Source organism: Nicotiana sylvestris, chromosome 3, assembly GCF_000393655.2.
Source record: "Nicotiana sylvestris chromosome 3, ASM39365v2, whole genome shotgun sequence".
Taxonomy (NCBI): Eukaryota; Viridiplantae; Streptophyta; class Magnoliopsida; order Solanales; family Solanaceae; genus Nicotiana; species Nicotiana sylvestris.
Genome location: NC_091059.1, coordinates 211671202 through 211815380, shown reverse-complemented (window position 1 = coordinate 211815380; position 144179 = coordinate 211671202). Strand labels below are relative to the sequence as shown.

Genomic DNA, 144179 nt, shown 5'->3' with positions numbered 1-144179 from the left:
TATTCTGTAAAATGCGCATAACTTTTTTCACAGATATCATTTTTGGCTCCACAATATCTCGTTGGAAAGCTATTTCAAAGGCCTACAACTTTCATGTTTTGAGTTTTCCTAAATACCTTACACATTTTTCACTAAACCTCCTGCAAGCTGACCTTTTGTAAACTTTGTAGATTTTATCGAATCTTATGCACCTCATTCTCCATCTTGATTCTAAAACAACTATTTTAACCCTTACTCATCCATCTAGGACTTCATATGTCTATAATATCATATTAATATCCATTTAAAATATCCACACCTAGTCCGAATGTACGGGGTGTTACAGAATAACACTTCTAAGCATAATTTCAAATAATGTTCGGTAATCTCCTTTTTTTTTTCTCGTCCTCTTATTCCTAAAAAGCAGGATTTCAAATTTTGCTTAATCTGGATTTGTGATAGTTCTGGATTTCGTTTTTGAATTCTCTTGTCAAAATTCTTGAATTCACCATTAATTTCAAATTTTTTATGTAGTGAAACATATAAAGGCTGTGTAGCTAGTAGTTACTGATTTCTAATATTTATGTTGATTCCTTCCAAAGTGTTGTATTTATATCGTAACCTTTTCACATCTCCTTTATTCTTGTTTTCTCAATTCATTCACCTATCCGTTTTGGTTTTATTGAGGCAAAAACTTTGTTGCTTCGTGAAAGCCAATAGAATTTCCCTAACGCAGCGTTGCGATTTTGGAATTTATTTCACATATTTATCCCTCTATATGTTGCTAGCATGCTGCTACCAATTTTTACCACTTTTCTCAGTAGATGTTCAAGTCTAAAATTGAACTCAAATATTTATTTAAGAACGGTTACTTAAATGTATACTGACTTGTCATTAAACTTAATTAAGAGGGGGAAAAAGGATTAGTGAACTCATGGAAGACTCCAAACTCCAAACCTTTTTTTTTTTGGCATGTTGAATTCTTAAATTTGTTCAGAATTGTACTAGAACATGCATTTCTTTTGGGAAATTTTACATTCTTATGCCATATAAGAAACTATATTACCCTCAATATTTAAGGTTTGATATAATTACATTTAGTATACCTAATTATCAATTCTATACCATAAGGTTTTTTAACTGTACACTAATTGTACCTTATATCACTCCTACATTTATGGTACCGTATATTCCTCCAAACCCCCTCCCCCCACCCCACCCACCACCACCACCACCCCCAGAAACCAGAAAAACAGTTGAAACCTTCTACCATTAGCGTTCAAAATCAAGGTTTTTTCTTCTACAACCAGTCAAAATTGAAGTCAAATCTTCAAAGTTTCATACACAACAATAACTTTTGATTGTTATGATTTCGGGTTCCTTCAGTAATATAGGAGGAAAGGAAAAGAGAACAGCAATTCCACCATTGACAGCCATTAAAAAGCTTTGAAGCTTTGAATTCAAATTTGGGTTTTCAAAAATCATTATTTGTTTGGATTGGGTGTTGTTGTAAATAATTGGGAATATGGTTTGGAGTTTATATCTCAATTTTGAGGGGTTTTGATGAAGATTAGACTTGGTTTTGACTGAATTTCAGATTGAAATTCGAAGAAGAAGAAGAAGACGTATATTGCAGAAATTGTAGAAAAAATGTAGATAAATTGAAGAAAAATTGTAGATTGTTGTTTATTTATTTTTCTTGAAGAAAAATTGCAGAAATATTTTTTTGGATTCCATATTTAGCATAGCAGTTTCGTAAGGAGTAACAAGAGCATATAGGAGAATCACATAATTGTCGTATAATCAGGATTTTCGACATAATTGCGTTTTTTTGCAGAAGATTTGTAGAAGTTTTAATCGTTTTTGATTTATAACAGAAAACTAAGCATCTACAATTATAACACAAATAATCTACAATTTATCTACAAAATATCTACAAACTGGGTACATTGAATTTTAATATCACAATTCCCATTCAATTGTAGCATAATTGGGATTTTTGACATAATTGCGTTTTTTCAGAAGATTTGTAGAAGTTTTAGTCATTTTTTTATTTGTGAAAACAGAAAATAAAGCATCTATAATCATAATACAAATAATCTACAATTTATCTACAAATATCTACAAATTGGGTACATATTTGGACTCGAAATGCTTCCCCTAAAATGTATGTTTCATATTTTTGATACATATTTTTGTCTAAAACAGTATTAAATAATCCACTTAAATATAATTTTTATACAATGTTGTTCAACTTTCATACAATAGGTAAATGAATAAAAGAAAAATTAATAAATAACTATCTACAAATTTTCTACAATTTCTGCAATATACGTCTTCTTCTTCTTCTTCTTCTTCTTCTTCTTCTTCTTCTTCTTCTTCTTCTTCTTCTTCTTCTTCTTCTTCTTCTTCTTCTTCTTCTTCTTCTTCTTCGAGTTTCAATCTGAAATTCAGTCAAAACCAAGTCTAATCTTCACCAAAACCCCTCAAAATTGAGATATAAACTCCAAACAATATTCCCAATTATTTTCAACAACACCCAATCCAAACAAATAATGATTTTTGAAAACTCAAATTTGAATTCAAAGCTTCAAAACTTTTTAATGATTGTCAATGGTGGAATTGCTGCTCTCTTTTCCTTTGCTTTGTATTTTCGCCATAATTGCTTTTGTTGCAGAAGAATTGTAGAAGATTTTGTTGATTTTGATTTGTGAAATCAGAGAAAATGTTGAAACAAAGTTTAGTGCAAAAAATAGAGTACGGAAATTTTGAGTGATTACTGTGCGTGATCTGCGTTAGAAGATCTGGAAAACATTTAATTCCCCTTTTTTAGCGCGCCTAAATAAGGAATCCTACATCTATAATGATTCATTATTTAATGCATTGTATATATTATGTAGAAATACTATTAGCATGAAGGGTAATATGCAAACTATGAACATATTTGGTAATATAGTTTCCTATATGGTATAGGAACGAAAATTTCCCTTTCTTTTGTCAAGATTTGCGGATCAAAAACTTTTGGGCCCGTCTCGGGGGCCCATATGAACTAGGCTCCTAGAGGGTGAAATTTAAAAATAGCCAAATTTATGAGTGGTAATTGACTTTTCACGTAACATTAAATTTGAACGAAAACATTGTTCAAAATCCGTAAAATATTCCAACATAATATATTGAACTTCCAGCATAATATACTGGAGTTCCAGTATAATACATTGGTCCAGCATAATATGCTGAAAGTTTATACACGGATGCACCAATCTCCAGTATATTATGCTGGAACTTTTCATGTTGCAGCAAAATAGTGACTATTTTTCAATGACTTTGCAAACGCTAGCCATTTTTTAATTACCAATTCAAAAACAGGCTAGCCCGTGCTATTTTTACCTCTTAGCCTATATCCAGTTCAAGCCCAAACACAATCTAACGAGCCTAATTCAATCGTTTTTGGCCCGCAAGTGAAATGACGCAAGAGTCGTTTCATGATCCGACGGTCAGCTGCGAGGCCACTCCTCCCCATCCTTTCCGGCGAAATTCAGTTGTAAGTTCCCCCCCCCCCCCCCGCCCCCTCTCTCTATGTTCTTCCACTTTTCCAGTGTGCAACTGCTACTCCGCTTCCACTGGATAATGATAGCATCAATTTTGACTTTTTATTATAGTTCTTCGGACATAAAATTAATTCTTCTATGTTATAATAAATTTAATTTATTTACTTTTTCTGATTATCACGGACACTGGTTTCAACCTCTAAAAAGTTCAAACCCAAGCATTTTAGATTTTTGTTTAAAAGACCTCGTATATTCAGATTATGTGCCATTTGTGTTTTAGTTAGTAAATTGGGAAGCTTGATAATTAATCTCTCTAACAGCTAATAATTATAGTGCACCAATTTATTTATTTTGGGAATTTGGATTTGTACCCTATCAATGAGCCCTTTAAGTTAGTAGATTATTAGAAAATTTGATAGTTAATATTTATAACAATATATAAATATAGAGCTCACTGAAGGTTCTTCTTAGTGTTTATACGTCGTTAAAATGTTGAAGATTTTCCAAAGGTTCTTTGTAGTGTGTGGCCCGAAGCAGTTGTTCATTGGTTTTCCACTGCATGAAGGTTCAAGCTAAAAGAACATGATTGTGAGAGGATGTTGACCTACATTTGGTGGGGTTGACAAAGTAGTACAAACTCACAGAGTCTTTGACAGTTGCTAAATTGATTATTTTCAATATTTCGCGGTTGGAAGCACTGCAATCTGCTCGTCGAATGAGAGTTTAGTTGAGATTTCTTTTGTTGTATAATGTTTTCCGGAGGATGGCCAAGTAGTATCATACGGAAAAACTTATTATGCATTGTTTAATGTGGCTTGACGTTCTGCAGTCACTTTGCTCTTCTATTAGTTCATCCTATGTTAAGTGATAATGGTTTGCTTTTATTATGAGACGACGCCCTTTGCCATCTTAAATTTAAGCCTAAGGTACAAAATCAAGTCCCATGTAGTGTTACTTGACAAAAAGGTTGAGATTGCTTGTGATATAACCAAGTTGTTTATTATTACAAGCAGATAATCTGATCGGCCTTTGCATGATTTTGTTCTAATGAGTAGATGTTTAATTTTCTAATATATTTCATCTATTTGATACATCCCAATTTCAGATGGAAGAAGCTTCTCTTGATAGTGAGCTAGATCTTACTGGGCAAGGCAGTGGGAGATTGCAAGAAATAGAGTCAGATGGGTTAGATGACCAGAACAGTGAGCAAATTGAGTCGGATGAATTATTTTCTCAAAATGGTGGGCAAATAGAGTCAGATGGGTTAGATGATCAAAATGGTTTTACTGATGGGCAGAAGCAATTTGTTGCCCCAGCGGTAGGAATGGAGTTTGAATCGTATGATGATGCTTACAACTATTATAATTGTTATGCCAGGGAGGTTGGATTTCGTGTTAGAGTAAAAAATTCTTGGTTCAAAAGAAATAGCAGGGAGAAGTATGGTGCAGTACTATGCTGCAGCAGCCAGGGCTTTAAGAGGATTAAAGATGTAAACCGGCTGCGCAAGGAAACTAGAACTGGTTGTCCTGCAATGATGAGGATGAGAATGGTGGACTCCAAAAGATGGAGAGTACTTGAAGTTACTCTTGAACACAATCATTTGTTAGGTGCAAAAGCATACCAGTCTATCAAGAAGACAGGTGCTGGAAACAAGAAAAAGTTGGATTCAAACTGTGATGCTGAAGTCCGAACAATCAAGTTATATCGGGCACTTGTGATTGATGCAGGTGCGAATAGGAATGCCAATTTTAGTGCAAGGAGGTGCAAAACTTCATCTGATTGTCACGAGAAGCTGAATTTAAGAAAAGGAGACACGCAAGCCATGTATAATTATTTCTGTCGAATGCAATTGACAAACCCAAACTTCTTTTACTTGATGGATCTGAATGATGAAGGGCAGTTGAGTAATGTGTTCTGGGTTGACGCCAGGTCAAGGGCGGCATATGCTTACTTTATTGATGTGATCTATTTTGATAATTCATATTTGTCCAACAAATATGAGATTCCTCTTGTGGCATTTGTGGGCACAAATCACCATGGTCAATCAGTGTTGCTGGGCTGTGGCCTGCTTGCGGGCGAGACACAAGCCTCTTATGTTTGGGTGTTCAAAGCTTGGCTCACCTGCTCACTTGGACGTTTCCCTCAAACAATTATTACAGAAAGATGCAAGATTTTGGAGAGTGCAATCAGTGAGGTGTTTCCGAGGTCTTCTCATCGTGTTGCTTTATCACACATCATGAGGAAAGTTCCAGAAAAGTTGGGAGGGTTGCGTAACTATGATGCTATTAGAAAGGCATTAATTAAAACAATATATGAGGCTCTGAAGCCATTTGATTTCGAAGCATCATGGAGATTTATGATCCAAAGATTTGGAGTTGGTGATCATCAGTGGCTTCTTTCACTCTATGATGACCGAGCTAAATGGGCTCCAGTTTATTTGAAAGACACTTTTTTTGCTGGAATGGCCACTGCCAGGTCTAATGAGACATTGACTGCTTTTTTCGATAAATATTTGCACAAGCAAACTCCTCTAAAAGAGTTTCTTGACAAATACGAATTAGCTTTGCAGAAAAAGTACAAGGAAGAAGCGGTTGCAGATACAGAGTCGAGAAACTCGAACACTGAACTCAAAACAAGATGTTCCTTTGAGTTGCAGCTTTCAAAAGTGTACACTAGAGAGATCTTCAAAAGATTTCAGTTAGAGGTAGAGGAGATGTATTCCTGTTTCAGCACAACACAGTTACATGTTGACGGGCAGATGGTAATATTTTTGGTGAAGGAGCGTGTTTTGGGAGAGGGAAATAGGAGAGAGATACGGGATTATGAAGTTCTGTACAACAGAGGAGCAGCCGAAGTTCGTTGTATTTGCAGCTGCTTCAACTTCTATGGATATCTGTGCAGGCACGCTTTGTGTGTACTGAACTTCAATGGTGTGGAAGAGATCCCTTCAAAGTACATTTTATCACGATGGAAAAGGGATTACAAGCGATTACGTGCATCAGATCTTGAATCCAGTTCTACTGAGTCTACTGAACACGTTCAATGGTTTAGCCAGTTGTATAGAAGTGCATTACAAGTTGTGGAAGAAGGGGTGATATCCCTAGATCATTATAAAGTAGCTCTAAATGCATTTGAAGAGTCTCTGACCAGAGTTCACCACATTGAAGAAAAACTAAATAAAAATTCTTTGTAATTAACGTATCTACTTTCTGTCCTTGTAATGATGTAATCGAGGGGTGTCTGAATATCTTCTTGTGTATAATGATTATAGAACTGGGTTGATATTAATACATATAGTTTTTGCTTCATTTACATCTCTCCCGCTTTCTTTAATTTACTATTAATAGCCCTGCTTTTCTAAGCTTTCCAGGTGAAAAATGAAAATCTGAGTAACAAAATTCACTCTCTTTGGAACTCAGAAATTGAGAGAACTTAATTATTTTTGTAACTTACTTGAGCAAACGTAAAACGGCATTTATAGCATGATATTTGTTCTTCTATAGGCATCAGCTCATGTATTGTATTTTCTTATCCGACCAGTTCTATTTTCTCCCAGAGTTTGAAAAGAAAAGGAATAATCTTCTTTTTGTGTTTGTCTAGTTTCCTTTTTGCTATGTTTAGGCTATTGACTACCTATAATGCACTTTGAAAATGAAAAATACTAATAAAAGCTCCTCAAGCATTGTATACGGGTATATTACACATTATACTAGTGCCACTTATTTCAAACAAAAAGTGTCATAGGGTGTGGTTGGTACGAAAGGAAAACATTTTTGGGAAAATATTTTTCCATGTTTGCTTGCGTAGATCCTGTATTTATATTAAGAAATCCTCTAAATATTTGTGAGTACCTAATTGTGAACCCAGTTATTATTTCATATTAATTTGAGATTACAGTAGGAACCCATAACCTTCAAATCCTGGATCCGCCTCTGTTTGGTTGGCCTAAATGTTTTGGAAAATATTTTCCTCATGAATTCATTTTCATCCAATCGGAGAAAAATATTTTCCCTATCAAGAGAAGGGAAAATATTTTTCAAAACTCATTCTCAACCTTCCTCACCGTATTCTCCATCCCCGCCAACCCACCCCCACCCACCCAATCCCAAAACCTGTCTCCTTCCCTACCCACCCACCCTCACCCTAAATAAAAATATTATTAATAGTACTTTCTTTTCATGTTATGGATAGATTTTTTTTTTCATTTCAACAAATGAGTTTTTTTTCATGATATAAGAAAATATTTTTTTGTTTAAAAAAAATACTTTCTTTTCATGTGTAAGCACGTGATTTTTGCCCTATATGAGAATTACTCCCAAAAAATTCAAAAATAAAATGATTTTTCTTTGGTGTGCAATTTTGTGATATTTTGAATAATTATTTGTATTTGTCTGTGCGTGTTTATTTGCTAAATTAATAAAAAATACAAAAATATGTCGCATTTTGCATGTAGGATTTAATTCTACAATTGATAGTAATTAAATTTGTTTTACAAAAATTAAAAATTACAAAAATAGGCATCGTTTGCATTTTTAGCATTTAATGTCCAAATATACAATTTTATGCTTAATTAATACTTAATTGTGCGTTAATTGTTATTGGGAGTTAATTTGCGCTTTTATAACTTAATTTAGTTCTTAATAATAGTTTAAGTATTTTTATAATTTAGTTTTAGAAAAATAAAAGAAGAAAAGAGAGCGAAAATATAAAGAAAGTCGGAATTGGGCCTCTTCTTCGATTTCAAGCCATAGGCCCAAAAAATGGCCCAATCTTCCCTACAACCCAGTCCATTTCGAACTGGGTTGACCCAGTCCATAACCCAACACCCCTATTATTTTATAAACAAAAAAAAACAAAAACAAAAAAAAAAAAGAAGAAAAAACCCTAAAACTACTAAGTCATCCGCCACCCCCCCCCCCTCATTTTCCTTCTTCTTCCTCAAAACTCCAAAACACCCCATCCATGGCTGCCTCCCCCCACAAACCCCAGCCTGCAACGTCGACCACCCTCCCCCACGAACACCCCCTCACGTCGTCACACTCACACACACATAAACAACCAAACGACACAACCACCACGATAGTCCATCGCCCCAGCGTTGTTTCTCCATTGACGAGCTCAAGCTCGACCATGGACTGCCCGCTGCTTCATCGTCCAAACCACACCGTCGCCGCTGCTCCTACTCGCGTCCGAGCTGCTGCTGCGTCCATTTCAAGCTCCGATGACAAGCAGTAGCGATGCTACTGCTTCAATCCAGTCGAGTTCGCGATGGCTTCTTCATTAAGCTGCTGCTGCGTCCATTTCTCTTCATCGTCAACTGTTTCTGCTTCATCTTCGTCATTCAGTTCAAGCGCCGATGTCCAGCAGTAGCGGATGCTACTGCTTCAGTCCAGTCGAGTTCGCGTGGATGAGTTTTGGTCGATGTCGTCGATCACTGTCCGAGTTCGTCGTTGGTTGGTCGTTGTTCGTCGTTTCATTTCCGGTTAGTTGGTTTTTGAATCTCATTTATCGTCCATATTTTTGTTTGGTATTTTTCGGATCCAAAATCGATAAATGATTCAATTCTTGTTTGGTTTGTTCTTCGTTGAAATAATTTTCTAGTTTGTTCATTATTTGGTGAATTTTTCATGTTTATTTCATGTTTGTTTTATTGTTTAGGTAAATGTTGTTAGTTTAATGTTAGTTAGATACAAATTAAAGTTTAACTAATTGTTTCCTCAATTTGTTTTATGTATTTTATGTATTTTCCAAAAATGGTCAATATTGTTAAAGTTCAAGTTTAAATTCATAATTGTTTCTTCTTAGGTTTTGTTTTGTTATTTGCCTAAAAGAATTTAGTTGTGATAGAGAAGTATGTTGGTTTAATCATTTGAATCCGTCATGTTGTTTTTGTTCAAAATAAATTTAATTCATGTCCATACTTTGTTTAATTGTTCTTGAATCCGAATTTTGTATAGTTTGATTTCTTGTTTATCATTTATGATTATTTCTTGAATTTGTCTCATAATCTTGTTTAAAGTTTAATATAGGAATTGTTTGTTGTAATGTTGTTAGAGTTGATTTTAAGTTCAATATTATTGAATTTAGAAATCTAAATATACTTGTTTGTTGTTGTTGTTGAATCCGAAAATAGGATTGTTTGTTGCTAAAATATTGTTCAATCAAATTTTAGTTGTTCTTTGTTGTTCAATTTGTGTTCATGTGATTTGTTGTTGAAATGTTGAAGAAATCATGTTCATGTGATTTGTTGTTGAAATGTTGAAGAATTCATGTTCATGAAATTTGTTGTTTGAACATTGTTAGAAATTAATCATATTGTCTATATTTTGGTTAAGTTTGATTAATTGATGTGTTATAGCTGATGGGTAGTTTGGTAATTTATAGTACTTTCGGGGGTAAAATAGTAATTTGCAATAGGGTCGGAGGGGTAGTTTAGGAATTGTACATTTTGTAATTATTTATTTGAAGCATGGGGGACAAAATGAAATGGGGTGGGTTGTGATATGGTTATTTAATATAAAGGGGGGACAAGACAAAATTTAGTGGGGGAAATCTTGCATTATTTTATGTTAGGCATGGGGGACAAAATATAATGGGGTGGTGTGATATGTTTTATTTAATGTAATGGGGATGAGTGGGAAGATAATGGGTTTGGTAGAGAAAATGGGTTGATTTTAATTGATTAAAAGATTTATGGGATGGGATATAAGTAGAAGTCTTGAAATCAGATAGAGAGACAGACAGAAAAAAAGAGAGATTAGAGAAAAAAAGGAGTTGAACATTTATTCCGAAAAAACATTGAAACTCTCAAGAAAAGAAAAAACCTACAAAGAAAATAAAAAAAAAGTTGAAAATTAGAAGAGAAAGTAGTACACACCTGATAAATATTCTGGTATACAGGTGTAGAAATTAAGGGTTGAAGATTAACTAGCCTTTCAAAAATCTGAAAATTTCCCTTGGTTTCTGTCCGTTATTTTCGGCATTCCTGGATTTTATTTTGAATTTTTCAAATCTGTCACTGGGATTTTCGTTGACTGGTTATTGCTGGTTATTGTTGCTGTTGCTGTGTTACGTATTACGTTGCTGACTTTCTTCTTCTTATATTGACAATATCAGGTACACAACTGTAATTTTGGCATTTTGTAAGCTGAAATGAAGAATGGAGTGTTAAATTTTTAATTTAGTTTAATTTAATTTTTTGTATTGTATTTAGGTTATTCATGTATTATTATTCTGTAAATCACTGTCATTTGGCATAACTAGGCATATTATAGCGACATATTAAATAACGCCTTAACCAGATTATTAGGAAATATATTTAAGCCTGATTACTAATTAAAACTGTTTAATAATAAAAAAATAGAAGACATAACGTAAAAATGGCGTTATTGAATCAGTTTGGCAAAAAATGACTAAGTTCCTTATTCATAAGGTTTTTCGTCAACGATAAGTTAATCGGAATCATGTAGTTAATTTCAGTTAAAACATGAATTAGTTTGCGAATCAAGTATTAGGACATGATGTGAATTAAAACAAAGTTAGTTAAGGTTAAATTGTTTAATTTTTTTAGAAATATGGTTTAGTAATCAAGTTTTTTTTTCTTTCAATTTTCAGTATTTGTAAATAATTAGTTTCAATAAGCTTAAGTCTTACTAACAATTTGAATTTTAATCCAACTATGGGATAATTAGTTTTTTTTATATTTTTATATTTTATTTTTTGACAATTCCATATTGTATTTATGATTATAATTTTTATTACTTTCTGTTAATATTTGTTTTTCTCTTCTATTTAATATGTTATTTTCAAGAATGTAGATATTGATTTTATATTTATAGACAAACTTAGTAATAATAAAAAGGTAGTCATTAAAGGATATTCTTAAAATAAGGAAGGATTTCGCTAAAAATAAATAGATGTAAATAATACAAAAATTTACAGGATTCTCCAATCTCATTTATTTATTTAATTATTTTAAAAAAATTACTTAGAATTTGGGATGGATTGTTTAGTGAATTTCACTTCCTTCCCCAAAGATAATGACGCGCTAGACTCTTTAGGCGCGATTTAATTAATTTTACCTTCTTAAACTCGGATGCGCATTTCATGCGACCCAAATCTAAATCCTAAAACATTGAATAAAAATGTGTTCCGGATTGCGGGTGCATTTCATGTGACGTAATCCAAAGACATGTTTTAAACGATGTTCACAATTTTTATTTTTATTTTAAAAATAATAATAATAAAGTGGTAAAAAGTTAAAATTGGCACATCGGTTCATAATTGTATTAAAATCAGATAAATAAGCCAAATATGACAATTGAGCGACCATGCTAGAATCACGGAACTCGGGAATGCCTAACACCTTCTCCCGGGTTAACAGAATTCCTTATCCGGATTTCTGGTACGCATACTGTAATATGGAGTCATTCTTTTCCTCGATTCGGGATTAAAATTGGTGACTTGGGACACCCTAAATCTCCCAAGTGGCGACTCTGAAATAAATAAATCCCGTTTCGATTGTCCTTTAATTGGAAAAAACTCCTACGCCCTTCGCGGGGTCGGAAAAAGGAGGTGTGACAGCTCTGGCGACTCTGCTGGGGAACGGACCCAGAATCTCTGGTTCAGGGTTCAGAATTCGAGCTTGGAATAATTGTTGTATTTGGCTTCGTTTGATTTTGTTACATGATCTGTGCTTAATGTGCTAATTAACTGCTTTTACCGCTTTGATCTTATGTGAACTGTATATAAGCTGTGCCGAAACCCATCTCCTCTCTGAGTCTTCTAAATCATGAAGAAGGGTGCACTTCGTGTGACTTCTTTTCTGTATAGTGTCTAAATTCCCAATTTAGAACGAGGTTGGATAAGTTGCAAAGCCGGTGAAACTTCTGTATTCCCGGTACGCTGCCTCCCCCTCGGCTCGAGCTGTCCGCTCGGGTAAGCCAGGTCTAGAACAAACACCCAAGTTCTGAACCTAGAATAACTCAGCTTCATGCCGGATCCCTAATAGGAACGCTTATTTGCATCATGTGCATTTTGACTTAGGGGACTCAACACAGGGGTTGAGTCCGTCTAGGGCTAGCAACCTGAAATAAAGACCATCCTGATGCATCTTATTTGTTTTATGTGCATTTATTTGCTCGGTCTTGCATGTTGACCGGCTTCTGAGTCTCGGGAGTGTAAAATAATAATAATAATAATAATAATAATTTAAAATAAAATAAAATAAAAATAGCAAGTGGAGAGTTAGATGATTAATTTAGAAAAATCAGTGTCCAAGTACTGTCGAAATGCTGCCGAAATTTTGAAAAAAAAACATATATATTTTTACTTTTAGAATTGTTTGTTTGCCTAGAAAGCAGAAAGTGTGTAGGAATAAGTCTTTTATTTTAATTTGCTTTATTTTCAAAAAAAAATGAAAAAGGAAAATAGTTTTTTTTTGCTATAAAAGAAAAAGGAAAAATTTGTTTGTTTTCAAAAATTAGTTAGTTTATAGCCTGAACTACGCGGGTCTGATTCTCACCGGATATGATATCAGAGGCAAACCTCTTTGGTTTCGGCTCACCGTATTCAAAAAAAAATCCAAAAATATTTAACATTACTCACTTCTTTAGAAAGTTTTTCTTTTAGACCTCAATTTTTTTAAAAAAAAAATAAATAATAATATTTCCTTTTAATCTCAAAATCCCAATTATTTGTTTAAAAGATATTCAAAAGAAAATTCAAAAATATTTTTTTCTGTAGTATTTCTTTCATAAATTCAGAATAATAGTTCAAAAATATTTCCTTTCTCCTTAAAAGTTTTTTCAAAAAAAAGAAAATTAAAATCCAAAAAATATTTCTTTAGAATATAGATAGTTTTTAAGTCAAATAAAAGTTTTTCCTTCTTTAATCACTATAATAAATGTGCAGGATGAGCACAAGTCAAAATAAACCATTCTCAGTCTGTAGCGAGGTCCCTTTGCAACTCCACATGTGGTGGAATGATATGGAAAAAGATAGTATAAAGATAGTGGAAAGAGTTTTGGGAGGTTTTGTCGATCTGTTGAATATCAAGCCAAGGACAGATATCATCGAGGCTCTAATACCGTTCTGGGACCCAACCCGCAACGTGTTCCGTTTTGCTGACTTTGAACTTTCACCTACACTAGAGGAAGTCGCCGGATATGCGGGGTTGAATGGGAAACTAAGAGGGCAGTATTTACTTTCACCAAGACCAGTATCTCCGCACGCGTTCTTGGATTTGCTAAGCATTAGTCGGAAGGTGCAGAATGATGATTTGTCGAAGGGATGTTGTACTCTCCAATTCTTGTATCAACGGTACGGAATTCCTCAGGGTTTGGAAGAACCAAACCTCGGATTAATTCACACTGGGAACAGAATCAAGTGGGAAGCAAGACGTACTTTGGCATTTATCACAGCATTTCTGGGAGTTGTGGTCTGTCCCCGCAAAGATAAAAAAATAGAGATAGGCCTTGTAGGGATGGCCGATGTTGCAATCAAAAGAACCGACAGTACTGTGGTTCCTTTGATTTTGTCCGAAATCTACCGAGCTTTAACTATATGCCGAGAAGGAGGCAAGTTCTTTCAGGGATGCAATCTGTTACTCCAGCTGTGGATGCAAGAACACCTCCATCACCGAGTGGGATACATGAACCACGGGTTGACTGAGAGAAACTGCATTAGCGGCTTTGAGAAACGAATGACAGGCGTCATATTTCCCGAAGGCGTCGAAGCATGGCTTGCACAATTGAGGTCAACAACAGCCGACCAAGTTGAATGGGCATTTGGGTGGTTGAATGATACTGAGGTAATATACATGGCGGCCGAGGAATGTCATGTTCTTTTGATGGGACTTCGTAGCATCCAGCCATATGCTCCTCATCGGGTACTGCGCCAACTAGGAAGATTTCAGGTAATTCCCACTGATGAGGATCTAAGCAAGCACGCCATTGAGTTGAGTCCAGGAGTCGTGTTCCCCGAAGGAAAAATTAGAAAGTTGTGGCACGAATGTAGATTCCTTGAACCCAAGACTATGGTTCGAGAGCTGGCTAAGGGTGAGGTAGACCCAAAATACGATGTTTGGTTCGGGAAAAGGTTCCAGATTCGTCAGAGGCCTGCTAAAAGAGCTCACGTCCAACAATTTACGGATGATTCGCAGGAACAGTGGGGCTGGTTAGTGAGAGAGGAAGGCTACCGGGTTGAAATCGGGAAGCTGAAGCGACAAATTGAAAGGCTTATGTTTGAAAACAACGTTCAAGTAGCCTCAGAGCAGGGTGAAAAGAACAAATTAGCCAAAGAAAACCAGGCACTGAAAGCCCGAATTCGCCAAGTCGGTAAGAGTGATAGCGACCGACAGAAACGTCGCTCTGATGAAAGGTTGATAGCGGAATTGAGAAATCAAGTCAGCCAAAGCCGAGAAGACTTGGAGAGATCCCAGGCTTGTATAACAAGAATGCGGGTCAGGTGGGCCACAGTTACAACATCACGGAGAGAGCACCTATGGCAAGTAAAAAGGGACTACGAAATGAGTGTTGCGACATTGAGAGAGATAAACTCCATTCTCAATAATCGGGTCCTCAAACAAGCCCGGGATGCTAGAACAGATAGAGAACGCTGCTATGAGTCGATAGCCCGGATGGAAGAACAAATGGAGAGGTTCCAAGAGCAGCTCATTGACAATACTCGAATATTGGGACTAAAGAATCAACGGATAGAACAGCTGTGCATAGAGAGGGATAGAATCAGGGGTAGGATCAATGAGATAGGGCGCTATATCACCACGAAGTGCCTAACATGTGAAGAGATGCCTCGTGATATCCTTTTTGCCTCAGTCATGGGTTATGTCCATCAGATCATGGAGGAACTAAAAAGCTTGCAAAAGAAGCCTGGCCCCCAAGCCCGCGGAAAGGCCGAATAATGCCTCGCGGGCACCAAAATTCAAAGCTTTAATGTATCCCTAGTTCAATCTTGCACTTGTTTGTTTTTCGAGTCTGTTGTCTACCCATATGTTTTTTTTCAAACATTCTCAAAATATATATATATATATATATGAAGTCTGTATTTTTTTTTTTTTTGTGATGGCTTGTAATAGCATTATTTTGAGTAATAAAAAAAAATTTGGTCTTATGGCACGAACTACGCTTGGTCTGATTCATGCGGGGTCACGATACGTAGGCAATCTCTATAGGATTCGACCGTAATTATAAAAATATATATATACGTAATTATAAAATATATATATATTTGTCAGAGCAAAAATAAGCCGGGATGATGCATGCGGTCAGAGCAAAAACATGTTAGAAATGATTAACTGCCTAGGAGCATTGCATCCCCCTAACGTGCAATTACAATATATGTTAAGACTCTAACACTGACAAGTTTGTTGTTTTTCCAATCAATATCAGTTAGTTGTTAGAGCGTACTGGCACCGTACCATTATCAAACAAGATCAAAAGGTCCTATACCAGAAAGCATGACTGGGTCAGACAACAGCGTTGAGTCAGAAAAAACGGCCAATCAGATGCTGAAGGAAGCCCTGGAGAAAATGGAAAAAATGAGGCTAGAAATGAATGAAATGCAGATAGCCTTAGCTAGAGCCCAGAAGGGGCAAGAACTACCCGTTACTCCTACCCTCCAACCAGTACACACGCCGGAATACCCCTCTCCCGGTCCTTCAACAAGTTTCCCAAGCCATCACTATTATCAGGGAAGAGAGGCTTATGATTCCCAAGCTCCACCACCCACTCAAAACCCTCCTCCACCAAATGTTCCCGTCTTTGTGGCACCTCCCCCAGCCCCATTGCACAGATCATCTAGTGAGCCACTGTTTCAGGCTCACGATACACAATATTACCCCCCTGAACTCACATTCAAAGCACCCGAGCCACATACCTATAATCCCCACTTTGAGGTCCCGGCGGAGATTGAAAAGCCGGCTAAGAGCCCAGAGCAGGACGAGGTGATGCGGAAATTTAAAAGCCTGGAGCAATCCTTCAGGAACATACACGGGTTAGGTAACCAGGTCAGCGTGGCTTACAAGGATCTATGCCCTTTCCCTGACGTTCAATTACCAGCAGGGTTCAAGATGCCCAAGTTCGATTTATACGAAGGGCATGGCGATCCTATGGCACATCTACGGGGTTTTTGTAGCAAAATGAGGGGAGCAGGGGGCAAAGATGAGCTATTGATAGCTTACTTTGGCCAGAGTTTGAGCGGGTCGGCATTAGAGTGGTATACAAGACAAGATCCGAGCAGGTGGTACACCTGGGATGACTTGGCACAGGCTTTCGCAGGACATTTCCAATACAACCTTGAGATAGTCCCAGACCGTCTCACATTGCTAAAGCTCGAGAAGAAACCCGGAGAGAGCTTCCGGGAATTTGGGTTCCGATGGAGAGAACAGGCAGCCAGAGTTGATCCCCCAATGAGAGAAGGAGAAATGGTGGATTACTTCTTACAAACTCTCGAGCCAACTTACTTTGGTCACTTGGTGACGTCAGTTGGCAAATCATTTAATGAAGTGGTGAAAATGGGAGGTATGATAGAAGAGGGACTTAAGTCCAATAAGATCCTGAGTTATTCGGCAATTAAGGCAACAACTCAGGCCATTCAGAGCGGCACGGGAGGTGCGCTAGGGAAGAAAAGGAGAGAGGAGGTCACGACATTAGAGGCCGACAATTGGTCCAGATCTAGAGGTCCTTCCCCTCATTACCAACCCAGACCCCATCGTCTAAACTACCCACACATTCCAAATTACCCTCCACAACCCTACTACCAACCACAAGAACAACATTTCACCGTCCATCAAGCCCAGACATACACCCAACCTCCGGTTCGCCCACAATGGCGCGCGCCGGTTCCCCACAATACATACCCACCTCCACATAACACATACCCACCACCACAAAACACCTATCCACCACCAAGAGCCTACAGGAACCCTCCAGGGATGGGTTTCAGGGGAAATCCGGCCGCCAGAAATGAAAGATTGCAGAGGCAAAGAACTTTTACTGAGTTGGGGGAAACTTATATTGCCTTGTTCCACAAATTGAGGCAGTTGGGTTTATTAAATCCTGTTGAGCCTAGATTACCAAATCCCTTACCCCAAAATATGGATCACTCGGTAAGATGTGAATATTGTTCGGGAGCTTCCCGGACATGATACCGAGAAATGTTGGAGGCTGAAACATGCAATACAAGATCTTATTGATACCAACAAGATCGAGGTACAGGCACCGGAGGCACCCAACATTAACCAGAACCCATTGCCAAAGCACCCTGAAGCCCACATGATCGAGCTTGTGCACGAAGGAGGGGAGCCGAAGAAACCCTCACAGACAGTGATGATGATCCGTGCCACTCCGAAAGAAAAATCGATCGATGAGGAAGCAGGGGTACAGTTGAAGGGGGAAGATGTCAAGCCAGTGGTGATATTGGGGAAGAATCCATCTGCCGCTACAAGGAAACCAGAACCAGCCAAGTTGGTAATAACGGGAGCATCATCTGCACCCGTGGTTGTTGTGAAAGGGGTCTGCAGGGAACCGGTCATCATAAAACCAGTAGTCCAAACACCAGTGATTGATAGCAAGGCCGTGCCTTGGAAGTACGAGAAGGCAGTGGTGATGTACAAGGGACAACAAGTGGAGGAGAATAGTTGTGAGGCGCAGGGACTGACTCGATCAGGACGGTGTTTTGCTCCGGCGGAGTTGAGAAGACCCAATCCAGCTGCAACAAAGAAACCTGTGTCAGAAGAAGAAGCTGAGGATTTCTTAAAGAAGATGAAAGTGCAGGATTACTCCGTGGTCGAACAGTTGAAGAAAACACCGGCCCAGATCTCACTGCTATCATTACTAATCCATTCGGATGAACATCGTCGGGCCCTGATGAAGATACTGAATGAAGCTCATGTGCCCAACGAGATTTCTGTAAATCACCTGGAAACGATTGCCAACAAAATTTTCGAGGTGAACAGGGTAACATTTTCAGATGATGATCTGCCAGTGGAGGGCACGGAGCACAATAAAGCTCTCTACCTAACTGTCAAATGTGAAGATTCGGCAGTTACTCGGGCATTAGTGGATAACGGCTCAAGTGCCAATATTTGTCCATTATCCACTCTGAACTAGTTAAAGATCGACCACGGAAGAATCCACAAGAATAGTATTTGCGTCCGAGGATTTGACGGAAATGGAACAGCCACCGTGGGGGATATTGTACTTGAGTTGACCATCGGTCCAGTCCAGTTTACCATGGAATTCCAGGTATTAGATGCTACGGTATCTTATAACCTTCTGTTGGGACGACCGTGGATCCATGCAGCCAAAGCAGTGCCATCCACCTTGCATCAGATGGTCAAGTTCGAGTGGGATAGACAAGAGGTCGTGTTGCACGGCGAGGACACTGCGTGCACCGTAGGAGGCGCCATTGTACCCTTCATAGAGACCAATGATGACAAAGGTCCCTGGGTCTACCAGATTTTTGATGCAGTGTCGGCAAACAAGATCCCCGAGGGTGAAATCATTCAGCATCCTAGGATAGCTTCCGCAACGGTTATGATGGTTTCAGAAATGCTGGGTAATGGGTTTATGCCAGGAAAAGGCTTGGGAGCTGAACTTCAGGGAATTGTTCAACCTGTTTCCTTGCCCAAGAATTTGGAGACCTTTGGGTTGGGGTTCAAACCGACTGCGGCAGATGTAAAACGAGCGCGGAAAATGAAGAAGAAAGTTTGGTTTCTTCCCAAACCTGTGCCACGTCTCTCAAGATCTTTTGTTAGAGCAAGCGCCAAGGGGTCACCGGTCCCGAAAGTTCTCGGGCCATTGATTGGGATTGACGGGGATCTGAATCAGAGCTTCGAAAGATTGTTCACTGATGTCAATATGGTAGAAGTCGGAGAGGGTTCCAGTGGAACAGACATACAGTTTAAGGGGCCTAAGGCCAAAACCAACAATTGGACGGTTACTCCTCTTCCTACTCGGGGAGAGTCCTGGTAGTAGGCTTTGATTTTTGCTTTCTTGTTTTTCGGATTATTCAGTGTGTAATCCAAATCTTATTTTGTCTTGTAAAAGTGTGAACCCTGTTACCCCGCATTTTAATAAAATTCTTTTCTTGTCTCATTTTAATTTTGTTTTATTCTTTTCTCTTTCTGAACAGTTCTCTTTTTACTGGTTCTAATGACATGGCATGCACGACGGATCTTCGACCTAGTCTAATAAATCAATCTGACTCTGATTTAATGATACAAGAGATCGATTATGACGATGAGTCTGAATATGATGAGGATAAAGCCTTCGAAGAAATAAACCGAGAACTATGCCAATTTGAAGAGAAACCCAAGCCTAATCTGAATGACACCGAGGCTGTAAATCTAGGGGATGCGGATAATGTCCGAGAAACCAAAATCAGCATCCACATTGAGCCTGGCATCAGGGAAGAATTAATCAAAGCACTCATTGAGTTTAAAGATGTTTTTGCATGGTCGTATGACGACATGCCGGGTTTAAGCACCAAGCTAGTGGTTCATAAATTGCCCATTGACCCGGCATGCCTTCCCGTCAAGAAGAAACTGAGGAAGTTCAAGACAGATATCAGTGTGAAGATTAAAGAAGAAGTAACCAAGCAGCTGCAAGCAAAGGTTATTCGGGTCTCTCGATATCCTGATTGGCTGGCTAATGTGGTGCCAGTACCAAAGAAAGATGGGAAGATCAGGGTATGCGTCGACTACCGTAATCTGAACAGGGCAAGCCCAAAGGATAACTTTCCATTGCCCAATATCCATATCTTGATCGACAATTGCGCCGGGCGAGAAATCGGCTCCTTTGTGGATTGCTACGCTGGGTATCATCAGATTTTGATGGATGAAGAAGATGCAGAGAAAACAGCTTTCATTACGCCATGGGGGACTTATTGTTATCGGGTAATGCCATTCGGTTTGAAGAACGCTGGGGCAACGTACATGAGAGCAATGACTACTGTGTTCCATGATATGATACACAAAGAGATCGAAGTGTACGTAGATGATGTGATCATCAAATCCAAGCGTCAGGAAGACCACGTAGCAGACCTTAGGAAGTTTTTCCAAAGACTTCGAAGGTACGACATTAAGCTCAACCCAGCCAAATGTGCATTTGGTGTTCCATCTGGAAAGCTGTTAGGATTTATCGTCAGTCGGCGAGGCATTGAGTTGGATCCGTCAAAGATCAAATCCATCCAGGAATTGCCGCCACCGAGGAACAAAACAGAAGTAATGAGTCTGTTGGGAAGGTTGAACTATATCAGCAGATTCATCGCTCAGCTCACAACAACTTGTGAACCCATCTTTCGATTGCTGAGGAAAGATGCCGCGATAGAATGGACGGCAGAATGTCAGGAGGCATTTGACCAGATCAAAGGTTATTTATCCAATCCACCTGTATTGGTTCCACCTGAGTCGGGGAGGCCATTAATCCTTTATCTAACGGTCCTGGATCATTCGTTTGGTTGCGTGTTGGGTCAACACGACATCACAGGAAGAAAAGAGCAAGCCATCTATTATCTCAGCAAGAAGTTTACAGTCTATGAGAATAAGTACACTCAACTTGAGAAGACATGTTGTGCTCTAACTTGGGTAGCACAGAAGTTTAAGCATTATCTGTCATCACATACTACTTACCTTATTTCACGTCTGGATCAATTAAAGTATATTTTCCAGAAGCCTATGCCCACAGGAAGATTGGCAAAATGGCAGATATTACTCACAGAGTTCGACATTGTCTATGTGACGAGGACGACCATGAAAGCCCAAGCATTGGCCGATCACTTGGCTGAGAATCCTATTGATGAAGAATACGAGCCTTTGAGGACGTATTTTCCAGATGAAGAAGTGATACATATAGAGGAGTTAGAACTGAATGAGGAACCAGGGTGGAAGCTTTTCTTTGACGGGGCTGCTAATGCAAAAGGAGTTGGAGTAGGAGCAGTACTTATTTCAGAAACAGGACATCACTATCCTGTTACAGCTCAGCTACGTTTCTATTGTACCAACAACATGGCTGAATATGAGGCATGTATTTTGGGCCTACGATTGGCTGCAGACATGGATGTTCAGGACGTCTTGGTCTTGGGAGAACTCGGACCTCCTAGTACATCAGATCCAGGGTGAATGGGAAACACGGGATTTGAAGCTTATACCATATCGACAATGTTTGCACGATCTGAGCAAGCGATTTCGATCAGTGGAGTTCAGACACATCCCGAGAGTTCACAATGAGGTTGCCGATGCTTTGGCCACTTTAGCATCGATGTTGCACCATCCAGACAAAATCCATGTTGACCCATTGTATATTCAGGTTCGTGATCAGCATGCCTACTGCAACATAATAGAAGAAGAAATGGATGGCGAGCCATGGTTTTATGATATCAAGGAATACCTCAGGATGGGGATATACCCGGAGCAGGCAACCGGAGATCAAAAGAGAGCCATTCGACGACTGGCAAATGGATTTTTCCTCAGTGGAGGAATGTTGTACAAAAGAACCCCAGATCTGGGATTGCTGAGATGTATTGATGCAGGTCAAGCCACGATAGTGATGACAGAGGTACATGCTGGAGTCTGTGGGCCCCATATGAGCGGATATGTGTTGGCAAAGAAGATTCTGCGAGCGGGATATTATTGGCTCACTATGGAGCATGATTGTATCAGTTTCGTACGAAAATGCCATCAGTGTCAGATACACGGAGATCTGATTCATTCTCCACCAACGGAATTGCACACAATGTCCGCACCATGGCCATTTGTGGCATGGGGCATGGATGTCATTGGGCCTATCGAGCCGGTAGCTTCAAACGGTCACAGGTTCATTCTGGTAGCCATCGATTATTTCACTAAGTGGGTTGAACCCAAAACTTTCAAGTCTGTAACCAAGAAGGCAGTGGTGGATTTTGTCCATTCCCATATCATTTGTAGATTTGGGATCCCAAAAATAATAATCACGGACAATGGTGCTAATCTTAACAGCAACTTGATGAGAGAAGTATGTGAACAGTTTAAGATTACACACCGTAATTCCACCCCGTATCGGCCCAAGGCGAATGGAGCAGTTGAGGCAGCCAACAAAAATATAAAGAAGATATTGAGGAAAATGATTGAAGGATCCAGACAATGGCATGAAAAGCTACCATTTGCGTTGTTAGGATACCGCACTACTGTTCGTACTTCAATAGGTGCGACTCCTTATTTGTTGGTATACGGAACTGAAGCAGTAATACCAGCAGAAGTTGAAATTCCTTCCCTTCGAATTATCGCTGAGGCCGGGATTGACGATGATGAATGGGTCAAAGCCCGACTAGAGCAGCTGAGTTTAATGGATGAAAAAAGATTGGCAGCAGTATGTCATGGCCAGTTATATCAGAAGAGAATGGCAAGAGCATACAATAAGAAGGTGCGCCCCAGGAAATTTGAAGTAGGGCAACAAGTATTGAAACGGATCCTCCCACATCAGATTGAGGCAAAAGGCAAGTTCGCCCCGAATTGGCAAGGGCCGTATATTGTGACCAGAGTATTATCCAATGGCGCTTTACGTCTGACGGATGTTGAAGGAAGATGCGTCGACATGGCTATCAATTCTGATGCAGTCAAAAGATATTATGTGTAATTTCTTTTGTTGTTTATTTGTTTGTTTTTACTTAGTGCTTATCGGATAATGAAATAACGGAGGCAATTCTTTCTTCTATCCAAACACTTTTAACCTTTGTTTTACCCCTTTGAGCCATACTTATCTTTTTATACCCCTCTCTTGGAATCATTAATGAAAAAATATGAAAAAATATATGAAAAAAAAACTTTTTGAAGGTCGCAAGAAAACAAAGGAGTCAGTGAACTACGTTCGACCTGATTCCTCAAAGAGGATACGTAGGCGCCTCACGGCTCGGTCATAAGGTAACAAAAAAAAGGAAAAAAAATCAAAAGAAAAATCCCCAAGCAAGAAAACTGGGGCAGAAATTATGTTTCTAAATTTTGAAAAAAAAAAGTTTGATTCCAAGAGTTGTAATACTTTACCCATCAAAGTTATTTTGAATTTTATATCATTTTCTTCTAAAACCTATATTGATGTCCAAAAAAAAAAAATACCTCCCGATCAGTATCCGAGAGGTGTTAAGACAGGCAAATGAAAACCAAGAATAAAACGCCGATCCTCGACTGAATGAGGATCATGAGTTGAAAGAATTGATAGCCATAAGAATTCTCAGCAGAGAAAAATTTTATCGGCAACACTCCAATTCCAAACTGAGAAAATAAGATAAGAGAGTCTTATCGGCGAAAACCTTCACAGGCGCCATAAGGCGACGTAAGCTGAGAAATACAAAATGAGAGAGTCTTATCGGTGAAAACCTTCACAGGCACCATAAGGCGATGGGAGTTGTGAGAAATGAGAGAGCCTTGTTAGTGAAAACCCCGCGAAGGGCACTATAAGGCGACAAGATAGATTGACGGAAAAGATCCGCATTTTGCAAAGAATTGGGCACCTATTTATCCCCAGCAAGTGAAGACATCAGAAAGTTTGATCGACACAAATAGACTGGGTTGATTAATCCGGAATGCACAACATGATCGTTGGAATCAGTTATATCACCCAGATAAGTTCATTTTTTTTTACCCATCATTTGTTCAGAAAGATTTTCTCATTTTTCTATCTTTTCATTTCTTTGTTTAAAAGAATTTTTCTAGAAATTTATGTTTTAAGGAAGGTCTTTCAGAGCTTACTACCAGTTGCCAAAATGGTACAACATAAAATGTGAAAAGGGCAATCCAGAGACAAGGCAATAAGACAAAAGACGTTGGTTGCCAGGCCGAATAATACTGTCCTAAAATGGCAAGGAAAGTACGGGGAAGAGCCGGAAAAAAAACATGTTGAGGAAATTGTGGGCCAAGTTCCAAGACTATCCCCAGAGGACTCCGACCGAATATCGACCAAGCTCCGAGGTGGTCGGACAACACAAAATGGGAAGGGAAGAAAGGAAAATCCATCTTCGGCAAAATAACCTCCAGAAATTTTTGAGATACAAAATGGTGAAGGGATAAATGGAAAAACCATCCCCAGCAGAATGTTATCCCCAGCAAATAACATCATCCCCAACAAGTTTTGAGAACGCCGAACAGGAATAAGGGAAAGGGAACAATCATCCCCATCAGGAGTGACATGACCACTCGCCATATTTCAAAAAAAAAAAACTAACTAAATTTTCTTTGATTTGAACAGGAAAATAAAGTGTTGATGATGGCCTAAAGATACGCCATAAGAAAGATCGCCAGAATTGGGGCAGAAAATTTTCTGCCACAAGTGGAAATTTTCTCGGAGAATCGAGGAAACAAATTCAAATTATTCTTTACCAATTAGGCGCCCACCAGTATAATGCGGGAATACATTTTATGTTTTCATTTCATGTTCTAGGTCGCCCACCAGTATAATGCAGGTATGCATTTATGTTTTCATTTCATGTTCTAGGTCGCCCACCAGTATAATGCGGGTATGCATTTATGTTTTCATTTCATGTTCTAGGTCGCCCACCAGTATAATGCGGGTATGCATTTCTCTTTTCATTTCATGTTCTAGGTCGCCCACCAGTATAATGCGGGTATGCATTTATGTTTTCATTTCATGTTCTAGGTCACCCACCAGTATAATGCGGGTATGCATTTATGTTTTCATTTCATGTTCTAGGTCGCCCACCAGTATAATGCGGGTATGCATTTCTCTTTTCATTTCATGTTCTAGGTCGCCCACCAGTATAATGCGGGTATGCATTTATGTTTTCATTTCATGTTCTAGGTCGCCCACCAGTATAATGCGGGTATGCATTTATGTTTTCATTTCATGTTCTAGGTCGCCCACCAGTATAATGCGGGTATGCATTTCTCTTTTCATTTCATGTTCTAGGTCGCCCACCAGTATAATGCGGGTATGCATTTATGTTTTCATTTCATGTTCTAGGTCGCCCACCAGTATAATGCGGGTATGCATTTCTCTTTTCATTTCATGTTCTAGGTCGCCCACCAGTATAACGCGGGTATGCATTTATGTTTTCATTTCATGTTCTAGGTCGCCCACCAGTATAATGCGGGTATGCATTTATGTTTTCATTTCATGATTCTAGGTCGCCCACCAGTATAATGCGGGTATGCATTTATGTTTTCATTTCATGTTCTAGGTCGCCCACCAGTATAATGCGGGTATGCATTTCTCTTTTCATTTCATGTTCTAGGTCGCCCACCAGTATAATGCGGGTATGCATTTATGTTTTCATTTCATGTTCTAGGTCGCCCACCAGTATAATGCGGGTATGCATTTATGTTTTCATTTCATGTTCTAGGTCGCCCACCAGTATAATGCGGGAATACATTTCTGTCTTTTCATTTCTGTTCTAGGTCGCCCACCAGTATAATGCGGGCATACATTTCAGTTTTTCATTTCCAGGTCGCCCACCAGTATAATGCGGGTATACATTTTCATTTCATGTCCAGGCGCCCACCTGTATAACGAGAGGAATACTTTTCAGTCTTATACTGCAGATTTTGAAGTCAGTAACCCCACCGGAAGGCAGAAGGTTACAACAAGAATCCCCAGCAGGAAACAATAAAAATCCCAACACCGGAAGGCAGAAGGTGGCAACAAGAAGTCCCAGCGCAAATTCAAGCGCATGAGTCAAAAGAAAGAAAAGACGCGTCTTGAAAAATGGTGTGTGAACATTAAATCATGCCCAACCTACTGAATCTGATGAAGATAATCGTGTCCCCAGAGGAACCGCCAAAAAGCTTAATGAAGAAAGCCATGTCCCCAGCGGACCGAAAAAATGATGAAAACTAGTATTCAAAAAAAACCAATGGCCAGAAGTCTTGGTAAAAAGGCACCAGAGGAAACACAAACCGACAAAAAGCAAGGCAACCGGAGCAAGGGGGAAAACAGATAAGATTCTGTAATTTCTAGCTTAGTCTAGCTTCTTATTTTTTTAAGCATGGTGTAATAAGGAGGTCAGCAAACAGTAAAAGTAGCATGCAACAGCAGTAACATTGCAGTCCCATGGTAGTCCCAGCTACCAAGACTTCCCGAACTACATTGACCTGATTCCTGTTTAGCCCAGGATATGTAGGAAACCTTTGAAGCAAAGGTTCGGTCAAATCTTTTTCAAAAAATGCTTCAACAGAGTACTCGGATGGGCAAAAATCGCTCGCTTTATCTTTGCACGAAAACCCTTCGTGTCTCCGGGCAAAGAGGGGCAGCTGTAAGCACGTGATTTTTGCCCTATATGAGAATTACTCCCAAAAAATTCAAAAATAAAATGATTTTTCTTTGGTGTGCAATTTTGTGATATTTTGAATAATTATTTGTATTTGTCTGTGCGTGTTTATTTGCTAAATTAATAAAAAATACAAAAATATGTCGCATTTTGCATGTAGGATTTAATTCTACAATTGATAGTAATTAAATTTGTTTTACAAAAATTAAAAATTACAAAAAAGACATCGTTTGCATTTTTAGCATTTAATGTCCAAATATACAATTTTATGCTTAATTAATACTTAATTGTGCGTTAATTGTTATTGGGAGTTAATTTGCGCTTTTATAACTTAATTTAGTTCTTAATAATAGTTTAAGTATTTTTATAATTTAGTTTTAGAAAAATAAAAGAAGAAAAGAGAGCGAAAATATAAAGAAAGTCGGAATTGGGCCTCTTCTTCGATTTCAAGCCATAGGCCCAAAAAATGGCCCAATCTTCCCTACAACCCAGTCCATTTCGAACTGGGTTGACCCAGTCCATAACCCAACACCCCTATTATTTTACAAACAAAATAAAACAAAAAAAAAAAAAAAAAAACCCTAAAACTACTAAGTCATCCGCCACCCCCTCATTTTCCTTCTTCTTCCTCAAAACTCCAAAACACCCCATCCATGGCTGCCTCCCCCCACAAACCCCAGCCTGCAACGTCGACCACCTTCCCCCACGAACACCCCCTCACGTCGTCACACTCACACACACATACACAACCAAACGACACAACCACCACGATAGTCCATCGCCCAAGCGTTGTTTCTCCATTGACGAGCTCAAGCTCGACCATGGACTGCCCGCTGCTTCATCGTCCAAACCACACCGTCGCCGCTGCTCCTCCTTGCGTCCGAGCTGCTGCTGCGTCCATTTCAAGTTCCGATGTCAAGCAGTAGCGATGCTACTGCTTCAGTCCAGTCGAGTTCGCGATGGCTTCTTCATTAAGCTGCTGCTGCGTCCATTTCTCTTCATCGTCAACTGTTTCTGCTTCATCTTCGTCATTTAGTTCAAGCGCCGATGTCCAGCAGTAGCGGATGCTACTGCTTCAGTCCAGTCGAGTTCGCATGGATGAGTTTTGGTCGATGTCGTCGATCACTGTCCGAGTTCGTCGTTGGTTGGTCGTTGTTCGTCGTTTCATTTCCGGTTAGTTGGTTTTTGAATCTCATTTATCATCCATATTTTTGTTTGGTATTTTTTGGATCCAAAATCGATAAATGATTCAATTCTTCTTTAGTTTGTTCTTCGTTGAAATAATTTTCTAGTTTGTTCATTATTTGGTGAATTTTTCATGTTTATTTCATGTTTGTTTTATTGTTTAGGTAAATGTTGTTAGTTTAATGTTAGTTAGATACAAATTAAAGTTTAACTAATTATTTCCTCAATTTGTTTTATGTATTTTATGTATTTTCCAAAAATGGTCAATATTGTTAAAGTTCAAGTTTAAATTCATAATTGTTTCTTCTTAGGTTTTGTTTTGTTATTTGCCTAAAAGAATTTAGTTGTGATAGAGAAGTATGTTGGTTTAATCATTTGAATCCGTCATGTTGTTTTTGTTCAAAATAAATTTAATTCATGTCCATACTTTGTTTAATTGTTCTTGAATCCGAATTTTGTATAGTTTGATTTCTTGTTTATCATTTATGATTATTTCTTGAATTTGTCTCATAATCTTGTTTAAAGTTTAATATAGGAATTGTTTGTTGTAATGTTGTTAGAGTTGATTTTAAGTTCAATATTATTGAATTTAGAAATCTAAATATACTTGTTTGTTGTTGTTGTTGAATCCGAAAATAGGATTGTTTGTTGCTAAAATATTGTTCAATCAAATTTTAGTTGTTCTTTGTTGTTCAATTTGTGTTCATGTGATTTGTTGTTGAAATGTTGAAGAAATCATGTTCATGTGATTTGTTGTTGAAATGTTGAAGAATTCATGTTCATGAAATTTGTTGTTTGAACATTGTTAGAAATTAATCATATTGTCTATATTTTGGTTAAGTTTGATTAATTGATGTGTTATAGCTGATGGGTAGTTTGGTAATTTATAGTACTTTCGGGGGTAAAATAGTAATTTACAATAGGGTCGGAGGGGTAGTTTAGGAATTGTACATTTTGTAATTGTTTATTTGAAGCATGGGGGACAAAATGAAATGGGGTGGGTTGTGATATGGTTATTTAATATAAAGGGGGGACAAGACAAAATTAAGTGGGGGAATCTTGCATTATTTTATGTTAGGCATGTGAGACAAAATATAATGGGGTGATGTGATATCTTTATTTAATGTAATGGGGATGATGGGAAGATAATGGGTTTGGTAGAGAAAATGGATTGATTTTAATTGATTAAAAGATTTATGGGATGAGATATAAGTAGAAGTCTTGAAATCAGATAGAGAGACAGACAGAAAAAAAAGAGAGATTAGAGAAAAAAAGGAGCTGAACATTTATTCCGAAAAAACATTGAAACTCTCAAGAAAAGAAAAAACCTACAAAGAAAATAAAAAAAAAGTTGAAAATTAGAAGAGAAAGTAGTACACACCTAATAAATATTCTGGTATACAGGTGTAGAAATTAAGGGTTGAAGATTAACTAGCCTTTCAAAAATCTGAAAATTTCCCTTGGTTTCTGTCCGTTATTTTCGGCATTCCTCGATTTTATTTTGAAATTTTCAAATCTGTCACTGGGATTTTCGTTGACTGGTTATTGCTGGTTATTGTTGCTGTTGTTGTGTTACGTATTACGTTGCTGACTTTCTTCTTCTTATATTGACAATATCAGGTACACAACTGTAATTTTGGCATTTTGTAAGCTGAAATGAAGAATGGAGTGTTAAATTTTTAATTTAGTTTATTTTTTTTTGTATTGTATTTAGGTTATTCATGTATTATTATTCTGTAAATCACTGTCATTTGGCATAACTAGGCATATTATAGCGACATATTAAATAACGCCTTAACCAGATTATTAGGAAATATATTTAAGCCCGATTATTAATTAAAACTGTTTAATAATAAAAAATAGAAGAAATAACGTAAAAAATGGCGTTATTGAATCAGTTTGGCAAAAATTGACTAAGTTCCTTATTCATAAGGTTTTTCGTCAACGATAAGTTAATCGGAATCATGTAGTTAATTTCAGTTAAAACATGAATTAGTTTGCGAATCAAGTATTAGGACATGATGTGAATTAAAACAAAGTTAGTTAAGGTTAAATTGTTTAATTTTTTAGAAATATGGTTTAGTAATCAAGTTTTTTTTTCTTTCAATTTTCAGTATTTGTAAATAATTAGTTTCAATAAGCTTAAGTCTTACTAACAATTTGAATTTTAATCCAACTATGGGATAATTAGTTTTTTTTATTTTTTTTTTATTTTATTTTTTGACAATTCCATGTTGTATTTATGATTATAATTTTTATTACTTTCTGTTAATATTTGTTTTTCTCTTCTATTTAATATGTTATTTTCAAGAATGTAGATATTGATTTTATATTTATAGACAAACTTAGTAATAATAAAAAGGTAGTCATTAAAGGATATTCTTAAAATAAGGAAGGATTTCGCTAAAAATAAATAGATGTAAATAATACAAAAATTTACAGGATTCTCCAATCTCATTTATTTATTTAATTATTTTAAAAAAAATTACTTAGAATTTGGGATGGATTGTTTAGTGAATTTCACTTCCTTCCCCAAAGATAATGACGCGCTAGACTCTTTAGGCGCGATTTAATTAATTTTACCTTCTTAAACTCGGATGCGCATTTCATGCGACCCAAATCTAAATCCTAAAACATTGAATAAAAATGTGTTCCGGATTGCGGGTGCATTTCATGTGACGTAATCCAAAGACATGTTTTAAACGATGTTCACAATTTTTTTATTTTTTATAATAATAATAATAAAGTGGTAAAGAGTTAAAATTGGCACATCGGTTCATAATTGTATTAAAATCAGATAAATAAGCCAAATATGACAGTTGAGCGACCGTGCTAGAACCACGGAACTCGGGAATGCCTAACACCTTCTCCCGGGTTAACAGAATTCCTTATCCGGATTTCTGGTACGCAGATTGTAATATGGAGTCATTCTTTTCCTCGATTCGGGATTAAAATTGGTGACTTAGGACACCCTAAATCTCCCAAGTGACGACTCTGAAATAAATAAATAAATCCCGTTTCGATTGTCCTTTAATTGGAAAAAACTCCTACGCCCTTCGCGGGGTCGGAAAAAGGAGGTGTGACACCATGTAGAAAAGGTATTTTTTTTCCATTTTAATAAAAAAAGTATTTTCTTTCATGATGTAGAAAAAATATTTCTTTTATTTCAATAAAATGAGTACTTTATTTTCATGTTGTAGGAATAGTAGTTTCTTTTTCAACCAAAAAAGAGTATTTTCTTTTTAGTTATGGAGCACAAATTTTAACGTTTTTTTTTTTCGTAAAAAAGTAAGGCAACACATTAGTTCCTTTGGGTTTTATGAATTTTTAGAGACTTGGGGGAGTGAGTGAGAAGAGTAGCATAAAAAATATTTTCTACTCTTTAACCAAACGCTAGAAAATATTTTTCGAAAAATATTTTACACTCACCAACCAAACAAAGAAAAATAAGTGATAAAACCACTCATTTTTCATGAAATGTTTTTCCATGGAAAACATTTTCCTTCATTCCAAACACACCCAATTATAAAACAGAATGGTCATCTTTATACTTAAAAATGTTGAAGGACTAATTTATCATCTAGTCAAAGTATAAGGGGTATAAGAGCACTTTTAACCATTTCTCTTCTGAACAGGGGAAATCAGAAACAGGTCCTCATTTCCCCCCTTCAATTCTCCCGCCATGTGTGAAAAGGAAAGAGCTATAAACCCTAACTGGCCTAGAATTTCTCGACGAACTGGTATGTTTCTCCTCTCTCGAAATGAAACCTAATCGTTGATCGATGTTCGGTCATATTTCATCTATTTGAGTTTTCACTTTTGCTGGTATTTGCAACCGATTACTTGCTAATCGACGTTTCCCGGGACTGATACATTGGTTTCCTATTTATTTACTTTTGAAATCGATAGTTGAATGGTCAATATAGAACATTAGTATGTATATAGAGTCCCGTATATCTCTTTACATCCGTATTTTTATTGAATTCATGATTGAATTCTAGGGCTCCTAGATTATTGTTTTTCGCATGCACTGTAGCTTGTGCAGTTTGGGCTGTATCTATAGTTCTTACTACTGGTCTAGAGTATTTTACACTAGCGTTGCTGGTTAATTTATTTTACTGCATGTATACTGAGTGATGTTATGACTGTCAAAAGCTCTATTTGCATATCTATGAACTCTAGCTAGTCCAGGTCAGCTAAGAACCTTTATAGTTGCATATGTCGTTTATTTCGAATCCCCTGATATTTTCATAAATACTGAAGAGATCACTTGGTCTTGCAGTAATCTCGGGGGTACACATTTCCTTGTAGAATATTGAACAAAATGAAGTTCAGGGCATTTCTAACAGACAATGGTGTCAACCTCCTGGATAAGAGGTTCCTTCCAGCTCTTGACAAAATGGGAAAGATCTGCTACCTCTACCTTACGAGAGACCATGTATATTTTCTCCATAACCTCCTCAATGGTGATGGCATCCAATCCATTGCTCAATTCCGCATTGAGGCACTGTTTGATGAGTATCGCATCTCTAGCCAAAATGATGATCGGATATCTTTCACTATTGATCTTTCTCTTCTGCACCGTGCCCTTCGTAGTATCATTAGTATTTACACCGAGTTCAGTGCCAGTCACGGTGGAGATCCTGTCGGAGACAGTGCCCCTAACCGCCTCCAAATCAAGCTGGTAAAGAAGCTCCCTCCTCATTCTCAACAACCTATGCCTTTTCTCACTTTGGAGGCAAAAGGTTACAGGTCTGCTGTTATTCAAGATGTGCCCATCTCTAAGCCCTTGTCAAGGTCTGATGTACTTGAATTACAAGCAGCCCTTGATATGGCTCAAGATTTGCCTCAGACACTTATACGAGTCCCAGATATGCATCAGTTACAGAACTTCGTGGATCGAATGAAAAATGTTGGTGATGTGCTTAATGTTTCTATAAGTAAGTATGGTGATCTCCATCTGCAAGTTTCTACTACCCTGATTACACTTGGTGCTGAGTTCCGGAAGCTGTTAGTTATTGGAGAACAAGCAGAGAGCCCAACAGGTGACCAAAATTTGAGTGCTCAGTCAAGAACAAGAGTAGCACTTCAGAGAGGAGATGCAATGATGGTTCAAGTGAGTGTGAAGCATTTCTTCAAGAGTCTTCAGTGTCACTTTGCAAAGCCCGATTGTGCTTTCTATGGTATTGCTCAGCAGGGTGCTTGCCTAACAGTCATATTTCAGTTCTTCATTCCAGGGACACATCAAACAGATAAGGCAATTAGTCTTTACTGCCGACTACCTGTCCTTGACCCTGGATCTAGTTGAAATGTCACTGAATTAAGATTTTTACTTCTCTGTCTTAGAAGTTCTTTGGGATGTTAACCTTCCTACATTCCATGTTGGTCAAGTGAGAGTTGTCATAGCTGAACGCACAGTCATCATAGCATGGATTATAGTGTCCTATCTGTATAATTAAATGAAGCCTTGATTGCGTGGATTCAACTCTTTGTCCTGCACTGGTGCTTCCTCAAGACACTCAGATTTATACAACTGCCTGGACTTCACCAGGGAAGGATGGTGTCTTCTTTCCCCCTAATCTTTCGCTAGTCTTGGAAGGCATAATATGCGTTTTCCTGATACTTGTATGGTGTGCTCTAGATTTCTATGTTGCTTTGGTTTTTATTGGTACTCGTTTGGTGTTTTTTATATTTCTAGTGTGCCCTTAGTTTGCATGCCGCAGCTCTGACAATCAGAAGTAGCACTTAAAAGACCGGGTGTTTACTTAAAGTTAACCATAGAAAGAAACTAATTAAGGTATATTAGGAGTCCTGTTTTAATAAATAAAGAAATCAAAAAAAAAAAAAAAAAATCAGTGGCCGTGCGACTATAGAAAAAACTTACCTGCATTCGTCTTTCTTCCTCTTCTGCACGATATTCTACGAAAAACCTCAACCAAGAATGTAATGGGGAGACAATTTCTTAGGTATTATTTAGTTTGTTATTTGTTAGTGTGTTGAAAAAAATTCTCCTAAGCTTTAGTTTAGTTAGTAACCCCACTTAGGCTATTATTGTCTTCACAAAAAAAAGTCGTCAAATATAAATTTCTTTTCAAGATTAAGTTTGATAACCTTTTCATGATTAGTAATAATATAATTATGCAAGGCCAAGTGCAATTGATGAAGTTCTTTTGTATGAGTTTAATCTTTTTGAATATACATGTATGTTGTTTTCGCAAACTAAGCCATTTACCTTTTGTATGGTAAAGCATATTCACCACTAGTAGACAACAGTACTGTCGATGTACTTGACATTTCCGTCTAGAACATAACATGGAATTTCAAGATGTTGGGTGTTTTTATATTAATATTTAATCAAGGTTATGTGCAAAATATATGGTACTTAACTACAGTTAAGTACTAATAATTGTAGTTAAATAAAGTGACATGTGTTATTTGCTTATTGGTCGGGTGTAAACATCCGGTGCGGATAAGTTTTTTCCAAGGCTAGGTTGACAGATTAGTGTATGGTTAAGGAAACTAAAAGTAAGCCAGAAGATCTGTATCTTTCCTATTTTCTTCGGACTATAAGAATCTCTTGGTGAAGGTTAACAAACAAATATAATGTTAGCTGAATTACGTCTTTACTCTTATGTAGCTTTTTGTGAAGATTTACTGGGAAAATTTGTTCAGGATGCTTTATCATAAGCTTGTTTCTTTAATCGTAAAATGTACTTATAATAATTACTTTGAGTTTCTCAGAAGTTCGTTCTTTAAAGCATGGGATTGTGCCGATGGAAGAATGCAAGAGTAGATGCATATGGTCACCAAAGTAATTTATTCTTATAGTATTATCATTTAACATGCATTCTTTCTTTTCTTTCATTTGTCATTAATTCTTGGTATTTTTCTGGGTCTCTTGCTTCTCGATAAGATGATTTGTTTTCTTCAGCAAGGTTGTATATACAGCTATTTCAATTTTTTAGTATCCTATCCTTCAGATCGGTGAATCAAAGCAAAAGATTAATTCACATTTTCAACGGAAAATTGGTTTTTTGGGTCTTCGGTTTTTTAAAAGAAAGTTACCTTTCCTTGCTTTTTAGGTGACACAAAAGTTAACACTATCTTAAAGTTCATTCTAGCATATGACCAAAAAAAGTTCATTCTAGCATTATTTTGGACATGGACACTGCCACTTAAGAGTTTTCAGAATCATCAATCTTGTTATGCTTCCTTAGATTTTTAATCCTAACATGTGACGTCCACCAACATGCTATTAACTGGTGGATTCGTGACGTATACCATGAAAAATTTGTATAAGATCCATTCCAAAAGCAATTGCGCCTTGCCATAGTGGATTTGTTTTTTGACTCCCTATTCACTTTCTTCATTCTAGCTAATGAACCTTGGGCCTAATTCAACTCTAAAAGCTAGCTTAAGAGGTGAGGATTGCCCAAATCCATATAAAGAAACCACCCATCCCCTTCATTGTCGACGTGAGACTCAACATGTTCCTTTTTCATATTTAGTACTCTTTTTTCTCTTCTCCTTTCTTTTTGGGTAAGGATTTCACCCGATGTTTATTAATTAGTATTCAGATATCACCGTTTAGAAGTCATTTTTTAAGAAGATTCACATATTTCTCTAATAAAAGTTTATAACATAAAATCAATTAGTATTTTTTTCAACAATATAAATCAATTACCTATATATATTACCGTAATCATAATCCAAAGAATTCTTCTATCAAAATGTCACTCTTTACGTTAAAAACGGTGATGAAGAAACATAATCGTAATTTTTGTTAAAAGCAATAATAATCAAGTTAAAAGAAATAAGAATGTGCCATTATTCAGACTCTTGGGAAGGGGAGCGTGAAATATTTCGTGATCTATATTTTTGAAAGGTTATAGTATTTCTTTTTGTAAAACTTTATAGCATTTCAATTGTAAGAAGCAATAGTCGAGTGGGGAGGATGTGGCTTTCAGACTTTAGAACTTTTTCCGTTATAGTAGTAGTAAAGTAAAGTAAAGTAAAGTCTATTGGCCTCTTCAGCTTTAAATCGCACCAGCCTCGGCCCGTACCCATAAAGCTTAAAAAAGCAGAAGCCAGTAAAAGAAAAATGAGGCGGAAAAAAAGGTAAAAGTAGAAAAAGACGAAAGCACATATGCAGACTCAGGGGCATGTGGAAAGCAACGAGCAAAGTTGCACAAGGCATTTGCATCTATACTCTTTTTGTATCACGTTTTAACTTGTGTTCGTTTTGAAAAAAAATTACAAGTGTACCCGTTTTTTCGCATAATTTCAGCATACGGGGCTGAAGTAGCAAAGACAATCACGCAAAACTTCAGCATTCTAGTAACCGGGCCTGAAGTTCAGCTCTAGACCTGAAGTTTTTGTTAAGTTTTTGTTTGTAAGCTTCAGCTGTTTTTGTTTGTATAGAGCTGAAGTTTTTTATTTTGTAACTGTCGAACTTCAGCTCTAGAGCGGAAGTTTTTGTTTGTAAGCTTCAGCTCTAGAGCTGAAGTTTTTGTTTGTAACTGTCGAACTTCAGCTCTAGCAAGGTTGCATGCATGATTACTAAGTTCCAACAACTCGATTTGTCTTAGCTTTTGAATCTTTGCCACCAAAAACATGCGACAATCCAAAATCTGATATTTGAGGTTCATTATCGTCTAGAAGAATATTGTTATTCACCTCCAGATCTCTATGGATAATATGTATCCTTTATGAAGATAAAAAAGCCCCTCGGGCAATGATAAAAACACGAATCCTCCATTAATCTAGCATTTCTTTAATTTTTGTTTGAATCAGTCAATTCCTTTGTTAGTAATTGAGAGACTATAGTATCACTGAATGAGAAGAACGTTCTAAGGTTTTTAATTGAGATTCTCCTTTATATAATTCGAGAGAGTTGCAAAGCAAGGAGGAGGAGAAAGGGGACTGGAGTTATTTAAAAAGTGGGTAGAAGTTAAAAGTTTTTAAAATAATGGGAATATGTTAAATGAGGGCGACCAAATAGGCGCCCGTGCAATTTTTACCTTGCCGAATGATCCATAAACCCGACCCGCATTGACATAAAACAAACACAGTAAAGGGACGTCATGATCCATAAACCCGACCCGCATTGACATAAAAAAACACATTAAAGGGACGTCGGATTCGCCAACTCGCTTCTATGTTGCCATCCATGCACTACTCCGCCATTTCTTCCAATTCGACCGTTCCTCTATCTCTCCTCAATTTGAAGCAAAGGTTTCCATATGGAATTGATGAAGCGCGTCTGCCCTGAGTCTCCATATGTATGTTCCTTTTTTCTTTTTCCTCGTCCATACCCAAGTTTCTACTGTTACTTTCTTCTGATTTCACTATAATTTACTTTTTGATCATTTTTCCTTGACAAGCATCTTTCTTTCTTATATCTTTTACTTATAGTCCAGTTTATGCATTAGAAAAATGTCTTGAATTTTTATGACAGGTTTTGTTTTCAAGAATACAAGATTCTAAGCAGAGTAGATAGATATTCGCCCACTTTTCTTCCAACTCATGAGATACCTCATCAATTTTTTTTAGACTGTAATTACTACACAGAGTGGGATACCTTAGTACCTAAACTTTCGAAATTACTCACCTTGCTGCACGGTATTCTTTCTCTTTTAAATTTCAGCAGTTTTCTGCAATGGCTTTTCTTCTGATGCTTTTTTGTTTTATTTTATGAATAGAAATAAAAATAAAAATAAAAAGGCTAATGTTCCTTTTCGCTTTTAATTATCTGAAAATTTGTCTAGCCTTTTTGTTGCGATTTACTTTGCAAGTGTTCAAGATTTTGTGTGATAGTCAGATAATCTCTCCGGCGGTAACCTTAATTATTAAACATCGGAAATACTCCGTTTCTTGAACCTCAGTAACAACTTTGTTTCGCGAATTTTTTAAAGCAAGAACTACAAATACATTCTGTGTGAGCGTCTTACAAACTTCCTCAATCAAAAACAATCAAGAATCCCCCTTAATGACGAGAGAGTAAGGGAACGTGGGGGACATGAATACCACTTAAATCTTGTTCACTCTCTCTCCTTGCAGATAAGGAACATCATGCTTTCTGTCTTGCTACCATTAAACCTTATGTTTGTGTTATTGTTTTGATTCTAACGGACAAACACTGTTTTTATTTCTGGGTGGTCAGGTATGGGATAGCAACGGAGTTTCACAGTGTTTCAGCAACTTATATCCTTAAATTTATGTATGTTCTTTTATGCTAAGAACGTTATACAAATTGCAATTATTGTTTATTACCTTAACCACATTCACAGTTCTGGGCTTTGGAGCTAATATCGTGACTATTGTCCTTGTTGCTGCCATCGGAGCAGGTAAAAGGAGTGCCAAAGATGGAAAAAGGGTATGCTGTGTCTTCATTGCAAGGAGTTGTTCCCTTTTACCACTCCGCTTAAATTGGATATTACTACACATTTCCTTTTGTTTTCAAAAAGAAGAAAGACATTGCCTCTGTATAGTTTTCTGATTTGGACTTTAAACCATGGATTAATGCTTAGAAGTGAGGAATGGATTATCGTTTTGTGTAAAAGTAGGACTCCTACCATTGATTATATTCTAAGTGCAGCCATTCCATTTAGGAAAGTATTTCATTTGGCATGATCCGCATTTTGGGAAGCATGCACTTAATTTAAAATGCATGTTATCAACCACACATAGTTTTCTTTTACCTGTTAGATAGTGTTTATTGTTGCTTCCCCTGATGATAATTAACAGGAAAGAAGGAAATTTATCAGGAATTGGTGCTTTGTGCAAGAAAAAATTTAACAATGCTTTTTGTCCATTCACTGTTGTCATGTGGCTTGGCAACTGTAGTTCTTAACAAGTTTCTAATGGGAGAAATCGCATAGGATTTTGGCACATAAGAAGGATATATAGAGATGAAGACATGGCTCGGGAAGTGTTCATGTCTTTAATCTCTTCAAGATAAATATCTTCTGTGATTATAAGGCTGAGGGTTCAGTTCATGTTACCTTTTTGTTTTAGACAATTGTACTTTGCATGCTCTTTCTTGATGTTTGTGGAGTATACTTAAAGAAGACAAAGTAGCATGTCCTTATTTAATATGGTTACTCTTTTGCGTTCCAGATATGAAATCCCTTGTTTCATGTTTCTCATTCCTCTACCTAACTAACTCCTCTTTCTGACTCATAATCATGCAAATTATTTCCATGGACGCTTCACTTACATAGTTGGATTAATGTTTTCCTTCATGAGGTGCTTCATGGACTAATGATTACATGGATTAAATAGGTACCCCGTCTACTAACGGTTTCCTTACATCTTCTACCTGCATTGGGTGCAAGCATGGCACTCTTTGACATGATTGTGCTAATCAAGAAAAGACTTGACAGTTTTCCTGAACCATATCATGAATGGCTCTTCAGATTCTCGCAATTCTCAGTTTGGGTGAGCTTTGCACTTCTCTACCAAATTATGCATTTTGTAGCAGCGGCTTCCATTTCTCATCAGGCATTATACCTTTTCAGGCCACCATTCTGCTGGTCCTTAAGTGTGGGTACTGCTATGTCATTTGCTGCAACCCCATCATATGCGTTTGGTGGATGTTGAAATTTATTCTTTTGGTACCCCATTTACAAAGAGATTTTTCTTCTCTTCAGGTATGCCTTTTAATTTACTGGAATTTAAGATGGTGAATATGTTGGATCTACGAAATTTACTTTCTCCAAGGAATACTTGTTTATGTTGTTAAATGCATCTCAATTCATTTTTAAAATTGCTCCTACAAGTAAACAATCTGGATCTTGTTGCACCTCAGAATCAGAAGATATTCTTTTATTCTTGAGGAATGCATTGAGATACTGTTTATTACTTTAATTAGTTCATGTATTTGTTGGGCATTTACATTGCATTCTGCTCAAAATGTTGACTCTAATGCCAAAGCAGATTATTAGATTCTCTGCAGTAAGGTGAAACTAAAAGCGGCAGTGTTAGCTTTTGATGCTTTTTGGTTTTCATGGATATACACCCTAAGGTCTATAAACCATCATCTTATGTGAGAGAAAGTATCTGTTGAGTAGGCTTTATTTCTCTTGAACAACTGCCCATGTTCAATTCTTGATACTTGTTTCGATGCACATATTTATCACCTAGATTCTGCTGAGTGCTGACCACCGAATATTGAAAGAGTCTACTATAATTTTGGCGTTTCAGGTTCTACTATGTCTTAAAGAAAGCTGCAGTGCTTTATTGGATGTGAGTTTTGCAGTTTTGATTAATATTATCAGAACTACAGCACGGCCTCAGAATAGAAGGTAACTTCCTCTTCCTGTTTTTGGCATTATGTAATTGTATTGATACAAAGATCTAGCTGTTTTGTGCGCTCCTAGGCAGTTGAGTTAATCGCATTGGATATCCATAGAAAGATTAGAGGTTACTTGACAAATGAAAAGTCAAACAAAAAAGAAAATCATCCCAGTCGGGATAGGGCTGTTTATTTTGGAATGACCTCCTATTATTTATAATGCACAAGGGAATCATAAAACATACTTTATCCTCCATCACCTTGCTAAGTTCATTTAGTTCGTGTCAAGTTTCTGGGTATTCAACCAGCAATTAATATGTTAAACATTAGAATGTTGATAATCATATAATCACTTGAATGACTGTTGCTTTGGCTCTCTTATCTTTCTAAATTTTAATATATGCGCAATAAATATCCTGCAATAACATTTTTCCTTTCTATTTACCTACGTTGTGTTGAATGATATTTTCCATGCAGATGCATAGAAGTTTTTACCTTTTTATCTACCAGGATTCATTATTTATCTAGTTATTTTTTATTATATATGCTCTATGTGACAATATGAGCTGGCAATAATTTGCAAGAGTTTGAAATTTCAATTATGTTGATTGAACACTGATTGTATAACTAAAAGTTCATCTATAATTCATTAATCGCATGATGATTAATTGCATAAACAGTTCCATGGAGGAATTGCTTCTGCCAAGTAAAATGGACACTGCTCAAGGTCGCTTCGGAGGAGTGGTATGTATATCATCTCCATTCATCATATGAGATGTTTCATGTTATTCATTGAATTCCATCATGGGATTGTTGTAATATGAAAACAACTGAGACCTGTTTTACCACTTTGGAGATGTCAGAAAGCGCTGGTTCTTTTTTTTTTTTTTTTTTTATAAAAGAAAAGTTATAACTACAGTACTTTCTCTATGTGCTGAACCTGTCTGCTTTTTTACTTTGCATGCAAAACTTTGGTTGCCTATAACATTTTTACTTTCAGTTCTTGTTTCCCCTGTTTATCCTAATTTTGGGACAATGGGTTTCATTGGGATATTAGCCAAATGGAATTATATGCAACTGCTGGGACCTGATAGGATTCAAATCTATCAAACCTGTAATGGAATGCGGAGTCAAAAGGCAGCTTGACTTTGAAGATTTGCTTGAGCTACCCATTGATATGGATCCTTCATCCTGCCACACTTTGCTGTTAACTAGCTGGAAAGCTCAAGAAAGAAATGAATATTCTCATCCTTCACTAATCAAAGCAATTTGTCTTGCATATGGATGGCCATATTTCCGTCTTGGTCTTTTGAAGGTAATATATTTTTGTGACTGCTTTACATTAGTCTTGGAATAATATAGAAGAACCAATGTGTCCAGATCAGTAAGCTGATGCTTTTCTGATAATCACAGTGATGAGAGTTGTGACTATACTATTGGATATGTTAAGACTTAGATTTTGTCAGAGAGTATTTCAATATTAGATTGTATGTTAGATTGTGTCTGATGGTATAGTCAAAGATTGTGGGTAAAAGCCATGATCTTAGGGATACACTCTTGAAATTATGTCTCTAGCTTTGTGTATATATTGTAGGTGTAATCTATCTTTTGCAGTATGAGGTGAAATACACTTACATCATTCACATGGTATCAGAGCCTCTACGATCTCGGTAGAGACTCAAATACTTTTTCCGATTCTTTTTCCGGCAGTCACTACTCCGGTGGATTTTTCCGACCACCTTTTCTGGTTGCTTTTTCCGGCATCCACTTCGTCGGCGGATTTTTCCGGCCATCTATGACTTTTATTTCAGATACGTGAGGGTCGACCATTTATTCCGGTCTTACCCATCACATTCTTTAAAATCTCCGAAGTAGTTTACGGTCAGATCTTGTTACCCTCTGACCCGACTCTATTAATAAGCTCCTTTCCCGGCCAGATCTTGTGATAACAAGATCTTGGTGAGAGGAAAAGAAAACTATTCTGTTAGATAGAGGGGATTTTTCGTTTGAAGCAGAAGAGTAAAACTTTGGTTTTGAAAAGCTTTTTCAAAAGTAAAGCTTTCTTTATTTTAAGTCATACTTTATTACTTTGTCTTTACATGTGGGGGCCATTTTTGCAAGCTTTCTTGTCCAACAAAGTCTTCTATTTCATTACACGGTCCTCTTACTTTTGTCCTCTTTCCCATATTGTTTTGTACCCTTGCCTTATTGAAATTTAATATCAAAATGACAGGTGAGTCATCCACAACAGAAGAAGTCAAACCATTTTTCCCTACAATTTTGAATCGTTCCACTATTACTACTGTTAAATTACAAGGTAGTAATAATTACTCACCACGGTCTTCTTCAGTTGAGATGTGGTTCATGGGACAAGGATATAAAGATCACTTAGTCAAAAATGCTAGTGAAATTGGCACTAGTGAAACGACTAAGTGGACCCGAATTGATGCACAATTGTGTAATCTTTTATGGAACTCTTTGGATCCTAAATTACTCAACTTGTTTCAATCTTGTAAAACTTACTATAAAGTTTGGACTAAAGCTAAAGCTTTGTATACGAACGATATACAAAGTAGTTTCATATTTAGTCCAACTTCAGCAGAACAATCAAAATATGGCGAGTTATTTAGGACAAATAGATACCTTGAAAGATCAATTTGACTCACTCATGCCACTTACTGCAAGTGTCACCACCCAGGAGCAACAAAGAGATAAGTTTTTTATGGTTTTGGCACTGAAAGGACTTCGATCTGATCTCAGCCCTATAAAGGATCAGATCTTGGCAAGCTCTTTAGTTCCTTCATTAGTTGAGGTTTCAGCTCGACTATTGCGTATTGGAACAGAAATACTTGATACTAATAAAGTGGAGACATCTGTATTAGCCGTGCAAAATGAAAATCCACAAGAACAAAATGTCTCTCAAAGAGGAAAAGGTAAAAGCACCAGACCCTACTGCTATTACTGCAACAAGCCAAGCCATACTTGACAAACTTGTTGGAAACTGCATGGTCGACCATCACGTACAAACAATCGTAGTACAACCCACATGGTTCAAAATGGTGGTGAAACAGATGATCAACATGCTGATTTTCTGGAGTGGATTATTGTGATTACCTGCAGTATCAAGCGGCTAAACAACAATCACTCTCATCTGGCACCTCAAAAACTAGTAATTCCTTTGCTTGTCTGAGCAGGTCTTCACCCAATTGCTCGTGGATACTGGACTCAGGTGCATCTGACCATGTCTCCGGTAATCAGAATCTTTTTTCAAACCTTATTCCTTCATCAACCCTCTCTGCAGTTACCCTTGCTAATGGCTTGCGAACTGCAGTAAAAGGAATAGGAGAAGTGCAACTTCTTCCCTCTATCTCTATAAACTCAGTTTTATTTGCTCCAGAATGCCCATTAAATTTGATTTCCATTAGTAAATTAACCAAAAGTCTTAATTGTTCTGTCACTTTTTTTCAAACTCTGTTGTTGTGCAGGACTGGAGAACGGGGAAGACGATTGGAACAGGATATGAGTCACAGGGACTATATCATATGTCCAGATCACAACCACTAGTTGCCTTCACTTCCGTTGCGTCAGCTGATTTACTCCATAGCCGTTTAGGTCACCCGAGTCTTGCAAAGCTTCCGAAATTAATTCCTAGTCTTTCCACATTGTCTTCTTTTGAATGTGAATCTTGTCAGCTTGGGAAACCCACCCGCACTTCGTTTCCTAAAAGAGTCAATAATAGGGCGTCATCTATGTTTGACATTGTTCACTCAGATGTTTGGGGTCCTAGTCGTGTTGTTTCAAGTTTAGGATTTTAGTATTTTTTTACCTTTATTGATGACTTCTCCCGTTGCACATGGGTATTTTTAATGAAAAATCGTTTTGAATTGTTTTCTATTTTTCAAAACTTTTGCGTTGAGGTAAATAATCAATTTGGTTTTTCAGTAAAGGTATTACGTAGTGACAATGCAAAAGAGTATTTATCATCCCCCTTCACTAGTTTCATGTCATCTCAAGGAATCACTCATCAGACCTCTTGTGCATATACTCCTCAACAAAATGGAGTCGCCGAACGTAAAAATCGGCATCTCATTGAAACTGCTTGTGCCTTACTTATACACCATCACGTTCCTCTTCGTTTTTGGGGAGATATTGTTCTCACTGCTTGCTATCTGATCAATAGGATGTCTTCTTCTGTGTTGCAACATCAAAGTCCACACTCAATTCTCTTTCCAGGTCAAAATCCCTATCATTTACCTTTGAGAGTGTTTGGATGTACTTGTTTTGTTCATGATCACAGTCGTGGAAATGACAAACTCCAACCAAAGTCAATTAAGTGTGTATTTCTTGGATACTCTCGTTACCAAAAAGGTTATAAATGCTATGATCCAAAAGCACATAAATATTTGATCTCTGCGGATGTAACCTTCTTTGAGGCATCTCCCTATTTTTCACTAAACACTACAAACAGAAATTTGATGCCTCAAGTTTTGCCGGTGCCTACATTTCATATACCGCAGGTTAGTCTTCCAAACAGACCTCAAGGCTCTCCTCCTCCTCTCCAAGAATACTCTAGACGTGCCCGTCCTCTAGTTAATACTAATGATAGCATTACACCTGATCCGGATACAGTAGCAGCTTCCGATGACTCATCTCTTGCTCCTAAGTCACCTGCTCCAGTCATGCCTTCATCAGATGCAGTAACTCCACCAATCGCCATACGCAAAGATATACGCACTACTCAGAAACCAGTACGATTTAACTGCTTAAGTTATCATCGATTGTCCCCATTATATTATACCTTTGTATCTGCTTTTTCTCATGTACCTATACCAAAGACTGTTGGTGAAGCATTGGTACATTCAGGGTGGAAATGTGCTATGATTGAAGAAATGACTACTCTAGAAACCAATAACACTTGGGAATTGGTCCAGTTACCGAAAGGAAAATCTACTGTTGGATGTCGGTGGATCTATACAATAAAGGTAGGTTCAGACGGAACAATTGATCGGCTGAAAGCTCGCCTTGTTGCTAAAGGATACACCCAGATTTATGGCCTTTATTATGGTGACACATTCTCTCCCGTTGCCAAAATTGCATCTGTCCGACTGCTTATCTCCTTAGCAGCAATGCGTTGTTGGCCGCTTCATCAACTAGATATAAAGAATGCCTTCTTACATGGTGAGCTTGCCGAGGAAGTTTATATGGAGCAACCTCCTGGGTTTGTTGCTCAGGGGGAGTCAAACTTAGTATGCCGCCTGAAACGTTCACTATATGGCCTTAAGCAATCTTCGAGAGCATGGTTTGGCAGATTTAGCTCTGTTGTCCAACAATTTGGGATGTCTCGAAGTGAAGCAGATCACTCCATTTTCTATCGACATAATGGTCCAGAAAATAATATTTATCTAGTCGTTTATGTTGATGACATTGTCATAACTTGAAATGATCAAGAAGGAATATCTCAACTAAAGCAGCATCTATTCAGTCACTTTCAAACCAAGGACTTGGGGAAGTTAAAGTCCAAGAACGGTATTGCTATCTCACAAAGAAAATATGCTTTGGACATACTGGAGGAAACATGCATGTTAAACTGCAAACCTATTGACGCTCCTATGGATCCAAATGTCAAACTCGTAGGGACAGGGGGAGCCATTGAATGATCCTGGCAGATATCGAAGACTGGTCGGTAAACTGAATTATCTTACTATCACACGACCTGATATTTCATTTGCATTAAGTGTGGTTAGTCAGTTTCTCCAAGCTTCGTGTAAAGATCATTGGGACGCAGTAATTCGCATCCTAAGATACATCAAAAAAAGCTCCGGGGCAATGACTATTATATGAAGACAAAGGTCACACAAACATTGTTGGATATTCTGATGCTGATTGGGCAGGTTCTCCATCAGATAGACGCTCTACTTCTGGGCACTGTATCATGATTGGGGGAAATCTATTCTCTTGGAAAAGCAAAAAGCAATATGTTATTGCCAGATCTAGTGCAGAAGCAAAATATCGAGCTATGGCCCTTGCTACATGCGAGCTTATTTGGTTGAAACAACTCCTCCAAGAGTTAAAATGTGTTAAGTTCAAACAGATGGAGCTTATATGTGACAATCAGGCTGCCTTTCATATTGCCTCTAATCCAGTTTTTCGTGAAAGAACAAAACATATAGAGGTGGATTGTCATTTTATTAGGTAGAAGATCGAGTCCGGATGCATTGCCACTAGCTTTGTCGGTTCAAATGACCAATTGGCAGATGTCCTTATTAAGTCCCTTAAAGGGGCTCGGATTGAATACATTTGTAGCAAGCTTGGAGCATATGACATGTACGCTCCAGCTTAAGGGGGAGTGTTAAGACTTAGATTTTGTCAGAGAGTATTTCAATATTAGATTGTATGTTAGATTGTGTTTGATGGTATAGTCAAAGATTGTGGGTAAAAGCCATGATCTTAGGGATACACTCTTGAAATTATGTCTCTAGCTTTGTGTATATATTCTAGGTGTAATCTATCTTTTGCAGTATGAAGTGAAATACACTTACATCATTCACATGATGCATATACATTGATTTGATGTTGTTATATCTTAACTTAATGCTTACTGTTTCTGTTCTCTGTTATCAAATAGCTTATTTTTCTTTTTCTTTTTCTTTTTCCTTTTTACGTATGACCAGATAAATTCCAAGTTATGCATTTATTACCCCAGAAACTTGATTTAGAGAGAAATAGAGTAGAGACTATTATTCTTAACTATAGTTTCTGCATGGGGCATGCAGTTCGCTTTCTGTTGGTAATAGGTTTTTATGACTAACCGTTATTTTCTTTTATTGTTTATCACCTTATTATCTTGTGTTTTTATTCTGCTTTTATATGGCTTTTTGGTACTGTCCCTTCTTGTCTATATTTTCATTAATGTGGTGCTTATGCTTTCCTGAGCCAAGAGTCTATTGGAAACAACCTCTCTATCCTCACAAGGTAGGGGTAAGGTCTGCGTACACACTACCCTCCCCAAACCCTACGGTGTGGGATAATACTGAGTATGTTGTTGTTGCTGTTGTTGTTGTTGTATAGCTTCTGTATGGGTAGTGAAAATTTCAGTATATTACTCTTTGACCACATTTCGTGCTAAGCGCGATGGCCATGAATTTTAAAAGGTGCAATGATTTTGTATAATACAAGCTGGTAACTGTTGAAAGTTCTGTCTGATTTTAGGTGACTAACTTTTCAAATTGCATACCACAACTTTTTTGGTGTTTTCTTTACGTGGCATCATATGGAAATTTTCTTTAAATTATAGGGACAACTTAGATCTCAAGACCAACATATGAATTTGATGATGCATTCTTTATTGATAAATAAAGTGCTGAATTTGTTTGTACCAATCTTGTTAAATATTACTAATAGATTCAAAAGTTGTTAGTAACATTTCTCCATTTTGTAGGTGCTTAATGACTGTCTTGGTTTTGCGGGTCCATTGCTACTCAATAAGTTGATTCACTTTCTTCAGCAAGGTTTGCATATACAATTATTTCATTTTTCCAGTATCCATTCTGAATCGAATGAATTTAATTCATACTTTCCCTGGAAAACTGATATTTCTATCTTGTTTTTGGAGCCTTTGATATTAGTAGGACAGTTGTTTTTCTTTGCTTTTCAGCTGGCATAAAAATTAATGCTCTCCTAGAGTTAATTATAACCTTCGTTTTAGACATGTGCACTCGGAAGCTTGCTGAATGATTCTCTTGTCAATCAACATAGTGCCTCCATAAAATTAATTCTAACCTGATATTAGTATGTGTGGTGTTAAAATTTTCAGAATCATCACTCTTGTTCACATTCAGTTGCTGTGTACTCTTTTGGATTTTCATTGTGGATGTTCTCTCTCCATCAATCATTAGAGTGTAGATTTTTAGTTGAGGATATTTTCTTTCTTTTCCTTTACAAGGAGTGTAGTATCTTCAATGTAAAGTGGTCTCATTGTCATCGTTTATTATTGTCTACATTCCATGAATATGCGGATAAATGCTCTTTTCAGTTTAACGGTGTTATTGGCAATGTTTAGCTTTAATGTTGTATATCATCAAACTCATTTTAGGGTAGATCAATTAACTACTTATTTGACAAGTGTGCCGGATGTCTTCATGACTGTTTATTGGATCTTTTATAACATTCTTATGGTTGAATAACCCTTTGTGACTGGTGTTCGTACTCTTTTGTACTCTTTATCAACAGGTTCAAGAGACTATGATGGCTATATTCTTGCACTATCCTTGGGCCTTTCTTCTGTCTTGAAGTAACTATTACTCTCCGTTCCTGGAATTCATTAATTTTAAGTTATGATGTGTTTCAGCTTCTTTCAAGTTCTTGTCAAACTACATGGTGTTATTGGTGAACTTTGTATCAGAGCTTTAGTTACTGATAGAACACTCAATGTTGTCTTGCACATACACACAAAAAAGAAGAGAAAATTGTGTGAATTCTAGGTTCTCGTTTATCAGCATATGGGATTTCAAGTTAGATCATGTTATTAAGTTGTTATAATCTACATATATAACCTCTCAAGTTTTTATAAAGGGACGTGTTCATATATTTTTAGTGTGTCTTAAGATGACTTCCATAGTTTGGCCAAACTTGAGTCTTGGATAGATACTAGACTTTTACTTAAAAATTTGCTCTTATCAACATTTTTTGAGAGTAGGACATTTACTCACCATCTCTGTATCTCCAACACTCATTAGAATTTCTTTGGATTTTTACTTTTTAAACTTGAGTTTTGCAATAATTCTGTATTGGAAAGTGGAAAGTGGATTGGAGTTCTGCCCCTCTCATGTTTTCTCTCTTGGGAATGTATTCTCATTGTGGTAAGCTTACAACCTGGGTTATCTATATTTGGGATACTTCGCATGCTAGCTGGCATACTACATTGTCTTTCTCGCATTTGTCTGACTTTTTTTAGTTGTATAACTTAAGCTGTAAGTTATTATTGGGCTCTGATCTATGACATATTGTCTAAGTCTTGGAAGTTCTCTCTGCAATGCTGCAGATCGTTTCTTGATACACAATATACTTTTCATCTTTCAAAGCTCAAGCTCAAGCTAAGATCCAGTATCATGAGTCTTATTTACCAAAAGGTGAATCTTTATTAACAATGTTTCATTATAAGCTCCTTTATTACCCTGAACAATCTGTTCTATAGCCACATTACAACTGTGTCATACTGTATTCATGTTGCATCTTTATTTCATACTATTTATCTTCTTATCTGAATATGTTCATTTTGTAATTTGTATCATCAATAATTCTAACTAGACCATGTAGCTGTTAAAATGGCATTTAACTAGCCACTTTAAGTTTGGGGCAATGTCAGGTGCTTCTTTCTTGCCAAATGAGGAGGGTGTTTATTGTCATTACTTTCTGATGAAACGAGCATAAATCTTGTTCTTTCAGGACTAGGTCTTAGCTTTTTTAAGTTTGAAGAAGTTGTAGAAATACCTCTTCTAACTGATAAACATTACAGTATTATTTTCCTACGTTCTCTAACTGAATGATTTTTGTCTTTTAAAAGCCTAAAATTGGAAGTTTTTGGTTTGTTTATTCCAAGGTGTGAAGTGGCTCCATTTATTTTCTAATTCAATTTTAATGTTATTGTTAACGGTTTCTCCCTGCATATCGTTGTTTTTTATTCAGATTATCTCCATCTGGGTATTATCAAACTTGAAATGTTCTTCCTAAAATGAGAACATTGACACCCCATCTTTTGTTTGGTTAAAGAGCAAGTACATTAGGAGTTTTGAGCTCTTTGGTTTTAGATAGTAGAGTATGATTCGCAATGAATTGAGTGTTATTCCTATACTAATGGTTGTTGTCTATAGTGACTACTAAGAGAAAGAAATAGTAAATTGGTTATTTTTGTTCCATGTAAAGGTTGTCCACCAGTTTCCAAAACCTAAAGCTAGGAGGGCCTAGTACCAGTTTGCAAAACCTAGGAAATCCAGGTGGAGAGTACCTTGTTATTTATCTTTTTCATTTATCATGTATAATGGGCATAGGGATAAGTGATATATCAATCTTTGTCCTTCTAAAGTCGTGTCCATGTGGCTACCACTTTTTAAAGCCTAAAGGGGCGTGCTAAGTTTTCAAACTTCAACTCTAAGTGAAAGTTTTATATACTACATGATATTAGTGACTAACATTGCCATTTTTCTTTTCAAGTGTCTTTCTGTTAGTTTGGCCGAGAGATCAAAATTTTCTGAAGGAGAAATTCAGACATTTATGTCTGTGGATGCTGATCGAGTTGCGAACCTGTGTAATAGTTTTCATGATATATGGAGGTCAGTATTTTCTGTCTCGAGAGGATTAGTAATAATGTAATTGGTTGGCCCATGTCTACCCCCCCCCCCCCCCGAAAAAAAAAAACCAAAACCAAAACCAAAACCAAAGTAAGATATCCAAAATGAAGATGAAGAATATAAATTCCTTTTGCTTAATAATCTTCTTGTGATCAGTGATCGAGAGATCTGAATTAAGATTTCATTCATGCAGTAGGGGCTACTTCTAAATGAATTATGTTGTCCTCAATTTAACATCATTAGGTAGATGGAAATTAGCATCATCCTTATTGTGAAGGCAGCATACTTTGTGACATGCACTGAAATTTCCATTTTTATGAAAAATTTCCGACATATCTTTGATTTTGACACTTAATTCTGCTCAGATCGACATGGCAATGCGAATTATGTTTCTTTGAATTAATCTTGGTTTCCTTTGAATAATTTTCTAATTGTAATCTTTTATATGACCTACCATTTGTGTGTGTGTCTTTTTGATATTTGGTTAACAGTCACCATCCTTGGGGATTCTAGAAACTACAAGGATAAAAGGCCCTAACTTAAGAAACAGTCACTGGCAAGACAGAAATAAACATCTAGGGTCTAGGTTGTCATGTTTCCAAAAATGTCGTTCTTCCCTTAAAGTTTCAAGAAACTATTAGCCACTCTCTGATGCCTAATTCTTCTCGGTGCATATTGAGACCTACTTGTGCCTCATAAATCTATGCCGAAACATTCTTGATAAAGTTTTTTAATAGCAAGTTGCCATTTTCACTTATGACCAGAAAGAAGAAAAACATCTCAGGAAGTTGGAACCACTTAAAAATGGTGTCCATAGTTCAGTGAATCATTAAGATTCACTGATTGCCTTTCAGTAGGAAATTTGAAATCCATGATGTATGAAAACTCAACGTAAAGTTAGCATCTAGCTAAATTTGGGTTGAATGGAATGTATCTATGCTGTCTGTAAAAAAAGATTTTCTTATTAGTAGCTAGCTGTACACAACGATGTCGTGTAAATTTTGGATATTGTGATATTTATCCAGTATGCTTTTTACTTCTGTCAATTAAAATTTGGTATGATAATTTCATATTTGTGTTGATGTATCTTTAACTTTCAGACTTTCTGTTACCATTCCTTCTTACTCTACTTGCACATTCGTGACCGTAAATTCATGTATTTTCATTGATGATGCCACTATTAAATGCACATTTCTGATCCTAGTTTTAGTTTTCTTTTTGGGATAAATAATGATAAATTGTTGCTAAAAGAGAATGGTCCTGCTCTGCAAAATGTTCAACAAACTATAATGTGTTTTATCAGGGTCAACATGTTCGTTTGTATTTCTTTTTTCCTTTTTTCTTCTTGTTTTCTCTTTTGTTGTTAAGTGCATCTATTCAAGAAAAATAGAGGACCTTTTCAAAATCTGCGATACAACTCACTGCACCTTCTTGTGAGGCAGTGCCTATTTGAAAAGTGATGACGTATTTTAAAGTCTTTCATTCAAGATAATATCTAGCATGTTGCTTCGTTGAATTGATTAGACCTCTTATAAAAAGAAGAATGAAGTTCGCCAGCTTGGATGTTGTCCTTTCCCATTTCCTTGGTTACCAGATCTATTAATCATGAAATGCATCAGTTTGCCATTGCAGATTGGAATTGCTCTTTATCTGCTGTATAAACAAGTCAAGTTTGCATTTCTGTCTGGAATAGCTATAACAATTCTGCTAATACCAGGTATTAGATGACTCAGATCTTGAACATGTGCAAAATTTATTGACAATTGAATACTACTGTGTCTGCACTAACTATTAAGTGTTCATATGACAGAGACAACTATATGTTTTAAGTTGGTCTGGTGGAAATAGGGTGTCACAGTGATACTAAGTTGATTGATAACTTGCTTATTGTTGGGGAAGTGATAAGTGATAAATACAGACTAGTTGCCACTAGAAAATGTCGTGGATGTGATTGTGTCACTGCTGTCAATAAAGTTTTCCTTGAGAGGTTGATGAAGGTTTAGGGCTTAGTTTAAGGAGCAATCTATATTTTTCAACTTAGATAACAAATCACCATCAGGAATAAAATCAATAGTCAATATAGTCTTAGACCTTATCCTGCAACATATCTTCAACCTTCAAGGAAGATGATACATTTTTATTTTCAAACGGCTTTGGTAAGTGGCTTGATATGTCAAGGTCTTTATACATTTAATCAATTCTAGAGAAGGCTTGATAAGTGCTATTCTGTGCAGTTAATAAGTGGATTGCAAATGTGATTGCAAATGCTACAAAGAGCATGATGGAGCAGAAGGATGAAAGGTATGTGGCAGCAACTCTTTATAACCTTGACGGAATTCATTTTGGTATATCACCTCATATGGGGTTATTCCTGAAATGTTAGTTCATTCATCTTCTTTACCTGGTCAGTGCTATTGGAAAGATTAAGTGTATTGGTGCCCATGTTGAATAATCACAAATTTCTTTTCTAAACTTGGCAGAGAGTCTACCTGAATGTGATCAATCTCTTAACATTCTTTTGCAGTTTTTCTAGTGATCCTTGGTTGCTATAGATTGTTTCCTGAAATTAAATAGAGTCAATCAGTGTTGTCATTTTGCTGAAACTAAGCAACAGTTCTTCTTATCAGTTATTTTATTTTACTTGTTGTGAACTTTTTATGTTGCCTTTTCTTTCTGGAGTGTCAAGTGTTCTGTTATCATTTTTAATAAAATCCTTAATGCTACGACCATAACAACCTATTTTGAGATGCTACGACCATACATAAAGGAATTAATAGTGCTAACCTATTTTGAGATGCTACGACCATACATAACAACCTATTTTGAGATGCTACGACCATACATAAAGGAATTAATAGTCAGAAATCAAATCCTTAATGCTACGACCATAACAACCGTAGTAAAAACTGAAAATAATACTCAGACAACCGAACAAGTAGCTAAAGAAGATGCTACAACAACTTTAGACTTTCTTTGATCTAAAGAATAGGCATTTACATACCATTTTCTTTTAATGTTGTTATCAGGGTGTTCCCACTGAGCATTTAGACTACCCTGATAACAACATTAAAAGAAAATGGTATGTAAATGCCTATTCTTTAGATCAAAGAAAGTCCTTCAGAAATAAATAGATTAAAGATCTAAAAAGACTTAAATGTGATATAGAATTCTTTAGATGGTTCGAATTAACTGGGCAGATTCCAAATCAAAAGGAATCTTTACAAATGATTATTAACAAATGGTATACTAAAAATAAAGGTACAATAGAAGCCACTATTCCACCTTTAGATGAAATAGTAATACCAGTTCAGAATGAGGTCATAACAGCTTCCCCTTTCAAAAGAGAAAGCGTTCACCTCGATAAAGAACCAATAAACAAAGACTTGAACAAAATAATTGTTCAAAATAATTACACAAACAATCTTTTACATGTTGTAGCCAATCAATTAAAAGACACTAACAAATTAGGAATCCCAACAAAATCAACAGTAGCACCTACTATAGAAACACATCCTACTATTAAAATCCCTGAATTTTCAAAAGAAAAGTTCCCGCAATTAAAAGATAAATTTGATTTTACAAATGAACTTCTAGAAAAAATAGAAGAACAACTTAAAACGAAACTGAGTGTATTAAAAATCCATACAGAACAAGCTAGTAGTAGTGGAGACAAAACTATAGAACTACATAAATTACAAAAACAATTAACTTCATTAAATAAAACGTATGAAACTATACTAAAGGATGAAACCATCCCTGACAGAGAAGCAAAGTTAGTAATAATAGAGAAAGCTTCTAACGAATGCTCAGACTTTATTAATAAGATAAAACCTCTAGTTACTTTAAAAACTATCTCTGCTAATACTCCTGAAGTAAGTAGATTAATGGGAAATCCTCGACATCCTAATAAGAAAAATTATTATGGAAGACCAACGTTCCCAGATGTTCAATTTGAAGAAGACGTCTATCTATCTTACTCCAGTCATGATGGAACTGGAATTACCGAATGGAATATTGATGGCCTAGCCGAAGGCCAAATTTACAAAAAACTCCACGAAATAGGAATTGCGGTAACAACCTACAAAATGAAAAATGCGTCAGATAAACACGCTGCAACCTTAGTAGTATCAGGTTTTACTGGTACATTAAAAAATTGGTGGGATAATTATCTTTACGAAGAAAACAGAAATCAAATCCTTAATGCTACGACCATAACAACTTTAGTAAAAACTGAAAATAATACTCAGACAACCGAACAAGTAGCTAAAGAAGATGCTACAACAACTTTAATTTATTGTATAGCCAAACATTTTATTGGAGAACCAAAACTATTCCAAGATAGAAGTCTTGAACTTCTTAATAATCTTGGCTGCCCAAAATTAACAGATTTTAGGTGGTGTAAAGATATGTTCATAGAAAAGGTAATGATCAGAGAAGACTGTAATAACCCTTTCTGGAAAGAAAGATTCATTAGTGGATTACCCAGACTATTTGCCGAAAAGGTAAGAAATAAAATTAAAGATAGATTTAATGGTTCAATTCCATATGATAATCTAACGTATGGAGATTTAATAGCTTTATTAATGTTACAGGTTTAGACCTATGTACAGACCTAAAACTAAAAAGCCTTATTAAAAAGGACAGACTACAATCCAAAGCTGAACTTGGTAGTTTTTGCCCAAGACTTCGGTTACAAAACAATTGCAGCTCCTTCAAAAAGAGTATCAAAGAAAAACAAACATAAAATTTCTGATAAACCTAGAAGACACCATAAGCGTAAAGAAAAGAAAGAAGGTGAAACTTCTAAAAAGAAAAGGTTTAAAAGAAAGAAAAATTATGGTGATAAATGTTGGTCATGTGGAAAAGCAGGGCATAGAGCCAGTGACTGTAAGGTCACGAAAGGGAAATAGAATAAAGTTAATTCTTTAGAAATTGACGAAAATACTAAAGAAAAACTTTACGCTATTCTAGAAGATAATGATTACAGTTCATCGTCTTCATCATCTTCATCCACTGTTAGTTATTCGGATAGTGACAATGAACTAATCAATGTCGCGTATGATTCAGACAGTAGCAGCTCAGTAGAAAACAGCTGTAACTGTATTGGCGCAGTTTGCGTGTGTAGTCAAAACTCACTTAGGGTAATTTCGGAAGACTCCAAGGAAGTCTTATTCGACATCATCGAACACATTGATAACGATGACTTAAAGAAAAAATATCTAATTGAATTAAAAAATATTATGGTTAAACAGAAGGGAAATCGACCACAGATAGAACCTTTTGATATGAAGAAAGTAATGGATAGATTTTCTGTTAAAACAGAAGAACCCACTACCGTCCAACATCTTCAAACTGAACTTAAATCAGTGAAAGAAGAATTAAAAGATATTAAGCTTAGACTTAATAAAATCGAAATGGAAAATATTACTAATAAAATATTATCCCAAGCAAATAAAAGAAAACTTATTAATCAAGAATTCTTCAAAGAAGAAAATAATGGTAACGATTCTGAAGAAGATGACAACACTTCAAAATTAAACGATAATAATTCAATTGTAGAAGAATCAAGAGACGGCTCATCAGCCTTAGTTAAACTCACTAAAATAAAGGCTAAAAGTTATCATCTCCCCATAACTTTAAAAGTGCAAGATATGACCTTTAATAAATTAACATTATTAGATTCAGGTGCAGATAAGAACTGCATAATGGAAGGAATAATACCTCTAAAATATTTAGAAAAGAGTACGCAAAAATTATACTCCGCCACAGGAGAACTATTAAAAATAAATTACAAATTATCTATAGCACATATCTGTAATGATGGAATATGCTTTATTAATGATTTTGTAATAACAAGGGATATAAATGAAGAAATAATTTTGGGAATTCCTTTCCTGACTCAAATAAAGTCATATTACGACGATTTAAGTGCACTCTGCACTAATGTATTAGGAAAAGAAATACGACTTCCTTACCTAAATCCAATCTCTAAGGAGGAAAGTGATTACATTAAATCACAAACAATTTTTAAAATAAACTTATTATCTCAACAAGTTAATTACTTAAAAAATGATATAAAAGTTCACAAAATTGAACAAACTATCTTTTACATGTTGTAGCCAATCAATTAAAAGACACTAACAAATTAGGAATCCCAACAAAATCAACAGTAGCACCTACTATAGAAACACATCCTACTATTAAAATCCCTGAATTTTCAAAAGAAACGTTCCCGCAATTAAAAGATAAATTTGATTTTACAAATGAACTTCTAGAAAAAATAGAAGAACAACTTAAAACGAAACTGAGTGTATCAAAGAAAAGTGATATAGAAGGATCGAAAGATATACCAGTTTGAAGGATCAAAAGTACAAATAAAAATATGCGGAAATTAAAGTAAAATAAGACAAGTTTTAAGAAACTTACTTTTATTTAGAACATAAGAAACTGCGGAAGGAAATTTTACAGAGAGGGAAGGGAGGACATATAAGAAAAGAGAAGGGCGATTTTCGGTCTGCCTCTTCTATTACATTTGGAAGTCTTATATAGACTTCGAAAGATTTAATTAACGACTCTTTCTTTCTAGAAAGGTCAAGTGTCGTTGTCAATGACTCTTGCTTTTTTGAAAGGTCAAGTGTCGTTGTCTCCTTTTCTGAAAAAGCAGGCGTCGCTGTCTCCTTTTCCGAAAAGGCAAATGTAGTTGCAGAACTATTTATCTATTAGACTGGGCATAGGCCTGGGCTATTCCGTCTAATTCTTCCATATCTCCATTCTTTCTGCTTTCTGCAGATGACGAACTTGAGACTGCTTCTAGCATTGTTTGTATTTGATTTGGATCTGCTGACTCGATATTTGCTAACATTCCAAGCAGCCTTTTCTTCAACTCATGTTGAGAGTTTCCTGATCCTGCTTGGGACTCTGTTCTGATTGGTCGGGATTTCTTTGGTTCTTTAACCTCTGGAATCCATCCTTTGATCTTTGGTGTTTTAACTAAGTATCTGATTTTCTCAATTTGCTCTATGTCAAATGACCAATTGATAATAAAAGATATTCGCTTTGCAAAGTAGTATTTGCATAACCTTATATGTTCAGGAAGAGAAGTGATTTCATTTTCTATTTGGAACCTTTTATAATGCATATGGAAGCTTCGGGCCATTGTTTGCTCCGTTCCTCCAAACACTTTCCACCAGTCGTAGAACCATCTGGGTAGTGTGGACCACTGGGCTTGCTCACTATACTTTACAAACCAGGTGTGGGTTTTTGGTCGTAAATAGAGGAAATTAAACCATGCATCCATATAATCTTTAAAAATATAGGTTTGAGGCCTATATTGGACTGATAATACTATTGGGGTATGTAAGTGATCCATGGTCCATTCAAATGGACTTAATACTTTGTTAATGGTGAATTTTGAAATTCTGATACTAGTAGGGTCTCTTTCATCGCAGAGGGTATGTTCAAATGTAACAGATTTTGTATCTGTTAGGATTAATTCGTAATACTTTCTCGTCTTTAGGGGGTCACTAGTGTCAACATAATTCCTGTGTGTGTAACAGGGCCTGATTAAATCTGCAAGGTCAAAGTTTTTGTAGCCTTTGTCTAGGGCTAAAACTTTAACTGGTTCTTTAGCGATTAACTCAAAAGTCTCCCTTTCTGAGGAAACTGGTCTTTTGTCTTCCGCTTTTGTTGGTGTGTTAGGATTGACTGCTTGGGCGAAGGTTTCAGGAACCTTCATTGCGTAGTCGGCACTTGTCAGTATCTTACCTGCTTGGCTGGTGGAGGCTTTTGAGGAAACCTGCTGAAATGGACCATCTCTTTTGGGAATAGTCCCGAGTACTGTCATGGCAGTGGTTTTATTTGTAATGGGTACTCTCGGAGGGGTAACCATTATATTTAGGGTTGGTAATAATGGGAATTCTGCAAGAGCAGAATACCTATTCTCTCTTTTAGTAGAGGCCCTGAACGGACCCTTCTGGTTTGGTCAAAGAGTTATTTTCTCCTTTTATAAATTCGATTTCAAAGTCGAAGCTAGATAATAAAGCTTGCCATCTGGCAAAAATCTGTTTAGAAATAAGATTTTTAATATCCTTTTGCAAAATTTCTTTAGCTGATTTACAATCAACTCTTAATAAAAATTCTTTATTTATTAAATCATCTTGAAATTTTGTAATACATAGTACTATAGATAAAATCTCTTTTTTGACTGTACTATAATTCTTTTGAGCCGGATTCCAGATACCGGAAGTGAAATGAACTAACTGTTCCGGATACTCTGACGAAATTCGTTGTTTAAGAATACCACCGTACCCTTCATCAGAAGCGTCGGTTTTGACTATTCAGGATTTGGAATTCCTAGACATGGGAGTTTTTGAACAATGGACTTGACTTTCTTGACTGTGTCGGTTTGCTCTAGACTCCAAGGGACCGGATTCTTCCTGAGACGTTTATAAAGGGGTTCACAGATTTTCCTAATATTAGGGATAAAGTCTGCTACGTAGTTGAGGCTTCCTAAGAATCTTTGAAGTTGTGTTTTGTCTATGATTTCATCGGGAAATTTGGACGAGAATTCAATGGCTCTACAGATTGGTTTGTAGGTTCCTCATGTCCTAAAAATCTAATGGTTGTTTGAAACAACTTTATCTTCTTAGCACTGACTACTAGTCGGTTGTGTTTTACTATTTTAAAGAAAGTATTGAGATGTTTAAAGTGGGAATCTATATCTTCTGAAAATATTAATACGTCGTCAATGTAAACTATTGACATGTTACTATAGGGGTTGAATATATTATTCATTACATTCTGAAATTCAGATGAGGCATTTTTTAACCCAAAAGGCATTACATTCCATTCATACTGTCCAAAGGGGACATTGAAGGCAGTTTTATATTTATCTTTCTCAGCAATTTGAATTTGCCAGAAACCTGATTTCATATCGAATTTGCTATAAATATTAGCCCTATAAGTTCTTTTTAATAATTCTCTTTTATTAGGTATCGGGTACCTAATCCATTGTAATACTTTATTTAAAGGTTTATAGTTAATTACTAACCTAGGGGCTCCTCTTTCCTTTTCTGCGTTATTGTTAACATAGAAGGCTGCACAGCTCCAAGGTGATTTAGAAGGCCTAATTATTTTCTTCCGGAGAAGATCACTTATTTCCTTTTTACAGACTTCCATTAAGTCATGATTCATTTGAATAGGTCTTGCCTTAGTAGGTATGTTTTGTTCATTAAATTCTCAACATAACACTTGACCATAATACTCAGACAACCGAACAAGTAGCTAAAGAAGATGCTACGGTTGTTATGGTCTTGCCTTAGTAGGCCTTAATTCTGAGTATTATTTTGAGATGCTACGACCATACATAAAGGATTAGCACTATTAATAGTGCTAACCTATTTTGAGATGCTACGACACAAGGAAGATGCTAAAGGTCTGAGCAAAATAGGTCGTAGCTAAAGAAGATGCTACGGTTGTTATGGTCTGAGTATTATTTTCAGTTTTTACTACGGTTGTTACCTGACATAACACAAGTACCTATTTTGAGATGCTACGGTTGTTATGGTCTTGCCTTAGTAGGTATGTTTTGTTCATTAAGGTAAATCCAAAGTTGTCGGAATATGTCGGAAATAGTACCAATGGACTCGGAATTTATGTACAACTAGGCTGTCCTCAAGAAGTTTGGCCAAAAAATGGCTAGAGAAACACACACGCGCCGGAAAAATATAAAAGTGGTCGGAATTTTGTTTAAATTGGATGGGTAGGCTCGGAATTGCAAGGAGATGACATTGTCGAAAAGAAACGTTTCTAAATTCTGGCCGGAACAGCCCTCACGTGCCGGTGCGTGGGACAGACGCGCCGCCGCCGGCAGATCTCCGGCAGGCCCGTGGGGGCGTGTGGATGGTCTTTTTCAGGTAACTTTTTCTGGGGTTTGGTCGCCTATCTCTTGGGAACCTTTTGGTGTTGTTGGATTTCGCACAACAGTGATAATTAGTGACTTTGACGCAAATAGTCACTTAGATCACCAGAAAATCGCACGGTGACTGAGTTCTTTCTTCCCGGATGTCGCTGGAATAACGCACGGCGATCTCTTTTCACTAAAGCTCTGATACCATGTGAGAATGTACGGGAGAAAAATCTGATATTATTCACATATGTTAATTATGATACAATGAGTCCTATATATATATATATATATATATATATATATATATATATATATATATATATATATATATATATATATAGCCCTATATATATATATATGTGTGTGTCCTACTCCTAACAAGATAGTTTAAGAGAAGCTTTCCTTTAAGCTGTTGACTTTCCATCCTTAGTTCGATCCTGTCCTCATGTTATTAGGGTTGTTTATCATTATCCATCTTGTTTCTTCACAAATAAGAAACTGCTGGTTGGATTCTTTTCAGAATTAAGCATCAGCTGATGCTTCTATTTGTTGAAGAAAAATATTTAGAAGACAGTTTTTTTTTGTGTATAGTGCTTAGGGTGGGAAGGAAGAAATGTCTTGGATGAAAATCACGTGCAGATTTTTTCAATGAAGTACAAAGAAGTAATGAGTTATGTCTTTTGAGTTTTCTAGTTAGCATTCCTTATGTTTGTTACGATCCATTGTCCATGACTTTTTGCAGGGTTAGAATGACAGCGGAGATTTTAACACATATACGTACTTTGAAAATGTATAGTTGGGAGCTACTTTTTGCAAGTTGGCTGATGAAGACGAGATCGGAAGAAGTGAAATACCTATCAGTGAGACAATATCTGTCATCTTTCTAGTACTTTACGCTTGATAGAATGAGCCATGTGACTTAAATCTTAAACTTAGATTTTCCTGTCAGACTAGGAAATACTTGGATTCATGGTGCGTTTTCTTCTGGGCAACAACACCAACACTTTTCTCGTTGTTCACATTTGGACTCTATACTTTGATGGGCCATCAACTTGATGCAGCAACGGTACAATCAGAGAATCTAAAGTAACTTGCTTAATTGCGCAATTTTTTAATAATCATATGTTGCCTAATTGTTTGGTTAAAATTGCAGGTTTTCACTTGTGTCGCACTGTTTAATAACTTGATTTCTCCATTAAACTCATTCCCTTGGGTCATCAATGGGTTAATTGATGTGAGTTGTGAAAATTCTTTTGTTTGAGAAATTATCCTCCTTTATTTTATAAAAATTGTTGAATCTTTTGTTTTGCAGGCTGTAATATCTTCCAGGAGGTTATGCAAGTATCTATCCTGTTTTGAGCGGGAGACAAACATGGAACAACCAAGCAATTGTTCGTTTTTCTCTTCCTCTGATAAGCAGACCGAATTGCAAGATGTGGCTGTTGTCATCCGTGATGCATCTTGCACATGGTCGTGCCATGACCAGAAGGAAATGGATTTGGTTTTGGATCCTGTTAATCTTCTTATTCCGAAAGGTTTAGTGGTTGCAGTAGTTGGAGAGGTAAAACTCTATTGCTGTTATAAATGATTTATTTTAAAGCTCTGAGCTTATCAATGTGAGAAAATTGTGACCAGCCTCATCTGACATGGAATTGGGAGTATCTTAAAGCTTTGTCCTTTTGACCGTTTACAAGCTTATGGGTTATGGGATGACATTTCATATGTTGTTGTAGAAAACACAGACTTGACTATTTAACATTTTGGATCAAGAGATATTTGATATATGTATACTTTGTCTTGGAAATGGACATATGTTTAGAATTGTCATTGCAAAGCCTCTGCTTCTTAATGGTGCAAAAGTTTGTGAAATCTGAGCTACTGAGGGTACTATATATGTATGACTCGTGCTATTTGGGTTTTTCCTTTTCACCATATCCTGTTAGATGGAGTTGGAGAAATGATTATAATCTCAGAAAAGAAAATTTGAATCAATATCTCTATGATCTTTTTATACTCTTACTACCTACAGTCTACCATTGGCACCTTCTTTAGTTTAATTCACCTTAGTAACCAGTTTGGTGGTTCTAACTATACGGAAAGAAACTACGACGGTGCAATGCTCTAGTATAATAAGAAGTTATACCTCCCTTTCCACCATAGTAATGGGTGTAGCAGAAGTGATACACTGATTTTCTTGGACATGTAGCTGTATCTAATGATTATATTGTGCAAGGTTCCTTTCCAGCAAAACTATTATTTCTCTTATAACAGATCTTTTACCTGCAGGTTGGGTCTGGTAAATCATCCTTGTTGAATTTGATTTTGGGGGAGACGAGGTTAATTAACGGATCTGTGTACCAGACTGGTTCAATTGCATATGTACCGCAGGTGAACAAACAGCTGGTAGTGTTGATGTGTATGTAGCACTCCTGATGTCATATTTTGCCTATCTTTTCAGGTTGCTTGGATTCTCTCAGGAACCATACGTGATAACATTTTGTTTGGGAGAGACTATGACCCAAGGAGGTCTATTTCATTTACCTTTTGACAAGGCAATAAGAATTTGTTTGGATAGTTTCAGTTGCATCAATTTTCAGTTCTCAGTTTTGCATTTCCAAAGACCCAATTCTGCTATTACCCTCATTGACCATTGAGATGATGTTTTGTATGCCTTGGACCCTTAAAAATTCATTGTCTGAAGGTTTATTGAGGAATCACTATCTAACAGAAGCTTATTGGATTTTGATGAGAGCAGATACTCGGAAGTATTACAAGCTTGTTCCTTGGACTTCGATATTTCCAGAATGATGGGAGGTGATATGGCCTCTGTTGGAGAAAAAGGATTTAACTTATCTGGCGGACAGAGAGCTCGTCTTGCTCTTGCCAGGTGATGCAATTCTCTGTCTTCAAATTGCAAGGTATTTGTCTAGTGACTGTGAGTAAGTGAATTGTCTCTTCTTCTGACAACTTTTCTGTATCTGACAGAGCCATCTATCATGATGCGGAAATTTACCTACTTGATGATATCCTCAGTGCAGTTGATGTACATGTTGGTTTTTCAATTTTACATAATGCAATTCTCGGCCCTCTAATGAGTCAGCATACGCGCATCCTTTGCACACATAACTTTCAGGTTTTCCATTCACAACTTCCTTTTAGTGCTGGATATAATAGAGTTTTTTCAGGTTTCTATACCTTTATTTTAAACTCAATTCATAGTTGTTTATTCTTATATAAGACTTGTAGAAATTTTAGTTTCGGTCAAAGATTATAAGGAAGAAAAAGGAGATACCATGAAAATATTGATAGAAACTTCTATTAAATAATGAGCAAGGGCAATTTTGATATAATCATTATGGAGATAATGTGATGCTATATTTTGTATATGGATATACAAGCCATTGATTTTCGCAGCTCATTGTATTTGCAAGTGGGAGCCACCTTGCTTTCAGAAAAGACTAGTAGACATTGCTAATTGAGCTAAATGATACACGAAAATTTCCTTTCATCATGCAATGGGTTCTGTGTAGTTTTATCTTCACTTTAATAGTTTTTCTTCCCTTCTATATTCAGCTGAAACCGATCGAATATAGAACAATTGTTTCTTAATTCCAGTTGTAGTAACAGTAATTGTTAGTTGCTGGGGTAAATTGAACTTGGCTCATTTAACAAGGATCTGTAGATTAAGTGTAATATATAGTTAAATTTTGCTTCAGTTGTTCCCAGTGCATTTCTGGAAAATCTACACATGCAACATTATTTATCTTTCTTTCTAATGACATGAAGTTCCACTATCCGTATGTGTGTCACAAGGTTAGTGATGTTGATTCATGCACCAAATTATGTTGTGAAGCAATTTACTACTGTATATTGGCCATTTTATCAGAAGACTAGGCAAAAGAATGGAAAGGCATAAAAAATTAGAAAAGGTGTATTTCTGTTTTGTAATCTCTTGTTCAAGAAAGAACTAAAAATGCATTTATAATCAGAAAAGATGCATTAATCTCAGGTTAGAAACAAATCGAGCACATCTAACATCTTTGTTAATAAGTTAACTAGTCGTTGGCAACCCAGAGGACCATTCATTTACGATATCTAAAGTAGTGCCTGTCTTCCATATAATAATCTATTCTTTTACTTTATAGGCAATATCTGCCGCAGACTTGGTAATTGTGATGGATAAAGGACGTGTGCAGTGGGTGGGGAATCCAACTGAGTTTTCTTGTTCTTCTGATGTAGCATTCTCAACAATCGATGAACTTAGCACTTGTTCTGAAGTTCAACGGCAGGATAAAAAATCAAATATTTCTAGTGAGATCCAGCAGAAAGTTTCAGAGGGCGATTTTATATGTACTCCTGGTGGAAATCAAGTGACTGATGAATCAGAGGCTCGGAAAGAAGGAAAAGTCGAACTCACTGTATACAAGTGAGTTGTTATTTTATTTTAGCATGAAAATAATTCTACAACAAAGATATCAACATTACACCTCAATCCCAAGCTAATCGTAGTTGGCATAAAGATCCTCACTATCCATGTAGCTCCATTTGACTGTTTAAAGAAAGATCCTGCCTGTGATAAATTTTTCAGTTTGATGATTTCATCATTATATGACTCGCAGGAGCTATGCTGCTTTTGTTGGTTGGTTCATCACAGCTTTAACATGTCTCTCTGCGGTTTTGATGCAAGCTTCTCGTAATGGAAATGATATGTGGCTCTCGTATTGGGTTGATGCAAGTGGAAGAAACCAGAAAGCATATTCAACAAACTTTTACCTGGTAACTAACCAACTACTTAAATTGTGTAGATTCTCTCACCAAGTTATTTTCTTTCCCCAGATTTATTATGGTTTATTTTGAGGAATGAAATAAATCATAATAAAGCTTTATTATGCTTTTTTTTGAAATTAAAAATTTCATTGTAAGACTCTCCTAAAATGGAAGAATATTGAAGAGCTATGTTGTTGCTCAATATATTGTTTTCTCCTATTCTTCTCCTATTATCAAGAGAAGATCTGGTTTCGAGGCATGAGGCTTTCTTAGAAAATTCCGTTGGTCCCCATCTCAAAAGTAGTAACTCGGTTTGTGAAGAAAGAATGTATTCTTTTTAGTATATTTCATCACCGTTGGCACTAACCATGTTTAGTTCCCCCCCCCCCCCTGCGCCCAACTCATTCGTTCATTCTCTCAAATGTAAAGGTGGAGTTGGAGAAGTCACCATGCCTTTCTTGGTGATATACAGCTCATGATTGACTAGTTATCAGTATGCTTGACTGTTTTATTGATGTTGCAGGCTACACTCTCTCTTTTCTGTCTGGCAAATTCCTTGCTAACTTTAGTGAGGGCATTTTCATTTGCATTTGGTGGGCTACGCGCCGCTGTTAAGGTGCATGATCGATTATTAGAGAAGCTTATAAGTGCACCTATTAGCTTCTTTGATCTGAACCCAACTGGGAGAATTATAAACAGGTATATCTGATTCACTAAGAAATTAAATGTTCTTTCTTTTGACATTACATAATATGTACTGACTGGACTATACAGATTGTCTTCAGATCTCTACACAATTGACGATTCTCTTCCCTTTATTCTCAATATTCTGCTAGCTAATTTTGTTGGCCTTTTGGGGATTGCTGTAGTTCTTTCATACGTGCAGGTATGGCTAGTTCCTTGTTTCAGAACTTTTCACGGTTTCTTTTTTGCAATTTTGTAAGTACTGCAGTCCATGTTTTGCTTGTTAGAACTTCTGATTCTAATAGGTTCTGCTTATATGCAGGTCATGTTTTTGTTTCTCTTAATGCCTTTCTGGTACATCTACAGAAAATTACAGGTGCGTTCCAAAATTTCTATATATCTCACTGATTGGTAAAGTGAAGTGGTGTTTTGATCAAAGCCAAGTAATATCAGGATGATAGTAAACAGTGTAATGAATGTAGATCTTTTTGTTCCTTTCGTGGTCTTCTTTTCGTGCTCATTCTATGTTTTAGCATTATTGTATTCTCTTTCGGATGTGTTACTTCCATTTCTATCTCATCAGCGCTTTTATGTTTTCATCATTTAGATAAGAGAAAGGATAGTAGTCACATCTCCTATCTGAACAACTTATGTTTTACTTGATATTTGAGTATCATTTATTGGAATAGACACATCATTATGTAGGCTATTTATTCGTTGTAGCTTAGTGAAACTTGGTGTATCATTTCCGAAGAAACTAGATTTTTCCTTTGTAAGATATAATGCTTGCCAAGTATGGGTATTCATAGAAAGAAATTTTGCAGTATAATGCATCTATTGATCTATTTGTGCTGCTTCAAATATGAACAAATAAAAAAAATCAAAGTTTCTCTTTGAATCTCTTTTTATTTCTCTTTTGATCTTAAGCACAATCTGAGAAGTCATGCTAGTGATCCACAATTGCTAGAATGTTATTAAAGGTTATTTTAATAACCTTTTTCTCAAAGTCCCATATGAAATATTTAGATGCTGAATAATATGGAGCCCTTAGCCACTGGAATAGGTAGTTTCACTTCCATAATATGATTTATTAGAGGCTGTAAGACAGAATAGCTGATGATAAGATCTTCAGCTGTACTATAGGTCAACATCACGTGAGTTGCGTAGACTTGACAGTGTATCTCGGTCACCTATATATGCATCTTTTACGGAGACTCTGGATGGATCATCAACAATAAGAGGCTTTAAATGTGAGGTAATTATATCCTGTTTTTCAATTAAATGAGATAACTCTCGCAGGAGCATCTTTGTCTTTTCTTTCAAGAGGATATAAATTTTCATTACTGCTAATCAGAGCTTGTGCTTTTCCATTTGTGCCCTCTTGAAAGAACTTTTGACTGCTTTACCTGTTGGGGTCAATCACATCTTTGATCGCAGGGAAGGAGTTACTTAAAGAAGTTCCTGTTGTCTAAAATTTCCCTACTAAATTCTAGTCCAGTTACTATGCTTTTCTTCTCTTACCTTGGATTTCTGACAGTTTTAGCATGATACTACAATATACATTTAGATAAAATCTAATTCTGATAGGAGAGTGAAACACTTGTGTTATCTTTCTTTTGAAAAAATGCATCTGTTTGACAGAACATGATCACAAGTAATTATTCTTCCTCATGTGAGTTTTTTCTTTTATCCTGTCCTTCCCTAGTTTCAGCATATACCTATATATATAATAGGTATCTAACACCCCTATTACATAGAGGAACAGTATGATTGCAGTGAATGTCACAGTACCTTAGTAATTTCCCTTGTACATCACACAATTAGGGAACATAGTTTATCCCACGCTTTATAAACCGCATCATTAAGTGCACCTTTTAGCCTCCTCTTGTTGCCAAACAGAAAGACCCATTGCTACCTTAGTGTGGAAAATATCATTTGAATGCTGTGTATTCCCGCATTTTTAAGAACTCATTAACCAACATTCGTGTTTTTCCATTTAGAAAATTCAAACAAACTATATTTTTTGGCAGTTTTTTTTTCTGCTCAAATTTAATCAGCATCTGATGACATATCAGAGGACTTCGTATTCAGAAGTAACAGCGAGTTTGTGGCTCTCCCTGCGCCTTCAGGTATGTCTTGCGCTGTCAGTACCACTTTAGTGGAACTACTTCTGATTTTTGTGTCACCATGTTCTTAAGTTTGACAATGTGAATTGTGAACTTTGGCATGCACACATTTTCTCATTTTTGTAAGTCATATCATAATACTCAAAAATTGATATTGTCATGATTACTAGATGCTATAGTTGCTACTGAAAGATTTAAATTTTCCAGTTGCTCGCAGCTTTTATCGTGTCATTCATCGCGGTGATGGCAGTTATTGGTTCTCATGGATACCTCCCCATCAGTTTAGGTACGCCAGGGTTGGTAAGTTTTAAGTGGTTCTTTTGCTCTTGACACTTTTCTGCAAAGCAATCATAATCTTCCTTGAATTTGATGTACTGATTCTATATGAACAGATTGGCTTGGCTCTCTCATATGCGGCTCCAATTGTATCTTTACTTGGAAGCTTCTTAACAAGTTTCACGGAAACAGAGAAAGAGATGGTTTCTATTGAGAGGATCCTACAGGTAACTAAATTAAGATACAATTCATAAAAAGCTTATCACACAAGTTGAGAACTCCTTTTTACTCCCCATTCTAGTATATGGATGTTCCTCAAGAAGAAGATGTTGGAGGACATCCCTTACATCCACAATGGCCACATCAAGGAGAGATCAATTTTGTCAATGTGACTCTTAAGTACAAGCCACAACTGCCTCCTGCTTTGTGTGGTGTTTCTTTCGACATTGCTGGGGGAACACAGGTCTGTTTGTCTACTTTGAATATCTACCATGTCCTTTAGTTGCAAATCTGACACTTGCAAAATCGCATATGTCAATAAGATGGCCTAAATCTATCTAAGAGAGAGATGACGGTTGAAAATTAAGTTATTGTAATGTCCTTATATTAAATTAAGACATTTGCTTCAGGAAATCTGTTGCTTGTTCACTTTTTATATCAAGTCATCAGGCCAATATAATCTTGTTTTCATTGCAATTATAGTGAAAGTGTTTCACTGGAACTTTAGACGATCATAGTGAATAGGACCGTTGTGTGAAGATGAAGCTAATTCACTAACACTATTTGGTGCTTCCACTATCCAGATTTTCCAGTCACTAAGAGTTAGTGATGCTAATGTTAGCTTTTGGAAGCGTAATAGTTAACCGCGGTGATGTTCTAATTTGCACCATTTGCCTAGTTTATCATCCAGATTCTCCTACCCTTAAGAATCTTTAAAAAATTTAACTTTCGCTATTGGAAAGTTTATTATACTTTTGTTGGGGTTTCTTGGAGAGAGTTTTCTAGCCACTAGATCCTGAGTCTTTTCCTTGAAGGATATCAAAATGATCAAAGGTGTCAAAGGCAAATTGTCAAGACACAGCTAGGAGGGATAATGTGATATTTTGTGTTTCTTTGGTGTTAGCTCCTCCAGACTCCAGTGATATTGAAGTTTAAGGTTGTCCTAGTATCTATCAGGTTGGTATAATTGGAAGAACAGGTGCAGGAAAATCAAGTATTTTGAACGCCCTATTTCGGCTCTACCCAACATGTGGAGGATCAATCATGGTTGATGGCGTAAACATTGCTGGTGTTTCTGTCAGATGTCTCCGTTCAAGCTTCGCTGTTGTTCCTCAGGCTCCATTCTTGTTTGAAGGATCGATAAGGTAATTGGCATAGACTGACATTACTTGTTACTTCTCTTGTGTCATATTTTCTTAGAACATTCCCTTCCTTTTTCCCTCTGTAACAGCATGTGTGTATATTAATGATGATTGGTTGGAAATATGCCTTCCTTTACATGTCTGCGTAATATAAACATCTCAGGAAAAATCTAGATCCATTGCAAGAGAACATGGATTTTGAGATCTGGAATGTCCTAGAAAAATGCCACATCAAGGAGGAGGTAGAAGCAGTAGGTGGACTGGATGTTCAACTGAAAGGGTCTGGAACAGCATTCTCCGTTGGTCAAAAGCAGCTAATCTGCCTTGCACGTGCTCTCCTCAAGTCTTGTAAGGTAGTATAATGTGTAAATGGAAATAGTGCGGAAGTGTGTACAAGAAATGGGAGAGAGTTTTTTTGATGAGGGAAGATTTTATAGTAATGGGAGAGAGTAATGACAGTTTACATTTTTCTGCAGGTACTTTGCTTGGATGAATGCACGGCAAATGTGGACACTGAAACAACTTCAAAACTACAGAAAACTCTAGCCACTGAATGCCAGGGAACAACGGTTATCACAATTGCCCATCGCATTTCCACAGTTTTGAACGTGGACAATATCCTGATTTTGGATAGAGGGTTTCTGGTAAACTTACTGTCTTGACAAGCTTACCTCCTTTAAACTATGTCTAGACATCGAATGAAATATAACACAACTAGCTGACTAGTAAGTTTTTTATTTTTTGAAAAGGTAAAATTTTATTAATATGCAGTATCAAGAGAATAATGCAGCAGAATAAAAAAAACACTACACTTGGTACATCAGATCTCTATAAAATCTAACAAGTCTAGCACATCCTGAAAATTATAAACACAGTTTCCACTCCTCCAATAGTACAAATTTTGAATGCATCTAAATTTCAGAACTTGAAGTTGCTCCTTTTTGCCATCAAAACATCTCCTATTTGTCTCCATCCAAATTGTCCATGCAATGCATAATGGGATGGCAATCCAGACCTTTTTCTTACACTTCCCAGCATAGATTGATCTCCAGCATCCTAAAAAATCTCTGAACTTCTCGGGCATCACACCTTGAACACGAAAAATAGCTATAAACATGGTCCAAATCTGCCAGGTATAATATTGACAATGCAGAAAAAGATGATCAACTGATTCACATGAGCTCTCACATAGATAGCATATGCTACAAATAATAAATCCTCTCCTCAAATTGTCTTGACTCAGGCATGCTTCTTGTGCCACCATCCATCCAAAGCAGGCCACTTTAGTTGAGAAAACGTCTTCCAGATCAGCTTCCAAGGCCAATTAGTTCTCAGCTCTGAATCATATTTTATGAGTTCTCTGTAGTAAGATTTCACGGTGAACATTCCAACATATTGCATATTCCTTCCCCTGACGTATTTAAGTCTCCTCAGATTAATTATTTTGTATTATACTTATCTGGAAAGTAGGGCAACACAATGGTCAGAGACATTATCCTTAACTTAATTCTGCCTCATCATTTATTTTTGGTTTTGTTGCCATTCATTTATTATGTTTTACTTGCATTACCTACATCTTTAAGGCTGCTGATATGAACCACCAAACAAGTGTTGGCATTCAATTTAGTGCGCATACTGTATGTTGATCTGTCAACTGATGAACATTCTTCAATTGTTAAATTGCTTTCATGGTGTTAGGCTATATTAAAGATGGAAATGTCATCCAAAATGAGATTGATCCAGATTCTCATCTTTCCTTTTTTCGTTTCCAGGTTGAACAGGGTAACCCGCGGATTCTTCTAGAAGATCAGTCATCCATATTTTTCAGCTTCGCCAAAGCTTCAAATGTGTGATGCATCTCCGATGATGACTTAGGTTTTAGAAAACTAGTTCGGCGACTGGAAGATGTTGCATAGTAGAGCAACTATCCACCTTCAAACTTACTCTTGTTTTAGTTCTAATGGTTGCTAAAGTATTAATGTAGGCTGAACCAAATCTTCAAGCGTGAAGTTGTTGTACAATAAAACCATTATCTTAGCTCAAAAAGCTGCTGGAAAAAAGAATGGTAGATGTGCAAGGGTTTAACTTCTATGGACTTGTGGGAATATTTATGCATGATAAGTGCCATTAAGATGTTATTGTTCACATTTTGGTAAAACTACCTTTGAGTAAAAATGAAATGATACCAAACTCCAAACTTTAAGATCGTCGAATAAGCATATGCTTTGCACAATTCTCATACAAACCTTTTAGAGTAATTGGAAGGAATTATGCTACTACAGTTGTGGTTAAGCAATATATAATGCACAGACCAAACCAAAGAATATGGATATCCTGATCTTTTAATTACCATAAATGATAAAGGTTGCCCAACTTGAACAACATGGAATGGTATAGCATATAGTCTCTATTAAAATTTTCCTTTTGAAGGAAAAAAGATATATGGTTTTTTTCCCTACATGCTTTTTGTTGGTGACTGACCAACAAATGGAGATATAAAGTTGGACTAATCTCCAATCTTAGTCATGACCATCCTCATCTTATAGCGGACTTACACGCAAAGTTAAATAGAAAAGAAAGTCCAAACTTTGAGCTTTTTTTATGTGCCTGGAGCTAGGGAAATAGAAATTCAAGATTAGCGTGCCTTAGCTATTCTTAGTGGCAGAAGAATACAGTCAGATCTTTCTATAATTTTATATTATAATATATATTTTCTACAACAGTGCTCACTATAACATTAAAAAATATTCGGAACAAACAAGACTGTTATAGAGAGGTTTGACTGTAGTACAGAAAATTTGTAATTTATAGTACTATTATATAGTTTGTTAACATGTAAATTTTATTTTTAAAGTTATGAAAATTTGGTTCCCGGATTGATATTAAATACTTTTTACACTTACACTTGAAAATGTAGATGGAGGAAAATTATTCAACTATTGTGTTGTTCTTCCATCATTAGAAGCCTTTGTTGTCACTGTTCCCTAAAGGGTAAAGCATAAAGCTAAAGGCAAATGCTTACTCGTGCATTTTTCGGTGAATACGACTAGACAATGATTTTACACCGGCCCAAAAAGTTAGTTAACATTAAACGAAAAAGAGAATTTTGAAGACAAACAATGAAAGCATTACTATGAATAGTAGCTAGCAAGAAAATAAAGCAGTATTCTCTTTGCTCTTTAGACTGTTTACCTTATTGTTGTTGAAAATTGTCCCATCAATCCTCCACCAGGCACAGGCATGCCATGTTCTTTTGCTTGCTCCCTGATAAGTGCTATGCACAAGAAAGCAATTGTGAGTTTACAACAATTATCATATGAAATGAACGGCGGCCCGGTGCATTAAGCTCCCGTTATGCGCAGTGTCTGGGAAAGGGTCGGACCATAGGATTCTATTGTATGCAGTCTTACCCTGCATTTTTACAAGAGGCTATTTCCACGGCTTGAACCCGAGCGGATTTAGGGGGGCGGAAGGGGTTCACCCGAACTCACCCCCTTCGCCGAAAAATTACACTGTATATATAAAGCAAAATTTATTTTTTACCTCTAGATATTATATTTTGAATCCCCTTGAACTTAGTGGTCGAGGGGCCGGATTCAAAACCTTTGTGAGGTCATTGGTTCAAAACCATTCGCTATAATATTTTTTCCATTTTTTTTTTAACCCCTTAACGAAAATTCTGCCTCCGCCACTGTTGGTCACATGCTTGTTTCCACGGCATGAAATGAAGCTTTTGCGCAAAACAGTCTTAGAATTACGCCTCAAAGAATCTCTATCGTGGTTTATAGTTAGATATAAATATTTGATCCGAGTTAGTATTTATCGATCTTTATCATTTGTGTCTCCGCCGCTGATGTGTTTGATTTTGCCATTGTGCCTACTACTACATGTGCGTCTTCACGAAGGAAAGGAATAGAGCCAAAGCTTCTGTGGGCAAAGTTGGACCAATTCTAGATAACACAACCTAATATTTTTAGTTTCCACAAAATAAACATACTTTCTTTCTTGATGATAATATAATGGATTTACTAAGTATATAATACATACTGATAATGTGACTAATCAAGTCAAATCAGTATAATAATAAAGTTGCTTTGCTTGAAAAGCAAATTAAAGAAAGTAGAAGTGGGATAGAGACGTGATCATAGACAAATTAGACAATAAGATAAGGAGACAAAGCATCTCCATCCATTCGGTTGCCATATGCCTTATTCCTTTGAATTGTGACATTTGGGACATCATTTGTTTCTCTTTTAGGATATCCTATTATAACCATCATCTCTTTTTTTTTTTTTTTTTGTTTCTTTTCCCTCTCAAAAGCCATTAGTTTTGTTTCTTTTACTTTTATTACTCCCTATTACTTTCTTCCTTGCTTTCCTTTTTCTTTTTCAGTTTTCCCATTCTTTAATTATATCACTACAACTTCATGGATCCAATGCTCATTTTAGGGTAATTCTGACATTCTTTTTCCCACATCTCAAATAACTACTATCTCCAGATATTTGCTAGTTGCTACTCCATTAGTTTAACAATGGAAGAAATAAAATAGTTGGAGGAGATACATAGCAGACTTTGACACATTTACAAAATTTTAGGTGGAAATACAAAAATTGTTACTTGTAAGACTACAATGAAACAGTTAGAAATAACAATAAGGGTTCGTTTGGTTAATGGGATACGGTGGATATCCTGGTATAGAAATTAGGACTAAATTTATTTCATGTTTTCTTATAGGAATTAACTAATCGTGAGATAAATTTTGTCCTAAAATAGTGGGATTACTTAATCTCATATAGAAGGTGGGATAACTAATTCTATTGGGATATTCCACCATTGTACCAAACGGACCCTTAATGGTTATTATGAGTTATGAAATAGTTTCATCTTTGTGGAAATGACACCATGTAGCCACTTCTAAACATGCTATTTAAAATATATCCATAGTTTACAATATATTTAAAAAATTAGTCAATTTCGCTCACACTTTAGGACACGATGTCCTAGAGTTTAAACCTCAAAGTTCAAATTTCAGGACATCGTATCCTAAAGTTCAAAAATTGTGTCTGGAAGTTCGAATCTTCTGTATATGGTTAAAATCGAGCATATCCGATTTTATGCGCTCGAGGGTCTGCCTCGAGGTTTAAGTTCATATTGAAGCGAGCTCGAGCTCGAAGACACGAAGACCGAAGGATCGAGATCGGGCAAGACCAACATCGAGCAACAAAATAGCGAGATATCAGTGATCGACCACAAATCTCGGCGAGAATCTCGGAACCGACAGAACCGCTATCGGTTATTGATACCAATCATGGATTTTACTTCCGAAATTAGAGTTATACTTTATTTGGGATTCCTCTACTATATAAAGACGAACCCTGTTCATTTGTAAGGCAACACTGACTGAGAAATAACAATATGCTGCTCTCTTACTTGCTTATAACTTACTATTATTCTTATTGTTCTTAACGCTTGATCTTGATCCTGTTCCAATCGAGGACGATACTGCTTGCAATGACACTTGTTTGATTTATCTAAATCATTTAAATCATTTATTTGTCTAGTCATCTATCAATTGGCGTTGAATTAGATTATGTATCCTTATAACCATATTACAAGTTTAATTGTTACTCGTATTTCGAGGTAAACAGTTTGGTGCTCACCGTGGGGCTTAGGATAATAGTGATTGTTCAATGCTAATTCTAGTATAACACACTATTTTACACTTGTTTCTTCTTAAGAATTTTGTTTTCAGGTTAAATCATGTCAAACTCACAAAACGCATCTACACATAGCGATAACGGCTTCGGACTCCATGGAGAAAACGAGAATGTTATCGCCCCAGGAATCAAGGTGCCACAGGCTGACCTCAGAGGTGCACCGCCCGTTAACCCGGTTGATGTCAGTTCTCATGTTGCTTTGAATATGGATTTAGGCGCAGACCCCAAAGGAAGCTTACGCATAGAGGGTCAAACTAACGGTCGATGTACGCAGGGCAGAGGAAATGAAGGAGTCAGTCTCCAAGTAATATTTAAAATGCTGCAAGCCCAAAAAAACACCATTGCCCAGTTGTAAAATCAGCATGGGGCGCCAAATAGGGTCGAACAAGAGGTTACTCGTTGTACCGAGCCAGAGCCTGAAAGATCGGGTGATAATACTTCGACAAGCGATCCTGCTATAATGAGGATGCTCGAGGAGCTTACTAAGAGAATAGAATCGAGAGAAAAGAAAATCAAGGCCAACAACAAGAAGGTGGAAACTTACAACTCCAGAGTCGATCAAATACCGGGGGAACCACCAATCTTAAAAGGAATGGATTCCAAAAAGTTCATACAAAACTGTTCCCTCCGAGTGCCGGCTCCGAAGCCCATCCTAAAGAAGTTCCGTATGTCCGATATACCTAAATACAACAGGACCTCTGACCCAAATGAGCATGTTACTTCTTACACGTGCGCCATAAAGGGAAACGACTTGGAAGATGACGAAATCGAGTTTGTATAGCTAAAGAAGTTCGGGGAGACCCTGTCGAAGGGAATTATGGTTTGGTATCACAACTTGCCATCGAATTCTATCGATTTGTTCGCCATGTTAGCGGATTCATTCGTAAAAGCACACGCTGGGGCCACAACGAGAAAATCAGACCTCTTCAAAGTGAAGTAGAGGGATAACGAAATGCTAAGTGAGCTCGTATCTCGGTTCCAAATGGAATGCATGGAATTACCATCAGTCATTCATGATTGGGCTGTTCAAGCTTTCACCCAAGGATTAAATGAGTGGAGTTCGATCGCATCACGTCAGATGAAACAGAATTTAATCAAGTACCCAGCTGTGACTGGGGCAAATGTCCACAATCGATATTGTGAGCACGTGATTTTTGCTTCACGAAAATTACTCCAAAAGAAATTGATAAATAAAATAAATTGCCTCTGGGTACGATTTTGAGAATTTCGCGTGATATTTTGGTTAATTATTCTTGTCTGTGAGTGTTTGTTTTATTTTAGTTAATTGAAAAATACAAAAATACATGTTGCATGCCTATTTAGGATTTAATTGTGCATTTTGGAATTAATTAAACCATAGTTTGGTTTTAAAAGAAAGAAAATCACAAAAATATGCATTTATCCTATTTTTGTCATTTAAATGTGCCATTGTGTGATTTTATTTTTTAAAAATGTTTTGTCTTGTGTGTTAATTGTTGTTAAAGGGTAATTAATATTTTGTAAGGTTAATTTTGATTTTTACAATTCAAATTAGGAATTTTAGTAATTAGGAATTAAAAGAAAATGAAAGAAAAAGAAGAAGGAAGTGAAAATAAGGAGAAAACCGGACTGGGCCATTTTTGGGCCAAAATCAGGCCCAAGTCTCACCTTCACCCGATCCAGACCAGTCAGCCTCGAAGACGGGCGAAACGACGTAGTGTGATGTCGAAACTGCGTCGTTTCGTCGTCAAAAATCACAACCGTCCACCCAAATCAATTCAACGGTCCCTAATGACCAACCCTAACCCGTAAGCAGCCCCGACCCGTTTTGACCACACCGGTCCAACCCACCCTGAAGCCAAACGACCCCGTTTTAATTAAATGAATTAATCAAGGTCGTTGGATCCCACCATCCAACGGCCCAGATTAGTTCACTTGATTTCAATATATCAAAATCCCTACCCCCTTACCCCCCAAACCTAATCAGACCCCTTACCTCCCTTTCGTCTCTAACCTAGAGACCAGCCCATAACGCCACCTCACTTCGCCACCGGAAATTGCCTCACGGCGGTTCCGGTGGCCCAAACCTCCCCATTTTTACACCATAGCTCTCCCACAACCTCCTCTCTCCAAATCCGCACTCAGTTTACCTCGAATCTCAACGAGGCTCTTCGAATCTTCAATCGAAGATCCCCGCCCCAAACCCTAGCCTATCAACTTGACCCCAAACTCACACCTTGTGACCACCGGACCTCCCTCGTTCCTAAACTACCCTTAGATTGCTTCGAATCACACCGGGAGATCTCGAATCAGGAGTTTAAGGATGATAGTTGGAAGCTAGGTCAGAGACTAAGGTCAAAACGGACCTTAGTCGAATGTGTTCTCGTTCAAGAACACTCGACTAGGGTCTGCCTTGGCCTCAAGTCCCAAAAAAAAAAATAGGCTCTAGAGGTTCGAACTCAGTCCCTGTTTGACTGGTAGGTCTCCATTCAATTTTTCTTTTTCTATTAGTTTTTGCTCAGTGAATTCATCTTCTACTCCTTTCTTATTATTGTTCAAATCCGAAGGTTTCGTGTTTTCTCTGTATTTTGTTTCTTCTTTAGTTTCCTGATTGATTTGAATCAGTCAGTATTAGTAAGTTTTGTATAAATTCATTCAGTCCCGTAATTGTTCGACATTGTTGTTAGTTCAAAGTATGTCACCTGTGATTATATGTAATTTGTGCTTATGTCTATTGTAATTCAGTATGCTTACAGTATTCAAATTGTTTTTGTTTAGGTTTGATTTAGAACGTATAATTTGTTTCAAATATGAATAATATGCATCTGTGTGAGTTGGTTTTGATTCCAGTAGTTCATTGCAGCTTTGTTCCAATTATGTCATTTGGTTAATTTCATAGTTTTAGTAATCAAATTGATAGGTTTTAAGTTGGTTATAACTGATGTTGTTCTTAATTTAGATACAGTTCTTTATATTTCAGTGTTTAATTGAGCATTGGTTTAGGTTAACCAGTGATTAGTTTACCTGTTAGATCAATTGGCCATAGCTGATGGGATTCCGGGGTGTTTTAGGAATAGAGAAATAGAGAAATTTGGTTTACTGATAGTAGTGGGAAGTGGGGCACCTAAATACCATAATTTAATGTAATAGTGGAAAATTGGTTTGACTAAGTGGTCTGTCCAGTGGGGTCCTAATGTGCTTTAATTTGAACTAATTGATAGGGGGACCACTAATGAATGAGAGATGTTTGGCTGATTGGGAATTAGAAATAGTAGGGTAATAATGAAAGGCTAAATAACCCACATAGTAGAGGAATATAGGGCTGGAAAGTAAGAAAGAAGTGGAGGGTAATTAGAAAAGGGTAATTAAAAAAGGGTAATAATAAAAGGGTAATAGTAAAAGTAAAAGAAAAAGGGGGCTGGAAAGGGTCTTGCTTTGGGTATAAGATAGGGGTCATTTGGGACTAAGAGGAGAGATTTTTTGAACACAAAGAAAAAATTTCAGGGTTTAAGTTAAAAAAGAACTGATTTTTCAGAACTTAAAATTGATTCTTTGAGAGTTAAAAACTGAAAGTGAAGCCTTTCTTTACGGCTAAAAATCAGAATTCTGTTACTGCTTCCGTGGTTTGCATTTGGTACTACTGATTTTCGGATTGGCTTTCCTGGTTTTTCTTTTGGTTTTGGAGTGTTGTTTCGTTTGAATTTCTGGGTTTCTATTTGGTTTTCAAGTTTTCTGCTTGGTATCTGAATCTGGCTCTTGGGTTTCTGCCACTGTTTGTTACGGGGTTGTTTTGTGTATTCCTGCGCTGTTGCTGTTGTTGTGTTGTTTACTGCTGTCCTGCTGATCTTCCTCTTCTTCTCTTGTTCTATTACCAGGTACATTCTCGAATCACAATGTCATGTAGCTGTTGAAAAAATGAAAGGCAATGCTCGAATAGTCGAGTATTTAAGTTGTACTGATAGCTTAATAGTCAAATGATATGTAGTTTTATAGTCTATCTTTGTAATTCAATAAAGAAGGTGGACTATAGGATTTATATTCGACTGAACTGTTTTCTACAATTTTCCTTAGTTTCAATGTATGATAGTTGGGGTTTTATTTTGTTTTAAATAAATATATCAAGTTGTTGGAATTGAACAAGTTTAGGTAATCCTAATTGGAGCCGGCATCAGTCTGAAATAATAGGTTAATCGTGAACATGTAGATAAACCTAGTTAAGGCGTGAATTTGGGCTAATTTTGTGAATTAGGTATTAAGGTTTAGTTCAGGCAGCTTGTTTGTTTAAAAGGGGGCTTGTTTGGTTTGAAGAGGTAAGTGTTGAATAGGTTTAGTTCTGCCAGTTTTAGGCAGAAATAAAAAGGCCATTAATTTTATAGAATCCGTAGGCTTGACATATTTGAAGCGCGATTCAATGTAGAAAGGATAAGAACCTTAATCCAATAGGTTATTCAAGTTAACGAGCTAGCTTCAACAAACTTTCGTAAGCATCGGTAATTAAGGTGGGTTTATTTTCTAGTAGTTGAAAAGCATTTAGTCCCAATGAATCAATTCATCTAACAATGCGAGTTTAATCTAGTTATAGGCTAATTAGTTTCTTTTGAATATATTATTTGTCGATTCCGTATTTTATTTATAATTTCAATTTTAGTAATCTTCTTTTCCGTTAACATTTGTCTTAATCTAGCAATTAATATGTTACGCTTTTTTTTAAGCATGTAATTAATTAGGATTTTTCTCTTTTATTTTAGAGACGAATTTAATAGAAATGTAGTCACTTTAGGATATCCTTAAAATAAATGAGGTGTGCTTCGCAAAAATAAATCGTAAGTTGCGGGGCCCTCTATACGTGTTTGAAAAATTACTTAGACTTCGGGATGAGCCATTTAGCAAAATTTCACGGCCTTACCCAAAATAATGATATGTCAGTCGCTTTAGGCGCGCCTTGAATAAATTACTTTCTTAAACTCGGGTGCACATTTATGTGACCCAAATCCAAATCTTAACGGAGTCGAAATGTGTCGTTAATCACGGGTGCATTGATTGTGACGTGGTTCGAGATGCATGTCCATGACGTTGCAAATTCCTTTAAAAAATAATGAATGAGACGAGCCTCGACAAACAAGAATACACAAATTGCGGGGCCCTCAACGGATAGTTATTTCGAATGCTTAGATTTCGAGACAGGCCGCATAGCGAACTTTACGGCTTTTCTCAAAATAACAACGCGTTAGTCTTTAGGCGTGTATTTAATAATGTTATTTTCCTAAACTCGGGTGCACATTTATGTGACCCAAATCCAAATCTCAACGAAGTTGGAACGTATCAAAAATTGCGGGTACATTTATGTGGCGCAATTCGAGATGCATTCTCACGACGTTGCAATTCTTTGAATAAATAATAACAAAGCGGTAAACAGTTAAAATTTGCATATAAGTTCTTAATTGTTAAAAAATAGATAAATAAGCCGAATATAACAGTTGAGCGACCGTGCTAGAACCACGGAACTCGGGAATGCCTAACACCTTCTTCCGGGTTAACAAAATTCCTTATCTGGATTTCTGGTTCGCAGACTGTTAAACAGAGTCAATCTTTTTCTCGATTCGGGATTCGACCGGTGACTTGGGACACCATAAATCTCCCAAGTGGCGACTCTGAATTAAATAAACAAATCCCGTTTCGATTGTCCTTTAATTGGAAAAACTCCCTCTGCGCCCTCGCGGGGGCGGAAAAAGGAGGTGTGACAGCTCTGGAGACTCTGCTGGGGACTTCTTTACCCAGAACCACCGGTTCAGGGTTAGAAATTCAAGCTTGATAAATTGTTGTATTTTGGCTTTATTATCTGATATTCTCATATGATCTGTGCTTAATATGCAAAATGATGCTTATTACTGCTTTGATATTATTTGACTGTACATATAAACTGTGCCGACACCCTTCTCTCTCTACCTCCGGGGATGTGCTTACTGGTTGAGACTCCCTATTCTGTTAGTGTCATACCCTGAAATAAAAGAGGCTCGGAAAGTTTCTAAGTCGGCTGGACTTTTGGTTCCCGGAAAGGAGCTCATTCCTCGACTCGAGTTGTCCACTCGGGTACATTATCTAGAACATATACCCAGGATTTGAACCTAGAAAAACATGACTTCATGCCGGATCCCTAGTAGGAAACGCTTATTTGCATCACGTTGCATATGACTTAGGGGGCTCAACACAGGGGTTGGGCCTGTCTAGGAATAGCAACCTGAAAAAAAAAGACCATCCTGCTGCATCTTGTTTGCGCATTTAATTTGCTTCTAACGGGCATGTTGACCGGCTTGTGAAAACAGGAATTCTGGAAAAACGAAAAATTGTGAAAAAAAGAGAGGAAAAATAGCAGAGAGATAACTGCTCATTTTTAGAAAAATCATGTCCAAGTAGTGTCAAAACTCTGTCAAAATTTTAATTTTTGAAAAATAGGGTGTTTAACTTGGGAAAAATAATAGAGTCCTGTTTTAATTTAATTTAGTTTTTTTTTTAACTCGAACTATGTCGGTTTGATTCTCACCGGATGTGAGATACGTAGGCAACCCTTATCGGGTCCAACTTCCCATTTTGCAAAAATAACCTGAAAATGACAAAATTTTTATTGTTTAGAAAAAAGAGTCTTGAATAGGGTAGGTGCCACCGTTCATCAAAAATAGCCGAATGTTCCCGAAAGGGACACGGGAAGGCTGACTTTACACAAACGGCCACCTTTTAAATTATGTTTGACCGGTAGACTCAAACGGCCTTAAAATCTTCATACATGAAGTGCTGAAAGGCTGTGTTCGGAAAGCTGAGTTCTTAAATTGTAAAAAAAATAGTTTTTAAGTCAAATAATGCTTTGCTCTTTGCCTAAAAACGCCTAAATAAATGTGCAGGATGAACCCGACTCAAAATGAACCCTTTTCAATCTTGAATGAAATCCATGTCCAATTACGACTCTGGTGGGATGATTTGGGCAAGGAAGGGCAATACGAGGTCAATAAACATCTGAAAGGGCTTACAGGTTTGTTGGTAATCAGGCGTCGAGAGGATATTATAAGAGCATTGGTCACTCATTGTGACCCGATGCACAATGTCTTCCACTTCTCGGATTTTGAACTCACCCCGACTTTGGAGGAAATAGCCGGGTACATCGGAAGTACTGAGGCTCCATTGGGGGACAAATACCCGGTTGCTCCAAGAGCCGTAGCTTTGTACCGATTTTTGGACTCATTGAAAATAGTCAGAACGATCCATAATCCAGATTTGGCAAAAGGCTTTTGTACTCTGAGCTTTATATATCAAAGATACGGCCACGTGGGAGGGTTCGACAGGCCAGAAAACAAGTTGTGCAGCAGGAGTAACCGTCAAAAATGGGATAAACATAGACGGGTTGCTTTCATGATTACCTTCTTAGGGCTTTTAGTGTTCCCAAGAAGAGACGGAAATATTGACATAAAGGTAGGCGGGATCGTCAGTACTCTGCTCACTCAAAATGACAGCACTTTGGCGCCCATGATTGTATCTGATATCTTCCGAGCTCTCACCTCATGCAAAGCCGGCGGAAATTTCTTCGAGGGGTGTAACTTGTTATTGCAAATGTGGATGACCGAACACTTGTGTCCCCGTGCCTAGTTCCTGAGCCATGGATCATCCTCTAAAACTTGCATAGAGGAGTTCGATACCAGAATTAATGGGGTCCCCTCACCTGAAGGAGTCTCGGCATGGACCTTATACATTCGGACCCTCAATGCCAGTCAAATACAGTGGACACTGGGATAGTTACCGGTCGACAAAGTCATATACATGCCTGCAGCTAAGTCCTATTTTCTCTTAATGGGACTTAAGAGCATTCAACCTTATGCGCCATATCGGGTTTTGAGGCAGCTTGGAAGGTGTCAGATAGTGCCAAAAGATGAGGATCTAACTACCCAAGTGATTGAGATCAGTCCCGATGCCCAATTCCCTGAAGCAAGGGTCCGCCAGATCTGGAGCCAATGTCAATACCTAGAGGAAAATACTTGTGTACTAAATCAGGCAAAAGGGGAAGTTTCACCCGGATACCACGCTTGGTACATAGGGGAGATGTCATATGGAAGACCATCTAAGAGACCTCACCTTCAGGAGTTCGCCGAGTCTTCATAAGAGCATTGGGACTGGTTGGCGAAAGAACGCAAATACAAGGCCCACATAGGGGAATTGGAAAAGCAGGTTCAGGATCTCCGATATGAAAGTAGTTTGCAAGCCGCAGCCGATGAAGGGGGCAGAAAGAAATTAGCCCAAGAAAACAACACTCTTAGGGCTCGAATCCGACGAGTCAGAAAGAACGCCGACAACCAACAGAGAAGTCTTGCAAATAAGGAGGGATTATGAAGGGACCATTGCTATATTAAGAGAAACAAATTCCACTCTCAAAAAAGAGTCCTTAGACAAGCCCAAGATGCCCGAATGGACAGGAAGCGCAGTTTTGATTTAATAGCCAGAATGGAAGAACAAATGTAAAGGTTCCAGGATCAAGTCACCGACAACGCTCAAGTAGTGGGACTAAAAAATCGGCGAATAAAGCAACTGTTCAGAGAAAGGGATGACATCCGGGGTAGGATTGATGAGATTGGGCGCTACATCTACATGAGGTGCCTAGCATGTGAGCAAATGCCTCGTGACACCCTTTTTGCTTCAGTCATGGGTTATGTCCACCAGATTATGAAATAGTTGAAAAGCCTGCAAAGGAATCTTGCGCCAAAACCCACGGCAAGGCCAAACAACGCCCCGCGGGCACAAAAATTTAGAACTTTGAAGCATGCTTAGTTGAGTCTGTATTTTCTATATTCTGATTGTACGTTGAAATCTGTATTTTCCTTTTTTGCGTCAAAAGGTTGTAGTGTGTTTCAAAAATGTTTTGGCTTTGTAAATTGAAATCGAAAAATCCAAAATGATGTCTTTATTTTTCACACTTGTATCACGAACTACGCTTGGTCTGATTCATGCGGGGACATGATACGTAGGCAATCCACATAAGATTCGACCACTGCTAAAAAATAAAAAGAGAAAGTGAATAAGAGAAAAGAAGTGAGGGAAACCTGAAAGAAAGAGAGAAGAAGAAAAAGAGAGGTTTTTCTGAAACACTTGAAAGAGGAAAATAAAATAAGCCGGGACGATGCATGCGGTCGGAGCAAAAACATGTTAGAAATGGTTTACTGCCTAAGAACATTGCATCTCTCAACGTGCAATTGCAATATCTGTTGAAACTCTAATGCTACCAAGTTTGTTATTTTTCCAATCTAAACCAGTTAGTTTGTTAGAGCGTACTGGCACCGTACCATTATCAAACAAGATCGAAAGGGCCTATACCAGAAAGCATGACTGGATCAGACAACAGCGTTGAGTCGGAAAAGACGACAAATAAGATGCTGAAGGAAGCAATGGAAAAAATGAGGCTAGAAATGAATGAAATGCAGATAGCCTTAGCTAGAGCCCAAAAGGGGCATGAACTACCCGTTACTCCTACTCTCCAACCAGGACACACGCCGGAATACCCTTCCCCCGGCCCCTCAACGAGCTTCCCGAACCGTCACTACTATCAGGGAAGAGAGGCCTATGATCCCCAAGCTCCGCCACCCAATCAAAACCCTCCTCCACCAAATGTTGCCGTCTTTGTGGCGCCTCCCCCAGCCCCATTGCATAGATCGTCTAGTGAGCCGTTGTTTCAGGCTCACGATACACAATATTACCCCCTGAACTCACATTCAAAGCACCCGAGCCACATACCTATAATCCCCACTTTGAGGTGCCGGCGGAGATTGAAAAGCCGGCTAAGAGCCCAGAGCAGGACGAGGTGATGCGGAAATTTAAAAGCCTGGAGCAGTCCTTCAGGAACATGCACGGGTTAGGCAACCAGGTCAGCGTGGCCTACAAGGATCTATGCCCTTTCCCTGACGTCCAATTACCAGCATGGTTCAAGATGCCCAAGTTCGATTTATACGAAGGGCATGGCGATCCTATGGAACATCTACGGGGCTTTTGTAGCAAGATGAGGGGAGCGAGGGGAAAAGATGAGCTACTGATAGCTTACTTTGGCCAGAGTTTGAGCGGGTCGGCACTGGAGTGGTATACAAGACAAGATCCGAGCAGGTGGTTCACCTGGGATAATTTGGCACAGGCTTTCGCAGGACACTTCCAATACAACCTTGAGATAGTCCCAGACTGTCTCACATTGCTAAAGCTTGAGAAGAAACCCGGGGAGAGCTTCCGGGAATTTGGGTTCCGATGGAGAGAACAGGCAGCCAGAGTTGATCCTCCAATGAGAGAGGGGGAAATGGTAGATTACTTTCTACAAACTCTAGAGCCAACTTACTTCGGTCACTTGGTGACGTCAGTTGGCAAATCCTTCAACGAAGTGGTGAAAATGGGAGGTATGATAGAAGAGGGACTTAAGTCTAATAAGATCCTGAGTTACTCGGCAATTAAGGCAACAACTCAGGCCATTCAGAGCGGCACAAGAGGTGCGCTCGGAAAGAAAAAGAGAGAAGAGGTCACGATAATAGAGGCAGGCAATTGGTCCATATCTAGAGGTCCTTCCCCTCATTACCAACCCAGACCCCATCATCCAAACTACCCACACATTCCAAATTACCATCTACAACCCTACTACCCACCACAAGAACAACATTTCTCCGTCCATCAAGCCCAGACATATACCCAACCTCCAGCTCGCCCGCAATGGAGCGCGCCAGCTCCCCACAATACATACTCACCTCCATATAATACCTACCCACCACCACAAAATACCTATCCACCGCCAAGAGCCTACAGGAACACTCCAGGGACGGGTTTCAGGGGAAATCCGGCTTCCAGAAATGATAGACTGCAGAGGCAAAGAACCTTTACTGAGTTGGGAGAAACCTATACTGCCTTGTTCCACAAGTTAAGGCAGTATTGAATCCTGTTGAGCCTAGGTTGCCAAATCCTTTACCCCAAAATATGGATCACTCGGTAAGATGTGAATATTGTTCGGGAGCTCCCGGACATGATACCGAGAAAATGTTGGAGGCTGAAACATGCGATACAATATCTTATTGATGCCAACAAGATCGAGGTACAGGCACTGGAGGCACCCTACATTAACCAGAACCCATTGCCAGCACACCACGACGCCCACATGATCGAGCTTGTGCACGAAGGAGGAGAGCCAAAGAAACCATCATAGACAGTGATGATGATCCGTGCCATTCCAAAAGAAAAATCGACCGGTGGGGAGGCAAGGGTACAGGTGAAAGGGGAAGATGTCAAGCCAGTGGTGATATTAGGGAAGAATCCATCTGCCGCTACAAGGAAACCAGAACCGGCCAAATTGGTAATATTGGGAGCATCATCTGCACCCGTGGTTGTTGTGAAGGGGGTCTGCAAGGAACCGGTCATTATAAAGACGGTAGTCCAATTGCCAGTGATTGATAGAAAGGTCGTGCCTTGGAAGTATGAAAAGGCAGTGGTAGTGTACAAGGGAAAGCAGGTGGAGGAGGATAGTTGTGAGGCACAGGGACTAACTCGATCGGGACGGTGTTTTTCTCCCGTGGAGTTGAGAAGGTCCAACCTAGCAGTAACAAAGAAACCCGTGTCAGGAGAAGAGGCGGAGGAATTCCTGAAAAAGATGAAAGTGTAGGATTACTCCGTTGTCGAACAATTGAAGAAAACACCGGCCCAGATCTCGTTGTTATCACTATTGATCCATTCGGACGAGCATCGCCGGGCCATGATGAAGATACTAAATGAAGCTCATATGCCCAATGAAATTTCAGTGAACCACCTTGAGATGATTGCCAACAAGATTTTTGAGGTGAACAGGGTAACGTTTTCTGACGATGATCTGCCACTGGAGGGCACTGAGCATAACAAAGCTCTATACTTGACGGTCAAATGTGAAGATTCGGCGGTTACTCGGGCATTGGTTGATAACGGGTCTAGTGCCAATATTTGTCCGTTATCTACGCTAGACAAGTTGAAGATTGATCATGATAGGATCCACAAGAATAATGTTTGCGTCCGAGGATTTGACGGAGGTGGTGTGAGCACGTGATTTTTGCCCTATATGAGAATTACTCCCAAAAATTCAAAATAAAACAATTTTCCTTTGTGTGCAATGTTTGAATTTTCGTGGCACTTTTGGATGATTATTTATATTTTGTCTGTGCATGTTTATTTGTTAAATAAGTAAAAAATATAAAAATATGTCACATTTGCATTTAATATGTAGTTCTACAATTAGGAGTAATTAAGTTTGTTTTACAAAATGAAAAAATCATAAAAATAAAGTATGTTGCATTTTTAGCATTTAATGTCCAAATTGTGTGATTTTATCGTTAGTCGCTATTTAATTTTGTGTTAATTGTTATTAAGAGTTAATTAGTATGACCAGATAATTTTGGGTTTTATAATTTAATCTTAGCATTTTTTTTAGCTTTATTATTTAGGAAATTGAATAAATAGAAAAGGACAAAAATAGAAGAGATCGGATTGGGCCTTTTCTTCAATTTTAAGTCACAGGCCCAAAGATAACCAATCTTCCCTTACGACCCGGTTCATTTCAAACCGGGTCGACCCAGTCCATAACCCAAAACCACACCCCACCCTTTCTATTTTCATTCTTGAACAAAAAAACAAAACCCTAAAGCTACCCCCCCTCTCTTCTTCTTCTCCAAGTTGCCAAAGCTTACCCCTCCCATGGCCGCCTTCCCCCCATCTTCCTCCTTCGACCACGACTACCCCGACCACCCTTCATCACCTTCATCCTCACGAACAGCTCCTCCAATCGCGAAGCTTCATCCATGGCTTCCCTCCCCATCTTCTTCATCGATACACACACACACACGCACACCACGACAGTCCGTCAACCTCCCATTTTCGTCGCCACGGCTGCTCCTGCTACGTCCAGCCATGGACGAGCTGCCCGCGTTGCTGCTGCTACTTCATCCAGCTCCAGTCCGTCTCCAAACGACCACAACTTCGGCTCCTTCATCTTCAGCTACACCCCTCGTCGAACAGCTTGGCCATGAATGACCATGGCTACCTCCCTCCCCGACGTGAGCTGCTGCTGTGCGCAGCTTAACCAGCCTCTGTAACGTCAACCAGCAGCTTCCTCGACATCCATGGCTGCCCTACTGCTTTGTCTTCTTCATCGCACATCACCCTCACATATCGTCCTCACTAGACGAGATCTTCCAGTCATGAGTCGTCCGTTCAAGGTCGTCTTCGTCGTCGAATTATTTTGGTGCGATAATTGTTTCCGGGCAGATTTGTTTTCGTTCGAGTTCATCATCGTTCTGATCCGGTTAGTGGGTTTAAGTTTCGTTTTTGTCCGTATTTTATTTGATATTCTCGGATCTAAAATTAGTAGATGTTTGATTCTTGTTTTTGTTCGTGTTTATCGTTTCTTGATTATTGCTTCAGGTTGTTTCATTTGTTCTAGTTTATTTTTAATATAGAAATTGTTAGTTTAATTATAATATTGTTAGATTTAAGTTGAAGTTCAATTAATTATTTCTTTAGTTTGTTTTTATTCATTTAAAAAGATTTAGTTTTAATATAGAAATATGTTAGTTTGATAACTTGAATCTTTTGTTTTGATTGTAATATTGTTAGATTTAGTTTGAGGTTCAATTGGTTATTTAATTTAGTGATTTGAATCTGTTTATTTGTTCCGTTTAAGCTTAATTTGAATTTAAACTCAGTAATTTGAACATGCTTGTTTGTTATTGTTGTAGAATCTGAAAATAGGATGTTGTTTAAAAATATTGTTCAGTCAAAATAATTCCGGTTGTTTCTTTGTTGTTCATCGTTTAATTTGAATTTGTTCATTGAATTGGATTAAGGATTGGTTATAGCTGCTATATTTTGGTTAATTGATTAGGTGAATTGGTTATAGGTGTTAATTGGATTTTAGTTTTTAGACAATGCTTGAAGTTTGAACAGTTTTTGAATCAGGACAGTAACAGTAGTTTTAGGGGTAATACGGGAATTAATCAATTGCAGATTTAGTTAATATTAAAATATTATAGTGAGGGACAAGACATATGTTAGTGGAGGACAAGACATAATGATGTAAAGTAAAAAAGAAAAGGGGATAATGATGAGGTCTTCTTTGACCATTCAAAAAGAGGGGAACCGTGGGGTCCGTGTTGACTACTTTTACTTAAGTTAAAAATCAGAAATAATATAGGTAATAATAAAAGGTTAAAAGATATACATAGTAGAAGAATATTGAAAAAAAAAAGAGGTAAAAAAGAAAAGGTAGTCTTGCTTTGGGTATAAGAGGACTCATTTGACATTTCTAAAGAAAAAAAGGGAGAACAAAGGGAGAGAGAACAAAAACTGGAAAAAAAAAATCTTCTACTTTCCCTCATTGTTTGAAATCAGCATTAATTGCTATTATTTCATCGAAGCTTGAAGCTTTCTTCTTGGGTTACTACTCCACCGGTTTGCAAACTCTGTTACTGGTCTATTCTTGTATTGCTGGACTGTTGTTGCTGTGCTGTATTGTTACTACTGCTGCTAATTTTCATCTTCCTCTTCTCTTGTATTCAATACCAGGTACACGACTGTAATACTAGCTATTACAAGCTGAAAATGTGAAAGCATGAATACATATGAAGAATGGAACTTTGAAGTTTTAATTTAGCTTTTTCCTTGTTTCTTTTACTGATTGTATTTAGGATATTTCAGGTATTATTATTTTATAAATTTCTATCACTTTGCATAACTAGGCATCTTATAGTGATGTACTAAATAGTACTCTGCTTTAGTTCGGTTATTAGGTAGTATATGTTTAAGCATGCTCTTTACCGTCCAACGGTTTAATAATTGGAATAAGAGGAAAATAACATAAGTTGGTCTTTAGTGAATCGGCTTGGCAAAACGGGTTAATTCAAAGGCTATGAAGGTTTTAATATTGTCAACAGTAGGTTAATCGTGAACGGGTAGCTAAATTTATTAAGGCGTGATTTGAGTTCTAACAAGATTAGATAATGTCTAAGTTTAATAAACTTTCTAATGAGCTTTAGTAATTACGATTAAATCTAGTTTCAAATGGTTGTGAATAATTAATTCCAATAGTTTTTTTTATATAACAATGCGAGCTTATCTTTTTTTTTTTTAGTAAAATTCTTTCCATTAATATTTGTCTTAATCTAGCAATTAGTATGTTACGTTTCCTTAATTTTTCTGAAAGCTCCTAATTAATTAGGATTTTCTTTCTTTATTTTAGAGACTAATTTTAATAGAAAAAATATAGTCATTTTAGGATTTTCCATTTAAAAATAAATGAGATGAGCCTCGCCTAGTAAAACGTATAGATTTCGGGACCCTCACAAATGTATGTATTAATTACTTAGAACTCGGAATCGGCCGCTTAGCGAAATTCACGGCTTTTTCCAAAATAACCACGCGCTAATCGTTTTAGGCACGCATTTTAATAATCTTACCTTCTTAAACTCGGGTGTGCATTTCATGCAACCCAAATCCAAATCCCAAAAACATTGAATAAAATGTGTTCCGGATTGCAGGTGCATTTCATGTGACGCAATCCAAAGACATGTTTTAAACGATGTTCACATTCTAAAAAAAATAATAATAATAAAAATAAAACGGCTAAAAGTTAAAATTCACACATAGGTTCAACATGTTTTAAATCAGATAATCAAGCCGAATATGACAGTTGAGCGACCGTGCTAGAACCACGGAACTCGGGAATGCCTAACACCTTCTCTGGGTTAACAGAATTCCTTATCCGGATTTCTGGTTCGCGGACTGTAATACAGAGTCATTCTTTTCATCGATTCGGGATTAAATCGGTGACTTGGGACACCATAAATCTCCCAAGTGGCGACTCTGAATCAAATAAACAAATTTCATTTCGATTGTCCTTTAATTAGAAAAACTCCCTCTGCGCCCTTGCGGCGCGGGCCAAAAGGAGGTGTGACAGGTGGAACAGACACAGTGGGGGATATTATGCTCGAATTGACCATCAGCCCGGTCGAGTTTACTATGGAGTTCCAGGTATTGGATGCTGCAGTATCTTATAACCTTTTGTTGGGTCGACCATGGATCCACACGGCCAAAGAAGTGCCGTCTTCATTGCATCAAATGGTCAAGTTCGAATGGGACAGACAAGATGTCGTGCTACATGGGGAAGACACTGTTTGCACTATGGGAGGTCCATTGTGCCATTCGTAGAAACCGACGACGACAAAGGTCCCTATGTTTACCAGATTTTTGATGCTGTCTTAGTGAATAAGATTCCCGAAGGTAAAAGCATTCCACTCCCCAGGGTAGCTTCTGCAACCGTCATGATAGTTTCAGAGATGCTGAGTAATGGGTTCGTGCCAGGAAAAGGTCTGGGGGCTGAGCTTCAGGGCATTGTTCAACCTGTCTATTTGCCTAAGAATTTAGAGACCTTCGAGCTGGGATTCAAGTCGACCACAGCAGATGTAAAGCGGGCTCGGAAAATGAAGAAGAGAGTTTGGGTTCTTCCCAAACCAGTTCCACGTCTCGCCAGATCTTTCGTCAGAGCAGGCATCAAAAGGTTGTCGGTCCCAAAAGTTCTCGGACCTTTGACTGGGTCGGATGGGGATTTGAACCAGAGTTTTGAAAGGTTGTTCGCCGACGTCAACGAAATAAAAGCTAGAGAAGGTTCCAGTAGGGCTGATGTACAGTTTGTGGGGCCTAGGGCCAACATCAACAGTTGGACAGCTACTCCTCTTCCTATCCGGAGGGAGTCTTGGTAGTAGGCTTTGATTTTTCTTTCTCATTTTCTGGATTATTCTAGGGTGTAATCCAAATTTTGTTTTATTTTATATTCAAAGATCTTTTTGCATGGTCATATGATGATATGCTGGGGTTAAGCACAGATTTAGTGGTTCATAAAACTGACCCGGCATGCCCTCCCGTCAAGCAGAAATTGAGGAAGTTCAAAACGGATATGAGTGTGAAGATTAAAGAGGAAGTAACCAAGCAGCTGCAAGCAAAGGTTATTCGTGTCACTCGATATCCTGATTGGTTGGCTAATATGGTGTCGGTGCCAAAGAAAGATGAGAAGATCAGTGTGTGTATCGATTACCGCAATCTGAATAGGGCAAGCCCAAAGGACAACTTTCCTTTACCCAACATCCATATCTTGATCGTCAATTGCGCCGGACGTGAGCTCGGATCTTTTGTAGATTGCTATGCTGGGTATCATCAGATTCTGATGGATGAAGAAGATACAGAAAAGACGGCATTCATTACGCCATGTGGAACTTATTGCTACCGGGTAATGCCATTTAGTTTGAAGAATGCTGGGGCAACGTACATGAGAGCAATGACTACTGTGTTTCATGACATGATCCATAAAGAAATCGAGGTGTACGTGGACGATGTGATCATAAAGTCTAAGCATCAGGAAGACCATGTAGCAGACCTGAGGAAGTTTTTTCAAAGACTTAGAAGGTATGATATTAAGCTTAACCCGGCTAAATGTGCCTTTGATGTTCCATCTGGAAAGATGTTGGGATTCATCGTCAGTCGGCGAGGTATTGAACTGGACCCGTCAAAGATCAAATCTATCCAAGATTTGCCACCGCCGAAGAACAAGACAGAAGTAATGAGTCTGTTGGGAAGGTTGAACTACATCAACAGATTTATTGCTTAACTCACAGCAACTTGTGAACCCATCTTTCGACTACTGAAGAAATATGCTGCGATAGAATGGACGGCAGAATGTTAGGAGGCATTTGACCGGATCAAAGGATATTTATCAAATCCACCTGTGTTGGTTCCACCTGAGCCGGGGAGACCATTAATCCTTTATTTAACGATCCTGGAGAATTTGTTTGGCTGCGTGTTGGGGCAACACAACATCACAGGAAGGAAAGACCAAGCCATCTATTATCTCAGCAAGAAGTTTACAGTCTATGAGAATAAGTACACTCAACTTGAGAAGACATGTTGTGCTCTAACTTGGGTAGCACAGAAGTTTAAGCATTATCTGCCGTCACATACTACTTACCTTATTTCACGCCTGAATCCATTGAAGTATATTTTCCAGAAGCCTATGCCCACAGGAAAATTGGCAAAATGGCAGATATTACTCACAGAGTTCGACATTGTCTATGTGACGAGGACGGCCATGAAAGCCCAAGCATTGGCTGATCTCTTGGCTGAGAATCCTATTGATGAAGAATACGAGCCTTTGAGGACGTATTTTCCAGATGAAGAAGTGATGCATATAGAGGAGTTAGAACTGACTGAGGAACCAGGGTGGAAGCTTTTCTTCGATGGGGCTGCGAATGCAAAAGGAGTTGGAATAGGAGCGGTACTTATTTCGGAAACAGGACATCACTATCCTGTTACAGCTCAGCTACGTTTCTATTGTACCAACAACATGGCAGAATATGAGGCATGCATTTTGGGCTTACGTTTAGCTGCAGACATAGATGTCCAAGACGTCTTGGTCTTGGGAGACTCGGACCTTCTGGTACATCAGATCCAGGGTGAATGGGAAACACGGGATTTAAAGCTTATACCATATCGACAATGTTTGCACGATCTGAGCAAGCGATTTCGATCAGTGGAGTTCAGACACATCCCGAGAGTTCACAATGAGGTTGCCGATGCTTTGGCCACTTTAGCATCGATGTTGCACCATCCAGACAAGATCCATGTTGACCCGTTGTATATTCAGGTTCGTGATCAACATGCTTATTGCAACATGATAGAGGAAGAAATAGATGGCGAACCATGGTTTTATGATGTCAAGGAATACCTCAGGATGGGGATATATCCGGAGCAGGCAACCGGAGATCAAAAGAGAGCCATTAGATGATTGGCAAATGGATTTTTCCTCAGTAGAGGAGTGTTGTACAAAAGAACCCCAGATCTGGGATTGTTGAGATGTATAGATGCGGGTCAAGCCATGATAGTGATGACAAAGGTACATGCTGGAGTGTGTGGGCCCCATATGAGCGGATATGTATTGGCAAAGAATATTCTGCGAGCGGGATATTATTGGCTCACTATGGAGCGGGATTGTATCAGTTTCGTGCGGAAATGCCATCAATGTCAGATACACTGAGATTTGATTCATTCTCCGCCAACAGAATTGCATACAATGTCAGCGCCATGGCCATTTGTTGCGTGGGGCGTGGATGTCATTGGACCCATTGAGCCGGTAGCTTCAAATGGTCACAGGTTCATTCTGGTAACCATCGATTATTTTACCAAATGGGTGGAGGCCAAGACTTTCAAGTCAGTGACCAAAAAGGCGGTGGTGGATTTTGTCCATTCCCATATCATCTGTAGATTTGGGATCCCGAAAGTGATCATCACGGATAACGGTGCTAATCTTAACATCAGTTTGATGAAAGAAGTATGTCAACAGTTCAAGATTACACATCGTAATTCCACCCCGTATCGTCCCAAGGCGAATGGTGCAGTTGAGGCAGCCAACAAAAACATAAAAAAGATTTTGAGGAAGATGGTAGAAGGGTCCAGACAGTGGCATGAAAAGCTACCATTTGCATTGTTGGGTTATCTCACTACTGTTCGTACATCAGTAGGTGCAACTCCTTATTCGTTGGTATACGGAACTGAAGCAGTGATACCAGCAGAAGTTGAAATCCCATCCCTTCGGATTGTCGCTGAGGCCGGGATTGATGATGATGAATGGGTCAAAGCCCGACTGGAGCAGTTGAGCTTAATTGATGAAAAAATATTGGCAGCAGTATGCCATGGCCAGTTATATCAGAAGAGAATGGCAAGATCATACAATAAGAAGGTGCGCCCTAGGAAATTTGAAGTAGGGTAGCAAGTATTGAAACGGATCCTCCCACATCAGATCGAGGCAAAAGGCAAGTTCGCCCCGAATTGGCAAGGGTCGTATATCGTGACTAGAGTATTATCCAACGGCGCTTTACGTCTGACAGATGTCGAAGGAAGATACATCGACATAGCTATCAATTCTGATGCAATCAAGAGATATTATGTGTAATTTCTTTTGTTGTTTATTAGTTTGTTTGTACTTGGTGCTTATCGGATAATGAAATGACGGAGACAATTCTCTCTTCTATCCAAACACTTTAAACCTTTGCTTTACCCCTTTGAGCCTTACTTATCCTTTTATACCCCTCTCTTGGAATCATTAATGAAAAAGAAAAAATGAAAAAGAGAAAAGAAGGAAAATAATAACAAAACAAAAAAAAAAGGTAGCAAGAAAAACAAAGGAATCAAGTGAACTACCTTCGACCTGATTCCTCAAAGAGGATACGTAGGCGCCTCACGACTCGGTCATAATGTAACAAAAATCAAAAATTCCCCAAGCAAGAAAACTGGGGTAGGAGTTATGTTTTTAAATTTTGAAAAAGGGGGGGGGGGTTTGATTCCAAGAGTTGTAATGTTTTACCCATCAAAGTTATTTTGAATTTTTATATCCTTTTTCTTTTAAGCCCCACATAAAACCCATATTGATGTCCAAAAAAGACCTCCCGATCAGTGTCCGAGAGGTACCAAGACAGGCAAATGAAAGCCGAGAATAACACGCTGGTCCCCGACTGAATGAGGATCATGAGCTGAAAGAATTGATAGCCATAAGAATTCCCAGCAGAGATAATCTTACCGGCAACATTCCAATCCCAAGCTGAGAGAAGCAAAATGAGAGTCTTATCGGTGAAAACCTTCATAGGCGTCATAAGACGACATAAGCTGAGAGAAGCAAAATGAGAGAGTCTTACCGGTGAAAACCTTCACAGGCACCATAAGGCGACGAGAACTGAGAGAAATGAGAGAGTCTTATTAGTGAAAACCCCGCGAAGGGCACTATGAGGCGACAAGATAGGTTGGCTGAAAGGATCCACATTTTGCGAAGAGGTGGACACCTATTTATCCCCAGCAAGTGAAGACATCAAAAAGATTGATCGACACAAATAGACTGGGTTGATTAATTCGGAATGCACGACATGATCGTTGGAATCGGTTATACCACCCAGATAAGTTCATTTCTTTTCTTTTCCCCAGCATTTGTTCAGAAAGATTTTCTCTTTTTCTATCTTTTCATTTCTTTGTTTAAAAGACTTTTTCCAGAATTTTTTTTTTTAGAAAGGTCTTTCAGAGCTTACTACCAGTCGCCAAAATGGTACAACGCAAAATGTGAAGAGGACAGGCCAGAGACAAGGCAATAAGACAAAAGACGTTGGTTGCAAGGCCGAATAATATTGGTCTAAAATGGCAAGGAAAGTACGGGGAAGAACCGGAAAAAAGCATGTTGAGGAAATTATGGGCCAAGTTCCAAGAGGATCCCCAGCAGAACCCCGACCGATTATCGACCAAGTTCCGAGGTGGTCGGACAACACAGAATGGGAAAGGAAGAAAGGAAAATCCATCTTCAGCAAAATAACCCCCAGAAAGTTTTGAGACACAGAACGGGGAAGGGATAAATGGAGAAACCATCCCCAGCAGAATGTTATCCCCAGCAAATAACATCATCCCCAACAGGTTTTGGGTACGCCAAACAGGAATAAGGGGAAGGGAATATTCATCCCCCATCAGGAGTGGCCTGACCACTCGCCATATTTTAAAACTAACTAAATTTTATTTGATTTGAACAGGAAAATAAAGTGTTGATGATGGCCGAAACACACGCCATAAGAAAGATCGCTAGAACTGGGGTAGAAAAGTTTCTCCCACAGTTGAAAATTTTCTCAGAGATTCGAGGAAACAAATTCAAGTTATTATTTAGCAATTAGGCGCCCACCTGTATAACAAGGGAATACTTTCATGTCTTTACCAATTAGGCGCCCACCTGTATAACAAGGGAATACTTTCATGTCTTTACCAATTAGGCGTCCACCTGTATAACAAGGTAATACTTTAATGTCTTTACCAATTAGGCACCCACCTGTATAACAAGGGAATACATTTCATGTCTTTAGCAATTAGGCGTCCACCTGTATAACAAGGGAATACTTTTCATGTTTTTACCATTAGGCGCCCACCTGTATAACAAGGGAATACTTTTCATGTCTTTACCATTAGGCGCCCACCTGTATAACAAGGGAATACATTTCATGTCTTTAGGCGCGAACCTGTATAACAAGGGAATACATTTCATGTCTTTACCATTAGGCGCCCACCTGTATAACAAGGGAATACTTTTCATGTCTTTACCATTAAGCGCCCACCTGTATAACAAGGGAATACTTTTCATGTCTTTACCATTAGGCGCCCACCTGTATAACAAGGGAATACTTTTCATGTCTTTACCATTAGGCGCCCACCTGTATAATAAGGGAATACATTTCATGTCTTTAGCAATTAGGCGCCCACCTGTATAACAAGGGAATACTTTTCATGTCTTTACTATTAGGCGCCCACCTGTATAACAATGGAATACATTTCATGTCTTTAGCAATTAGACGCCCACTTGTATAACAAGGGAATACATTTCATGTCTTTACCAATTAGGCGCCCACCTGTATAACAAGGGAATACTTTCATGTCTTTACCAATTAGGCACCCACCTGTATAACAAGGGAATACTTTCATGTCTTTACTAATGAGGCACCCACCTGTATAACAAGGGAATACATTTCATGTCTTTAGCAATTAGGCGCCCACCTGTATAACAAGGGAATATTTTTCATGTCTTTACCATTAGGCGTCCACCTGTATAACAAGGGAATACATTTCATGTCTTTAGCAATTAGGCGCCCACCTGTATAACAAGGGAATACATTTCATGTCTTTACCATTAGGCGCCCACCTGTATAACAAGGGAATACTTTTCATGTCTTTACCATTAGGCGTCCACCTGTATAACAAGGGAATACTTTTCATGTCTTTACCATTAGGCGCCCACATGTATAACAAGGGAATACTTTTCATGTCTTTACCATTAGGCGCCCACCTGTATAATAAGGGAATACATTTTATGTCTTTAGCAATTAGGCGCCCACATGTATAACAAGGGAATACTTTTCATGTCTTTACCAATTAGGCGCCCACCTGTATAACAAGGGAATACTTTTCATGTCTTTACCATTAGGCGCCCACCTGTATAACAAGGGAATACATTTCATGTCTTTAGCAATTAGGCGCCCACCTGTATAACAAGGGAATACATTTAATGTCTTTACCAATTAGGCGCTCACCTATATAACAAGGGAATACATTTTATGTCTTTAGCAATTAGGCGCCCACCTCTATAACAAGGTAATACATTTCATGTCTTTACCAATTAGGCGCCTACCTGTATAATAAGGGAATACTTTCATATCTTTAGCAATTAGGCGCCCACCTGTATAACGAGGGAATATTTTTCAGTCTTTACATTTCAGCTCTTGAAATCCGTAACGCACCGAAAGGAAGAAGGTTACAACAAAAGATCCACAGCATAATGCAGGAAGCCACATCCTCAAGTGGACAGAACAAAATGATGCAAACTGGTGTTCAGGAAAGCAATAGGCCGGTGTCATCCCCGTCAGTTCTCGGAAGAAAGAAGCACCGGAATAGACGCAAGCCGACAAGAAAGCAGGGCATCAAGAACAAATGGAAGATAGATGGGATCTTGTAATCCGTAGTCTAGCCTAGCTTCTTGATTTTTCTTTTAAGCACGGTGTAATAAGGAGATCGGTAAGTAGTAGTAACAGCATGCAGCAGCGGTAATAGCAAATTGCAGTCCCCTGGTAGTCCCAGCTACCAAAACTTCCCGAACTACATTAACTTGATTCCCCTTTAGCCAGGGATATGTAGGAAGCCTTCAAAGCAAAGGTTTGGTTAAATCTTTCAAAAATGCTTCACACGGAGTACCCAAACGGGCAGAAATCGCTCGTATCCGCTCACTTTATCTTTGCACGAAAACGCTTTGTGTTTTCGGACAAAGAGGGGCAGCTGTGAGCACGTGATTTTTGCCCTATATGAGAATTACTCCCAAAAATTCAAAATAAAATAATTTTCCTTTGTGTGCAATGCTTGAATTTTCGTGGCATTTTTGGATAATTATTTATATTTTGTTTGTGCATGTTTATTTGTTAAATGAGTAAAAAATATAAAAATATGTCACATTTGCATTTAATATGTAGTTCTACAATTAGGAGTAGTTAAGTTTGTTTTACAAAATGAAAAAATCATAAAAATAATGTACGTTGCATTTTTAGCATTTAATGTCCAAATTGTGTGATTTTATCGTTAGTCGCTATTTAATTGTGTGTTAATTGTTATTAAGAGTTAATTAGTATGACCAGATAATTTTGGGTTTTATAATTTAATCTTAGCATTTTTTTTAGCTTTATTATTTAGGAAATTGAATAAATAGAAAAGGACAAAAATAGAAGAGATCGGATTGGGCCTTTTCTTCAATTTTAAGTCACAGGCCCAAAGATAACCAATCTTCCCTTACGACCCGGTTCATTTCAAACCGGGTCGACCCAGTCCATAACCCAAAACCACACCCCACCCTTTCTATTTTCATTCTTGAACAAAAAAACAAAACCCTAAAGCTACCCCCCCTCTCTTCTTCTTCTTCTCCAAGTTGCCAAAGCTTACCCCTTCCATGACTGCCTTCCCCCCATCTTCCTCCTTCGACCACGACTACCCCGACCACCCTTTATCACCATCATCCCCACGAACAGCTCCTCCAGTCGCGAAGCTTCATCCATGGCTGCCCTCCCCATCTTCTTCATCGATACACACACACGCACGCACACCATGACAGTCCGTCAACCTCCCATTTCCGTCGCCACGGCTGCTCCTGCTACGTCCATCCATGGACGAGCTGCCCGCGTTGCTGCTGCTGCTTCATCCAGCTCCATTCCGTCTCCAAACGACCACAACTTCGTCTCTTTCATCTTCAGCTACACCCCTCGTCGAACAGCTTGGCCATGAACGACCATGGCTGCCTCCCTCCCCGACGTGAGCTGCTGCTGTGCGCAGCTTAACCAGCCTCTGTAACGTCGACCAGCAACTTCCTCGACATCCATGGATGCCCTACTGCTTTGTCTTCTTCATCGCACATCACCCTCACATATCGTCCTCACTAGACGAGATCTTCCAGTCATGAGTCGTCCGTTCATGGTCGTCTTCGTCGTCGAATTATTTTGGTGCGATAATTGTTTCCGGACAGATTTGTTTTCGTTCGAGTTCATCATCGTTCCGATCCGGTTAGTGGGTTTAAGTTTCGTTTCTGTCCGTATTTTGTTTGATATTCTCGGATCTAAAATTAGTAGATGTTTGATTCTTGTTTTTGTTCGTGTTTATCGTTTCTTGATTATTGCTTCAGGTTGTTTCATTTGTTCTAGTTTATTTTTAATATAGAAATTTTTAGTTTAATTATAATATTGTTAGATTTAAGTTGAAGTTCAATTAATTATTTCTTTAGTTTGTTTTTATTCATTTAAAAAGATTTAGTTTTAATATAGAAATATGTTAGTTTGATAACTTGAATCTTTCGTTTTGATTGTAATATTGTTAGATTTAGTTTGAGGTTCAATTGGTTATTTAATTTAGTGATTTGAATCTGTTTATTTGTTCCGTTTAAGCTTAATTTGAATTTAAACTCAGTAATTTGAACATGCTTGTTTGTTATTGTTGTCGAATCTAAAAATAGGATGTTGTTTAAAAATATTGTTCAATCAAAATAATTCTGGTTGTTTCTTTGTTGTTCATCGTTTAATTTGAATTTGTTGATTGAATTAAATTAAGGATTGGTTATAGCTGCTATATTTTGGTTAATTGATTAGGTGAATTGGTTATAGCTGTTAATTGGATTTTAGTTTTTAGACAATATTTGAAGTTTGAACAGTTTTTGAATTAGGCCAGTAACAGTAGTTTTAGGGGTAATACGGGAATTAATCAATTGCAGATTTAGTTAATATTAAAATATTATAGTGGGGGACAAGACATAATGATGTAAAGTAAAAAGAAAAGGGGATAATGATGAGGTCTTCTTTGACCATTCAAAAAGAGGGGAACCGTGGGGTCCGTGTTGACTACTTTTACTTAAATTAAAAATCAGAAATAGTATAGGTAATAATAAAAGGTTAAAAGATATACATAGTAGAAGAATATTGGGAAAAAAGAAAAGATTTAAAAAAGAAAAGGTAGTCTTGCTTTGGGTATAAGAGGACTCATTTGACACTTCTAAAGAAAAAAAAGGAGAACAAAGGGAGAGAGAACAAAAACTGGAAAAAAAAAATCTTCTACTTTCCCTCATTGTTTGAAATCAGCATTAAATGCTATTGTTTCATCGAAGCTTGAAGCTTCGTTCTTGGGTTATTACTCCATCGGTTTGCAAACTCTGTTACTGGTCTATTCTTGTGTTGCTGGACTGTTGTTGCTGTGCTGTATTGTTACTACTGCTGCTGATTTTCATCTTCCTCTTCTCTTGTATTCAATACCAGGTACACGACTGCAATACTAGCTATTGCAAGCTGAAAATGTGAAAACATGAATACATATGAAGAATGGAACTTTGAAGTTTTAATTTAGCTTTTTCCTTGTTTCTTTTACTGATTGTATTTAGGCTATTTCAGGTATTATTATTTTATAAATTTCTATCGCTTTGCATAACTAGGCATCTTATAGTGATGTACTAAATAGTACTCTGTTTTAGTTCGGTTATTAGGTAGTATATGTTTAAGCATGCTCCTTACCGTCAAACGGTTTAATAATTGGAATAAGAGGAAAATAACATAAGTTGGTCTTTAGTGAATCGGCTTGGCAAAACGGGTTAATTCACAAGTTATGAAGGTTTTAATATTGTCAACAGTAGGTTAATCGTGAACGGGTAGCTAAATTTATTAAGGCGTGATTTGAGTTCAAACAAGACTAGCTAATGTCTAAGTTTAATAAACTTTCTAATGAGTTTTAGTTGTCGCACCTCCTTTTTACCGCTCCCGCGGGGCGCGTGGGGAGTTTTCTCCAATTGAAGGACAGTCGAAACGAGATTTGTTTATTTGTTTCAGAGTCGCCACCTGGGAATTTTAAGGCGTCCCAAGTCACCAATTTTAATCCTTGAATTGAGGAGAATATGACTCTGTTTATTATTCTGCGAACCAGAAATCCTGAGTAAGGAATTCTGTTAATCCGGAAGAAGGTGTTAGGCATTTCCGAATTCCGTGGTTCTAGCACGGTCGCTTAACTGTTTTTATTATTGGCTTAATTATCTTGATTTTTATTAAATACTTTTTGTTACGTGATTTTTCTACCGCTTTTACTTATTGTGATTAAGGACCCTTCTTTGAATCGAATTACGCGTACGTATATTCGTGTTATAAATTTAAAAATGCGGAATTGTGTCACGCGTACGTGTACACAATAACTTTTGATAATATATTTATTAAGCAATCATTTTTTCGAAATTGTGTTGAATCAAGAATATTTGTTTTTCTTAAATATTGAACCGCACATCGCGGGTTTTTATGAAATTAATTTAACGCCTTTGAAAAAATCCTTTTATTAAATATTCGCTCGAAATTGCGCGTACGCATAATCCGAATTTTTGCTTTTAAAAATATAATCAGGGTACGCGAACGTATCCCTAATTGCGCAAAATATTTGTAATGATATTAGGGATTTTTCCACAAATTGTTTGTTGTATCTACACATTTTATATGAAAATACTGAGAAATTCATATTCAAGGGATGTCTTTAAATTCTTTTAAAAGAAATTCACAATTTTTAAATATTGCCCGTTGACTATAATTTTCGAGTATTAATTATGTTCATCCCAAGACTATTCAAATTCACAGTGAAAGGATAAAATTTTGATTTTTTAGCAAATACAACATATACATGTATGCCAAAGAATGAATTGTATATGAAACTAACAAATTCTATTTCTAATTACCATTGATATAAAGTGTTGCAATTGGTGCTTATACATCTCGTTTCATTCTCATATACTCGCTTTTAATCTAATAGGCCTAATTATTTGGTCAATTTGTTTTATGAAGGTAGATAGGCATCGAGTTTATAGGAAAGGAGTTATTATACAAGTTAATTCAATAAAATTACCTTACATGCAACCTAACTGTATGTCGTAAACATTCATAACGTTTTAACATCGTAACAAGCTATATCATATCACCTTTCACCAACGTTTATACACACATCTATTATCTTTATAAAAATATACCATCAATACCATCTTAACCTTATTTAACAACAAGAGTTAGTAATGTAGTTTTCTTGATATTTCTACATTACTCTTTACTTAGCTAACAACACCATAAAATTTAAATAATGGCCCACTTTATGCCATGTTTCCTACCTTGACAATCTTAATCACAACTATACTTTAATGAAAATTTAGAAAATTAACCTTGTTACAACACTTATACAGTCTTCAATAAAGGATATTTAACTTACAGTCATCCTATCAACATATACTACTTATTTGATCCAGAAACAAAACTGAATTTTTAATTAAAGAGCTTAAATGAATAAAGATATTATTACAATTCAAGCTTCATTTATCTGTCATACTGAATCTCTTTCCAACATAGAATTTAAAAGGATATGTACCTGGAAATGGAGGTAGAAGAAGTAAGTTTCAGCAGTTGCAGCAGTAACAAAAACAGCAAAATACCAGTATTCCCACAGATTTGAGCAATAATAAGACCCGAAGAAAACAGATGCACAGTACAGTTATTTTTTAAAAGACACTTCAGATGTTAACTGAATCAGTGGAACCAAGTAAAGTTGAACAGATTCAACAAAAGAACAATATTTCAGATTTCAATTTCTTTTCGGTTTCAAATTCCTATTTTTTCTGATTTTTTATTACTGCTGTTGTATCTGTGTGTGTGTATGACTGTAACCCTTCCAGTCCCCTTAAGCTCTATCTCTCTGTCTGAAAACTGTATCTTTTTTCAGATTTTTTTTTCTCTTCCTCTCTAAATCTCTTCAAGTCTGTCTAAAATTCCCCTCTATCTTATACAGGTCTGTCCAGCTCTCTTCAATGCTGCCTGGACCCTTTCTCTTTTTTTAAATAATCAGAAAAGTTCCATTAAAACTACTTTTGAATACTTTAAATCCTATTGAGTGCTTTTTATCCTGTTTTTCAGCAGCCCATTATCCCTTGTTCCCCATTAGTATCTTAAATTATAACCATTAACTTCCACTTTCAGCACATTGCTATTAACATATTATCCTCATTGTTCTATCCCAGAAATGTCCCTGACCTACTGTTTTATACTGGTATTACTGCCTTAAATTCAGCATCTTAACAATACAGATTTTAAAATCTGTATAAGCCTGATTATTAATCTGATTTACAACAGCTACAAACCAATCCTAAAGTTTGGACTGAATCCTGACTAAGAATGTAACCCCCTAACACAATTATATCCAATCAACATTTGTAAACTTGAATTCAAACTTGACATTACAACAATATTACACTGAGTTCAGCATAATAATTCAAACTGATCTTCAAATTGAACTAAGATCAAACATACACAGGAGCATTGTCAATATACTGACAATGCCCTGTTCAGAAAACAACATATACAGCATACATTTGAATTCACTGATTCACAAACAAACATGATTTAATTGACGAGTATTAATCAGTTGACTATTTACAACATTTGTCCATAATCAGTCTAAAACAATAGAAGCAGACTGTTTCAGTCAGCATTTTCAGAAATGAAAATTCGTAATATAACTAATCGACGAACTTAATCGAGTCGATTACACACATTGTAATTAGTCACAACCAACAGAAACAATTCACATTCGGATCAAGTAGATAGGTAGGAGACAGAAATGACAGAATTAATCAAAACAAAATATGAAAAATTAACAAGTTATTAAACAAACGAAAATACATACAGAATACACAAACAGAAATAGAAAAGTACCTCTGAATTTTAATCAGACTCGAACTCAACTCGGCTTCGGATTTTGTTTGAAATCAAACAGACCTTAGTCGAAGTATTTTCCACTGAAAATACTTCGACTAAGGTCGATTAAACCTCAATCTTTACTCAATCTGAACAGAATCCAAAAGTTTGGTATTTTTAGGGTTCTTGAAAGTTCGATTTGGGATTTAACCATTTCTGGTCAGATTCGAGGAGAACCAAATATGATACAAGGGTGAGGGTAGCCTAGGGGTCATTTGGTGTCAGCTTAAAATGGATCTGAGTTTGTTCTTGTTTGGTCCGAATCTTCAAAAGAAGATTCGAGAAGCTCGGAACTGATTCGAGCCAAACAAACAATAGATCCATACTCAGGGTGGCTAGGGGAAGTTATGGTGTCGATTTGGGGCTGTTAGGTTTAGATTTAAACTCGGCTCGAATCTTCAAATGAAGATTCGAGAACCTTCAAGCAGATTCGATCCAAGTGGCTAGCATAACTGGATAGAGGATGTTCAGGGGGTTCTAGGTTGTTAAGGTGGTGACCGGCGGCGTTGATGCCGCCGGGTTTCAGGCGGTGGGATCCTAGGGCGGCTAGGGTTAGGAGTGGGGGTTTGGGGGATGATGATGAACAGTGTAGGATGGGGGGGTGTTTAGTTTGGGGCCGGGGTAGGGGCCTGGGACTTATATAGGGGTGGGGTGGATTGATATTGTCCGTTGGATTAGATAGAATGCAGGGCCAGGATCAATTCATTAAACCAAATGATGTCGTTTGGTTTAATGCCAGGGTCGGCTGAGTCGGGTCACTGGAACGGGTTACGGGTTACGGGTAAAGGGGGTGAGATCTTGACTGTTGGTTGGATTTGATCCAACGGCCCTTGATGGGAGGTGACCAAACGTCGTCGTTTGGTTTTGGTTTTGAATTGGACCGGACAGGGTCATCTGGATTGGGCTGTGGGGGAGGAATTAATTCATTTGGGCCTGGATCTTAATCCAGGTCCGATTTTGCATATATATACATTTTTTTTCATTTTTTTCTAATTTAAATTTCTAATTTTAATTGTAAAACAATTTTAAATTCACAAAATATATTAATTATTTTATAACAATTATTTAACACATAGACAAAACATCAATCACACAGTGGAATATTTAAAATAGAACTATTGCATATTTTTGTGATTTTATTTAAATTATCTTTTAAATGTATCATTAAATCCTATATGCATGCAATATGTATTTTATTTTATTTTTTCATTTTATTATGACAATGTAAACACTTACGGACATAACACAAGTATTTAACACCACGCAAATTCAAAAATTACACAGTAAAAGAAATTTATTTTATTTTTTGATTTATTTTGGAGTAGTTTTTCGTAAGGCAAAAATCACGTGCTCACATTAGTAATTACGGTTAAATCTAGTTTCAAATGATTGTGAATAATTAATTCCAATAGTTTTTTTTATATAACAATGCGAGCTTCAATCTAGCTATATTTGATTTCTTTTGAATATTAGTTGTCGATTTTTTATTTTAATTATAATTTCGAATTTTCCTTTTTTTTAGTAAAATTCTTTCCATTAATATTTGTCTTAATCTAGCAATTAGTATGTTATGTTTCCTTAATTTTTCTGAAAGCTCCTAATTAATTAGGATTTTCTTTCTTTATTTTAGAGACTAATTTTAATAGAAAAAATGTAGTCATTTTAGGATTGTCCATTTAAAAATAAATGAGATGAGCCTCGCCTAGTAAAACGTATAGATTGCGGGCCCTCACAAATGTATGTATTAATTACTTAGAACTCGGAATCGGCCGCTTAGCAAAATTCACGGCTTTTTCCAAAATAACCACGCGCTAGTCGTTTTAGGCACGCATTTTAATAATCTTACCTTCTTAAACTCGGGTGTGCATTTCATGCGACCCAAATCCAAATCCCAAAACATTGAATAAAATGTGTTCCGGATTGCGGGTGCATTTCATGTGACGCAATCCAAAGACATGTTTTAAACGATGTTCACATTCTAAAAAAAAAATAATAATAAAAATAAAAGCGGCTAAAAGTTAAAATTCGCACATAGGTTCAACATGTATTAAATCAGATAATCAAGTCGAATATGACATTTGAGCGACCGTGCTAGAACCACGGAACTCGGGAATACCTAACACCTTCTTCTGGGTTAACAGAATTCCTTATCCGGATTTCTGGTTCGCGGACTGTAATACAGAGTCATTATTTTCATCGATTCGGGATTAAATCAGTGACTTGGGACACCATAAATCTCCCAAGTGGCGACTCTGAATTAAATAAACAAATCCCGTTTCGATTGTCCTTTAATTGGAAAAACTCCATCTGCGCCCTTGCGGCGCGGGCCAAAAAGAGGTGTGACAGGTGGAACAGACACAGTGGGGGATATTATGCTCGAATTGGCCATCATCCCGGTCGAGTTTACTATGGAGTTCCAGGTATTGGATGCTGCAGTATCTTATAACCTTTTGTTGGGTCGACCATGGATCCACGCGGCCAAAGCAGTGCCGTCTTCAGTGCATCAAATGGTCAAGTTCGAATGGGACAGACAAGATGTCGTGCTACATGGGGAAGACACTGCTTGCACTGTGGGAGGTTCTATTGTGCCATTCGTAGAAACCGACGACGACAAAGGTCCCTGGGTTTACCAGATTTTTGATGCAGTCTTAGTGAACAAGATTCCCGAGGGTAAAAGCATTCCACTCCCCAGGGTAGCTTCTGCAACCGTCATGATAGTTTCAGAGATGCTGAGTAATGGGTTCGTGCCAGGAAAAGGTCTGGGGGCTAAGCTTCATGGCATTGTTCAACCTGTCTCTTTGCCTAAGAATTTAGAGACCTTCGGGCTGGGATTCAAGCCGACCGCAGCAGATGTAAAACGGGCTCGGAAAATGAAGAAGAGAGTTTGGGTTCTTCCCAAACCAGTTCCACGTCTCGCCAGATCTTTCGTCAGAGCAGGCATCAAAAGGTTGTCGGTCCCAAAAGTTCTCAGACCATTGACTGGGTCGGATGGGGATTTGAACCAGAGTTTTGAAAGGTTGTTCGCCGACGTCAACGTAATAAAAGCTAGAGAAGGTTCCAGTAGGACTGATGTACAGTTTGTGGGGCCTAGGTCCAACATCAACAATTGGACAGCTACTCCTATTCCTATCCGGAGGGAGTCTTAGTAGTAGGCTTTGATTTTTCTTTCTCGTTTTCTAGATTATTCCAGGGTGTAATCCAAATTTTGTTTTATTTTATATTCAGCAAAAGTGTGAACCCTGTTATCCCGCATTTTAATAAAATTGAAAGTTTTCTCTCTTTATTTTGTTTTAATTCTATTTTCTTCTTTTTCTCTTTCTGAACAGTTCTCTTTATACTGGTTCTAATGACATGGCATGCACAACGGATCTTCAACCCAGTCTAAAAAATCAATCTGATTCCGAATTAATTGTACAAGAGGTCGATTATGATAATGAATCGGAATATGATGAGGATGAGGCCTTTGAAGAGATAAACCGAGAATTAAGCCAGTTCGAAGAGAAGCCCAAGCCCAATTTGAATGACACTGAAGCTGTCAATTTAGGGGATGCAGACAATGTCAGGGAAACCAAAATAAGCATTCACATTGAGCCAAACATCAGGGAGGAGCTAATCAAAGCACTCATTGAATTCAAAGATGTTTTTGCATGGTCGTATGATGACATGCCGGGCTTAAACACTGATCTAGTGGTTCACAAATTACCCACTGACCCGGCATGCCCTCCCGTCAAGCAGAAATTGAGGAAGTTCAAGACAGACATGAGCGTAAAGAATAAAGAAGAAGTAACCAAGCAGCTGCAGGCAAAGGTTATTCGAGTCACTCGATATCCTGATTGGTTGGCTAATGTGGTGCCAGTGCCGAAGAAGGATGGGAAAATCAGGGTATGCGTCGATTACCGCAATCTGAACAGGGCGATCCCAAAAGATAACTTTCCATTACCCAACATACATATCTTGATCGACAATTGTGCAGGACGAGAGATCGGTTCTTTTGTAGATTGTTATGTTGGGTACCATCAGATCCTGATGGATGAAGAAGACGTAGAAAAGACGGCTTTCATTACTCCGTGGGGGACTTATTGCTACCGGGTAATGCCGTTTGGTTTGAAGAATGCTAGGGCAACGTACATGAGAGCAATGACTACTGTGTTTCATGACATGATACACAAAGAGATTGAAGTGTACGTAGATGATGTAATCATAAAATCCAAGCGTCAGGAAGACCACGTAGAAGACCTAAGGAAGTTTTTCCAAAGACTTCGAAGGTACAACATTAAGCTCAACCCGGCCAAATGTGCATTTGGTGTTCTATCTGGAAAGCTGTTGGGATTCATCTTCAGTCGGTGAGGCATTGAGCTGGACCCATCAAAGATCAAATCCATCCAGGAATTGTCGCCGCCGAAGAACAAAACAGAAGTAATGAGTCTGTTGGGAAGATTAAATTATATCAGCAGGTTCATCGCCCAATTCACGGCGACTTGTGAACCCATTTTTCGGCTGTTAAAGAAAGATGTTGCGGTAGGATGGACGACAGAATGTCAGGAAGCATTTGACCGAATCAAAGGGTATCTATCGAATCCACCTGTGTTGGTTCCACCCGAGCCAGGAAGACCGTTGATTCTCTATCTAACAGTCCTGGAAAATTCATTTGGTTGTGTACTGGGGCAACATGATATCACAGGAAGGAAGGAGCAAGCCATATATTATCTCAGCAAAAAGTTTACAGTATATGAGGTTAAGTACACTCAACTTGAGAAAACATGTTGCGCCCTAACCTGGGTGGCACAAAAGTTGAAACATTATCTGTCATCATATACTACTTATCTCATCTCGCGCTTGGACCCACTGAAGTATATTTTCCAGAAGCCTATGCCCACAGGAAGGTTAGCGAAATGGAAGATATTACTCACAAAATTTAACATCGTCTATGTGACGAGGACGGCCATGAAGGCCCAAGCATTGGCGGATCACTTAGCTGAGAATCCTGTTGATGAAGAATATGAGCCATTGAGGACGTATTTCCCCAATGAAGAAATGATGCATATAGAGGAGGTGGAATCGACTGAGGAACCAGGGTGGAAGCTTTTCTTTGATGGAGCCGCAAATTCGAAGGGAGTTGGAATAGGAGCGGTACTTATTTCGGAAACAGGACATCACTATCCTGTTACGGCTCAGCTACGTTTTTACTGTACCAACAACATGGCTGAATATGAGGCATGCATTTTGGGCATACGATTAGCTGCATACATGGATGTCCAGGACGTCTTGGTCTTGGGAGACTCAAACCTCCTAGTACATCAAATTCAGGGTGAATGGGAAACACGGGATTTGAAGCTTATACCATATCGATAATGTTTGCACGATCTGAGCAAGCGATTTCGATCAGTGGAGTTCAGACACATCCCGAGAGTTCATAATGAGGTTGCCGATGCTTTGGCCATCCTAGCATCAATGTTGCACCACCTAGACAAGATTCATGTCGACCCGTTGCATATTCAGGTTCATGATCAGCATGCCTACTGCAATATGATAGAAGAAGAAATGGATAGCGAGCCATGGTTTTATGATGTCAAGGAATACCTCAGGATGGGGATATACCCGGAGCAGGCCACCGGAGATCAAAAGAGAGCCATTCGAAGATTGACAAATGGATTTTTCCTTAATGGAGGAGTTTTGTACAAGAGAACCCCAGACCTCGGTTTATTGAGATGCATGTATGCGAGGCAAGCCACGGCTATCATGACAGAGGTGCATTCTGGAGTTTGTGGACCGCACATGAGCGGGTATGTTTTGGCAAAGAAGATACTACGAGTAGGTTATTATTGGATTACTATGGAGCGGGATTGCATCAGTTTCGTACGCAAATGTCATCAGTGCCAGGTGCACGGATATTTGATTCATTCTCCGCCATCAGAACTGCATACAATGTCTGCACCATGGCCTTTTGTTGCATGGGGCATGGATGTTATTGGGCCAATTGATCCAGCAGCGTCAAATGGACATAGGTTTATTCTGGTGGCCATAGATTATTTTACTAAATGGGTGGAAGCTAAGACGTTCAAGTCTGTGACTAAGAAAGCTGTGGTGGATTTTGTGCATGCGAACATTATTTATCGGTTCGGGATACCAAAAGTGATTATCACGGACAATGGGGCTAATCTTAATAGTCATTTGATGAAGGAGACATGTGAGTAGTTCAAGATTACTCACCGTCATTCTACTTCATACCGCCCTAAAACGAACGGTACAGCTGAGGCGGCCAACAAGAATATAAACAAAATATTGAGGAAGATGGTAGAAGGGTCTAGACAGTGGCATGAGATGTTACCATTTGCATTATTGGGTTATCGCATTACTGTCTGTACTTCAGTAGGTACCACTCCTTATTTGTTGGTATATGGAACTGAAGCAGTAATACCAGCAGAGGTTGAAATTCCATCCCTTCGGATTGTCTCTGAGGCTAGGATTGACGATGATGAATGGGTTAAAGCCCGATTGGAGCAGTTGAGCTTAATTGATGAAAAGAGATTGGCAGCAGTATGTCATGGACAATTGTATCAAAGGAGAATGGCAAGAGCATACAACAAGAAGGTGCGTCCCAGGAAATTGAAGTAGGACAGCAGGTGCCGAAACGAATCCTACCACATCAGACTGAAGCGAAGGGCAACTTTGCCCCAAACTGGCAAGGACCGTTCATTGTGACCAGAGTGTTATCTAATGGTGCTTTATGTTTGACAGATGTCGAGGGAAGATGTATCGACATGGCTATCAATTCTGACGCAGTCAAGAGATATTATGTGTGATTTCTTTGATTGTAATTGTCATTCATTCGTTTGTTTGTACTTGGCATTTATCGGATAATGAAATGAAGGAGGCAATTATTTCTTCTATCCAAACACTTTAGCCTTTGCTTTCCCCCTTTGAGCCTTATTTATTCTTTTATACCCCTCTCTTGAAATCATTAATGAAAACGAAAAAATGAAAAAGAGAAAAGAAGGAAAAATAATAACAAAAACCAGAAAGGAAAGTCGCAAAAAAAACAAAGGAATCAAGTGAACTACATTCGGCCTGATTCCTCAAAGAGGATACGTAGGCGCCTCACGGCTCGGTCATAATGTAACAAAAATCAAAAATTCCCCAAGCAAGAAATTGGGGCAGAAATTATGTTTTCAAATTTTGAAAAGAGGTTTGATTCCCAGAGTTGTACCCATCAAAGTTATTTTGAATTTTTATCTCCTTTTCTTTTAAGCCCTACATAAAACCCATATTGATGTCCAAAAAAGACCTCCCGATCAGTATCCGAGAGGTGCCAAGACAGGCAAATGAAAGCCGAGAATAACACGCTGGTCCCCGACTGAATGAGAATCATGAGCTGAAAGAATTGATAGCCATAAGAATTCCCAACAGAGAGAATCTTACCGGCAACACTCCAATCCCCAGCTGAGAAAATAAAATGAGAGAGTCTTATCGGTGAAAACCTTCACAGGCGCCATAAGGCGACGTAAGCTGAGAGAAGCAAAATGAGAGAGTCTTATCGGTGAAAACCTTCACAGGCACCATAAGGCGACGGGAGCTGAGAGAAATGAGAGAGTCTTATTAGTGAAAACCTCTCGAAGGGCACTATGAGGCGACAAGATAGATTGGCGGAAAGGATCCGCATTTTGCGAAGAGTTGGGCACCTATTTATCCCCAGCAAGTGAAGACGTCAGAAAGATTGATCGACACAAATAGACTGGGTTGATTAATACGGAATGCACGACATGATCGTTGGAATCGGTAATACTGCCCAGATAAGTCCATTTCTTTTCTTTTCCCCAGCATTTGTTCAGAAAGATTTTCTCTTTTTCTATCTTTTCATTTCTTTGTTTAAAAGACTTTTTCCAAAAAAATTTTTTTTTTTTGAGAAAGGTCTTTCAGAGCTTACTACCAGTCGTCAAAATGGTACAACGCAAAATGTGAAGAGGACAGGCCAGAGACAAGGCAATAAGACAAAAGACGTTGGTTGCAAGGCCGAATAATATTGGTCTAAAATGGCAAGGAAAGTACGGGGAAGAACCAGAAAAACACCATGTTGAGGAAATTGTGGGCCAAGTTCCAAGAGGATCCCCAACAGAACTCCGACCGATTATCGACCAAGTTCCGAGGTGGTCGGACAACACTGAGTGGGAAAGGAAGAAAGGAAAATTCATCTTCAGTAAAATAACCCACAGCAAGTTTTGAGACACAGAACGGGGAAGGGATAAATGAAAAAACAATCCCCAGCAGAATGTTATCCCCAGCAAATAACATCATCCCCAACAAGTTTTAGGAATGCCGAACAGGAAAAAGGGGAAGGGAACAATCATCCCCCATCATGAGTGACATGACCACTCGCCATATTTAAAAACTAACTAAATTTTCTTCGATTTGAATAGGAAAATAAAATGTTGATGATGGCCGAAAGACACGCCATAAGAAAGATCGCCAGAACTGGGGCAGAAAATTTTCTGCCGCAGTTGAAAATTTTCTCGGAGAATCGAGGAAACAAATTCAAGTTATTATCTAGCAATTAGGCGCTCACCTGTACAACAAGGGAATACATTTCATGTCTTTACCATTAGGCGCCCACCTGTATAACAAGGGAATACTTTTCATGTCTTCAGCAATTAGGCGCCCACCTGTATAACAAGGGAATACTTTCATGTCTTAGCAATTAGGCGTCCACCTGTATAACAAGGGAATACTTTTCATGTCTTTAGCAATTAGGCGCCCACCTGTACAACAAGGGAATACTTTTCATGTCTTTAGCAATTAGGCGCCCACCTGTACAACAAGGGAATACATTTCATGTCTTTACCATTATGCGCTCACCTGTATAACAAGGGAATACTTTTCATGTCTTTAGCAATTAGGCACCCACCTGTATAACAAGGGAATACTTTTCATGTCTGTACCATTAGGCGCCCACCTGTATAACAAGGGAATACATTTTATGTCTTACCATTAGGCACCCACCTGTATAACAAGGGAATATATTTCATGTCTTTAGCAATTAGGCGCCCACCTGTACAGCAAGGGAATACATTTCATGTCTTTACCATTAGGCGCCCACCTGTATAACAAGGGAATACTTTCATATCTTAGCAATTAGGCGCCCACCTATACAACAAGGGAATACATTTCATGTCTTTACCATTAGGCGCCCACCTGTATAACAAGGGAATACTTTTCATGTCTTTAGCAATTAGGCGCCTACCTGTATAACAAGAGAATACTTTTCATGTCTTTACCATTAGGCGCCCACCTGTATAACAAGGGAATACATTTTATGTCTTACCATTAGGCGCCTACCTGTATAACAAGGGAATACATTTCATGTCTTTAGCAACTAGGCGCCCACCTGTATAACAAGGGAATACATTTCATGTCTTTAGTAATTAGGCGCCCACCTGTTATAACAAGGGAATACTTTTCTTGTCTTTACCATTAGGCACCCACCTGTATAACAAGGGAATACATTTCATGTCTTTAGCAATTAGGCGCCCACCTGTATAACAAGGGAATACTTTTCATGTCTTTACCATTAGGCGCCCACCTTTATAACAATGGAATACTTTTCATGTCTTTAGCAATTAGGCGTCCACCTGTATAACAAGGGAATACTTTTTATGTCTTTAGTAATTAGGCGCCCACCTGTATAACAAGGGAATACTTTTTATGTCTTTACCATTAGGCGTCCACTTGTATAATAAGGGAATACATTTCATGTCTTTACCATTAGGCGCCCACCTGTATAACGAGGGAATACATTTTATGTTTTTCATTTAGGCGCTCACCTGTATAACAAGGGAATACTTTTCATGTCTTTAGCCATTAGGCGCCCACCTGTATAACAAGGGAATACATTTCATGTCTTTACCATTAGGCGCCCACCTGTATAACAAGGGAATACATTTTATGTTTTTTTTCATTTAGGCGCCCACCTGTATAACTAGGGAATACATTTCATGTTTTTACATTTAGGCACCCACCTGTATAACTAGGGAATACATTTTTGTTTTACATTTTATGTCTTGAAATCAGTGACCCATCGGAAGGCAGAAGGTTACAACAAAAAGCCCCAGCATCATGAAGGAAGTCGTATCCTCAGCGGACAGAACAAAATGATGAAAACTGGTGTTCAGAAAAGCAAAAGGCCAGTGTCATCCCCATCAATTTTCGGAAGAAAGAAGCACTGGAAGAAACACAATCCGACAAGAAAGCAAGGCAGCAAGAACAAGTGGAAGATAGATAAGATCTTATGATCCGTAGTCTATCATAGCTTTTTGTTTTCTTTTAGCACGGTGTAATAAGGAGATCGGTAAAGCAGTAGTAACAGCATGCAGCAGCAGTAATGGCAAAATGCAGTCCCATGGTAGTCCCAGCTACCAAAATTTCCGAACTACATTGACCTGATTCCCTTTTAGCCAGGGATATGTAGGAAACCTTTTGAAGCAAAGGTTCGGTCAAATCCTTTCAAAAGACGCTTCACACGGAGTACTCAAACGGGCAAAAATCGCTCGTATCCGCTCACTTTATCTTCGCACGAAAACTCTTTGTGTTTTCGGACAAAGAGGGGCAGCTGTGAGCACGTGATTTTTGCTTCACGAAAATTACTCCAAAAGAAATTAATAAATAAAATAAATTGCCTCTGGGTATGATTTTGAGAATTTAGCGTGACATTTTGGTTAATTATTCTTGTCTGTGAGTGTTTGTTTTGTTTTTGTTGTGAGCACGTGATTTTCGCCCTATATGAGAATCACTCCCAAAAATTCAAAAATAAAACAATTTCCTTTGTGTGCAATGTTTGTATTTTTGTGGTATTTTTGTATAATTATTTGTATTTTTGTCTGTGCATGTTTATTTGTTTAAATTAATAAAAATATAAAATATGTCGCATTTTCATTTAGTATTTATTTAAGTTTGTTTTACAAAAATGAGAAAATCATAAAAAAATAATGTACGTTGCATTTTTAGCATTTAACGTCTAAATTGTGCGATTTTATCGTTAATTGCTATTTAAATGTGCGATAATAGTTATTTGGAATTAATTAGTATTTTTTATAAGTTAATTTAGTTTATAAGTAATTTAGAATTTTAGTTTTATTAATTAGGAAGTAAAAGAAAAGAGAGCAAGAATATAAAAGAAAATCGGAATTAGGCCTCTTTTTCAATTTTGAACCACAGGCCCAAATATACCCAACCTTCCTCTACGACCCGGTCCATTCCAAACCGGGTCGACCCAGTCCATAACCCCAAAGACCCAACACCCTTATTTCCCTATCTTTCATTTCAAAAAAAACAAAACCCTAAAGCATTTACTGTTGGAAAAAAAACCCACCCGCCCCTCTCTTGCTCTCTTTCTTCAAGCTTTCAGACTACACTCCCATGGCTGCCTTCCCCATCGCCTTTACCAGCCCCATCGTCCGTCTTCCTCAGCTGAACGACCAGCCATGGACGACTACCCTCGAAGCTTCGCCATGAACGACCACCCTCGAGGTCAAGCTCCCATAGCTGCCCCTTGCTGCTTTGTTTTCTCCATGGCGAGCTCAAGCTCGTCCATGGACTGCCCTCCTTCTTCTTCTTCTTCTGAACACCAGCTCACTCGCCCAATCACAGCAGTCCGTCGACCACCCAGCCAAGCTCCTCCATTGACGAGCTCGTCAAGCTCCCTGCTGCGCGTCTCCTTCTTCTTCTCCGACACTGCTGCTGCTGCGTTCTTCATCCTTCACTGCTGCGTCGCTGCTGCTCCATCATGCTGCTACTGCCAGCTTCACGTCGCCATGGACGCTGCTACGTTCTTCATCCTCGCTGCCATGGCTGCGTCGAGCTCGTCGAGCAGCTGCTCCGCTACTGCTGCTCCGTCACTGCTGATGCTCGATGCTTTTTCTTCTCCAGCTTCACGCGGCCATGGCTGCTTTGTTGCTGCTGCTTCAGTTTTCGTCGTCGCCAAACACCCCTCCATCGAGCTTCGTCTATTGTTTAAGTTTTCGGGCATATTCGAGTGATTTTGGTGCAATAATTGTCTCTGGACAGATTTGCTTTCATTCAAGTTCTTCGTCATTTCGATCCGGTTAGTGGGTTTGAGTTTCATTTTGTCCGTATTTTTGTTTTGATATTCTCGGATCTAAAATCGGTGAATGTTTGATTCTTGTTTTGTTCGTGTTCATCGTTTAATTAATTAGTTTTTCAGTTTGTTCATGTGTTTTTATTAAAAGAAATCGTTAGTTTAATTTTAATGTTATTAGATTCAAATTGAAATTTAATTAATTAGTTTTTCAGTTTGTTCATGTGTTTTATTTATTAAAAGAAATTGTTAGTTTAATTTTAATGTTATTAGATTCAAATTGAAATTTAATTAATTATTTCTTCAGTTTGGTTTCATGTATTTTTATGTATTTTTTTAGAAATTTTTAATGTTGTTAGATTCAAGTTGAAATTCAATTAATTATTTCTTCTTCGGTTGTTTTTATTCGTTTAAAAGAATTTAGTTGTAATATAGAAATATGTCAGTTTAATCGCTTGAATCATCCATGTTTGTTGTTTAATATAGATTTAATTCATGTTCATTTTTTGTTTGAAGTTCGTTTTTAATCTAGTGATTTAATGTGAGTTTATGTTTTGGTTTTTTAATTTTTTGATTTAGTTTGAATCATGTATCTTTGTTATAATTTTGTTGGATTTAATTTGAAGATCAATTGATTATTTGAGTTTAGTGATTTGAATCTGTTTATTTATTTTGTTTAAGTTTAATTTGAATTTGAGCTCATGCTTTGAATATATTTGTTTGTTATTGTTGATGAATCTGAAAATAGGTTTGTTGTTTAAAAAAAATTGTTCAGTCAAAATAATTCAAGTTGTTTCTTTGTTGTTCATCATTTAATTTGGATTTGTTCATAAAATTTGATTAGGAATTGGTTATAGCTGCTATATTTTGGTTAGAATTGATTAGTTGAATTGGTTATAGCTGACGGGTTAGATTGGTAAAATGCAGTATTTTCAGGGATAAAATGGTAATTTCAGTAAGGGCGGAGGGGTATTTTTGGAATTAAAAATCTGAACAATTATTTATTTTGAGTGCTTTGTCCATTAAGATTAAATAATTTTTTTTTAATAATATTAAAATAGTACATGGTGGGGGACAAGACATAATGGTGGGGAATAATGCATTTGTTTAATATAAGCATGGGGAACAAGATATAATGGTGGGGAATAATGCAATTGTTTAATATAAGCATGGGGAACAAGATATAATGGGGGAAGGATAATGTATTTGTTTAATATAATAGGGGACAAAACATTAGGTAGTGAGATTAAAAGGGGGATAAGTGAAAGATAGTGGGTTTTTAATTTTTAAAAATTGCTGAAAGATGGTAATAAATAGGGGGACTTGGACAGATTTGAAAAGAGGAAGATAGAGGAAGATAGAGGAAAAAAGGAGAGAGCTGAATATTGAAGAGAGAGAAAAATTCCAAAAATATTAAAACTTCCAAAAATACAAATAAAAACATTCTGGAAATTTAAAGAGAGAGTAGTATACACCTGATATACAATCTAAATATTCTGATATACAGATTCAGAAATTAAGGGTTAAACATTAATTAGTCTTTCAAATCTAAAAAGATCCCTTGGCTTCTGTCCGTTGATTGTTGTCGGTGTTTCTGGATTTTTATCTTGGTTTTCAAATCTGTCACTGGGTGTTCCGTTGACTGGTTATTGCTGGTTATTGTTGTTGTTGTTGTGTTACATACTACGTTGCTGACTTTCTTCTTCTTATATTGGCAGTACCAGGTACACAACTGTAATTTTGGCATTTTGTAAGCTGAAATGTGAAATTACGAATACATATGAAGAATGGAATTTTAAAATTCTAATTTAGCTTTTTCTTTATTTTTTTTATTAATTGTATTTAGGCTATTTCATGCATTATTATTCTGTAAATTGTTGTCGTTTTGCATAACTAGACCTATTGTAGTGATGTATTAAATAACGCTTCGCTCTAACTTGATTATTAGGTAGTATATATTTAAGCATGTTCATTCTGTCAAACTGTCTAATAATTAGAATAAGAGCAAAATAACGTAAATAGGACTTTATTAAACCAACTTTGGCAAAAATTGATTAAGTTCACTATTTATGAAGGTTTTAATATTGTCAACATTAAGTTAATCGAAAATACGTAACTAAATTTAGTTAAAGCATGAATTTAATTTAATTTTGCGAATTAGGCATTATGGTGACGGAGTCAAAATGCGTCAACAAATCACGTGTACACTGGTTGTGACGTGGTTCGAGATGCGTTTTCACGACGATGCAATTCTTGTATAAAATAATAATAAGAATAATGATAAAAGCGGTTTAAAGCTAAATTTGCATATAAGTTCTTAATTGTTTAAAAAATCAGATAAATAAGCCAAATATAACAGTTGAGCGACCGTGCTAGAACCACGGAATTCGGGAATGCCTAACACCTTCACCCGGGTTAACAGAATTCCTTATTCGGATTTGTGATTCGCGGACTGTTAAACAGAGTCATTCTTTCCTCGATTCGGGATTCAACCAGTGACTTGGGACACCATAAATCTCCCAAGTGGCGACTCTGAAATAAATAAACAAATCTCATTTCGATTGTCCTTTAATTGGAAAAAACTCCCTTCCTGTACTCTCGCGGGGCGGAAAAAGGAGGTGTGACAGCTCTGGCGACTCTGCTGGGGACCGAACCCAGAATCTCTGGTTTAGGGTTCAAGAATTCGAGCTTAGAATAATTATTATTATTTGGCTTTATTTATCATTTAATTTTATTACATGTTTTGGCTTAAATGCGCAAAATGTTGCTTTTATCGCTTTGATATTATCTGAACTGTATATAAACTGTGCCGAAACCCTTCTCTTCTCATCTTCGGGGATGTGCTCGCTGGCCGAGACTCTCTATTTTGTTAGTGTCATACCCTAAAATAAGAAAGAGGTCGGACAAGTTACAAAGCCGGACGATCTCGCGGGTCCCCGGTACGTAGCCCCTCCTCGACTCGAGTTGTCCACTCGGGTACACAGTCTAGAACAAATACCTAGGTTATGAACCTAGAATAACTCAGCTTCATGTCGGATCCCTAGTAGGAACGCTTATCTGTATCATGTTGCATTTGACTTAAGGGACTCAACACAGGGGTTGAGTCCGTCTATGACTACCAACTTGAAATGAAAAGACCATCCTGTTGCATCCTGTTTGCTTTATGCATTTATTTGCTTTAGACTTGCATGCTGACCGGCTTTGGAAAATCAGGAATATTGGAAAATTGTGGGGAAAAAACGAAGTAACAGTGTAGAGAATTAATTGCCTATTTTAGAAAGAGAAAAAAAAAACAATAGTTTGTATTGCCATGAAAAATAAAAAATAAAAAGTCTTGTTTTTAAAATGGTTTTTTTTATTTATTTATTTGTTTACGAAAATGCCAAAAATAAAAATAAAAAGAGTTGTGCGGTGAACGTGGTTTTATTATTTGTTGTAAATATATATATATATATATATAAATCCAAAAAGTATTTTTCTTTATTTCCTTTCTAGAAAAGTTTTTTTTAAGCCCCCAATTTTCAAAAAAAAATTTCAAAAATATTTTCCACTATTGATTTCTTTAGAAAGTCTTTTTAATTGTTTTTTTTTAAAATATAAAAATAAAATAAAAATATTTTCTTTTAATTTCTTCCAAATAATCAAAAAAAAAATTATATTTTCATTCTTCTTTCAAAAAATTGAAAAGAAAATTCAAAATTCAAAAATATTTTTTGGAAGCATTTCTTTCATAAATTGAAAGTAAAATTCCAAAAAATATTTTCTTTCTTCTTTAGAAGTTTTTTTTCAAAATTCAAAAAAAAATTAAATTTTTTTTCTTTAGAAATCCTTCTTTGCAAAAATGCTCCTTTTCTTCTTTATAAGTTTTTCCTTCAAAAAAATAAAATAATAAATAATAATAAATAAATAAAAAAGTTAGTTTATTTACTTTATTCATGATCACCCCAACTACGCCGGTTTGATTCTCACAGGGTGTGAGATACGTAGGCAACCCTCATCGGGTCCAACTTCCCATTTTGCAAAAACGACCAGAAAAGAAAAAATGACAAAATGTTGCTACATTTATAAAAGAGTCAGGCGATGCCATGTTGCAAAAATAGCCGAACATGCCCTAAAGGGGCGCTGGAAGGCTGGCTTTGCATAAGCAGCCACCTTTGGTCATTCTTTTACCTTTCGGCTGGTTAAATCCCTACAGCCTTAAAATCTTCATCCCTGAAGAGTCAAAAGGCCGTATTTGGAGAATCAGTCTTTCTTTTCCACAAAAATTAGGGAAAAATAGGAAAATTAGTTTATGAGTCAAATAAAGATTTTGCTTTTTGTCTAAATCACCTTAATAAATGTGCAGAATGAGCACGAGTAGGAATTCATCTGAGGCCATTATAAATGGGATCCCCTTGGGCTTACGCATGTGGTGGAACAACTTAGAAGAATCAGGGCGAGATACAGTCAAGATGTACTTAGGAAACTTAGTTGGGTTACTGGACATTGTTCCGAGAGGGGACATTATAAGGGCGCTAATTTCATTTTGGGACCCAGCATACAATGTATTTTATTTCTCAGACTTTGAGCTCACACCGACACTGGAAGAACTGGCAGGGTACATCGGGAGTCCCAAAGTCCCTGTGAGAGAGCAGTATCTTATTGCACCAAGGACCGTGACCATACACAGATTTTTAGACATCGTGAAGATCCGCAGAGTTATACACAACCCAGAATTATCTGAAGGTTTTTGTAGTTTGGCATTCTTGTACGACAGATACGGTCATTTTGGAGGCTTCAACAATCCCGAGGGAAAGATCTGCAGCGGGGAAAACCAGCTGAAATGGGAAAGACATAGGTGTATTGCTTTCATGGTAGCCTTTCTGGGCCTTCTGGTATTCCCGAGAAAAGACGCGAAAATTAACATACAAGTCGTTGGGGTCATCAGCACTTTGCTCAAGCAAAACAACAGCACTCTGGCACCAATGATAATAGCAGACATCTTCCGCGCTCTCACTGTTTGCAAAACCGAAGGAGGTTTCTTTGAGGGTTGCAATGTACTATTGCAAATGTGGATGATAGAACACCTATGTCATCGCCCTCAGTTTCTGAAATATGAGTCGTCACAAAAGACTTGTATAGAAGAGTTTTCCACAAGGTTCAGCGGGTTTAGCCTGCCAGAAGGGGTCGCTGAATGGGTCACTCTGTTGCATTCTGTCTCAGCAAACCAGATAGAATGGGCATTTGGGTGGCTACCCATAGAGGAAATCATACACATGTCAGTCGCCGAATCTCATTTGTTGTTGATGGGTCTCCAAAGTATCCAGCCCTACGCACCATACAGAGTATTGAGACAGTTGGGGCGGTACCAAATAGTCCCAAAGGAAGAGGATCTCAGTGGCCAGGTGGTCGAAATCGGGCCTGGTGGGCAGTTCCCTGAAGTAGTCGTTCGGAGAATCTGGAATGAATGTCAAACCCTGAAAGTAGATACTTGTGTACAAGACCGGGCCAAAGGCGAAGTGTCGCCAAAATACCTCACATGGTACAGAAGAGAGCTTGAGCACCAGAGACCAACTAAGAGAGCTCACGTCCAAGACTTTGTAGAATCATCGCAAGCACAATGGGGTTGGCTAGCAAAAGAGAAAGAATATCGGGTCGAGATTGGCAAGTTAAAACAGCAAATTGAGGGGCTAAAATACCAAAGCAGCTTGCAAATTGATGCTGATATAGGAGAGAAAAGCAAGTTGATTCAAGAGAACAAGGACCTGAGAGCCCGAATCCGCCAAGACAGAAAGAATGCCGGTGACCAACAGAAAAGTCGGTCCAATGAGAGGTTGATAGCAGAGTTGAGGAGTCAGTTCAGCAAAAGCCGAGAGGATTTGGAGAGATCCGAGGCTTGCATAGCGAGAATGCGGGTCAGATGGGCAAAAGGTACAATGACACGGAGAAAACATCTACAACAAGTCATAAGGGATTCTAAAATAAGCATTGGACTATTAAGAGAAACAAACTCCACTCTTCAGGAGCGGATCTTTAAACAAATCAGAGATACCCAAGCAGACAGAAGGCGCTGTTATGATGTGATGGCCAGAATGGAAGAACAAATGAAGAGGTTTCAGGATCAACTCGCCGACAATGCTCAAGTACTGGGACTAAAGAACCGGCGAATAGAGCAACTGTTAGGGGGAAAGGGATAACATCCGGGGTAGGATTGATGAGATTGGGCACTACATCTACATGAGATGCCTAGCATGTGAGCAAATACCTTGTGATACCCTTCTTGCCTCCATCATGGGCTACGTCCACCGGATCATGAATGAGTTGAAAAGCTTATAGAGGGATCTTACACCAAAGCCCGCGGAAAGGCCGAACGATGCCTCGCGGGCACCAAAATTCAAGGCTTTAATGTATCCCTAGTTCAAGTCTGCACTTGTTTGTTTTTCCGAGTCTGTTGTCTACCCCTATGTTCTCTTCAAACATTGTTAATAGTGTGGAGTCTGTATTTCGTTTGTTTTCGTTCAAATAACAGTTTGTAATAGCATATTTGGGTAATAGAATGTAAAATTGGGTCTTTATTTTATGGATGCATGAACTACGCCTGGTCTGATTCGTGCGGGGTCACGATACGTAGGCAATCTCTATAGGATTCGACCTTAATTAAAAAAAAAAGGAAAAAGAGAGAGAGAAGAAGAAAAGAAAGGTCCCTGAAACACTCGAAAGAGGTACAAATAAAATAAGCTGGGATGATGCATGCGATCAGAGCAAAAGCATGTTAGAAATGGTTAACTGCCTAAGAACATGGCATCCCCCAATATGCAATTACAATATCTGTTAAGATTCTAACACTGACAAGTTTGTTGTTTTTCTAATCTATATCAGTTAGTTTGTTAAAGCGTACTGGCACCGTACCATTATCAAACAAGATCAAAAGGGCCCATACCAGAAAACATGACTGGTTCAGACAACAGTGTTGAGTCAGAAAAGACGGCAAATTAGATGCTGAAGGAAGCCATGGAAAAAATGGAAAAGATGAGGCTGGAAATGAATGAAATGCAGATAGCCTTAGCTAGAGCCCAAAAGGGGCATGAATTACATGTTACTCCTACTCTCCAACCAGGACACACGTCAGAATACCCCTCTTCCGGTCCTTCAACGAGTTTCCCAAGTCATCACTACTATCAGGGAAGAGAGGCCTATGATCCCCAAGCTCCACCACCCAATCAGAATCCTCCTCCACCAAATGTTCCCGTCTTTGTGGCGCCTGCCCCAGCCCCATTGCACAGATCGTCTAGTGAGCCATTGTTTCAGGCTCACGATACACAATATTACCCCTGAACTCACATTCAAAGCACCCGAGCCACATACCTATAATCCCCACTTTGAGGTCCCGGCGGAGATTGAAAAGCCGGCTAAGAGCCCAGAGCAGGATGAGGTGATGCGGAAATTTAAAAGCCTGGAGCAGTCCTTCAGGAACATGCACGGGTTAGGCAACCAGGTCAGCGTGGCCTACAAGGATCTATGCCTTTTCCCTGACGTCCACTTACCAGCAAGGTTCAAGATGCCCAAGTTCGATTTATACGAAGGGCATGGCGATCCTATGGCACATCTACGGGGCTTTTGTAGCAAAATGAGGGGAGCGGGGGCAAAGATGAGCTACTGATAGCTTACTTTGGCCAGAGTTTGAGCGGGTCGGCACTAGAGTGGTATACAAGACAAGATCCGAGTAGGTGGTACACCTGGGATGATCTGGCACAGGCTTTCGCAGGACACTTCCAATACAACCTTGAGATAGTCCCAGACCGTCTCACATTGCTAAAGCTTGAGAAGAAACCCGGAGAGAGCTTCCGGAAATTTGGGTTTCGATGGAGAGAACAGGCAGCCAGAGTTGATCCTCCAATGAGAGAGGGAGAAATGGTAGATTACTTTCTACAAACTCTAGAGCCGACTTACTTCGGTCACTTGGTGACGTCAGTTGGCAAATCCTTCAATGAAGTGGTGAAAATGGGAGGTATGATAGAAGAGGGACTTAAGTCCAATAAAATCCTGAGTTAATCGGCAATTAAGGCAACGACTCAGGCCATTCAGAGCGGCACGGGAGGTGCGCTCGGAAAGAAAAGGAGAGAGGAGGTCACGACAATAGAGGCAGGCAATTGGTCCAGATCTAGAGGTCCTTCCCCTCATTACCAACCCAGACCCCATCATCTAAACTACCCACACATTCCAAATACCTTCCACAACCCTACTACCCACCACAAGAACAACATTTTCCGTCCATCAAGCCCAGACATATACTCAACCCCCGGCTCGCCCGCAATGGCGCGCGCCAGCTCCCCACAATACATACCCACCTCCACATAATACCTACCCACCACCACAAAACACCTATCCACCGCCAAGAGCCTACAGGAACCCTCCAGGGATGGCTTTCAGGGGAAATCCGGCTTCCAGAAATGAAAGACTGCAGAGGCAAAGAACCTTTACTGAGTTGGGAGAAACTTATACTGCCTTATTCCACAAATTAAGGCAGTTGGGTTTATTAAATCCTGTTTAGCCTAGGTTGCCAAATCCCTTACCCCAAAATATGGATCACTCGGTAAGATGTGAATATTGTTCGGGAGCTCCCGGACATGATACCGAGAAATGTTGGAGGCTGAAACATGCGATACAAGATCTTATTGATACCAACAAGATCGAGGTACAGGCACCGGAGGCACCTAACATTAACCAGAACCCATTGCCAAAGCACCCTGAAGCCCACATGATCGAGCTTGTGCACGAAGTAGGGGAGCCGAAGAAACCCCCACAGACAGTGATGATGATCCGTGCCACTCCAAAAGAAAAATCGATCAATGAGGAAGCAGGGGTACAGTTGAAGGGGGAAGATGTCAAGCCAGTGGTGATATTGGGGAAGAATCCATCTGCCGCTACAAGGAAACCAGAACCAGCCAAGTTGGTAATAACGGGAGCATCATCTGCACCCGTGGTTGTTGTGAAAGGGGTCTACAGGGAACCAGTCATCATAAAGCCGGTAGTCCAATTGCCAGTGATTGATAGCAAGGTGGTGCCTTGGAAGTATGAAAAGGCAATGGTAATGTACAAGGGAAAGCAAGTGGAGGAGGATAGTTGTGAGGTGCAGGGACTGACTCGATCGGGACGGTGTTTTACTCCCGTGGAGTTGAGAAGGTCCAACCCAGCAGTAACAAAGAAACCCGTGTCAGAAGAAGAGGCGGAGGAATTCCTGAAAAAGATGAAAGTGCAGGATTACTCCGTTGTTGAACAATTGAGGAAAACACCGGCCCAGATCTCGTTGTTATCACTATTGATCCATTCGGACGAGCATCGCCGGGCCCTGATGAAGATACTAAATGAAGCTCATGTGCCCAATGAAATTTCAGTGAACCACCTTGAAACGATTGCCAACAAAATATTTGAGGTAAACAGAGTAACGTTCTCTGATGACGATTTTCCAGTGGAGGGCACAGAACATAATAAAGCTCTCTACTTGACTGTCAAATGTGAAGATGCGACAGTTACTCGAGCGTTGGTGGATAACGGTTCAAGTGCCAATATTTGTCCATTATCCACACTGAACCAGTTGAAGATTGACCATGATAGAATCCACAAGAACAGCGTTTGCGTCCGAGGATTTGACGGAAGTGGAACAGACACCATGGGGGATATTATACTCGAGTTGACCATCGGCCCGGTCGAGTTTACTATGGAGTTCCAGGTATTGGATGTCGCGGTATCTTATAACCTTTTGTTGGGACGACCGTGGATCCACGCTGCCAAAGCAGTGCCATCCACATTGCATCAAATGGTCAAGTTTGAATGGGACAGACAAGATGTCGTGCTACATGGGGAAAACACTGCGTGCACCATGGGAGGTGCCATTGTGCCATTCATAGAAACCAACGATGACAAAGGTCCCTAGGTTTACCAGATTCTTGATGCAGTATCAGCAAACAAGATTTCCGAGGGTAAAAGCATTCCACACCCCAGGATAGCTTCCGCAACCGTCATGATAGTTTCGGAGATGCTAAGTAATGGGTTCGTGCCAGGAAAAGGTCTGGGGGCTGAGCTCCATGGAATTGTTCAACCTGTCTCTTTGCCCAAGAATTTAGAGACTTTTGGATTGGGATTCAAACCAACTGCAGCAGATATAAAGCGAGCTCGGAAAATGAAGAAGAAAGTTTGGGTTCTTCCCAAGCCAGTTCCGCGTCTCTCTAGATCTTTCGTTAGAGCAGGTGTCACAAGGTCGTCAGCCCCGAAAATTCGTGGACCGTTGATTGGGCTAGATGGAGATTTGGATGAGGGCTTAGAAATAATGTTCGCAGATGTCAACACAATAGAAGCTGGAGAGGGTTCCAGTAAGGCAGACATACAGTTTGTGGGGCCTAGGGCCAATGTCAACAATTGGACAGCTACTCCTCTTCCTACTCAGAGGGAGTCCTGGTAGTTGGCTCTGATTTTCCTTTTGTTTTCTGGATTATTCCAGGGTTGTAATCCAGATTCCTTTTTATTTTTATTACTGCTCAACAAAGTGTGAAACCTTGTTATCCCATAATTCAATAAAAAAAATCTTTAGGCCTTACTTTATATGTTGTTGTTTTTTTAATTTTGTTTCCTTCGTTTCTTTTTCTGAACAGTTCTTTTCATACTGGTTCTAACGACATGGCATGCACAACGGATCTTCAACCTAGTCTAAAAGATCAATTTGATTCTGAACTAACTATACAAAAGGTCGATTATGATAATGAATCAGAATACGATGAGGATGAATTCTTCGAGGAGATAAATAGGGAATTAAGCCAGTTTGAAGAAAAATCCAAGCCCAACTTAAATGACACGGAAGCCATCAATTTAGGGGATGCCGGCGATATTAGAGAAACTAAAATAAGCATCCACATTGCACCAATTATCAGGGAAGAATTGATCAAAACATTTATTGAGTTCAAAGATGTTTTTGCATGGTCATATGATGACATGCCGGGGTTAAGCACAGATTTAGTGGTTCATAAATTGCCCACTGACCCGGCATGCCCTCCCGTCAAGCAGAAATTGAGGAAGTTCAAAATGGATATGAGTGTGAAAATTAAAGAGGAAGTAACTAAGCAGCTGCAAGCAAAGGTTATTTGTGTCACTCGATATCCTGATTGGTTGGCTAATGTGGTGCCGGTGCCAAAGAAAGATGGGAAGATCAGGGTGTGTGTCGATTACCACAATCTGAACAGGGCAAGCCCAAAGGACAACTTTCCTTTACCCAACATCCATATCTTGATCGACAATTGCGCCGGACGTGAGCTCGAATCTTTTGTAGATTGTTATGCTGGGTATCATCAGATTCTGATGGATGAAGAAGATGCGGAAAAGACGGCATTCATTACGCCGTGGGGAACTTATTGCTACCGGGTGATGCCATTTGGTTTGAAGAATGTTGGGGCAACATACATGAGAGCAATGACTACTGTGTTTCATGACATGATCCATAAAGAAATCGAGGTGTATGTGGACGATGTGATCATAAAGTCTAAGCATCAGGAAGACCATGTAGCAGACCTAAGGAAATTCTTTCAAAGACTTAGAAGGCATGATATTAAGCTTAACCCGACTAAATGTGCTTTTGGTGTTCCATCTGGAAAGATGTTGTGATTCATCGTCAGTCGGCAAGGTATTGAACTGGACCCGTCAAAGATCAAATCTATCCAAGATTTGCCACCGCCGAAGAACAAGACAGAAGTAATGAGTCTGTTGGGAAGGTTGAACTACATCAGCAGATTTATTGCTCAACTCACAGCAACCTGTGAACCCATTTTTCGGTTACTGAAGAAAGATGCCGCGATAGGATGGACGACAGAATGTCAGGAGGCATTTGACCAGATCAAAGGATATTTATCAAATCCACCTGTGTTGGTTCCACCTGAGCCGGGGAGACCATTAATCCTTTATCTAACGGTCTTGGAGAATTCGTTTGGCTGCGTGTTGGGGCAACACGACATCACAGGAAGAAAAGAGCAAGCCATCTATTATCTCAGCAAGAAGTTTACAGTCTATGAGAATAAGTACACTCAACTTGAGAAGACATGTTGTGCTCTAACTTGGGTAGCACAAAAGTTTAAGCATTATTTATCGTCACATACTACTTACCTTATTTCACACTTGGATCCATTAAAGTATATTTTCCAGAAGCCTATGCCCACAGGAAGATTGGCAAAATGGCAGATATTACTCACAGAGTTCGACATTGTCTATGTGACGAGGACGACCATGAAAGCCCAAGCATTGGCCGATCACTTGGCTGAGAATCCTATTGATGAAGAATACGAGCCTTTGAGGACGTATTTTCCAGATGAAGAAGTGATGCATATAGAGGATTTAGAACTGAATGAGGAACTAGGGTGGAAGCTTTTCTTCGATGGGGCTGCGAATGCAAAAGGAGTTGGAATAAGAGCAGTACTTATTTCGGAAACAGGACATCACTATCCTGTTACAGCTCAGCTACGTTTTTATTGTACCAACAATATGGCTGAATATGAGGCATGCATTCTGGGCTTACGTTTAGCTGCAGGCATGGATGTCCAGGACGTCTTGGTCTTGGGAGACTCGGACCTCCTGGTGCATCAGATTCAGGGTGAATGGGAAACACGGAATTTGAAGCTCATACCATATCGACAATGTTTGCACGATCTGAGCAAGCGATTTTGATCAGTGGAGTTCAGACACATTTCGAGAATTCACAATGAGGTTGCTGATGCTTTGGCCACTTTAGCATCGATGTTACACCACCCAGATAAAATTCATGTTGACCCGTTGCACATCCAGGTTCGTGATCAACATGCTTATTGCAACAGGGTAGAGGAAGAAGTGGATGGTGAGCCATGGTTTTAAGACGTCAAGGAATACCTCAAAATGGGGATATACCCGGAGCAGGCCACCAGAGATCAAAAAAGAGCCATTCGGCGATTGTCAAATGGATTTTTCCTCAGTGGAGGAGTGTTGTACAAAAGAACCCCGGATTTGGGATTGCTGAGATGTATAGACGCCAGTCAAGCCACGACAGTTATGACAGAGGTACATGCTGGAGTCTGTGGGGCCCATATGAGCGGATATGTATTAGCAAAGAAGATCCTTCGAGCAGGGTATTATTGGCTCACCATGGAGCATGATTGTATCAGTTTCGTGCGAAAATGCCATCAGTGTCAGATACACGGAAATTTGATTCATTCTCTGCCGACAGAATTGCATACAATGTCAGCACCATGGCCATTTGTTACGTGGGGCATGGATGTCATTGAACCCATTGAGCCAGCAGCTTCAAACGGTCACAGGTTCATTCTGGTAACCATCGATTATTTCACCAAATGGGTGGAGGCCAAGACTTTCAAGTCAGTGACCAAAAAGGCGGTGGTGGATTTTGTTCATTCCCATATCATCTGCAGATTTGGGATCCCGAAAGTGATCATCACGGACAACGGTGCTAATCTTAACAACAATTTAATGAAAGAAGTATGTCAACAGTTCAAGATTACACATCGTAATTCCACCTCGTATCGTCCCAAGGCGAATGGTTCAGTTGAGGCAGCCAACAAAAACATAAAAAAGATTTTGAGGAAGATGGTAGAAGGGTCCAGACAGTGGCATGAAAAGCTACCATTTGCATTGTTGGGTTATCGCTACTATTCGTACATCAGTAGGTGCAACTCCTTATTCATTGGTATACGGAACTGAAGCAGTGATACCAGCAGAAGTTGAGATTCCATCCCTTCGGATTGTCGCTGAGGCCGGGATTGATGATGATGAATGGGTCAAATCCAGACTGGAGCAGTTGAGTTTAACTGATGAAAAACGATTGGCAGCAGTATGCCATGGCCAGTTATATCAGAAGAGAATGGCAAGAGCATACAATAAGAAGGTGTGCCCTAGAAAATTTGAAGTAGGGCAGCAAGTATTGAAACGGATCCTCCCATATCAGATCGAGGCAAAAGGCAAGTTCGCCCCGAATTGGCAAGGGCCGTATACTGTGACCAGAGTATTATCCAATGGTGCTTTACGTTTGACAGATGTCAAAGGAAGATGCATCGACATGGCTATCAATTCTGATGCAGTCAAAAGATATTATGTGTAATTTATTTTGTTGTTTATTTTGTTTGTACTTGGTGCTTATCGGATAATGAAATGACGGAGGCAATTCTTTCTTCTATCCAAACACTTTTAACCTTTGTTTTACCCCTTTGAGCCTTACTTATCCTTTTATACCCCTCTTTGGAATCATTAATGAAAAAGAAAAAATGAAAAAAGAGAAAATAATAATAAAAAAAAAGAGGAAGGTCGCAAGAAAAACTAAGGAATCGAGTGAACTACGTTCGACCTGATTCCTCAAAGAGGATACGTAGGCGCCTCATGGCTCGGTCATAATGTAACAAAAAATCAAAAAATTCCCCAAGCAAGAAAACTGGGGCAGAAGTTATATTTTTAAATTTTGAAAAAAAAAGAGTTTGATTCCAAGAGTTTTAATGTTTTACCCATCAAAACTATTTTGAATTTTATATCCTTTTCTTCTAAGCCCCACATAAAACCCATATTGATGTCCAAAAAAGACCTCCCGATCAGTATCCGAGGGGTGTCAAGATAGGCAAATGAAAGCCGAGAATAACACGTCGGTCCCCGACTGAATAAGGATCATGAGCGGAAAGAATTGATAGCCATAAGAATTCCCAGCAGAGAGGATCTTACCGGCAACACTCCAATCCCCAGCTGAGAGAAGCAAAATGAGAGAGTCTTATCGGTGAAAACATTCACAGGCACCATAAGGCGATGAGAGCTGAGAGAAATGAGAGAGTCTTGTTAGTGAAAACCCCGCAAAGGGCACTATGAGGCGACAAGATAGATTGGCAAAAAGGATCCGCATTTTTGCGAAGAGGTGGGCAACTATTTATCCCCGGCAAGTGAAGACATCAGAAAGATTGATCGACACAAAGTTGATTAATCCGGAAGGCACAACATGATCGTTGGAATCGGTTATACCACCCAGATAAGTTCATTTCTTTTCTTTCCCCCATAATTTGTTCAGAAAGATTTTCTCTTTTTCTATCTTTTCATTTCTTTGTTTAGAAGACTTTTTCCAGAAATTTATTTTTTGAGAAAGGTCTTTCAGAGCTTACTACCAGTTGCCAAAATGGTATAACGTAAAATGTGAAGAGGGCAGGCCAGAGACAAGGCAATAAGACAAAAGACGTTGGTTGCCAGGCCGAATAATATTGGTCTAAAATGGCAAGGAAAGTACGGGGAAGAACCGGAAAAAACATGTTGAGGAAATTGTGGGCCAAGTTCCAAGAGGATCCCCAGCAGGACTCCGACCGAATATCGACCAAGTTCCGAGGTGGTCGTACAACACAAAGTGGGAAAGGAAGAAAGGAAAATTCATCTTCAGCAAAATAACCCCTGGCAAGTTTTGAGATACAGAACGGGGAAGGGATAAATGGAAAAACCATCCCCAGCAGAATGTTATCCCCAGCGAATAACATCATCCCCAACAAGTTTTGGGAACGCCAAACAGGAATAAGGGGAAGGGAACAATCATCCCCATCAGGAGTGACATGACCACTCGCCATATTCTTTTTTTAAAAAAAATAACTAAATTTTCTTTGATTTGAATAGGAAAATAAAGTGTTGATGATGGCCAAAAGACACGCCATAAGAAAGATCGCCAGAACTGGGGCAGAAAATTTTCTGCCACAAGTGAAAATTTTCTCGGAGAATCGAGGAAACAAATTCAAGTTATTCTTTACCAATTAGGCGCCCACCTGTATAACAAGGGAATACATTTCATGTCTTTACCATTAGGCGCCCACCTGTATAATAAGGAAATACATTTCATGTCTTTACCATTAGGCGCCCACCTGTATAACAAGGGAATAAATTTCATGTCTTTACCATTAGGCGCCCACCTGTATAACAAGGGAATACATTTCATGTCTTTACCATTAGGCGCCCACCTGTATAACAAGGGAATACATTTCTGTTTTTTCATTTCATGTCCTAGGCGCCCACCAGTATAATGCGGGAATATATTTCTGTTCTTCATTTCTAGGCCGCCCACCAGTATAATGCGGGCATACATTTCTATTTTTTCATTTCTAGGCCGCCCACCAGTATAATGCGGGCATACTTTCCTGTTTTCATTTCATGTCCTAGGTCGCCCACCAGTATAATGCGGGTATACATTTCTGTTTTTCATTTCATGTCCTAGGTCGCCCACCAGTATAATGCGGGTATACATTTCTGTTTTCATTTCATGTCCTAGGCGCCCACCAGTATAATGCGGGAATACATTTCTGTTTTTCATTTCATGTCCTAGGTCGCCCACCAGTATAATGCGGGTATACATTTCTGTTTTTTCGTTTCTAGGTCGCCCACCAGTATAATGCGGGCATACATTTCAGTTTTTCATTTCTAGGTTGCCCACCAGTATAATACGGGAATACATTTCTGTTTTTCATTTCATGTCCTAGGCGCCCACCAGTATAATGCGGGAATACATTTCTGTTTTTTTCATTTCTAGGTCGCCCACCAGTATAATGCGGGCATACATTTTTCATTTCATGTCCTAGGTCGCCCACCAGTATAATGCGGGCATACATTTCTGTTTTCATTTCATGTCCTAGGTCGCCCACCAGTATAACGAGGGAATACATTTCATATTTTTGCATTCAAGCGCCCACCTGTATAACGAGAGGAATACTTTTCAGTTATATACTGCAGATCTTGAAATCAGTAACCCACCGGAAGGCAGAAGGTTACAACAGGAATCCCCAGTAGGAAACAATAAAAATCCCCAGCACCGGGAAGCAGAAGGTTGCAACAAGAGGTCCCAGCACAAATTCAAGCGCCTGAGTCAAAAGGAAGAAAAGACGCGTCTTGAAAGACGGATTTTGTGAAAATAAAAGACGCGTGAATTTGGGCTAATTTTGTGAATTAGGTATTAAGGTTTGGTTCAGGCAGCTTGTTTGTTTAAAAGGGGGCTTGTTTGGTTTGAAGATGTAAGTGTTGAATAGGTTTAGTTCTGCCAGTTTTAGGCAGAAATAAAAAGGCCATTAATTTTATAGAATCCGTAGGCTTGACATATTTGAAGCGCGATTCAATGTAGAAAGTATAAGAACCTTAATCCAATAGGTTATTCAAGTTAACGAGCTAGCTTCAACAAACTTTCGTAAGCATCAGTAATTAAGGTGGTTTAGTTTCAAGTAGTTGAAAAGCATTTAGTCCCAATGAATCAATTCGTCTAACAATGTGAGTTTAATCTAGTTATAGGCTAATTAGTTTCTTTTGAATATATTATTTGTCGATTCCATATTTTATTTATAATTTCAATTTTAGTAATCTTCTTTTCCGTTAACATTTGTCTTAATCTAGCAATTAATATGTTACGCTTTTTTTTAAGCATGTAATTAATTAGGATTTTTCTCTTTTATTTTAGAGACGAATTTAATAGAAATGTAGTCACTTTAGGATATCCTTAAAATAAATGAGGCGTGCTTCGCAAAAATAAATCGTAAGCTGCGGGGCCCTCTATACATGGTTGAAAAATTACTTAGACTTCGGGATGAGCCGTTTAGCAAAATTTCACGGCCTTACCCAAAAAAATGATATGCTAGTCGCTTTAGGCGCGCCTTGAATAAATTACTTTCTTAAACTCGGGTGCACATTTATGTGACCCAAATCCAAATCTTAACGGAGTCGAAATGTGTCGCTAATCACGGGTGCATTGATTGTGACGTGGTTCGAGATGCATGTCTATGACGTTGCAAATTCCTTTAAAAAATAATGAATGAGACGAGCCTCGACAAACAAGAATACACAAATTGCGGGGCCCTCAACGGATAGTTATTTCGAATGCTTAGATTTCGAGACAGGCCGCATAGCGAACTTTACGGCTTTTCTCAAAATAACAATGCGTTAGTCTTTAGGCGCGTATTTAATAATGTTATTTTCCTAAACTCGGGTGCACATTTATGTGACCCAAATCCAAATCTCAACGAAGTTGGAATGTATCAAAAATTGCGGGTACATTTATGTGGCACAATTCGAGATGCATTCTCACGACGTTGCAATTCTTTGAATAAATAATAACAAAGTGGTTCAAAGTTAAAATTTGCATATAAGTTCTTAATTGTTAAAAATCAGATAAATAAGCCGAATATAACAGTTGAGCGACCGTTCTAGAACCACGGAACTCGGGAATGCCTAACACCTTCTCCCAGGTTAACAGAATTCCTTATCCGGATTTATGGTTCGCGGAATGTTAAATAGAGTCAATCTTTTCCTCGATTCGGGATTCGATCGGTGACTTGGGACACCATAAATCTCCCAAGTGGAGACACTGAATTAAATAAACAAATCCTGTTTCGATTGTCCTTTAATTGGAAAAACTTCCTCTGCGCCCTCGCGGAGGCGGAAAAAGGAGGTGTGACAGATATCAATCGAAGATCAGGGTCGAGGACGAGCAATTGGGAGCCCCTTCAGGTTCAGTACATCCAAACCGATCGACAGGTAAAAATCAGAGAGATGGTGATAGAGAATCAAGGCCGAATAAAGATCGCTACCAGCCATATGCTGCAGATCGGAAGAATAACAATCCAGGATGCAACTCCGCCTGGAACGATCGAAGGAGCGACCGAGGGAAATATTCTTGGGGACTTATGAGTAAAACTAGCTTCGACAAATATGCAGATCCCACAGAAGTGCCTCAATTATCGGAGTATAATTTCAATATTGATGCATCGGGGATTGTATCGGCTATCGAAAGGATCAAAGATGCTAGGTGGCCCAGACCTATATAGACTGATCCTTCTCAAAGGAACCCACCCAAACTTGATATGTAAATATTATGGCACACATGGCTATAGGACCGAAGACTACAGACAGCTGAGGGAGGAGGTAGCTTGATTGTTCAATGAGGGCCACCTTCGAGAGTTCCTCAGTGATCGAGCTAAGACTCACTTCATAGAAAGAGACGCCAAAAGAAAGAACGAGTAGGAAGAGCCTCAACATGTTATTCACATGATCGTCGGCGGGGTAGACGTCCTGCAAAGGCCTATATTCAAACGCACCAAGGTGTCGGTCACCAAATAAAGGCGGACTCAGGATTATGTGCCCGAAGGCATCTTATCGTTCAATGGCGGAGAAGCGGAAGGTATTTCTCAGCCGCATAATGACACCTTGGTAATTTCTATTTTGTTAAATAAAATTCAAGTTAAACGTGTTCTAGTGGATCCAGGTATCTCAGCAAACATAATCAGATCGAGGGTCGTAGAGCATCTCGGCCTGTAGGACCAAATGTGCCTGCATCTCGAGTCCTAAATGGCTTCAATATGGCAAATGAAACAACAAAAGGGGAGATAATCCTACCAGTAAACGTGGTCGGGACCATCCAAGATACAAAATTCCATGTTATCGAAGGCGACATGAGATATAATGCACTGCTCGGAAGGCCCTGGATCCACAACATGAGAGCAGTACCGTCGACCCTTCATCAAATGATGAAATTTCCGACAATGGATGGTGTGAAAATATTTTATAGGGAATAACACGCTGCAAAGAAATGTTTGTAGTCGACGAGGTGACGCTAATATCAACACCTTCGACCTCAGAAAAATCGAACACCAAAGATAAGAAGACGGCCAAATAGCAATCACCGTCCCCAGCCTCGACCGAATTAGAGAAATAGGTGATCGAAGAAGAAGAAGAGGATTTTCTTACTCCTCGAACTTTCGTTGTTCCCGAAGAATGGAACAGGTGATACTAATTGAGTATCTGCCTGAACGAAAGGTATACCTAGGAATGGGGTTGACCCCCGAACTCAGGAAAAAACTTATTCAATTTCTTATTAATAACATGGATTGCTTTGTGTGGTCCCATTTAGACATGACAGGGATCCCACCGGAGATAACAACTCATCGGCTGAGCCTAGATCCCAAGTTCAGACCGATAAAGCAAAAGAGAAGACCCCAGTCCGAGGTAAAACACGCCTTCATAAAGGAGGTGGTAACCAAACTTCTCAAAATAGGATCCATCTGGGAAGTAAAATATCCTGAATGGTTAGCTAATGTGGTCGTAGTCCCCAAAAAGGGGAACAAACTTAGGATGTGTGTAGACTATAAGGACTTGAACAAAGCATGTCCGAAAGACTCTTTTCCCCTGCCTAACATCGATCGCATGATCGATGCCACAGCCGGCCACGAGATCCTTACCTTTCTCGACGCCTATTCTAGGTACAATCAAATCCGGATGGACCTAGGAGACCAAGAAAAGACTTCTTTTATCACTAAGTATGGAACTTATTGTTACAATGCAATGCCCTTTGGGCTAAAAAACGCAGGAGCTACATACCAACGCCTAGTAACAAAATGTTCTAAGAACAGATAGGTAAATCAATGGAAGTTTACATTGACGATATGTTAGTTAAGTCCCTGGGCGCAGAGGACCATTTGACTCATTTGCAGGAGACATTCGAAATCTTGAGTATGTACACCACGAAACTTAACCCCAAAAATGTGCTTTCGGGGTCGGCTCAGGCAAATTCCTCGGCTTCATGGTATCAAATAGGGAAATTGAAATCAACCCCGACAAGATTAAGGCCATCGAGGATATCACCATCATAGAAAGTGTGAAAATCGTACAAAGGCTAACCGGACGGATAGCTGCTTTGGGACGATTCATTTCGAGGTCATCAGATCGAAGCCACAAGTTATTTTCCTTTACTCAAAAAGAAAAATGATTTCGCATGGACCCCGGAATGTCAGCAAGCATTGGAGGAATTGAAGCAATACTTATCGAGCCTACCTCTGCTCCACACTCCAAAGGCAGATGAGAAGTTGTACTTATACTTGGCAGTGTTTGAAATGGCATAAGTGGTGTACTAGTTCAAGAAGAGCAAGGTACGCAGTTTCCTATTTATTACGTCGGACCTTAGGAGATGCTGAAACTAGGTATCCACACTTAGAGAAATTGGCCTTTGCATTAATAAGCGCATCTCGAATATTAAAGCCATATTTCCAGTGTCACCCTATATGTCCGATAACCACTTATACACTTCGAAATGTTTCGCACAAGCCCAAGTTATCGGGCCGATTGGCCAAATGATGTCGTCGAACTTGGCGGGTACGATATCAAATATCAACCCCGAACGACCATCAACTCTCAAATTTTAGCAGACTTCATGGCCGATTTTACGCCAACCCTCGTACCCGAAGTGGAAAAGGAACTTCTACTAAAATTGGGTACACCATCGGGGGTATGGACCCTCTTCACGAACGGAGCCTCGAATGTGAAAAGGTCCGGGCTTGGCATTGTTTTGAAACCGCCCACGGGCAATATTATTAGACAATCCATTAAAACTGCCAAATTGACTAACAACGAGGCCGAGTATGAGCCTATAATTATAGGTCTCGAGCTAGCTAAAAGCTTAGGAGTGGAAGTCATCGAAGCTAAATGCGACTCCCTACTGGTAGTTAACCAGGTAAACGGAACCTTCAAAGTTCAAGAGGACAGGATGCAAAGGTACTTAGACAAATTGCAGGTAACCTCCCCCCTTTTAAAGAATGGACTCTACAACATATACCTCTAGAACAAACAATAAGGCCGATGCACTTGCCAATTTGGGGTCATCGGTCGAAGAAGATGAGATCAGCTCGGGGACTGTCATCCAACTCTCGAAGTCTGTGATCAAGGAGGGACATGCTACAATAATTCTACGAGCTTAACCTAGGACTGGAGAAACAAATACATCGAGTACCTGAAGAATGCGAAGCTACCGTCGGATCCCAAAGAATCAAGGGCCTTACAGACTAAAGCTGCTCGATTCACTTTAGACGAAGACGGAACATTATACAAGAGAACGTTCGATGGTCCATTGGCAGTATGCTTGGGACCGGGAGATACTAACTATGTTCTGCGAGAAATCCACGAAGGCACTTTTGGGAACCATTCTGGCACCGAGTCACTAGTTCTAAAGGTCGTCAGAGCAGGATATTATTGGGATATTATGGAAAAAGACTTTAAAGAGTCCGTTCGAAGATGCGATAAATGTCAAAGGTTTGCACCAATGATCCATCAGCCCGGCGAACAACTCCACTCGGTCCTATCCTCATGGTCATTCATGAAATGGGGAATGGACATCGTTGGTACCCTACCATCGGCCCCAGGTAGAGCTAAGTTCATATTATTTATGACTGACTATTTCTCTAAATGGTTTGAAGCACAAGCCTTCAAAAAAGTTAGGGAAAAAGAAGTGATCAATTTTATATGGGATCACATCGCATGTCGATTCGGGATACCCGCAGAAATAGTATGTGATAATGGCAAATAGTTCATTGACAGCAAAGTAACAAAAGTCCTTGAATATCACAAAATAAATAGGATACTATTGACACCGTATTTCCCTAGTGGTGACGGACAGGCCGAGTCAACAAACAAGACTATCATCCAAAAACTTGAAGAAAAGGCTAAACGAAGCCAAAGGGAAGTGGAGAGAAAAATTGCCCGAGGTCCTATGGGCTTATCGGACAACGTCGAAGATCAGCACAGGAGCAACTCCATTTTCCTTAGTATACGACTCCGAAGCCTTGATACCGATCGAAGTCGGAGAGCCCAGCGCCAAATTCTGATATGAAACGGAGGAATCAAATCGCGAGGCTATGAATACCAGCCTCAAATTGTTAGATGAAAGACGAGAAACTGCACTCGTTCGAATGGCTGCACAAAAGCAGTGAATCGAGAGGTACTACAACAGAAGAACCAACCTTCAACACTTCAAAATCGGGGACTTAATCCTAAGAAAAGTCACCATCAACACCCGAGACCCTAATGAAGGGAAATTAGGCCCTAACTGGGAAAGACCCTACCAAATCCTCGACATAGTCGGGAAAGGATCTTACAAACTCAGAACAATGAGCGGCGAACTACTGTCGAATAACTGGAACATATCACTCCTTAAGAGGTACTATTGCTAAGGTATGACTTTCTCTTTTCTTTCATTTACATAAATATTCGAAACTAATTCATTACAGGAATTCGACCCAAGATGTCGAGACCTCGGGTTTTAAAGTACGCGTTGCACTCTTTTTCCCTTAGACCGATTTTTATCCCAAATGGGTTTTACCGGCAAGGTTTTTAACGAGGCAAAAATTATGTGCTACCTGAGGATAATTCAATATTATCCAAGGCTTCTCTGCAATCAACCTCGAATACTGAGGGGCATCACCTTTGGATGTTATGTGTTCGAGGAATGTACCTAGTATCAATGAGTCTCGATAGGAAAAATTCTGTAATGGGCCAAACGGTCGAATGAACCATGTCAATATAGATTAGCCGAGTCCCGACAACAAAACATGTACGCATGTATAAATTATTCAAAGAAGCATTCTCTTTTCTCGAACATGTCATGTTTCGAAATAAATTTTCTACTATACAAATCGTGTACTTATGATTCTAACCTATTGTGCAAACTAACACTTGTGAAAAATGGCTCAAGAGCCAAGAACAAGCTGTAAACACGTGACTTTTTCCCTATGAAAGAATTACTCCCAAAAAATTCAAAATAAAATGATTTTCCTTGGTGTGCAATTTTGAGAGTTTTTGTGACATTTTTGGATAATTATTTGTATCTGTCTGTGCATGTTTATTTGTTAAATTAATAAAAAATACAAAAATATGTCGCATTTTGCATGTAGGATTTAATTCTACAATTGTTAGTAATTAAGTTTGTTTTACAAAAATTGAAAATTACAAAAATAGGCATCTTTTGCATTTTTAGCATTTAATGTCCAATTGTACAATTTTATGCTTAATTATTACTTAATTGTGCGTTAATTGTTATTGGGAGTTAATTTGCGCTTTTATAACTTAATAATAATTTAAGAATTTTTAGAATTTAGTTTTAGAAAAATAAAAGAAGAAAAGAGAGCAAAAAATATAAAGAAAATCGGAATTGGGCTCTTCTTCAAATTCAAGCCACAAGCCCAAAAAATACCCAACCTTCCCCATGACCCGGTCCATTTCAAACCGGGTCGACCCGGTCCATAACCCAAATACCCAACACCCCCTATCTTACACAAAACAAAACAAAAAACCAAAAAAAAAACCCTAAAAAACCAAAAAACCTATCTGCCCCCACCCCCTCCTTCTTCTTCTTCTCCAACACTCCCAAAGAAAAAAAAACCAGCCATGGCTGCTGCCATTTCCCCCTCCCCCACGTCGATATACACACACACACGCACCCACCTTCGAGCTCCATCTCGCCCAGCCTCCGTCCTCGTCGAAACCATATCGACATCCATGGCAACAACCACCTTCGAGCTCCATATCGACGTCCATGGCAGCAGCACCAACAACCCTCCACCACCTTCTCCTTCACGTCCAAACGGACCCATGGCTGCTGCGTTGCTCCATCTTCTGCCTCATCGCTCTCATGGCCGTTGCTTCATCTCCTCCACACGAATAGTAGCTCCGCCAACAACCATCCCATGCTCGCCGCTGCTACCTCCTACTTCCTCAACGAACAACGACCAGCTGCCTCGACTGCTACTCCTTCTTCTTCACCTCATTGCCACCGTCTTCAACCAAACTCCCTCCTGTGTCGTCGCGGCTACTCCCAAAACCAAGATCTTTCTGCTGCTTCCGCGATGTCCAACCATGTCCGTCACGTCTAAACCCAAACCCCATCGCTTCTGCTGTGTTGATGTTGCTTCGTCAAGCATTTGATTCGAAACAAACCCCGTTCCTGCTCGCCAAGATATTTGCCAGGCAGATTCGAGTTATGTTGGTTTCAAGGTTTTCGGGCAGATTTGTTTTCATCAAGTTCTTCGTGGTTTCGATCCGGTTAGTAGGTTCAATTTTCACTTTTGTCCGTATTTTGTTTTTGATATTCTCGAATCTAAAATCGGTAAATGTTTGATTTTTGTTTTGTTCGTGTTCATTGTTTTGTTAATTTTTCAGTTTGGTCATGCGAAATTGTTAGTTTAATGTCGTTAGATTCAAATTGGAGTTTAATTAATTATTTCTTCAGTTTGTTTCATGTGTTATGTATTCTTTTCAGAAATTGTTAATGTTGGTTAAATCATTTGAATCCGTCTTGTTTGTTGTTTAATACAGATTTAATTCGTGTTCATTTTGTTTGAAGTTCGTTTTTAATTCAGTGATTTAATGTGAAGTTATGTTTTGGTTTTTAATTTTTTGATTCAATGTATCTTTGTTATAATTTTGTTGGATTTAATTTAAAAAGATCAATTGATTATTTGAAGTTTAGTGATTTGAATATGTTTATTTGTTTTGTTTAAGCTTAATTCGAGTTTAATTCGAATTTGAATAAAACTTGCTTGTTATTGTTGTTGAATCTTTTCATTTATGTCCATACTTTGTTTGATTGTTCTTGAATCCGAAATTAGTATAAGTTTGATCTTCTTGTTTGTTGATTATCATTTTTGATTATTTCTTCAGTTTGTTTCATGATCTTGTTTAGTTTTAATATAGAAATTGTTGGTTGTAATGTTGTTAGATTTAATTTTAAGTTCAAATGATTATTGAATTTAGAAATCTGAATATACTTGTTTGTTGTTGTTGTTGTTGAATCTAAAAGTATGTTTGTTTGTTGTTAAAAAATATTGTTCAATCAAAATAATTCTGATTGTTGATTTGTTGTTTATCGTTTAAGTTTGAATTTGTTGATTGAACTGGATTAGAGATTGGTTATAGCTGGTAATTTAATTTTAGGTTCTTAGATAATTTTGAAGTTTGAACAGATTTTGAATCAGGGCGTAACAGTAGTTTTAGGGATAAAACGGGAATTAACCAATTACGGATTATTTAATTATGGTGGGGGACAAGACATAATAATAAAAGCAAAAAGGAAAAGGTTGATAATGATGTCTTCTTTTCAAAAAGAGGGAACATGGGGGGCCACGTTGACTACTTTTACTAAAGTAAAAGTGTAGGTAATAATAAAAAGTTAAAGGGTGCACATAGTAAAAGAATATTGGGTTAATAAAGTAAAAGAAGTAAAAGAGGTAGTAATAATGGTTTTTTAAAAAAAAGTAAAAAGGAATGGGGTAAAAAAAGAAAAAGAAAGAGTCTTGGTTTTGGGTATAAAAAGAGGACTCATTTGACACTTAAAAGGGGGGAGAATTTTGGGAGAGATAAAAATTTCAGAACTAAAGAGGAGATAAGAACATACTTTTAATCTTGAAGAAGAGGATTTTCTAAAATATCTGAATACTATTTTCGTGTATTCCTGAGTGTGATCTCTGCCTACTGTTTGCTTCCGGGATTTTCAATTGGCTTCTTGAGTTAACTGTTGGTCCTTTATTATTGCTTTATTGAGTGGTTGCTGGAATTTCTGTTTGGTTTTCAAGTCTACTGCCGGGTTTTCTGACTGCTGGTTGTTTGTTGTTGTTGCGTTGTTTCTACTGTTGCTGATCCTATTCTTCCTTTCCTTGTATTCAAATACCAGGTACACGACTGTAATACTAGCTATTGCAAGCTGAAAAATGTGAAAGCATGAATACATGAAGAATGGAACTTTGAAGTTTTAATTTCGCTTTTTCTTCGTTTCTTTTACTGATTGTATTTAGGCTATTTCATGTATTACTGTTTAATAATTGGAATAAGAGAAAAATAACATAAGTTGGTCTTTAGTGAATCAGCTTGGCAAAATGGGTTAATTCACTAGCTATGAAAGTTTTAATACGGTTAACAGTAGG

General features: G+C 38.1%; 3 protein-coding genes across 6 annotated transcripts; all 3 read left to right on the top strand.

The window, feature by feature from the left end:
• The first annotated feature begins 3410 nt into the window (after positions 1-3410).
• Positions 3411-6839, top strand: LOC104218075 (protein FAR1-RELATED SEQUENCE 6). Its single transcript, XM_070171452.1, has 2 exons — positions 3411-3520; positions 4633-6839. The coding sequence occupies exons 1-2, from the start codon at positions 3443-3445 to the stop codon at positions 6718-6720; spliced, it is 2166 nt and encodes a 721-aa protein (XP_070027553.1). The 5' UTR covers positions 3411-3442; the 3' UTR covers positions 6721-6839.
• A 24773-nt stretch (positions 6840-31612) lies between these two features.
• Positions 31613-33672, top strand: LOC104250067 (uncharacterized). The gene is made up of 2 exons (XM_009806603.2): positions 31613-31723; positions 32266-33672. Exon 2 carries the CDS (start codon positions 32308-32310, stop codon positions 33289-33291), a length of 984 nt encoding a protein of 327 aa, XP_009804905.1. The 5' UTR covers positions 31613-31723; positions 32266-32307; the 3' UTR covers positions 33292-33672.
• Positions 33673-37131: 3459 nt separating this feature from the next.
• Positions 37132-71890, top strand: LOC104250068 (ABC transporter C family member 13). 4 transcript variants are annotated; one of them, XR_011406343.1, is made up of 36 exons: positions 37132-37264; positions 38146-38187; positions 38272-38358; positions 39267-39422; positions 39503-39634; positions 40188-40288; positions 40959-41022; positions 41336-41593; positions 47717-47786; positions 48508-48568; positions 49319-49406; positions 50488-50606; positions 52244-52341; positions 52859-52925; positions 61274-61391; positions 61481-61597; positions 61685-61765; positions 61844-62092; positions 62818-62919; positions 62990-63057; positions 63287-63418; positions 63517-63664; positions 64677-64957; positions 65151-65307; positions 65822-65997; positions 66073-66184; positions 66305-66358; positions 67115-67237; positions 68013-68111; positions 68316-68408; positions 68501-68611; positions 68686-68847; positions 69551-69748; positions 69909-70098; positions 70222-70389; positions 71518-71890. XR_011406343.1 is itself a non-coding variant. In XM_070171450.1 (36 exons), exons 1-36 carry the CDS (start codon positions 37226-37228, stop codon positions 71596-71598), a joined length of 4392 nt encoding a protein of 1463 aa, XP_070027551.1. In that variant the 5' UTR covers positions 37132-37225; the 3' UTR covers positions 71599-71890. The 4 variants fall into 4 exon arrangements, 2 of the variants coding, with proteins under 2 accessions (XP_070027551.1, XP_070027552.1); XM_070171450.1 differs by having other exon boundaries at positions 69561-69748; XR_011406344.1 differs by lacking the exons at positions 70222-70389; positions 71518-71890 and having other exon boundaries at positions 69583-69748.
• The last annotated feature ends 72289 nt before the right edge of the window (positions 71891-144179 follow it).

Bases quoted from the DNA above. Each gene is read 5' to 3' on its own strand.
- LOC104218075 (XM_070171452.1), top strand. From the start codon at position 3,443: ATGACGCAAGAGTCGTTTCATGATCCGACGGTCAGCTGCGAGGCCACT. The intron at 3,521-4,632 runs GTAAGTTCCCCC...TCCCAATTTCAG, and splicing joins CTTTCCGGCGAAATTCAGTT to ATGGAAGAAGCTTCTCTTGA.
- LOC104250068 (XM_070171450.1), top strand. From the start codon at position 37,226: ATGGAATTGATGAAGCGCGTCTGCCCTGAGTCTCCATAT. The intron at 37,265-38,145 runs GTATGTTCCTTT...CTGGGTGGTCAG, and splicing joins TCTGCCCTGAGTCTCCATAT to GTATGGGATAGCAACGGAGT. The intron at 68,612-68,685 runs GTAACTAAATTA...TCCCCATTCTAG, and splicing joins CTATTGAGAGGATCCTACAG to TATATGGATGTTCCTCAAGA.
- LOC104250067 (XM_009806603.2), top strand. From the start codon at position 32,308: ATGAAGTTCAGGGCATTTCTAACAGACAATGGTGTCAACCTCCTGGAT.